The sequence below is a fragment of the Watersipora subatra genome, chromosome 9 (assembly GCF_963576615.1).
Source record: "Watersipora subatra chromosome 9, tzWatSuba1.1, whole genome shotgun sequence".
NCBI classification, from domain to species: Eukaryota; Metazoa; Bryozoa; class Gymnolaemata; order Cheilostomatida; family Watersiporidae; genus Watersipora; species Watersipora subatra.
This window is the reverse complement of record NC_088716.1, coordinates 60,720,040-60,830,104: the sequence shown is the minus strand read 5'-3', so window position 1 is coordinate 60,830,104 and position 110,065 is coordinate 60,720,040. Positions and strand designations below refer to the sequence as shown.

General features: G+C 36.6%; 7 protein-coding genes and 1 non-coding gene across 10 annotated transcripts; 5 read left to right on the top strand and 3 right to left on the bottom strand.

Annotated features, from left to right (window-relative positions):
• Positions 1-4,524: 4,524 nt before the first annotated feature.
• Positions 4,525-32,726, top strand: LOC137403949 (glycine receptor subunit alpha-2-like). The gene is made up of 10 exons (XM_068090076.1): positions 4,525-4,567; positions 15,596-15,711; positions 25,227-25,297; positions 26,311-26,617; positions 27,160-27,303; positions 27,585-27,769; positions 29,511-29,678; positions 30,168-30,185; positions 31,507-31,663; positions 32,159-32,726. The coding sequence occupies exons 1-10, from the start codon at positions 4,539-4,541 to the stop codon at positions 32,317-32,319; spliced, it is 1,356 nt and encodes a 451-aa protein (XP_067946177.1). The 5' UTR covers positions 4,525-4,538; the 3' UTR covers positions 32,320-32,726.
• A 589-nt stretch (positions 32,727-33,315) lies between these two features.
• LOC137403800 (prostamide/prostaglandin F synthase-like) lies at positions 33,316-43,584 on the bottom strand. Its single transcript, XM_068089851.1, has 6 exons — positions 43,488-43,584; positions 37,541-37,640; positions 36,837-37,041; positions 36,212-36,263; positions 34,487-34,550; positions 33,316-33,993 (listed from the first exon to the last, which is right to left on the bottom strand). Exons 3-6 carry the CDS (start codon positions 36,901-36,903, stop codon positions 33,799-33,801), a joined length of 378 nt encoding a protein of 125 aa, XP_067945952.1. The 5' UTR covers positions 36,904-37,041; positions 37,541-37,640; positions 43,488-43,584; the 3' UTR covers positions 33,316-33,798.
• Positions 43,585-43,605: 21 nt separating this feature from the next.
• On the top strand, positions 43,606-59,920 carry LOC137403951 (uracil phosphoribosyltransferase homolog). 2 transcript variants are annotated; one of them, XM_068090080.1, is made up of 8 exons: positions 43,606-43,743; positions 49,915-50,132; positions 50,705-50,747; positions 52,071-52,140; positions 52,986-53,051; positions 53,678-53,839; positions 58,549-58,647; positions 59,570-59,920. In XM_068090080.1, exons 2-8 carry the CDS (start codon positions 49,921-49,923, stop codon positions 59,674-59,676), a joined length of 759 nt encoding a protein of 252 aa, XP_067946181.1. In that variant the 5' UTR covers positions 43,606-43,743; positions 49,915-49,920; the 3' UTR covers positions 59,677-59,920. The 2 variants fall into 2 exon arrangements, with proteins under 2 accessions (XP_067946181.1, XP_067946180.1); XM_068090079.1 differs by having other exon boundaries at positions 43,636-43,782.
• Positions 47,901-48,587, bottom strand: LOC137405315 (general transcription factor II-I repeat domain-containing protein 2-like). The gene has a single exon (XM_068091542.1). The coding sequence runs from the start codon at positions 48,585-48,587 to the stop codon at positions 47,901-47,903; it is 687 nt and encodes a 228-aa protein (XP_067947643.1).
• A 510-nt stretch (positions 59,921-60,430) lies between the features above and the next one.
• Positions 60,431-78,646, bottom strand: LOC137405464 (cullin-5-like). Of its 2 annotated transcripts, XM_068091736.1 has the most exons (17): positions 78,613-78,646; positions 78,178-78,281; positions 77,900-77,999; positions 73,129-73,305; positions 71,554-71,695; positions 70,523-70,746; positions 70,240-70,333; positions 68,592-68,722; positions 67,439-67,611; positions 66,253-66,382; positions 65,895-66,026; positions 64,315-64,429; positions 63,790-63,954; positions 62,929-63,095; positions 62,378-62,496; positions 62,097-62,220; positions 60,431-61,120 (listed from the first exon to the last, which is right to left on the bottom strand). In XM_068091736.1, exons 4-17 carry the CDS (start codon positions 73,279-73,281, stop codon positions 60,926-60,928), a joined length of 2,064 nt encoding a protein of 687 aa, XP_067947837.1. In that variant the 5' UTR covers positions 73,282-73,305; positions 77,900-77,999; positions 78,178-78,281; positions 78,613-78,646; the 3' UTR covers positions 60,431-60,925. The 2 variants fall into 2 exon arrangements, with proteins under 2 accessions (XP_067947837.1, XP_067947836.1); XM_068091735.1 differs by lacking the exon at positions 78,613-78,646 and having other exon boundaries at positions 64,306-64,429; positions 78,178-78,306.
• Positions 78,647-88,229: 9,583 nt separating this feature from the next.
• On the top strand, positions 88,230-103,053 carry LOC137403937 (glutamyl-tRNA(Gln) amidotransferase subunit A, mitochondrial-like). The gene is made up of 10 exons (XM_068090065.1): positions 88,230-88,357; positions 88,916-89,114; positions 89,864-89,936; positions 96,236-96,312; positions 96,695-96,870; positions 98,426-98,541; positions 98,690-98,882; positions 99,108-99,225; positions 99,625-99,827; positions 102,745-103,053. Exons 2-10 carry the CDS (start codon positions 88,945-88,947, stop codon positions 102,906-102,908), a joined length of 1,290 nt encoding a protein of 429 aa, XP_067946166.1. The 5' UTR covers positions 88,230-88,357; positions 88,916-88,944; the 3' UTR covers positions 102,909-103,053.
• Positions 95,918-95,999, top strand: Trnas-gcu (transfer RNA serine (anticodon GCU)). Its single transcript has one exon. It is a non-coding gene; the product is annotated as a tRNA-Ser (tRNA).
• Positions 103,054-106,699: 3,646 nt separating the features above from the next.
• Positions 106,700-107,164, top strand: LOC137405314 (protein giant-like). The gene has a single exon (XM_068091541.1). The coding sequence runs from the start codon at positions 106,700-106,702 to the stop codon at positions 107,162-107,164; it is 465 nt and encodes a 154-aa protein (XP_067947642.1).
• The last annotated feature ends 2,901 nt before the right edge of the window (positions 107,165-110,065 follow it).

The following is a 110,065-nucleotide window of genomic DNA, read 5'->3' as shown; positions in this document are numbered from 1 at the left end:
GGTTGAAGGCGGGGTATGATTGGTTTCCCTTCCTTCAAACGTTGGTATAAGTGTAAAATTAAATGAGTCATTCCACTCCAGGTCAAATTGAGTCTCACCATGCTCGTTGGTAAGCTCAGGCAGGTAGCTAAACAAAGAGTTGTCATCACTTGTCACAGAGTTTTCTACAAATATATGTACACATATCAAATATATTATATATACTAGTGAGAGACATCATGTGTAGGAAAGATCTGCACAATAATTCTATAATACATCAAGGTGGTCGAGGGCGCCTGGCTGCTAAGCCGAATATTCAAGTTCAATTTCTGTGTGATGCAGTTTTTAACCTCTAAGCATTGCTTTGGACAGACAACTCTTAGTATAGTAAGATAAATACTATTATTATGGACCACAAATTGTTTTTGTTAATATGTGAAGAGTCCAAAAAATAAGTGGATATGAGCTCATACCTAGGCTGAGATATGTTTATATGAATTTAATAGAAATTAATTTAATAAGAATTTAATACGGAAGGTTGATAGTCTTTCATGTTTCATGTTGCTCAGGGACACCGTGTCATTTGCTCGCTGAACTGCTTAATATGTTTGTAAGTTTTTTGTGGCTCACGCTAGTCTGGTTACTGGCACATTACCATATTTTCCATTTGTATATTTGTAACAACTTTAATTGCACCAACTTTATGTTTCATTTTGTCAAGTTTATGCTTTGTCAAAACAATGTATATTTTAATACTAAGTAATATGAACTGATCAGCTAAACAATGTCAAGATATTATTTTGGCTAGCTTCTTTTTCAATATAGATAGACTAGCTGTGCCCTCCGGCATTGCCCCGGTATTAAAAATCAGCTTATAAGCAATAAGAAGAGATGAGAGTTGCCTACCACTTGCTCACTTGCTCACCTACCACTATTATCCTGGCACATCTCCAATGGAAAATATCAGTACACAAGGCTTCTAATGACAGTAAGCCATGACGGTGCGTCTGCATTGTTGTCTGGCTGAAACTATTCTAATAATAGCTATAGCCGGAATGCAGACAAATATACGACATACAGACATACTTTGAGAAATATACATATAGAGTTCTATTTTTAGATATGAAGCATCTATATATCATCGGCTAAGTATCTGAGATAACTGTATTTGTGTTACTAGATTACGGTGAAGACTTTTTTATTCATTGATAAGATATATAACTTCGTTGTTTGAAGGCGATGAAACACATACATTTAAGAATATTATAAAATACATGTATCTTTATTATGTTCAACTTCACTAAGTGTTGGTTTGCAGAGATAAATCTTCAGAATACCTTTATGACAAAAATTAAACATCCAAACTACTTAGAGCCTGACAAGCCTAAAAAATGTCGTCTAATCCCAAAAGTTTGACATCATTTAGTAGTTTGTTGAGACTTAAGATAATAACACAGAATTTCGTAAGTTTTGTTGGACATTTGCACATCATCTCGAAATTACTTTTAAATGAAATTTATTCTCATAAAATAAATCTCTTCTCAGACAATTATTAAGCATTCTTTTACTTATCTTAGTAGCACGCGCTACACATATACAGTAGCATTTGTAAATGTGAATGTGTTTGTTTTCTAGGCTCTATACTGACACAAATTGTTGTCAGCTCGTAAAACATTTTATTGATATATGGAGAGTTACAGTATTTATATTACCTGCAAGAAAAACATTTTTAGGAGCTGCTGGTGATGCAAAGGCTGTCCTGTCACTCATTTGCGCAACATTTTCCTCTTCATCTATGGTTTCTACAATCCATTAAAGTTTAGTGAACCCTCAAGGCACTATTTGACTATTACGAATTTCGATCAACAAAGTTTTTGAATAAAAATAGGCATATAAATTGCAAGCTCTCACATAAAACTGACAGATGATATTGAGATAGATGTCTATGTTGGCTGGTGTGACAAGGATTAAGTTGGGTCGACAGCGGAAGAGACAGTTACAAAAAAATGGAAGTCATCAGAGCAAATACATTATATTATTATTATATTATTATTATTATATATTACATTATTATATTGTGTTTTACCATGGAACTTATATTTTATGAATTACATGAATTTTATAATCTACTGTTTTTTATAGACTAGCAGAAGTGATAGGCTTGTTATAAGTGACAGAGTTGTTGACAAAGTCGAACCAAGCCACAGAGCGGATTAGATACATGTAAATTTTTTAAACAAGTAACTCAATAAGGAGTTGTCCACTCTCCTAATAGAAGTGTGAGGTTAGCAGTTCACTCATTCATACATCAATGTCAAGGGTTACTTTTTAATATTCTAATCAATGTAGTAGCTGTTCTAGTAAGTTATCAAATTATTGATTGATAATGAATTATATCCACTTAGAGCTTTTATGAACAACTTCAACTTTTTAAACCCTTATTATTATATAAGATAATGCACTGCCATATTCTATACTCGAGCGACATTTATGTGTAGCTCTAATAGTATAAACGAAAGCATTATCATAAAACATGAAAAACTAAAATTCGACGGCTAATTATACCTTCAATGCTTGAAGATGTCAATCTGCATTTTTTGCCCACAGGTCGATATGTTCTCCACCTCGCTGCCCTTCTTCTTGCTAGCTTGGTTTTTTTTGATAAAGGTCTATGGTGTCTTAAAGTCTTTCTCTCACTGAGAAAGTTTTCATACCTACAGATTGTACACAACCTGAATGAAAGGTAACTGCTGGAGATCGTACAGCACACATATCTTCTATGTTGTTCTAAGATTCCCCATCACTAGGTTTAGAAACCAATCTATAAACTCTCCATGTCAACTCTGCAGCATTTTATCTTATTAGCTCTTTCCTATTCCTAACCATATATTAAGGGCAGCATTTTAGTAAAAAGGACATTCTTTATAAACACTGCAAATGCCAAGAAAGTACTTAAATACTCGAATGAACAAATAAGAAAAGAAAAACTCTCTAAACTTTATAGGTGTAAGAAAAGGTACAAGTTAGTTCTGAAGGAACCTCTTCATTGTGAAGGTGTGGAGTTACAAGAGAAGGAACCTTTCAGATGTGAAGGTGTGGAGATACAAGAGAAGGAACCTTTCAGACGTGAAGGTGTGGAGATACAAGAGAAGGAACCTTTCAGATGTGAAGGTGTGGAGATACAAGAGAAGGAACCTTAGAGATGTGAAGGTAAGGAGATACAAATTTGCCTGAACATTCGTGCGTGTGCCTGAACATGTGCTGCAGAACCAACCGCTAAAGATATATAACGACACTCTAGTAAACAACAATCAATGGTGCTAAGGCTAGTGTGAAGAACTAAATAAAGACAGTGAATCAAGTTTTACTTACCAATAGAGGCACAAAATTACTCCGACTACTGCGCAGGCTTGAAGAACCTGGGCTAGCAGCGTGGCCAGGCGCTCCAGAACGTCAGAGAGAAACAGAAGAAACTGTGAATGCAGCCCATCTGTGAACTCCATGCTTCTTTTCACTCCATCCTTTGGCATTCAGGATATTTGATTGTTTACATAACTTGCATTTATTAGCTGGCATTGTTGCCAGAGCTTTGCTCTTCGGGACAGAAACAAACTGTTTACAAGTAGTATGGTGTACAATGTTTCTCTGCACATTATATGTTTGTACAGCACTTTTACACCTTGCTGGCTTGCTAATCGCTGTGGTTAACGCATCAATTAACTACCTCCAACCTCAGAGAAGATTTTAGTTTTAAATGTTAAGCAAGTTTTTATTGAGCTCGACCTGTATGTATTAATTAGCCACCATCAGCTTTAGGACTTTCTATTCTTGATAATTTGCCTGCTGCATGAGAAAAAAATGACATTTTATAGTCATGGAGCCTATGCATGAATTATAGCTTAAGGAATGATGGCCAATGGCAGTGCCAATAGTGGTATCAAGGGTGCCAATAAATACTGCCTTTGAACACCGGTAGCCAATAGCAACCAGTGGTGATCAATGGTGACCACAAGCAAAACATTACTTATGTTTGGCTGACACCGGACTGACCTTTGTGCTCACAGTTTTACATTTCTTACACAAAATAAATAATCAGTGAATTCTAATTCACAAATCAGCAAATCTCGAATGTAGTTAAGAAGAATGATGTCTTTAGAAATTAACGAATGAGTAAGCATTTGTGGGAAAATCTGTAAAAATCAATAATATTCTTAAAAGCCTGATCAATGTTTATTGTGACTGTCAGTCGAAGCGAAATAATAAAATGTACTAAATGTATAAAAACAGCTTTTAACTCAAAGGTGGTCAGCAGTATATGTCAATATATAATAGCATGCTTATTGTCTGATGCCACAAAGAAAGCAGCGCAAAGGCGAGCATTCAGCCAATGGGATGCGATTATAAAGATAGCCGTCAATCAATATGTACACTCGCTAGACATATTTTATTGTATGCAACTGATTGCAATGCAAAACGTGCTTGCTGGGCTCGAAGTATAAAAGTGGTGCTCTGGCAACTGAGTTGCACTCGCAAACCAGTGAAGGAGAGAGGCTGCAAGGATGGAACGCCTACCACTTGCCATGATATGGTATGCTATTCCATGTTCATTAGATGGGTAGAGAGTAAAATTTAATAATGACAATATATAGCCATAAAGAAATTATTATATACTATGATCTTAATATCGGTATTGCGTGGTGGTGCTTGACATGACATGACTGTCCATTAAATTCTTTTTTATCAAACTGGAAGAGTGTATCAGCAGCAGACTATGTTTCTGTTTCATTTCATTCTACAAATTTTAAACAAACTTTTGCATTTCAGACATCATGTTAAATAGAATAAATTAAATTATGTTAAATATGTTTGTTAAATTATGTTAATAATGTTTATGTTAAATAAATGCATATTTGCAAATGATGTATATTAAAAGTATATCTTCTATAGCTTTAATAGTTTTCATTGTCATAGCAAAATTCTTTTTCAAAAGGATGCACAAAGGATAAACTAATAAACAGCCATCTATTAAGCAATGTTCATGCAAGGGCGACCTTATGTGGACTTATGGTCCACAATGCTCTATGAGCAAACACTACATAGGACCAACTAATATGGGCTTTTTTTAAGGATTTTAACTTTTCATCTCTAAAAGAAAACTTTGATAAAAGCTTTTTACTTTACAAGAAATATTAAAATAATTTTTGGCTGCTATACTTAGAAAGCTGCAAGTGTAAGATCAGCTCATACTCTTGACATCGGGTATTATAGCTCGTGTTTTTGATTTCTGCCCAAATAAGCTGCTGTATGTCTAAATGGCTTGTTTGTTAGAGAAGTTGTCTTCTTCTAGCCACAAATATTAACTACTATTTTAAAAAATCAGTTCAATCACACAATAGAATAACTAATAAGACTGCAGCAGATCTGCCATTTCTCTAAAAGTTTTACTTTTCTAGCTTCATTAAACCAAAAATCTAGTTTAGTCGCTTGCAAAGTTAACTGCTGCTAAAGATTTATAAAGTAAATATCATCCTTGAAAAATTAACTTCAGTACTCGTTTAAATACTACATTAGCTCGGCTAAGTAAATCAACTCGATTTCAAAATAAATGCTTGCATTCTGATGCGAAAACAAGCAAACGGTTCCGAAACAGAAAAACTCCGAGCTAGTCGTGTGGCATCATTGAATATCGACAAGAGATCAAGATCAGTTGCAGCACTGAGTATATTTAGCATATCTATATACACTGTATGATAAGAGATAATAAACTTGGATATTCAATCAATCATAAGGCATAATGTGTGTTAATGGATGATTGAGTTGGTTCAATACACATCCTCGTAATCAAAAAAACACTTGCCTGCAATTAATTCTTTATTTTCAGACGGAGTTCCCCATAACCTGAGTGTTATTAGTAAATACTCATTCTCTGATTGCAGAGTGTAAAAGAGTTTTCTAAGTAGTTTGGTTATTTTCCATGCACACAGTAAATAATATTAGACGCCGCTAAACAGTCAAACCTTAATCTTGTTCCAATACTTGCTGCATATGTCCAAACCGTCTTCTAAAAATGTATTGAATTATATTTGCTTTGTTTTGCAGCTCAAAAGATAAATGATAAATACAGTATTTCATATAATAATATTATTATAATATAATAATTGTTATAATAATTATAATTATACGTGTCTCAAAAATTAATGGGTTATAAAAACTATGTAAAAATTACATATAAAACTAAATTATATGTAAAACAACAAATAAAGTAATAATAAATAAGAAGAGATTTTGATTGTCACTTCATCTTTACATTAAAAACCAGCTGATCGAGTTGTAGCCTTAGAAAAACAAAAGATGGGTGGTGCATAGGTGTGGGTGGTTCCTTATAGACCCTCTGTGCCCCGTACCGTAATAAAGATGGGTAGTGCATAGGTGTGGGTGGTACCTTATAGACCCTCTGTACCTCTGTAACGTAATATAAAGATGGGTGGTGCATAGGTGTGGGTGGTACCTTATAAACCCTCTGTGCCTCTGTAACGTAATATAAAGATGAGTGGTGCATAGGTGTGGGTGGTTCCTTATAGACCCTCTGTGCCCCGTACCGTAATAAAGATGGGTGGTGCATAGGTGTGGGTGGTACCTTATAGACCCTCTGTACCTCTGTAACGTAATATAAAGATGGGTGGTGCATAGGTGTGGGTGGTACCTTATAGACCATCTGTACCTCTGTACCGTAATATAAAGATGGGTAGTGCATAGGTGTGGGGGGTACCTTATAAACCCTCTGTGCCTCTGTACCCTAGTGGGTGGGTGCGTGGGTACGTGGGTGCGTGGGTGCGTGCATGCGTGCGTGTGCGCATGCACGCGTGTGTGTGTATTTGTCTCAGTAAGAGAAATAAAAATGTTTGTATATATGCTCATAAAAAACTGATGACAAATAATAAAGAAAATAGTCTAGATCTTAACGGAGCAGGAGGCATACGGAACCAACTTTTGGTTTTTGAAGAAAATGTCCTGTAGGAACCTACTCTTTGTAGTCTGGCCAATACCCCAATCTAATATATTGGTGATAACATGTATTTACATTCCTTGTTACGCTGACCTGTCACATAACTTCCAAACAAGTCCATATCTCATTGTCCTCAGCAACACTCGCCCCTCTCTGTAAGAATGAACTATTGAGTAACAAATAACGCATGGTAATTTTGTGTGCCTGTAGTGTATGTAAGTATGCTTGCATGTAGTGTATGTAAGTACGCTTGCCTGTGGTGTATGTAAGTATGCTTGCATGTAGTGTATGTAATTATGCGTGCCTGTAGTGTATGTAAGTATGCTTGCCTGTAGTGTATGTAAGTATGCTTGCATGTAGTGTATGTAATTATACGTGCCTGTAGTGTATGTAAGTATGCTTGCCTGTAGTGTATGTAAGTATGCGTGTAATGTAAGTATGCATGTAAGCACATAAGTAGTTGTTTAGTAGGTAACAAATTCGCATGCACTCATACAAGCTCTAAATAGCATGATGGTTTTCTTCGCAATTGTTGTTAAAGACTCATCATTCATAGTATATTTGAGGAGAGATCGTCACTCTTTCTAGACTTTGCGAGGATCTGCAGCAATATCTATGTTCTGATTAAACTACCATTAACTATTTCATCAAGCTACATAGTTGAGTAACACCTTTGTGCAGGCTCACAGGCTACAGGGTGTTAGGAGTTCCTTTACTGTGTACAGCAATTAGCTTAGAGACCAAAAAGTTAGTATATATTAGTGCCGAGCTGTTAGTGTTGTTATAGAATGTGAATAAAGAGGAAAATCATTCAGGAGTTCGTAGGAAATTATGACCTTGATGGAAGACTAATAGCAGTTCTATTATTAATAAACTAGTGCTATTACTGTGCAAACTTTATGATGGTGTTAAAAGCTGCGACAACACAAATAAATCAAAGGTTCTATGCTGATAGCCGTGATTTGTATCTTCATACTGATCTGCTAAGGGCAGAGGGTTGGTCCCTATTTCAATCAGTTATGTAAACCTCAGGCAATATCAGTGCATTGTAAGTGGCTGCCCTACCCCGTACTACTACCCCAGCCCTCTACAGTCCTGACTAGTAATGATGTGCGTTGCATTTATTTAAATAAAATTTATATTGACCAAGTTCCATTATTGACCTTTGTATAACTTGGTGTAGCGAGAACATTCTAGTCTAGGTTCCTCTAAGTTGGTTTAATGTCTTTCATTCCCAGTGTTTAGCTGGTCTTTTGGTCTTATTTACCAGCAAAGATGCTCTGCTGAGACTAGAGTCTGACTTGCTCATCATAAGGACAATTTAACTTAGTACAATATTAAAGAGGAATTACATTCAATCAAATCAGATGTCTATAATAGTAGGGGCCGTAACTAGCAGTTTAGTTCGATATGAAGTAAAGTGAAACCTAACTGGAGTAGAAGGGTGGCGCTGATATTCAGCATATGGTATGGAACTAGCTGGTCATTCCTTTTTATACTTTATGACAGAGTTACTAGCTGGTAACATTTCCCGCGCTGCTTCTGTAGTATTTCTCAATTACATTGTGAGTTGAAGATAATTTGTATAAATTCTCTTGTTTCAATTAACCATACTGACGCACCAAATATTTTACTTTTATAAGAGTTCTAAAATGCTAAAAGAATTAGTCAATGAAATGCGACCAATAAACATCTTTTTAAAACTTACAGCATTTTATTATTACATTTATTTATAAATAATATAATCTAATGATTATAATGAAATAATCCAATATAATCATGATGTTTCATTTTTCAACAAGTATGTTAATATTAGAAGAACAAAAAATCAATTTGCATCACTCGTGATGCCAGCTTCTAGTTGTGACATAAAGAGGTCAGCTTGCTAACAAAACACAGACTTATGACTTAATATGTCAAAACAGACAATTAGTCAATGCGTGAACGGGCGAGACAACAGCACTTCTATTGGTCGCCATTCTTATACATTTTTCCCATCTAAACACTACATCGCTATGGTTACTCAACATGGCAAATGATAACAAGGCAAGGTTAAACCAGATTCTAGAAGTAACGGAAAAGTCTGCGCCATATTTAAATGTCCCGTATTAACTTTTCAGTCTCTCGCACTAAACAGTTCTTGTCAATGGTATGCAAATGACGAGAAACTAGTGTTAAGACGGCTCTGCGCTGAAGCTCATATTGCGGTGCAATACCTCTTTTATGTGTAATTTAAGACACTCCAGAAAAGTGGTCTGGCTGAATCTTCTTAGTAACATAAGCAAGAGGCAATGGAATAGCTATAAGTCTATTTTTGGCCTTTCGAGTGCACTTATGAAATGGCAGTCTCTACACTTCATGAAGCTACCTGCTGCTCGGTAAAATGGTTTATTGTATAAGGAAATGATGTACACATTTGCAGATTTATAATCAAGCAGTACGATTAATCTCATCCCTTTAGAGAGTCATGGCATGTAATGCAGTATATTTATAAACACGGCCAGCTTTGCATACCAAATGTAAATATTATATAGCTTGGATACAACACTTCATATTTGCTGCATATGCATTCTGAAAGGTCTGGGATTGAATCTATCGCGCCGCGCTTGTTGGCAACTAATAGGCAGTCTCAAAGACGGGGCGGGTGGCAACTTCCAATCATGAAATCAAAATAGTGCACTCAGGGTATTAATCTGCAAGAGTGATTGACATGGACATACTGTATTATACAGTGGGAACCTTGTCACGTGGTACAGTCAGCTCCTTAGCAAACCTTATTTGTATTTTGCCATTTCCTAGGGTGCTACCATAGATATAGTAAACCCTAGATATGCGAATAATCAAAACAAGTGAGGCCTATAATTAGCATGACGCAGCGTCATGGTGATGTGCAAAGCGAATCAGCTGATCTATTAACTCCTAATGACTTAGCACTAAAAACTGCTCAATTTTTCCATAGTTTGTGCATCTGAGACTGCATATTTTATTGAAAATATGTAAAACTTATATACAGTAATACTTCAACTTACGAGTGCCCTAACATACGAGAAACTTGAGGTATGAGCCAGCTTTTAAGCAAGTTTTAGCACTAACATACGAGCCATGTTTGAGATACGAGCACATGAGTCAGTTGCCCAGTATGTCGGAGGTGTTTTATGAGAACAGCATCACTCTGTATTTTTCAACTGCTCAGATTATACTTTTGTACCATGTTTTTTGTGCGCGATTTTCAGTGCAGAATTATGTGAATTAAAAGTATCGTGCGTAGACCGAAAGTTTGCCAGTAAAAGGATAGATAATGCAAAGAAAAAGCGAATGATAAAAATTGATATTAAACGGAAAATTATTGAAAAATATGCGAAATGTGTATGCGTGATTGAGCTAGCTCGGCAATATGATGGAAATACATCCACAATTATCAAACACAAGGATTATATTGAAGGCATTTAATTTGCAAAAGGACTAATCATAGTTTCTAAACGACGCAACGATCTTCACGACCGCTGATAGAGAGACTGCTCAGGCATTGGATAAAAGACAAACACTTGGCCGGTGACTGCGTAACTGAAACCAATGATATACAGCCCCCAAGGATAGCCGACGGCGCTCATATGGGCGTGGTTTAATGATGAAGCTCTGTTGGGATTAACCGGAACACGCCACCCGAACAAACAAATATGCTGAATAAAGCACCTTGTAAATTTACGAATATTATGAACTATAGTGGTTATTTTACTTTTCTGTTGAATTCATTTTGTTGTCAAATAAATATAGTATCCCAATATTGTCACCGTTATGATCAGTCAGTTGCCATTCACAAGCATTCGTGATATTAATAGTCACAATCGTAAAATAGCTCAAATTCGGTTTTGCATTTAGATTTTGAGTATGAAAACTACACTGCACAGCTTTGCCTGCTGTCCCATCTTATTGGCAAGGTAAAACAATGTGAAACCGATGAAAGACTTTGTCATTTTATATTAGGGGTGGCAAAATATTAATCAAAAACTAGAAAAAAAATGCCGTGGTTCGGGTAATTATATTCAACTTTAGGCATATACTACGACCTTTACTAATTTTAAAATTACTAAAAGTAGGTAATTTGAAATGTTTTATTTTGATTAGATACATTATTTTGGTTAGGTATTACCCCTACATTGCAGAAATTCAATGTTTGCTATTGTGACCCGCGGGGTCTACTGGCTGAATAAGCTAATGAAACGATAACAGCGATTCGTGTTTTCTAAAACCTAACAAGGCAACGCGACCGCCCCGCGAGAGTTGTGTTTGCTTTGAAACCCAGGCTAACACAATCCTAATAGAGCTCCATCATTAAACCACGCCCATATGATAGCCGTCGGCTATCCTTTTGGGCTTTATATCATTGCTGAAACGATGCTACGTAAAAAGGCTGGTGCAATCTATCAAGACTATAAAAATAGACATTCGGACAAATTGGCTAGTGGTCGTACATTAACCCTTGGTGACGACACCTGTGTTCGTCCTGATCGCAACATGTTGAAAGGGCGACAAAGGCAAACGTCCTTAGATAGGTTTCTCTTAAAACGGCCGGCTGGTCGTGCGAGCGAAACAAAAGAAAAATTAGCTAACCAGCGAGAAACTTCAAACTATGAACGCCGAAGAAATTTTAATTACGTTAAGTTAAAGAAAAAGTTTGCTTTCAAGTTTGGCTTTTAAAACTTGGATAAAATCCAAATTTATCAAAGTCAACTGTTGTAATGAAGGATAACTTATCTCTCCCTCTCTGGCAAATGCTTGCCTTAGCTGCTATTGTATGTATTTAATTTTACATTTTAATTAATCACATTTCCTTGCATTATTTTTTATTTGTTGCTTTTTGAAAGCATGTGGTAAGTCAGGACAATAACCAACATGTTCTTTCTGTTACAATATATTGTTTTGTGTGTTTTATTTGCATTTTTAGAGTATGGAAACCAATCAATATATATTTAATTGTTCTATATATAAATAAATTGCACCAACATACGAGTAAATTGACATATAAGCTCAGTCTCTGAACGCATTAAGCTCGTAAGTCGAAGTATGACTGTAATGACTTTGGATGAGAAAGGCAAGAATCTTACACACATGGTAATGAATAATACCAATGATTTAGATTCTATTTGGTCACTCTTTGTATTATCAATGACTATATCATTGATAATACAAAGAGTGACCAAATAGAAATTAAACTAATAACAAACTGATGAATCAAATGAGATTTAGAAGCAGTTACGCCGGACCACTGTATTAAACACCCATTAGACATGACTAAAAATAACTAGACGAGATAGTTTTTGTCTAAGGTTGGTTGAACTAGATTCTTGCTTTGAAGCGGCATAGTGTATTCTGATTTTAGTATAGCGATTTACTATAGTGTTGAGTAGACTGTTGGCATGCACTGTACATGTAAAACCTTGTTTGAGGTTATGTAATAAGACATGCATGTTATTGTCTGTTACTTGTTTAAAAGCTCTCTGTGTGATACCATAGTTATCCATGTGTGAACGTAGGCACTTTTCTGCAGCAATACATATCCGGCCTATCAATCTGGTCACCAATCCTCCTCTGTTTTTAACTGAGATTAGGGTTATGTCATCACTATTTCTACTTCCCACTACATCTACATCAGTCAAGAACTTGATACACTCATCACATTTGAGTTAGGAAAAAATCCTCATCACCGAACTCCTCATCTTCACCTTCCTCAGCTTTTGTCTCTTCTTTCTTTTTCTTTCTAGCCAGAGAATGTAGCAGGAGTTGGCCAGTTTTTCAGCTCTGCTCACATCAAGATCAGTACAATTAGCATTGGGACTTGGTGTGATATCTGCTTTTATGAGCAGTGCTCAAAGTGCAGATCTAAAGCATTGCACATCCGGGTTATTGTTATAGCCACCCTTAGATTGTATTGTGGAAAGCAGAATCTCAATGTGATCCTGGTTGATCTAAAAGGTTAGGAGGTAGTTGATGTAAGGGTAGTTGCTGAAAAGATATTGAGCAATGCCATGTACAGATTTGGGTGCTGACTCAAAAGCAATGACGAAATGATGATGTTTTTCCTATTATTTGCCACTAGCATCTTTCAGCTTGGTGTCTTTAATCGGCATAGATAGCTTATGATATTGTTGAAAACTTCTTGTTTTGAGTTGAAGTTCTGTCTTGTTATGGGCAATTGAGGAAATACCTGGGGTGTTGTGGTCTCTTCTGATGACATTTCACTAAGAATTTGGTCTTATTGTTACGTTTATGACTTGAAAACTAGCATGCCAAGCGTGCTTCCACTACCAAACTTATTGCTCAATTGAAGGCCTTGATGCTGTGATGCACATCACTAGGACGTAACGTCGTGAAAACAACAGCCAATTATAGGCCTCACTTTTGCTCCATTGTAATGATAGCTATTGCCAATCTAGGGTTTTCTATATCTATGGGTGCTACACAGCTGTCACGTTCAACTCCAAAGATACAGTACCTGAACCTGACACGGGAAATTGGGTAGAAGATGATGTGATTGGAAGGAAACAAATATTGACTAAACATTGGACAGCTTGAGATCTAAGAATCAATATATTGAAACGATCTCTCAGTTCCACTGACTTGCTAAAATTTCTTAAATAAAGAATAATGATTTTTTACTAATTTTTGTTTGTTCTCTCTTCATCACTATTATAATTTAGTTTATTTATCATACAGAGTCTGATGAGCAGTAGTAATCGCTAGCATTTGTATACAGTTCTTTGACCGCGTGGTGCCTGAACAAATCAAACGGAGGTTCATCTCGATATTACAAAGTGGTTACCCTAGCGATGGCAAATGTATTGGCATATGCATGCAAGTGTGCCTAGCAGCTAAACTCATTCCATAGCAATCTGCCCTTATTTAAATACTACAGACTAGTGTCTGTGAAGCAAACTTGTTACCAAATGAAGGCTTCATATAAACTTTGAGCTTCTCAAAATATACAATACAGTTCGTCAGACCAGCACGATGCAACGTTTGTACCAGAGCTGCAGTATAAGCATGAGCCAATCAGATCTCCTCGACAGATAAGCTACAAGTCCTTCAGTTTAATAACCACCTTTGAAGGAACATTTCTTGCTGGCATTATGCCAATATAAGGTAGTTAGTTGTATATACGGTAAAAGTTGGATTTAACGATAGTTTTATATCGGTTATTCAAAAGCAGATACTAATTTGTGAAAGTCTATAGTCTATATTATTGTGCATAAATATTTATTAAAAAGGTTTGCCACTGATAGAATTTTGCCCCATAACGAGGGAGAGGGAAGGGCGCTCTACCTCCTTCCCTTCACACTACTCGTTTGTTCATTAATTAACTTTGCGCTATTCGATGTACAGATGTTTTTTGTAATTTTGGTGAGCCCTGCAAATGGTTCATTGCTGAGTTTTTAAAAACATTAAAGACATCCAAATCAAAGAATCACGGAAACACCAAAGCTTTTTTCAGATTTAAACCATTTGAATATTACTTTTACTCTTGGTTGTCTAACCTGATAAGTATACAACTCTAAGGTTCTAGCGCTTTTGAATTGATAGTCATGAAGAAGTCAATTAGGAGTACTTAGACTATGTACCTATACATCGCTCAACTTTAGCTGTTTTGTAAGGAATCACACTTTAATAACTGATATTCAGATTTCAGACAGCTTTGAGAGACAATGCTTGTAAACATGGTAAATGCATATTATTTAGAAAAACAAAAACTATATTTTTAGAGACATTTAGTAATAAAATTCTTCCTAAAATATCGCATGGCGTAAATTTCTAAAAACCTTGATGACATCACATCAAGAACATTTGCTTGTGAATATCTTAGCTAAAGTCAGCAGTAAGTGTCATCGGCAGCAGTCAGCAGAAGGGTTCGGTGGCAGAGGTCAGCAGTAAAAATCACTTGTAGGTATCAGTAGTAGTTGTCAATAGGGGAGATCAGAGAGTGGGAGCAACAGTAGGAGTCAGCATTGTTAGTGGGGGTCAGTAGTTGGAGCTAGGTACACTTATTTAAGCCAACTATTTATTAATACTGACCATTGAGCAGTTTTTAATTCCATTGTCGGCAGTTTAGTTCATTCAGTTAAAATTCATGCATAATTTAAAGTTATTTTTAATTTTACATTTATTAGAGGTATGTCTCATGCGTCTCTCTCGTGTCTCATGCGTCTCTCGTGTCTATAAAATTGATCACATCATGCCAACAATGACACTGGACAGTTTTAACTAAATTACAATAGATCAATCCTGCTATGTTTTATTGCTTGATTTCGAATATTAAGATACAAAAACTTTTCTTGTACATGCGGCAGCCATCTTAAATCTTGTTAGCCGCATCATCTTCATACTGTTTGAGCTTCTTTAGAAATGAAAAGGACTAAGCCTGAAGGCTAAGTCCTTTTTATTTCTGAATAGTTAGTCTCAACTTCTCTGGCCTGCATTTAGGCAGACGCAAGAAGTGTTGTCGCTGTCAATATCAATATCCTCTCAAACTTACAAATTAGTCTAAGCACTTCCTGTCATTTGCTGGATCATTCCTTATTTTTATGTAATCTTTAACTTCTCACGATGTGCCCACAGGCTATGTCTGGCTCTACTAGGAGTAGCTTGCAAGGAGGTGCCTAGTGAGGACAATGTGGTAAAGGCTGTCCGTGAAGTATACGAAAACTATGACAAAAACGTGCGCCCTCCAAAAGGTATGTTAGCGGTATATCATTGTTGCTCTGTACAGTGAGCCTGGAACAGTAGAATTTTTATGTCTAAAATTTCAAATGCTAGAAATAAAGGTTTTCTTACAGCTAGCCTTTGCTCATTAAATCTATAGCGAGCTAAATCATTTGATATTAGACTACTAGATGTGTATCTGTGTTTCAAAAGACTTTACCCGATAAGACCAACCACTGATGCAATACGGCCTCAAATAATACATTTGATACATATTTCTCTCTCGAAGTCAGTCGAGGTAAATAAACTGTCTATGGTTGTGACTTACATATGATAACAGATCTTTAATCAGCTCAATTACAATCAGTCATCTGCCATGAGCGTGTATTGATCTGCCTCCATTTTAACTTCCTTTTCGCTACATCTTTATAGCTGAGTCTAGGCCTTCCTGGATTTCACTAACCATCATATAGTTGCGAGTATAATAGTTGACACAGAAACCTGTCTTGTTCTATTCTGTGTACATGGCCTAACAATCCCAGACTTTGTTTCAGATACATGTTTGTTACTATAATATCTCTTAAACAAGAGCCTCCTGACTCTAGTATCTCGTAACAGCTAAGATTTATGTAATCTATTAGTCTATATTATTTAATATCACCATCATATGTTGTCTATAGGGATTTCAAATACCTTCTCAACATCCAATTAACCTTCAGAGAAAGGTTCTCTGACGATGGGTGGCATTAATAGAGATAGCCTCCAGAGAGTTTCTCGGATACAACTGTTTGTCCTCAGGCTTGTGATGACCTGCTGTCCCGCTGTTGTAGAAGCATATAGTTAAAGTTTAAGGCTACTCAGCTGTCAAAACCTTATCTTACCTGAAAAGTGAGAAGTGAGAATAAGTGAACTTCAAAAATAAATAGTAACTAGCTGTGCCTCCCGGGTTGCCAGGGTATTAAAAATCAGTTTATAAACAATGAGAAGTGGTGAGATCTGCTTACCTCTTGCTGGCAGGCAACTCTCCAGCAAATGGCGGGTCATTGCCAAGTGGCCTGGCACATTGCCAATGGAAAATTCTACTAACCTAGTTAGTAAGCTTCAAATGCCGATAGGCAATGACATTGCGTCAGCATTGTTGCCCAGATAGGCTATTCTAATAATAGCTATAGCCGGAATGCAGACAGACATAACGACATACTATGCACAGACATACTTTGAGAAATATATATATGCATAATATATATATAGATACTAGATAGTAATAGTTGTAGTAATAATAATAATTACACTAGTTAACATCGCGTGTGACTATTAGAGAAATAGAATGGCTACCTCGTTCTTTACAAACATCCTCGAAAGGGAGATACAGTTACACTGAGCCAGCCTAATATTCCTGATCACGCTTTTAGTGAGTCTATCGATTAACAAGTGTAATTTTTTTTTCAAAATTTATGTCCTTGTTCTTTCTATGACATCTCCACAAGTTTTAATAGTTCTGTATTTCCAATTGTTCTCTTTGAAATACATTGCATGTATTGCTATTGAGGTATGTTAGAGAGCTCATTGCATTAATATGTAATCTCCAAGCAACTTGAGACATTAAAACTAAATTCATGAGATAATTCTGCGTAGGAAATAATTAGAATGCCCTTTACACTGATTGAGTCCATACAAGGTGGGTGGTTAATAATATATACGTACTGTATAACATGCCTCACAAATACCTGTATTGTAGTGTCACTAGCGTAAAGCCCGAGGCTTTAGTGGAAATACAATTTGTATTGATGTCGTTTTTGTAAGCAACCTCATGAGCCCATATATTTGTAAGTAGTATGATTATGTTTATTCAGTTGGTTAATTGATTGAGAAAACATACTGCTATATTTGTGGAATTGTGTTCACTTATTTATTGGCTTATTATATATTTATTCACTCCGTCTATATCTATTGATGCTGTGCATAAAATTCCCTCAGCAAGGCTTTAAACGTATGAGATGCAATGATATATTTATCTTTATACCAGTAATTGTTAAGTTCTATAGGCATCTTTCGGTCTCCCACACGTCACAGGTGTCTCTTAGTAAACCCACTTCCTTCAAATAGTTGCCTTCATAAGCTGAAAGCAACCTAACCTAACCTATGAACAACATGTTGGGGTTTAATACCCAACCGAGGTCACTGGTGGTGACAGGAATGTCATCTAACGTTAAAATGCTCTCCGCAACGCAACTGAACATGTCGAAGTTCCCTCTCCATCGGACCCAGCCTCTGCTTGCAGTAAACTAAGCAGACGTCATACTTGATCTTTGAGAGATTGCGAGCGATTAATGTTCTATAGCTTTATATTGGTATTCATCAACAAGATGATCTTTTTGTTACAAGCTAAAAGGAATAAAAAAGCAAACACAAAAACCAAAACTTATCGAGTGAGTTGAACAAAAGCATTTTAAAAGTTGGTAATCTAATAGTACTGCAGATGAGTCAGGATAGTGAATTGAAGGTTGTAGTAACAGACATTTCATAAACTGAAACATATGACAGTGGGCGTAGAATGTTGATGTCACGGAATAGAAAACAATGTTTGTTATATATGTAAAAGGATCAATACAGATAATCTGGGCATACTTTATGCAGGAATTTGAAACCAGTAACACAAATGCTAAGGTGAGCGAGTTAAATGATGTTGATGATAATGTTACCATCTATCTGCAATCAACTCGCATGTTATACAATAATGAACATCTCTCACTGCTAACATAGACTTCGCTAGAAAACTTAGCCTCAATAATCTACTAAATCAGCAACTATCTCTAAATGTCAAGGAAAGGAATAAAGTGATGCCATCGGTGGTACTTTGTTTGAATAGAGGCTTTCTCCTCCTCATCATTCTCCTCTTTTCCCCCTTCTTTCTCCTACTCAGAGTCCCTCATCCTTTCCTTTCTCTATTTATACAATCAACTTTTCTATTCCTTCTGTTTATTCCTGCTTCTGTCTCTATTCTCTTCTTGTCTGATTCTGCAAGAGATAATTTTACAAAAACTAAAAGTGCAAGTAACTAACTTGATATGCAGCATTTGATGCTTTGTACAACATGGATTAGGTGCTTCGGCTTTTACCTGCGTGTCTGCGCTACTTGTACAAGCCTCAGAGCTAATAAAACTGTAGTTTTTTGTTGATACACTCCACTCTTTCATAAATACTCGAAATTTTTACCAATACATTTGTAAGAGTAGAAGTGTATAAATTACCCAAATCAATATCATTAGTTTGTGTTTATTTTAGTGGATACTTAGGATGGTTCAGAATTGTTTACCCTTGAGGAAATGTGAGCTAAAATATATAAAAATATCTATGACGCAGTGTTATACATGTTAAACATTGGTTCATTCGTACGCATATCCATATATGTACCTGGAGTTAGAGTCACCTGATGGCCTGCCAATGAATCCAGTAGAACATTTTCATCATCCGACGAATGCGCAAGGATTAACTTGTCGTAGCCTCAAAACTTAAAAATATTTATATAGATCACTGGTTATGGCTTTTAATGATGTCTTGCCATGCATGCGTTTATCCATTATCATTGAACCTTATCGAACTCAATTATTTTTTAAGGTATTAATTACCATACTTTCCCTATAATCTTCAGGGGCATGAGATCAGAATCTGATTATCTCACATGTACATCTACACATACCTATTCATGTAGGTAGTTTGAAAGTGCCCTCACAGGGTAGGATACTGCAAGCACCCTACTCAGGCTAGTGGATAGCTTTATAACTAGCTTATATAGACAAAAGATTACATAGAGCTCGATCTCACTCATCGGTATAAACTTGGGCATATTCGAACACAGCCTGTATTCAATTGGTTCTTGGTCTATGCTTATACGATGAGTTCTGTCTTTAGCAAACAATGTTCTTACAAAGAGATGCTGTATTTCACCATTGTCACAAAAAGGACCCCTAGGAGTAGCGGAGTTTTCTAGTGTAATTGATCAAGGACATTCAATTCTCAATGGAGCCCCTTACACTATTATAAAGCCTAAGCTAAACTGCGCAGGCGGCTGGATATAGTAACTAAAACTATACATGCTTGTAAACTAACTCATCACTTAATTAATGATTTGCCGGCTAAACTTTTGTCTACATTTAATATGGTGAATAGGTCGATATTGGTGTCAGTTCTTTTTGTAAAATTGTTCAAAATTTTTTCTACAAAAAAATATGAAGCCAAAGTGTGACGGCTTCATAGTAATATGATTGTAGCTGAGCCCTAAATATATTTCAAAGTTTATACAATGACAAACACTTAAATAGACACCAAACACCAATGTTGTTGTCTGAATGTTATAGTCTTAGTAGAGTTAATAATCGCTGACCAATAAAAAAGAGAACAGATGGCAGACAGATTCGCAGTGCCATCACATACAGCCTCTATTATTCCAGGACTTACCCGTTTGCATTTCTTTTGCATTCTCATTCTTGTTTTTTAAAGTGTGCTTGTCAGGGGTTTAAATAATTTATTTCCTACTTCGCACTCAAAAATAGTTGGAGCTGGCACCTGTTAACTCGGGCACATAGTAACATCACAGAAGTAGGTGCTTTCCAAAATCGTCAACTTCTAAACATAATACAGCCAATCGTAATATTTCTGTCCTACAGGCAGTCTAGAAGTAAGATTATAACTATGGTGGATGCAAATTTCTGCTGCCATATGCTGCCGTTAAGTCGATATTTTGCATATGTTGCTCATGTGACTGGATTATTAGAAGCGTCTTTAGCAGCGTGCTGCCCAATAGTTGCGTAATCGCTGACTAAAGCTAACAAAGCTATGAGTTCATTTTCTTAGAAGTGTTTTTATTAAGAGGAAGTACAACGGCAGCAAATACAAACATTTGCAAAATTGAATGGATAACTTCATTCAAATTAGCCTCATTTTGATCATCAAAATGCTTATAAATAACTAGTAGTCACCCCACATGTTTGAGGCTGTTATATTCATAAAACTTTGAGAAAGATGGTTATATGTTTGCTAATTAGTCAGATTTTAGTTCTACCCTTAATAGACGGGTCTGATGCATAGCCAACCTTTCTTAGATGAGTTTGATGAGAGGGTTTTGGTCTACTTCACTGTTAGGTATGAATATATTTGTTATTAATGCACAGCTTTATAGAACCTCAGTGGTAGTTGCCTAACAGCGCAAGTACTCGTAACTCCTTCATACCTCAGGACTAGTGTGTTTTGCTGAAACGGGTCATGAACCCACATCAATGTGTTATTGGAGGTGATTTGTTTATTAGTTTGTGAGAATTTTATGTTATTAAAAAACAGAGGATTTTTTCCCTTTTGGCCGTCAACTGTTGTGTAAGGTGCAGGTAGAAGAACCTGTGGTCGACACCACCGTAAATTCCACCGAACCTGTGGTCGACACCACCGTATGTACCACCGAACCAAAGAAACAAACCAACATTTGGCTTTGTGCCAAACCTTGGAAATTTCAACTTAAAATCCGACTTCCTCAGTCAATACTTGTGACAAAGAGTTGATGACTCCTTGTTTTTGTCAGCGTAGTTGCTAAAGAGTTTAGTTGCTGGCTTATTGAAAAGATGGCCTCACTGAGCTCTCTCCTCTCTCTCCTCTCTCTCTCCTCTCTCTCCTCTCTCTCTCTTCTCTCCTCTCTCTCCTCTCTCTCCTCTCTCTCTCCTCTCTCTCTCCTCTCTCTCTCCTCTCTCTCTCCTCTCTCTCTCCTCTCTCTCTCCTCTCCCTCTCCTCTCTCTCCTCTCTCTCCTCTCTCTCTCCTCTCTCTCCTCTCTCTCTCTCTCTCTCTCTCTCTCTCTCTCTCTCTCTCTCTCTCCTCTCCCTCTCCTCTCTCTCCTCTCTCTCCTCTCTCTCTCCTCTCTCTCTCTCTCTCTCTCTCTCTCTCTCTCTCTCTCTCTCTCTCTCTCCTCTCTCTCTCCTCTCTCTCTCTCCTCTCTCTCTCTCCTCTCTCTCTCCTCTCTCTCTCTCTCCTCTCTCTCTTCTCTCTCTCCTCTCTCCTCTCCTCTCTCTCTCCTCTCTCTCTCCTCTCTCTCTCCTCTCTCTCTCCTCTCTCTCTCCTCTCTCTCTCCTCTCTCTCTCTCCTCTCTCTCTCTCTCTTTGATCCTTCAACATGGTAAAAGAAATTTATGCTGAGTGTGATTAATTTAAGGTGGAAAAAAACAGACCACGCAAAAGGCTGATATATTTGTCACAAAAATTAAAACTCAAAATATTGCTTTAGAAAATGGTGCTCATAATATATAGTTTGTATACATCCATACCAATCATACGTGTCTGATTGATATGCAGGATTGGATATAAATATGTATGTCAATGTGAAAATAAATGAAACGTTATGTCATAAAGTCATTCTTATAGCAAATATTGTGGTTGTAGGCTGACCGGATAACAGCAGCGCATCCGATTTTACCATTTGTTATAATATATATTGTTGATCGTTGAGCCTTTCTTTTAGCCTTGACCTTTTACACTAAAAAGCAAAGGCGCGTGTTTTTCTCTTACCTACATAGAGCGCAGCATTTACAGATGCTTGGAGCTATTCCGATGCGAGCTAGATAGACAGCAGAGGCTGAAAATGGAATGACAGTTTATTTTCTAAGTTCTGCCTCTCATGTTATATCTTTTGATACTACTAGTATGTAAATATAAGTTACATTCGTTAGTATATAAGAAATAGGCTTGCCATCTATTATCTATGATGAGCCTTGATGAGCTTTAGTCGCGAGCTTAGACTAAGAAGAGAAGAACACAAATCAAAAACTTATACTTCTGCAAAAGTAAACAGCTAGATGACCCGCCTTATAGCCCTGTAGTCACTTAACCCTATAGTCCTGTAAGTACTTAACCCTATAGTCCTGTTGGTATTTAATCCTATAGTCCTGTAGGTACTTAACCCTATAATCCTGTAGGTACTTAACTCTATAATCCTGTTGGTACTTAACCTTATAATCCTGTAGGTACTTAATCCCATAGTCATGTAGGTACTTAACCCTATAGTTCTGTAGGTACTTAACCCTATAATCCTGTTGGTACTTAACCCTATAATCCTGTAGGTACTTAACCCCATAGTCCTGTAGGTACTTAACTGTATAGTCCTGTAGGTACTTAACCTTATAGTCCTGTAGGCACTTAACCCTATAATCCTGTTGGTACTTAACCCTATAGTCCTGTAGGTACTTAAAATAAATACAACTGCAAAAGGATTATCTACTAATACGTTTTGTAGTTTGTTAAGGTTCTCTACCGGTCACGGTAATAAATTATTAACAAGCTGTCTCGCTAAGGTTACGCTTACAAGGTTACGCTTACATTTACCATTAGAGATGTAGGAAGCTTTAAAACCCTTTAAACATGATTTTATATCGCTGCCTCAATACATCTTTTACATTTCCATATACTCTTGTAGGAGACCTACAATATAATCCCTCAGTCTAAGTGCTGTCTATTTTACATCATCATATTGGGTCTGTTCTTCACTAGAGTCTGGTACGAAAATTAGAAAAAGCGGTGGATAAGGGTGCCACAATAAGCTAATTATTGTGACACTACAGGATATCGAGTTTACCTTTTTTTACTTTCTTTACTCCTACTCTACCAAATATACTGAATTTACAAAGTTAAAACTAAATTGGCCTCAGGCATTTAGTATTAGCGATGAGGGTGGTGGAGTAGAGCCTGAAGTTGGTATGAAGAAGCTCCAGAGACGGGAGGCTATTCATGTGCGGCTATTCAGCTTTATTAGGCAGGAGTGAGAATATGAAAAGATAAAAGTACTAGAGACGCCGCAAGCGCTAATGATGATAATGGTGAATATTATATTTAATCAATGTGGCGAATGCGTGATACGCTAATGAGCTAATGAGATGTAGGCTAATATATTTGTTTAGCGAAGTAAAACAACAAAGTCACTGCACTTAAGGCTATTAAATATCGAAGAGGAAACAGAAGACACGGTTCATTTTGGTCTTTTTGAACAAACTGAAAAGGTAGCTAAACTTTTTGTCAAAATTTTCTCCTTCAGACCTCAAATAAAATATGTCTAGCGACATTAAATTTCCTGTCTGTCGAGCCGATGTTTGCGCTTTTAGTTTTTTTGTTATAAAATGCTGTCATCGGAATTTGATGTGACGCAATATCACGCCATCCTGGGTTTACTCAATTACTAGAGTGCTTCAGGAGGTCTTATAATTGCATATCTTAGGTGTATATAAATATCCATTAAAGTTAGCGGGCCTCGATATTACGGACAGATAATATAAACTACAGTACCCAGCAACCTACCCGCAGTTAGTGTTTCCAGCGCCACCAGTTGCTTCTTGGGCATCTTTTCTGATTGGATTAAAGTTCTGAGAGAAAGAAATATGACAAAAGTAGAGAGACAGTTCATAGATAATTAGAGTTTCTTTCAGCAGTCCTTATATTGAAACACTATTGATATAGTTGACTCTAGAGAGTAATGTCTAGAATAAGAAAAGAAAATGTTTAACAGAGTTTTTCAAGTTGTTATACAAAGTATTGTATAATGAGAAACTCTGGCCAGCCATATGTGTATAGGTTTAAAGGTGTACTGGTGTTTGAGCAATGATAGCACAACTCCAGTTCTGCTCAGCCATATGTGTATAGGTTTAAAGGTGTACTGGTGTTTGAGCAATGATAGCACAACTCTAGTTCCGCTCAGGTATATTTTAATGTACACGTATCTGTATCTATTCTTTTAAATAACCTGCTATAGAATCGATCAGCCAACAGTTTTCTGCTGTACGAGTCGTTCTGAACTTCATCCAGTAAATGTAATCATTAGATCTCACTGTCAATGTCTATGCTGTATTTATTTTATAGAGTTGACAACTTTCAGAGAAAGTGGTGAGAGTCTTAACCAATCGCTGCTGCCTGTAGATATGTTTGATATTTGCACCATCTATCTTTTATTTTAGACGTTTAGTGTAGGCTTAGATTTATGTTCTATTTTATAATCGCTTTCAATTATCTGTTTATACTATAAAAAGGGCTCTACTCCTTTTTATTACATATACAAAATATATTATCTCTGCTAACTTTTACTCCTGTTTCTTTAAGTTTTAGTGACATTTACTCCTTTGAAAGCTTTTTTAATTCTAACACATTTTCATGTTCACACTAAAATTCCTAACTACTTCTGTTGTGTTGGTGGCTTAACTTCATTTATACACATAGAGCTACAGCCATCACTCTATATCTAACATCTGATTGGCTTATCACTGGCTGAAGTCTCATAGGAAAATAGCCTAACACCCATTCAGAAGATGCGGAATGAATTTTATACATTTTTTGTGAAACTCATGTGTACCTTTATAAACAGGATACAATCTTACTAGAGATCTATTGATTATTCATTGAGCTTGAAAAATAATTTACCATCTTAAAATAACAATTCCATTCCAATGAAGCTTTACTAGCTCGGGGGAATATGGCTTGGGTTGAGCTAGTCATGTCTCTGTCTTGTCAAAAGTATTCTACATTACAGGAGGAGAGGCTATCAGCGTAGGAGTCGACGTGTATGTGATTAGCCTTAGCGCCATCAGTGAGAAAGATATGGTGAGTTAAAGGAGCTTGAAATAATTAGCACCCGGCCCATCAGTGAAAACGATATGGGGAATTAAAATTGGTCTAGCAACCAAACTAAGTAGCGTCAACATAAAAATCAGTTTATTAGCCCTAGCGCCCTAGTATGAGAGCAGCCGTCACCTAGTGATCTAAAACTCCTGACCTACAAACAACAAGTTGGGGCTCAATTCCAAAAAGAGGCCACTGTTGGTGACAAAAATGGTTTCCAACTTAAATTTCTCTTTGAAACTGGACACGTCTTCAGCTGTTGATAGTTTTTTGCCACTGAACTCAGATATGTCCAGCTAATATTGTTAGGGCCAAAGCCATTGTTTGGGCAACACTGCTATTAAAAACACACGCATACACGTGCACAGCCTCTGCTTGCAGTGAGCTGAGCAGACAGTACACTTGATTTTTAAGGGATTGCCCGCTCCTTATCAATGTTATAAGATTGCTACGCTCAACCCTCTAAAGTTCTCTTTAAAGCTGAAGAGAAAATAAATTGGGTAGAAAGAAAATTTTTGGTTTATAGCATATGGCTCAGCATTTATACATTTGGCTGATAGAGTTAATACAATACGTGCTATCATAGCTGGTCCGTTTGCGTTGTGATGTCGAGTCTGAAGATCTGTAACATTACACATTACACAATAATGGAACACACTAGTTAAAATTATGGGGCTCTAAGAGCCATGCAATTGAGAGCCTCATTATACACCTCTTAGACCTGCTTGTTCAGAATCAGCCTCAAAACCACTAGAGTTATCGACTTGAGTCAGCAGGTGCTTGTTAGCTGACAATCTTTTTATGAGACAAACTGATATTAGTTATGAACAGGATGGAGAATACAAGCAATACTGTTCTCATATTAAAAATACATATTTTGCATGGCATGACACCCTTTTTCATGTTCTGAGTTGGCATAAGACCGTAAAAAGAGCCAGATAATGCAATCCTCTAAAATAGCCCTAGCTTTGTTCTGACTTTCTTTATGTTTTCAGGACTTCACAGTAAATATGTACATCCGTCAGCGGTGGCAAGACATAAGATTAGCTCACCCCAACTTCACGGGTGACAACGGAATCCTCATTACTAGTCAGATTCCTCACACATGGCTGCCAGATCTCTTCATAAAAAATGACAAAGAATCCAAAAAATCAGATGTGACTACTCTGAACACATTCCTGAGGGTAGACAGCGAGGGTAACCTTGCCTACAGCATGAGAGTTACATCGACAATAGCCTGCTCGATGCGCCTCGAAAGATATCCATTTGATGAACAGTTCTGTAACATGCTCTTTGAAAGCTGTGAGTCTTCTTTTATCATAGCTGTACAGAGCTGCATTTCAGACTTTTCTCAATATTTCAGTTTTAAAGATTACTATGTGCTCTATAAACCTATGTGCTCTATAAACCTAAAAGTGTGTGCTGCCGCCTTCACAGACCATTTCACAGAACACACTGTTAAGTTCACAGAACACACTGCTAGGTTCAAAGAGCTTTCTGGTAGGTTCACGGAATACTCTGGTAGATTCACAGAGCTTTGTGGTAGGTTCACAGAATGCTCTTGTAGGTTCACATTATACTCTGTTAGGTTTACAGAATATATTGCTAGGTTCACAGAGCACAAAATTAGGTTTGTAGAATATGCTGTTTAAGCTATGTAAAACACCGCTAACCTAATGATGTGCTTTGTAAACCTAAAATGTGCTCCATGAACCTAGCTATGAGTTTTGATAGGCCTACATTATTAGATAGGCTAGCTAATTTTGGCTATATTTTTTGCTAAGCTTTACGTTAGGGAGTTGTCACCTCATGTAATAAGTACTACTTTCAATAAATGCTCCTAGATGGACATATGCTCAAAGAATTGCGGCTTCACTGGAATGAAGATACTGGCCAGCCTGTAGAGATCAATGAGCAAATCCAACTTCCTGAGCATGTCATTAAAGAAGCCATTACTTTAGACTGCTCTAAAACCTACAACACTACAGGTGCCAGCTTCCTTTGCCATCTCATGGTTTCATTACTCCGTGTTGGTAACATAACCCGTACATGTTACATAACTTGCAGTAGAATCATTTTCGAGTGATTAAAGTATGTCATGCATATCTGTATACCTTGCATATCTGTCTTGCCTTAGGCTGTGATGCACATCACTGTGAAGTAACGTCGTGAGAACAACAGCATATTATAGGCCTCACTTTTGCTCCTTTGTAATGATAGCGATTCACCAATCTAGGGTTTACTATATCCATGGATTTTTCTATTGCAGGCTCCTTCAGCTGCATAGCAATTCAGTTTGAGTTTTCTCGTAACATTAACTACTATATCATGGGTCTCTTTCTGCCTTCCATTCTCATTGTGGTGCTCAGCTGGGTAGCCTTCTGGATAGATAAATCTAGCACACCGGGACGGGTGTCCTTGTCCCTCCTCACCATTCTTACCATGCAAAACCAAGTAAGCTATGTTTACTCACTTATAGCCTAGCCGAAAGGTAAATTTATCCCCCCCTCCCGCCTTCAAGTGGGCCTTGGGACACTTTCTGGGAGGTCTAGTCACTCTCCGTTGGGTATATTACTTTGTTTCAACTAGAAACTCAGATTCACTTTCTCAGCTTAGAGCTGATGTTGCAAGTTCAGTCGCTGGCAGTTTGACCCACGACGTAGGTTGTAGCTGTCTTTATGGCTATCCTATAGTAATTACTAGTACCTTACCTCTAATAACGCAGTAACAATATGGAATTTTATAAAAGTTTTAAAAAAATCATTCGCTTGATCTTCTACATCATAAACATGGTATAACCTTTGCATCTTTATAAACCAGAGCTCTTGAAAATTTACAAAATTTCGTCTATTGTAAATTTTACCCTGTAGACTTTTGACACCAGTTGTTTACTTACTTATGATTGGTCGAGAGATTTTTTATAATCTTTATCAAAGCTCCAGATATAAAAGATATAGCAAATCCAAAATCTCAAACAAAAACCTACAAAAAAGCTGGCATTTCAATATATTGTAATGGATTTTATGACCAGTGCTTCAGAATCTGCTCTAACGAGGCTGACAACTAAGCATTGATAGCATAGTGTAGGTTTTTTTGGCATCATAGACTTCATGCCCACATATAGGAAACATTCTCATATAGTTTTAAACATCAATATATATTTTTAAGAACACGGAATTAAGATCAGAGAGGCTATGTTCATGTTTTTACCCTTTCACATGAGAGAAAATATTTCATTTAAGTAAGTTCTATCTGATGCTTTTATTTTAGGAATGCTACTTTGCATCACTTGACATTCATGACATTGAATAATATAAGTTACGGTATATTTCATAATGTTGGAGGAGGTGGGTAAAGGAGGGGGTGTGAAGGAGGGGGAGTGTGAAGAAGGGAGGTGTGAAGAAATGCGGGTGTGAAGGAAAGGGGGATGTGAAGGAAAGGGGGGTGTGAAGGAAAGGGGGGTGTGAAGGGGAGAGGGGTGTGAAGGAGGGGGAGGTGTGAAGGAAGGAGGTGTTAAGGAAGGAGGGGGGGGGTGTGAAGGAGGAGGAAGAGGTGTGAAAGAAGAGGGGGGGTGTGAAGGAAGGGGGGAGTGTGAATGAGGGGGTGTGAAGGAGAAGGGTGTGAAGGATGAGAGAGTGAAGGAGGAGGGTGTAAAGGAAGGGTGGAGGTGTGAAGGCGAGGGGGAGTGTGAAGGATGGAGGGGCACGAAGGAGGAGGGGGGGTGTTTGCGTGACTTGAGTTGATCAACAAGGAGTAGCAAAGACTGAGTGACGGGGTAAACATTAGACACGCTTTGCTTAGCTGTTTTTTTATGAAAATGTCACAACTAAAGTAAGTCCCTATCCTCAACTAACAAACAACAACAATAATTTGTAAAAAACTTGTTTTGTTTACTATTCACATCATCAAATGATGCAATATCCTGTTACAGTTATATACGTATATTATAGTTATAATTAAATAAACTTCCTCATCTATCTGTGGCAGTTTAAAAATGCAAAAAAATAATAAGTTTTAAGACAATAATAATATTAATAATAATACTAAAACAGATAATAAGTTTGCGACTTTATTCTATGATGAATAACAAGGAATAATAACAGAGCGAGATTTATAAAATGTTCAGTACAAATTTTTTGTTCTTTTCACTACTGTGACCTTATGACCTATCATAAAAAGGTAAATATTCCAACAGATGAGTTCAACTCTCGCGCAGCTACCAAAAGTCAGCTACATAAAGCTTGTTGATGTTTGGCTTACCGGATGCCTTGGCTTTGTCTTTGCTGGTTTCCTCGAGTATGCTCTTGTCAACAAGCTGGCTATTAAGGAGAAGGAGAAACAGAAAAACTATTCGGTGACGGAGGTAAAACTATGTTCAACTCTTTCTCCTGAGTTTCATCCATGTTTATATATATTGATAGAGCTTGCAAAGAACTTGTACATTCTTATCGTTAGCAAAAAACTGGGTTAAAAAAGTGTTTTTGAATAAATCTCTGGTTGGAGGATACAGTAAGCAGTTAGCGAAGTATAGTTTATAAACAACATAGACCATTGTGAGTACTTGAGTTCTTCTAGAACAACAAGGAACTGTTGAGCTCCCTATATTTTCTAAACAAGTAAATGCCAAACACCCTACATTATATTATATTAACTAGGCAAGACAATGCAGAGCACTCAATGTTCTCTAGACAAGCAAATACAAACACAGATTATGCCAAATTGATTTCGCTGTTGTCACTGGTGTTGCTTGCTAATCATATATAAAAAAATGAGCTGCTCACAAAGAACTTCTCAGCGGATGAAGACACTGCGACACAGGTAATATTCATATCAGTCATTGTTCCTGTTTCAGTTGGACCAATTTGCAGCGGTAAATATTGCTCTTAGACATGCAGCTCTTACGTTATACTTTTGCTAAAAGCTAATTAAATGTCTGGCTGACACCACAGCGTTTGAGAAAGTTAAGCATTCTTTTGTATATTATTAGGCTTATTAACCAGTTTTGTGGAGCAGAGAGAAGACAACTATTAAATATTACCAAATATGTCAGAGAAAGTATAAAAATATGGATATTTTTGATTTACAAAAGCAATCATAAAAAGGTACAAAGAATGAAGCAGTATATTGCTATATTCCATATGATATAAATCATTCTGATGTGCTATGGTTAAACACAGTTTGGTAAAACGTTATATAAACATTTGTTTACATGTTTCACGGTGTCTCACTAATATTTTTATTTTTAGATCAACTAGGATAAAATTAAAAAAAGAATTTTTGTAAAGAGTAGTTGTTGGCAGTCTATTGAGTCAGTCTAGACAGTGGTGCATTTTTGTAAAGAGTAGTTGTTGGTAGTCTATTGAGTCAGTCTAGACAGTGGTGCATTTTTGTAAAGAGTAGTTGTTGGTAGTCTATTGAGTCAGTCTAGACAGTGGTGCATTTTTTTCAATAAAGCAGACATTTAATTGGCTCATTCCAAAGGAATTTCCATGCTGCTTTCTAACTCTCAGGGCTGCATGAAGTGCCAGACAAAAACAGCTGAAAGCACGAGAAGCTGTCAGAATTGCTTTGTGTCTAACACACCGCTACACCTTATATGTTTCTTATACCGTATATGTATGACTGGTTCTTTAAGAGTTGCCTACATTTCATAGAGTTGCCTACATTCTCATCTTAGAATAGCAGGTTTCAATATAACTTTGCTTAAACCTGCAACTCTTCATAGTAAACATCTTAGTACCAGTTCTATTTTAGCTAGGTAAGAGATGACAACTCCGACTGTATTTTTAAAAAGTATTTAACATTCATGTTCGCATAGAGGGTCCAGCTTTAAAGCCTAGTTGCACTTTGCATAGTTAATTCTCTTAAAAAGCCTTTCACTTAGATAACTTAAAATAATTTTAAATCGCAGACAATTTTTATTGCGAATACATTGAAATATTCCACAGTAGTCTTGAAATTTGCATATAACTGAGCTAGCCTGAGTTCTTATTTAGTCGATCCGGGCAAAAGAGTTTTCTAAAGATTGGTGTGACATATTTTCCATTCATTTAAAACTTTAGTGAACATAGAGTCTGTCTGTGGTAGTATTGTTGTTGCTTACGCAACTTCTATAAAACACAGGCGTGTAAGCTTGGCCTCTTTACCTTTTTCCAGTTGGTTAGATTTTCAAGCTTTGGCTTGTTTTCAAGGGCCTGCGCAAGACATTTAGCGGCATAGCTCCAGTAACCGTTGATCTCGTTTCTGAAAAACAAAACACTGAAAATGGTACGCGAATGGACAATGGAGATGGTCCAGAAGATCCCCTGACAGGAACTCATGGCCAAGCCGAGGAACAACATACTAAAGGTTGGTTGTTTTAACACTGTAACTAGGAAAAGCACATCAGAAACCTTTTTTTCTTGATCAATTATACTAAACAATAAAAGATCCAAATCAGCAATGAATCATTTTGTCAACTAAAGAGTTAATTAGTAGACAAGACTAAAGATATTTAGCTAATTATTATGAAATAGCCGTTAAAGACAGTAATGTCATAACTACACATACTGCCGTAATTGTGGAGCTAAGTCTTCCACTGCCATGAGGCTGAGGCAAAACTCACATGTAGTGGCCTTGAGGTATCAATGAACTTTCAACATGTGCGAGTTGGCATTTCAAACTTTTTATCTGACTAAGAGTTTAGTGTTTAGTCGTTTATATACATAACGCTTTGCTGAAAAATGAGAGGTTGGTGAGAAAGAGCGGGCAAGGAACAGCCCTTTGAAGTTGGTCGAATGGTGGCCAATGGTGCTATCACAATATTTACGCACGCACATTTGGCACATTTTTACTTCATTTCAGTGAAGAAGAAGCGAATGAGTTTGGCCGACCAAGTAGACTACTTTTCCAGATTTGTCTTTCCACTAGCCTTTCTCCTGTTCAACCTGGTGCTATGGCTTAAATACCTTGTACCCAAATCTGATCAAGAAGCAACCAGTTTCCTCGAGAGAGGCCAGAATTAGACCAGCTGGCACTCGATATAGCAAGCGCTTCTCTAAGAATTGTTATAATTTAACCAAAGATTAACCGCCTTCTGATTCAAGGAGTCTTGGAAGCCGTTTGATATGCCACCAAAAGGTTGCTGACTGTAACAATTGCTTGCTCAATACTTGAAGAGCACACTTGTATGGTTATTGCATCGTTTAGCCAGCTGCATAATTTTGTGCAAATGTTTCAGAATGCCTTTTTAGAGTGACTTTGCCTAGAATAGATTTTGTTTTTAATGCTAGTTTTATACTTGAGTGGCATACAAATAGCTGATATATGAATCATTAGGTATCCTTTACAGTATTTTTTATAAAATGAACTGGATATGTTAATAGAGCTATTCTTCAATTTCCTATCATTCCTAATATATGCTGCTCTCATTCTTCAGCCTCTTTCATACCTTCAACAAATTCGTTGACTAATTATAGCATAACCTGATGTCATTAATGGCTGATCTCCGCAGTGCTCCTTCTATTTATGGTTAACCACAACCGATTATATTTTCTTCGAACTACTCTTCTAGTTAGGATTTATCTGCTAATTACATCGCAATCTATAAACTTAAATATAACATATTTGGAAGAATTATTTTTTCAATTGAGCAAATCTGTCAATTCTAGTTAGCTAATTGAGTCGCTGAAAGCTGCAATACATGATTGTCAGATACAAAATGCCTGGTACTAAACGCATTGATTAATCGCAAAACATTTCCTACTGTAATTCCGCATTTAGGGGCTCAACCCGGAATATGCATCTCACACTCGGTTAAAACTTGCTAGGTAAGTATTTGGCAGCGTGCCATCCAAATACAGACATCCTGCAGTCTCCCCACAAATGTGATACAAAGTAACTAAGACAGCGGCGGTGTGAGGTAAATATCTTCCATAACACTCCTTCTACGTGTAACGGTCAAAGGTGGCCATTGCTCCTAGCTCAATAGTTGGTAGAACAACAAGTCAGAAGAGCTATCATTGATTACCAACAAGATTTGTATTAGAGAAACCTATACAATCGAAAGAACTCACACCATTTTCCTGTCTGAATAAGCGAGAATAACTGCCAGGTAGCATCTGTGTTTAGCCAGAGATTTAAGCTAAGCACTTCATAAGTAAGACCATTTATCCTCGACTATACAGAGTGAGAAAATGCTGCAATACATTACTTACAAACATAAATTGGTCGTAAGAACAAGTAGGAGTTATTAATATGCAAAGTCGTGGTCTCGAGCCATAAAAAAGTACAAACAACTCAGTGAGATTTTCACTGAATGATAGCTATGAGCTATGCAAAGTTTTGCCTCAAGATTTAATTTTTTGGAAGTCCAGAAATAAAAAGAATATTTTTTATAATTTTCAAATAAACATGCAATATCTCGCTCATATCGAAATATTCAAAGAAATTGATAATTGTTAATAAATAAAAAAACAACAATGATATGACACCAAGATGCAGTGTTACTGAGGGGTAGAAGCAGCAGATGCACCTTCCACAGCAGTTATGTTCAAGGCCTTCAGTACATCTGTCAACTCCACATGACCAGCAACATTCTCTTGTACATAGGACAGCAAGAGTTTTCCCCCCTTTTCCACCACGATAGTGCCTCCATTCTGGTAGCCATCTCCCTTCAGATCTCCGCCAAGCTTTCCAGACTAGAACGGTGCAAAAGGAAATGATACATGTTCAAGGTTACAATGTGAGTTGAAATGCTTGGGGAATTTCAGCTTTTTCTAAATGCTTCATAGTTCTCTGCTAGAATGAAGGAGTGATGGCTCTCTTTATCCAGGCAAATATTTCCTGTTTCCATGAAAATATTTAAAATACGAAAATTTAAGGCTGAATTCCTTCAGCCATTCCAACCTGCAGTAAAATAGGAATGCTAGGTTTTTCAAAAGGCTGTAAAAACTAATTTTAAATGGGTAATGAAAATGTAAAAATTGACACATTTAGACGTTTGGTACAAATTCATATGAATTGCAGCATGCTGCCTTTAAGACACATGATCTCGGTAGTTCATCCATCAACATCTTCATCATGCAGCAGGAACGAATAGACCACTGATGACCTTTGTTTTCAAGCCCTGCCAACGCACTCTACAATTTTGATGAGTGTGAATGCAGCACTTCAAAGGCTAGGACCGCTTACCTCGGAGTAGCTATTCCTTGCTTCTTTCGTAAACAGCTGGCCAATGGTAGCGAAAAAGGACATCCTAAGAATAGACACAGGTCTATTAACATATGATCCATTAACATATGATCCATTAACATATGATCCATTAACATATGATCCATTAACATATGATCTATTAACATATGATCTATTAACATATGATCTATTAACATATGATCTATTAACATATGATCTATTAACATATGATCTATTAACATATGATCCACTAGAAATTCCCGTCATACAGCCAACAACCGAAGTGATATTTGAAAAAAGAAAGGGTACTGATAGTTGAGAAATGCGATATTAGCAGTCAAATGGCACTGCAGTGCAATAGGATAATTGCAATGGTAGCTGTAATATACTGAGTGTGTGTGTTATTATATACAACAAATAGCAATAATGAAAGGAAAAGATTATATGTTTATATCTCTCCCCTGCAATAGGAGAAATGCAATATTGGCCAATATTAGAAGTAAAATGCACTGATATTATTAGAATAACCAATATTATTAATATAGTAATACAGTAATAATAGAAAACCAATGCAAAATTTTGTTTACATTTCAAAACGTCATAGCTAACAATATCAAGAAGTATCAAGAAGAATATCCAAACTTCTAATTAAATATTGTAATAATGTCATAAAAATCGTTAGAAAAAAATGTAATCCTCATTTCCTTTACTTTCACTGCTTTGGAAATCAGTTAGAATACCAAAGTACTCAAAAGTGTCCAAAATGTCAGCTACTTTGAAATCCGTAAAAAAAGAAACGATTATATTTCAGTACTTTTACGTTTATTACAGAAATCTTCGGCAATTCGACAATGATATAGACTGGTGAAATGTGCATGTTATTTTTTCGTGAAAGGCACACGACTTAATGGTTCTATTCTCTGTCGATCGGCGTTTCGTTTGCCGGTCTTAATTTTGATAAAAATAAGACTTGACAAGTATTAATAACGATTTTCGGCCAAATTAATGTCTATTTGTGTATAATCCGATCAGATGGGTAAGTTTTAAGATATTGTCGACAATTTACAAATACTTTTTAACATATTTACATAGGTTTTTATGTGTTTCGTATCGTTATTCTACTTAAACGACTCCACTGAAAAATGGTTAAATTTGTTGATGAGATTTCGGTACAAGGGTTTGCGACGTTGTTGATGAATAATTTTCGTGAGTTGTGTGCACATGCATTTATCATAAAACTCAAACATTCGCTCCGCTCGTGTTTAGTCGTGGGATTAACATATAATCTATTAACGTATGATCTATTAACGTATGATCTATTAACGTATGATCTGTTAACGTATGATCTGTTAACGTATTGTCTATTAATGTATGACCTATTAACGTATTATGTTACATTTATTTGATGCTGTCTGTACAATTTCCCTCTCCCTGCCCATCTCCTCCTCCCTCTGATTTACCTCCACCAATTCATATGGATTGCTAGTGATTTTTAGCTAGTTATTCACTGTTTACGTAAAGACTTGCAGAGAAGAAACATTAAACTGGAAAAACCCAACAACTACCTGTCTACCATCAACTGGTCTGCCAGTATCACACCAAGTTGTAAACATGATATCCATTGCCAAACAGCTGGTATAATACAAACTACAGATATAAAATTGTTTCAACGGAAACAGTTAAATGCAACCAGAGTCCAAGGCAACACGAGAGTGGTACGCATACCTTTTGTAGCCCATGTCCTTATAGCACTGCTTCTTAGTATCAATATATAATTCTACAAACATAGATAATCTTAACGGCGACACATGAGGTGTAAACCGCAGTCAGGTAGTACATGTATGTATGCCAGCAGAGTCAGCGAAGAGAACAAAATGTTAGCAGGCACTAGGAGGTGAGCTAGTAGATTTATTATTAAGTAATAGTATATTAACTATTAGCACATAGACACATAGACGTCCGGGATGTAGGCATAATGTAATACTTTTGACGAAATAATATCGACATAGATTAATTGAAGTACGCCAAGCAGTACTCGTGCACTAGCTAGGCCTAATTCTAAGTATAATGTATGTTTAGCAACAACTAAATGCGAGCATTAACAGAGTTACCTTATCGTACCTTAACTTATCACCATGAGTTTTATCGTTAGTTTTGACAATTTGTAGAATGAGTGTAAAAGGTGTCCTCTGACAATGAGTCTCTAAAAATCCATGTGGGCTACAGCGGTATCATACTTATCTCAAAATGTCTTGTTAGCATTTAAAATTCTATAACTTCCCAAATAGTCCGACAAACTTTTTCTTAGCAAGCCATAAATATACTGGCATTTGTTGCCGGAATGACATACCTCCATCAAAGAACTTTCCCTCTACAAACTGCTCAACACCGAGAGACTCGAGACCGACGCCTATCATGCGCACGTTGTTGGCATCAAGCTGAGGTTTCAGCGAGCTCAACTCGCGCGCCGATAGGCGACAGTATTGTCACCCAAAGCGACGTAAGAATGTGATGACGCACGTTGAGTCAGACCAGAGAGTCTCCAGGGCCACTTCCTGTAGGTAAGAAGTTCAACTTAGTTTACAGTATGTTAAGATTATGTCATATCTGTTAGCTATCTTGAGCTCTCTTCAATCATATACCAAGCTTTAACTGGGATAAACTCACCAATGACATATATTTACTAAAGAAATGCTTACAGGACCTACAAAAAACTTGGCACATGTTTTTATTTCAAGCTTATTTCAAAGAATCAAGTGTGATCTTAACTACAACTGAATTATACAATTAGTTACAGGCACCTGGAAATTTGAGTTGACTGAGAAGCAGAGTTGCTATATTCCTGCACAGAATGCCAAAAAAAGCAGATGAAGACATTATGTAGTGAAGAAAAACAGTTCCTAGTAAAACTACTGTAAATAACGATGACCCAGGCAAAGTCTCAGCTACGGAAGAATAAGACAATAAAAAGGTAATGATTGACTCTATTTTTCTAACTAAAATGTAGCAAAATTAACTACAACTACTGGTAAGGATATCTAAAAACTGTCTTACCGAGCCTGTAGACACTGACGTTACTAGATTTTTTCCAATCTTTGCAACTTTGTCGGCCATGTTTAGTAGTGTAAAGTCCTCAGTAGTCTCTCTTCATCAACTAAAATTAAAACAGGATGATTGCCTCGACTATAACAAACTCACGTTTAGCATACAAAATGTTATATGTTCCAGAAACCCAGATACTGCTCGAAAATGCTACATGATATTAACTATGTATCTTCAAATTTTCCAAATATAAAACCTAACGATGTTCAACATCTCGACTGGCTAAACCCTCTATTTTGGTGTATGTTTTTTATCTGTGTTTGTTAAAACAAACGTGTGCATAGTTTTTTACTAGTTTACAAGGTTATCTTTCTGCATGCTTTATTTTCGAGTGAACATTTTGGTTATGAACTGCAGCTTTGCAAAAAGCTACTTTTCAATTTATTAAATAGTATAACAATTTTTAGCTTTCAATCTGTAAGCTTTTTCGCTCAACTGATGCTGACAAAATGTTTTAAAACTAAAAAAGGTGCTGATTGTTACTACAACTAGCGATGCACGCTGAAGCTAACACTTTAATAATGATAAAGACGCCATCAAGTCAGCAACTACACTGTTCTTAATCAAAAAGTCTAACATGAAGCAGGTGAAATATAGCAAAAAGATTCACACACTACTTCTTGCAGAACTTGAATACTCTGTAGCTGCCTTTTTAACTAAGAAGTGAATTGTTGTGCCGAACTATTACCGACGCCAATATAGATTATGCTTTGCACATGCGTAAAAAGTCCATGCTCGATATGAATGGCGACTTGACCGTTAGAGTATTTACTTAGGGATTTAGTCTGGCCAGGTTTTATCATTACGATTTTCATAGTCACACATATACTGCATACACATTCTGCATAACTCAAACAGGTAGGACACAACATGGTGTCTGAAGTGAACTGGTAATAGCCCACTGAATATACAACCTCCATCCTGATGCAAACGAGAACGATGCTAATTTAAGCTAATGAAAATGAATAAAAAAAATCTAGTCTCAGAAGATCTAGAAGACTTATACTAAGCTATGGCTCGCAGGTTTGACCCTCCTAATGCACTGTTGTTAGATGAACATCGTGAAGAAGCGTTTTGGGTGTTCAAGAAACAATGGGAGAGATATGCTATAGTAAGTAAATTAAGCAAGGAAGACGAGGAATACCGTTCTGCATTGTTACTATACACAGTTGATGAACCCGCAGTAAAGCTAGTAGAATCTAGTGGAAAAGAACACACAACTGTTACACAAATACTAGATATTCTTGAGTCACATTGTGTTGGAACAAAGAATGAACTGTACCATGACTTTGTGTTTGGTACTGCTGACCAGAAGGAGGGAGAGGATTTCGACACTTTTTTAGCAAGACTGCGCAGTCTGGAAAAAGTGTGCAACTTTGAAGAGTTGAAGGATAGAATGCTGCGCAACAGACTTGTGTTAAGTAATTCAAAACAATGACACAAGAAGAAAACTGCTGGCTTCTACTGAGCAAACACTTGAGTCAGTAATCAAGCTATGTAAGAGTGATGAACGTGCTACTACTACTCTTCGAAAGATACAAGCAGAGGAAGCAGTTAATGTGAATGAAATCTCAAAGAGAAGTCATCGTTCCTTTAAGGACACAAAATCGGCAACTAAGTCGATGGACTGCAAATACTGTGGCAGACGGCATGCTGCCAGGAAGGAATCTTGCAAAGCTTTTGGCAAGATTTGCAATTTTTGCAAGGCAGAAAATCATTTTGAAGCTGTCTGTCTTAAAAAGAAAGTTGGTGCGCATGCATCGACACATGCAATAGCAGGGGAGACTAATGATCATGAATCAATAGACCAGATCACAACAAAAAGCAGCTCTCAAAAGGTTTTTGCACGCTTGGTTTTGATAGACTCAGGCGCAGAGGCCAAGTTTCAGGTAGACAGTGGCTCGACTGTCAATATCTTGAGACGAGATATGTTACCACAGGGGGTACCAATCACAGCAGACAAAACAATACTAACTTCATGGACCAACGATGTGCAGACAGTCTTGGGTACCGCTAGGATAATGGTTCGTAATCCCAGAAACAACAAAAAGTACAAAGTGACGTTTCATATTGTAGACAAAGAATGATCACTCATTTTAGGCTTAAGAGCTTCTGTGGCAATGGGCATGATAACCATTACCAAAGAAATATCAATGCTATGAATACGGGTGGTCAGATTGACATCTTCAAAGAATTTCCAGGTGCTTTCGACAAGTTAGGTTCTGTACCTGGTGTTCAGCACTTGAAAGTGGCAGAAGAAGTCAGACCACATGCCTCACCAGTGCGCCGCGTGCCACATGCTATACACACAGAGATTAAAGCTTAGCTAGATGCTATGGTGAAAAAAAGGGTAATTGAGGCTGTGGATACACCCACTCCTTGGGAAAGCAACATGGTAGTGGCAAAGAAACCTAATGGCAAGCTGAGGATATGCATAGACCCACAGAGATTAAATGAAGCGTTGCAGAGGGAATCTTACCTTATGCCCACATTGGAGGATGTACTTCCACAGTTCAAAAATGCTCGACTGTTCTCTGTAGTAGACTTGAAGGCTGGATACTGGCATGTGAATCTTGACGAAGAATCATCTCTACTGACATGCATGAACACACCCTTTGGTCGTTATAAATGGCTACGTCTGCCATTTGGTCTAAAAGTCTCTTCTGAGATATTTCAGAAACAACTTCATCGTGCACTGCAAGGTGTAGATGGTGCAGTCTGTGTAGCTGATGACATCGTAGTGATAGGCTGCGGCTCAGACGATGTAGAAGCGCGCATAAATCATGATGCAAGAATGAGATTGCTTCTTGAGCGCTGTGGGGATCTAGGAATTAAGCTAAACCCAGACAAAGTACAGTTATGTCAGAAATCGATTAAGTTTCTAGGCCACATAGTAACAGACAAAGGGTTACTGCCTGATCCCATGAAAATCAAGAGTGTGGCGGAAATGAAAGAACCTCAAAATGAAAAGGAACTGAAGAGTTTCCTTGGTTTCCTTCAATATCTATCCAAGTTCCTCACCAACCTAGCAGAGATTGCAGTTCGTTTGCAAGAAGCAAACAATAAGGGAATTTGGAACTGGACCAAAGCTCAAAGTGAGGCCTTTTTGGAAGCCAAAGCACTAGTAGCAGCTGAGCCAGTGATACTAAAATACTATGATCCAAAGAGTTGACTGTGCAGTGTGATGCTAGTATAGGAGCAACCTTACTACAGGATGATCAACCTCTTGAGTTTAGCAGTCGAGCTCTTCGAGATGCAGAGACCCGGTATGCTATCATCGAGAAAGAACTTCTAGCCATTGTGTGGGCAATTGAAAGGTATCATCAGTACACATATGGCAGGCACACAACTGTACTTTCAGACCACAGATGTCTACAAAGAATCATGCTCAAACCTCTCAGAGATGGCCCTAAAAGACTGCAAGGTCTACGTATGCGGCTTCAGCAGTATGATGTTACTGTAATATACCACCCAGGAGCGCAGCAACATATTGCAGACATGCTTAGTAGACACGGATGTCACCTGAATGATCCAGCAGACAGTGCAAGGGAGAATGAAACAATAAACTGTCTCACAGAAACTGTTCAAGCCTTAACTGAAACAATAGCTGGTCCATGGAAAAAAGATCTAAAAATGGAAACTGCAAACTGTCCGACTCTCCAAGCTGTTATGAAAGTTATAGCTAAGGGGTGGCCAGAAGAGAAAGGGAGAATAAACATTCTAGCAAAACCATTTCATAGCATGAGAGATGAAATGGCTGTGCATGATGGACTTGCCTACAGAGGGGAGAGAATTGTGATTCCCAGATCACTGAGAGCTGAAGTAAAACAAAAACTACACTCATCCCATCAAGGGGCCAAGGCCACGCTGAGAAGGACTAGAGAGTGCCTCTACTGGCCTGGAATGACGGCTGAAATAGAAGACTTTATAGCCCAATGTGACATTTGTCAAAGATATAGTGCAAGACAACAGAACGAACCAATGATGAGGACAGACCTACCAGATCGTCCATGGCAGATTGTGTCTAGTGATCTCTGCACATGTGGTGAAAAAGAGTATATGGTCACTGTCGACCACTATAGCAACTTTATTGAAGTAGATAGAGTTGAGTCAAAAGACGCTAGAATTATAGTAAAGAAATTGAAAGGACACATGGCTCGATATGGTCTTACTGAAACTCTTATAACTGACAATGGTCCTCAATTTACATCAGAATTGTTTGAAAAGTTCACTCAAAAGTATGACATTAGACATCAAATCTCAAGTCCACATCATCAACAGGGGGATGGCAAGGCGGAATCAGCAGTCAAGACAGCAAAAAGACTAATAACTAAAGCTAACGAAGATGGGACTGATGCCTATTTAGCGCTACTAGCCCATAGAAACACACCTCAAGAAGGGCTTGAATACAGTCCAGCTCAGCGAATGTTAGGTCGTCGTTGCAGGACAAGGTTGGCAACTACTGCATCATTACTAAGCCCATCAAATCCAAGTACTGATAGTGTAAAATCTGCACTTAAACAAAAACGATCTGTAGACAAGGCTGTGTATGACCAGCACACAAAGGGACTAAAACCTCTGCAGGATGGGGATGTAGTTCGACTTAGACCAGTGACCTTGGGTCAGAAAGTTTGGCGACGTGCTCAAGTCACACAACGTCTGGATGAACGGTCTTATATGGTACAACCAGAGAGAGGAGCTCTTGTTCGTAGGAACAGAGTGGATATTAGAAAAGTCCCTCATCTAACTAAGTCTGAACCAGAAGTACTCAGCACTCCTGAAACAACAACATCAGAACCAGTGATAGACAACTCAACATCTACCAACACGAAAGAGAGGGAGGTATCAGAGGCAACGCCTATCAGAATCACACGCTACGGAAGAACAATCAATCCTCCTCGTCGCTACCTAGAGTAGCGGGCTGTCTTTTGGACAGCTCTGTACATACTATATTACTCTACTACTTACCTTACATATTACACATTATATCAATACTCATATCTTACTCAACTTGCTAATTACTAGCGTCGATCATATGGACAATCAACGGGGAACACAACAATCAATATATAAACAGTTCTCTACATAACAGATAGACTCAACAAATTATTAAGAGAAGGGAGGATGTTGTGCCGAACTATTACCGACGCCAATATAGACTATGCTTTGCACATGCGTAAAAAGTCCATGCTCGATATGAATGGCGACTTGACCGTTAGAGTATTTACTTAGGGATTTAGTCTGGCCAGGTTTTATCATTACGATTTTCATAGTCACACATATACTGCATACACATTCTGCATAACTCAAACAGGTAAGACACAACATGAATGAAGTACATCAGAATAGCAAATAGTGTGTAAAGTGTGTAATATTAAATTGAACAAATGGCTTTATGAGCAGAAAAGATAACGGAAATTTATAAAGCAGGGTCTCAATATGTCTGCTTGATTTATCAAAGTATTTTCTGTTTATAGTACTGTACACCTGTATGTTGAGTGAACCTTACATTAAAATGAGCTAAACTAACAATCTAAAGTTTTTAATCAACAACTCGCAACGAACAATCATAAACAAACAAACCATAACCAAATAGTGTAAATATCAATGGAGCATTGTCTTGTACAGCTGATGTAATTGCTGTTGAACTTAATGGCAGTTTATTGAAAGCAAAAGACTAGTTACTCGTTGTAAAATTCCTGATTTCCAAGCGCACATAGAAATAAATACATCATGTATTTAGCAAAGAAATAAATGTACTAGCTTCAGATTCTACTGATCGAGATTGGTTTCTGCAAACGAAAACTATACAAAAAATAAGGAATATATTTTAATTCTAAAACGAATCAAGATTTGTCAATCCTAACTATTGTGAAAGCATACCACCACTAGCACGTACGTATTATGACAGATTTCAGTTCAGATCTTTTCATCTGCGCATTGTAAAGGCGGTGTAGAACGAAAAAATCCAACGTTACGTAACTGACTCATGTGATAGTCACGTGGTCGAAGATCTGCGCGAGTCCATTTTATTGCCCGTTAATTTTTAAAAGTAAAATCTAATAAATATTCCGCTGACGCAATACAAAGCAGTTACTCATCGTCTGTAACGGCTACGACGTTCCATTAGGCAAATCTATTGGAAAGTTGGCAATGTAAGGTTTTGTGGAGGCAATAACAGTTTGATCAAAACGGTATGAATGCATTTGTTTCTGTTTTAATCTATTTTCTCAAACGAATATATTTGCAGTTTTCAAGTGCAAAACAAGAGATTTAATCAAAAAATTCGATATTCGGTAAATGCGATTTTTGGTATGTTGCTAGATAATTTTGTTGAACATTTTATTAATGAAATGGCTTCATGGAATGTTTTTTTGTATAAAATAAAGTCAGTAGTTTTATTTGGTATCGAAATTCAAGTCGGGAGTAGCAATAAGTTTGGTCAAAACTTGTAAGCCTGAGACAGTAGGTAGTTGTTTTGATTACCATGGTACTTAACTAAAGTTTGACCTTTGGTAGAAACGTGCTTTTTTAATTGACGATGTTTTGCTAGAATATTTGAAGGTTTATAGAGAATGATGAAGACGATCAAAAAACTATAATTGACCTAGGTATTTTACCGGCATACCTTGACGGGTAGGCCTACATCGTGCATTGAGATAACGGGCTAGCCGGGTCACGAACTCAAGGATTTTCGCCACGCTCATACAAAACAAAAACAACAGGGTAGACACACTTTTCGCGGTCTTCCGCACGAATATTCAAAAATACTAACAGATGTCAATTCTATCGGCCAAACACAACCTACTAATGGATGAGCAACCTATTAATGTATCCGAATACCTTATATAAAATAAGCCAACCAGGTTACATAAAGGTTAATATCCACTTTATCTCTGGAAATATGCCTGCCCGCGGTTTTTGGCCAAGATTAACCAGGGTTCATCATACACCAAAATGTCTATTACGGGTTCCGGAGGGACCCCGTTCTGTTTATTAAGTTCGGGCGTCCATATAAACACCCTGTCCCGAATAGAAGCCACAATGTAAGCTAATCACAACGCCATACAATACGGTACCTACGCGCTAGTTGTAGTAGTGGAGTGGTAGTTCATTTACGTGCTCATGATTTATTCAACGCGTGAATTTGGTTGGCTTAAAAATAGTTTAAGTTTTGGTACGGGGACAATGGACCCACCCGATAATATTAAATAACGGACTACCTCCAGAACCCGTAAGAGACATTTTGGTGTATGATGAACCCTGGTTAATCTTGGCCAAAAACCGCGGGCAGGCATATTTCCAGAGATAAAGTTGGTATTAACCTTTATGTAACCTGGTTGGCTTATTTTATATGAGGTATTCGGATACATTAATAGGTTGCTCATCCATTAGTAGGTTGTGTTTGGCCGATAGAATTGACATCTGTTAGTATTTCTGAATATTCGTGCGGAAGACCGCGAAAAGTGTGTCTACCCTGTTGTTTTGTTTTGTATGAGCGTGGCGAAAATCCTTGAGTTCGTGACCCGGCTAGCCCGTGATTGAGATAGGCGCTTCCTATCGCGACGCTCATAGTGCCATGCATTCAATTTAAAATATTGAAACATTCTGCATAGTTCAAAGTCCAATGAGGTTTTTCGCCAAAGTTAGATACGTACATTGATGTTTTTATTACTTATCAATTGTCTAATTTCATGCAGTAACTCGGTATGAGTGGCTTTTCCTACTTGATAAGTTACCTCATTTTGCTTTTACAGCCCCTAAAATATGTGACAATGAACCCAAGACCTTCCAGATGGCTTTGGGATGTTTGTATAGATCTAATAAAAATCAGAGTCCAGTTGCAAATTTGCACTGACATTTTAAAGTTGTTTGCCTTAAATCGTTTGCAGAATTGGATGTTTTAACCATATTGAGACCTAGCTAACTTGAGTCAATCACAGCAACAACAATTTTGAATATTTGGTTCATATGCTAAACATTTGTCCGAACACACGTGGCTAGCTGACTTAACCTATGTAGATGCAGCCGTATGTGACTATTAGCTGAGTCATTGTCTTATACAACACTGGGTTAGAAAAGCAAATTGATATACCACATTTTCTGACAGGACATTATTAACAGGACCAATACTAAAATCAGATGAGACAACTGATGTTGAATTGTTAGCAGTTATAACTTGTTAGGTAAAACCTGCAATTAATAGTTTGGTGGTTGAAGGTGAGAAAAAGTATTATGTTGAATTCAGCTTACACCATTTGCTCAGGGCATTAAATATATATTTGTTGTTGAATGCATATAATAACCTACATATTTTCATCACTTGTAATCTCCACTAGAATTCAGCATGCTTTTTGTTTGCATTCATGGTGATCTATTGTGTATAGCGCTTCTTCAAAATGACTATCCCTAGAGAGTTGAAGAAGAACAGCTATTTTTATTAGTAGCTGACGGGACATGCTAGGAATAGTTAGCAGTTTCTGTCTCAGTAGAATTAAAGGAGCACAGACAACATGGGAATGTCTTGGCTCGGCTTGAAGGTCTCAATAGTAACCCCATCGACTGTCATTTGGTGATATTTGAGACTGAAAGCATGACTTACCACCAACAGTAGAATTGCTAGCAAAGGAGTTGCTTCGAGTTTGTTCTGATGCTAATGCATAAAATTAATTTGACACAATTAATAAACAGTAGTCAACAAGTACTAGATGTCTAGTGAACTGTCTATAGAGTTAGGGTAGTTCATTGTTGGAACAGAACTGTTAAAAGTAAATGTGCAATTAATAATGAAATTCGTTACTTGACTTGTGTTTTATGAGGCTTGCCAGTCTGTGCTTTTCCATCAAATGGCACCAGAAAGCTGATTATTACCATTACTAAACTGTTACCCGATAGAATTTTACATTAAAAGAGGTTGAAAAATTGTATAACATTCTAACACTACACTGCGCATGAGCTACCAAACAAATAGCTAAGATATGTATCAGGAAAGAGCGCTGCTCTGGTCAGCAATATCTGGCTCTCTCATCTTACATCTAGAATCTGAAACATCTTTACTGTTTTGATTGGTCTGAGCAAATATATTTGCATCAGTGCGCATACTGGTTTGCCTGTCATGTATCCTTCTATTGAAGAGCAGTAACTCTTCTCATCACATCCTTGTGCATTCTCATTTATTATTAATTGCTTCTAATTCGTTATTCAGAAGTTGCTTTATGATAGATCATTCATCAAAGTTTATTTATCAAATCGTTTATTCGATTTTATTGGCTAGCTGTTGCCCTTTTTTGTTCCGTTTTATTATTGTTGTATGGTATAATTTATAAGGCATTTTTATTTGAAACTAACTTCTTGCCAATAAAGTAATATATATATATATATATATATATATTGGCATATAGAAAGTTGCATGCAAATACATGTACTATAATATATCATTAATCTAAGCCAGAGGTGTCCAACATTTTTAGAGTGGGGGCCATTATGTAAAGTCAAGCCTAAGCTGGGGCCACATATAGCTGCTTCGTGTATCACAAATAATTAAATTACCATAAATTTATATATTGAAAAACATGATTCCATTCATTACGTGTAATTCTCATTCTTCACAAACAATATATTTATTTTAACTACATGGAAGTACAAAAAAACAAATACATCAATATATTGGCTTTAACTACATTTAATTACAAAATCACAAATGCATCAAAATATTAGTTTTAAATTACATGTAATTACAATAAGCATGATATGAAATTTATGTGCAGTGTCTTTGTTGAAGAGATATTGCAGTGCTTGGTTTTCACTGACAATGGTACTGAGCATACTACTCTTAGTGAGCCACTTGGTACTGCTTCTCTCGTACAATCCTGTCTAGGTCAGGTTTAATGTCTGAAAATGAAATTCTGAGTCGCTGAGCTAGATGCTCATCGGTTAGTCCGGTATGATATTAGCTTTTGGTATGCTTCATGCGACTGAAGAACTGCTCACATGAGTAGGTGGAGCCGAAGTGGCTGACCATTCGAAGAGCATGTTTATGTAGAGCTGGATATGGGCCAGCTGGAAAGAAATCATGATAACACTCTATGAGTTCATAGCTGATGTTGTTGTTTGAGACGTTCGTTAGCCTGCAAGTCAATGAGCTCCATCTGTACCTCGGCCGCTACACTGCTAGGGTTGACAGAAAATATATTGGCAAATATCTTCATCTTCTTTTCAGTTTCTGCAAACTGAAAAAAACATGCAAATTCAGCGGATAGACTTGACACGAGTTGGCATATTGCTCATAGTTGACCTCAATGCATTGGCCATTTTACCGACGCTCTGACAGAGTTCTAAAGTAAGCATAATTCTCCTCTCGAAGTTGCTGCTCCGACAGCTCAAGCTGTGTCCTGAATGCAGTGATGTATCTCCAGAGTTGAGATATTTCCTGTTTTTTTCCCTGTAGCTGAAGGTTCACTACTGGCATATGCTCTGTGATATCAGCTAGAAATACCAAATCAGTGGTCCATAATTGATCTTTAAAGTCATCACACTCACAGCCCTTTTTTCCCATGAATAAATCAATCTCTGGTAGCAAACTGTAAAACCTTTGCAGTGTTTTAGTGCTGCTGAGCCACTTGACTTTACAGTAATATGCTAGATCTTTGTATTCACATTCTATCTCCTCAAGCATAATTTTAAATTGTCGATGGTTCAGTGCTCGTGATCGAATAAAGTTAGCAGTGGATACAACCAGACCCATAACATGATCCATTTTCAGAGTTTGCTCTGCTAAGTTTTCTTGATGTATGACACAATGGTACACCACAAGAGAAACATCCCAGCAGTGAGAGCTGAGCAAAAGACTTATTAGTCCAGTGTTTTTCCCTACCAATGCTGGTACTCCCTCAGTACAAATGCCAGACATCTTCTCCAGTGGTAGGCTGAACTCAGCAAGTTCTTTTAATAGACTCTCATAGACATCTTTTCCAGTTGTTTTGCCATAAAGACTCCTCATTGTTAGGAACCTCATTATCAATGCCCAGTATCATAATTGCAAGCAGAGAAGTGTCAGACAGATCTGTGCTCTCATCTAATGCTACGCTAAAATATAAAAACTTCGTAATATGGGCTTTCATTGTACGCTCAATGTCCTTACTCAGATTTTCCTCTCTTCTAGCAATGGTGTTTCTTGACCGAGCAACACTTTATAAATTGCTCTTTTTATCAGGGCAGAATTCATCCACAAACACTGCCAGTGCCTAAAAAATAAAACAAGGTTAAAATAAACGTACTTGATGGTTACTAAAATATAATGACAATGGCAAAACACACAAACTTTTATAGAAATTTTTATTTTAGCTATAGGTATATCGAGATATGCAAGAAGTTATAACTTGCCTCTGTCTTTTAAGGTCTACAACTCCATGCTTATAGTTGTTTTATGCAACTCTTATCTGACATAAATTTTAAAAAATACTTACCTCCTTAGCAAATTCTCCATGTTGAAATGGTAGTTGTCGTTGACCAATTAGTTGAGCAATAGTGAGACTGCATTTTGAGGCTTTTTCACTAATTTTTGCATATCTTGTAAAATGTTGCTGCTGCTGTTACTGCAGATTGGATGATAGTGAGTCGTTTTTCTCCTGTCTGTCACGACCTGAGTATTGCTCATATGTGCTATGACCAGTTGCACAATGCCCCTTTATGTTGCACTCTTTGAGCACAGCAGTTACTTGATTGCATATGACGCAGATTGCTTGGCTCTCCCCGTGGTATTTGATAAAGTATTGCAATTTCCAATTGCTAATTTCCAACTCTTCTCTCGCGGTCAACCTTCCTGCGTGTGACCATAATTGTAACTGAGCAATATGTATTGAGCTAGCATCCAGCAAGCTGCAGAACATTTCCCAGCTCAGATAGGAGATTCCCGTTTGAGATGTTCAATCAGCTAATAGAAATAAAGGTTGTAAGGGAATTTCCAAAAAGCAAATAGGAAAGTCGAAGTTTTCAATAATGTTAGTTGAGGCATTTTATGCGCACTACCCATAGCTGTGGTGTTCGCTAACTATTATAGCCTAAGAACAAAGATAAACTGGCAACAATTTTTTTTAAAATATGCTGGCCTTCGGGGCCGAAAAAAACCAAGCTGAGGGCTGGGTGCCTGTTGGACGTGCCTGCTCTGAGCGATGCAAAACAAGTATTGCTTTCAACTTGGTGACCTCGACCTTCCGGCAGCGCAACTTTCGGCTGTTGTTTCATTGCTGTGGCAGGTTTAATTTATTAATTTTACATGTCGATTGGTAATCATTCGCTCATCATTGTTTCATCATTGTGATTTGTAGACAATCATGGAGCCTGATCTCATTCCCAATCTTTCTTCTGTTACCATTTGCAATGGTGACAGCAAACCTGCTCCAGAGTCAGCCAGTCACATTAAGCCTGTCAATCCTGAAAGCAAAACAGAGATCCTTGAACCTTGTTCCAATAATTTCTCCAAGGAAGTGAAAGTCACCAGACAAACAGACCAAATGAGAGCGCTACAGACAAACCTACGGGACATGTGAGCTTGTCTATAGTGATATTACGTGAGAAAATTCGGTTGTGCGCTAGCTAATGTTTGAGATTATTTAAACTACCAAATCTAAATTAATCATAGTTTTATGAAGACAAGATATGCACTAAATATTCATGATGTTCGTGTATTAGTGTAGAGCTAAATCAATGTATTATTCGTGTACTTTTCACAGTTTGAACTCTTGTGCTAGTAAATTCAAGAATAGCTGCCGTAAAGTTTGACTTCGAATTTCTTCTACTTCCTAAATATCCTCTATTCTCTTTTTACAGTGGCCTTTCTATGACCTTTTATGTTTATTGTCTTTTTAAGCATGCACTGCACGCTTGTACGATTCCAAATATTTAACAAGTTTAGCGTGTGTTGTTGTAGTGACTATCTCACCATGATGACATACTTTTTAGCCATGCTATCGATTGCTATTGACTCAATCATCGGGTGCTATTCAGTATGAAGTAAGGCTCGTGTAAAGTGATGCAATTAAGGTTTGAAATACTACAAAAGCAGCTCATCACTGCTCATGCTATGGATCTATGACCGTTCCTTTTTTTATTTTGTAGAAACACATCACGAAGTGACTTCATATTCTGCGCTGACAGATTGGTAGGTCGACTTGTTACCAGGCACTCTCAAACTACTCTCAAAGTACAGAAATATTGGTGTCATTAATACTGAACTGACCTAATCCGGTGTCTTTGTCAAACTTTTTACTTGTGATATGTTATTTTATTCATTTATGATATAATATGACTGGAACCAGCGGGAGAGCGGTATTCAGAACTTATCTTTACAAACTGCTCTTCCTACAGACTCTGGAGTCATTCTGTCTATGTGATTGATTGCATTACATTTTAACCTCTGTGAACCTCCAGTTCAAACAAAAAAATTGCGTCTGTCGCTTCAACAAAAATTCAAAACTTGAACACCCTTGAGATAGCCAAGTAAACTCTCTGGTGCAGCTGATCGCCAACTGATGCACTTTCTCATTAGCTTTAGTATTCAGTCATTGTAAGCAGATGTTTGTTGGGGTTTAAGGACTGCTTATTATATTATATTATTTTTATGTTATGTTAGAATAAAACACGCAGTTTGCGTTTTGCCTCGTATTTCTAAGGAAACTATGGAGGGGCCCGAGGTACTACAGATACAGCAATACATACTTCGGCCTAGCCTACTCTATCAATAGTAGTTGTGAGAAAGTCACTATACTTTATATGTTACCTACTCTTTTAATAGACAGTTTATGGGAGGAAATTATGTTACAATGATTTAAAAAGTCATTTTTAATCTTTGAGCAGATTAAAAGTAGTTACATTATTCCAAATAGGAAAACATATCTGTAGAATTCAAACAATTCGCTTTTCAAACATTTCTTTGGAACAGATTATGGTTGGCAACATATACAGCCCGAGGTCAGGCTGAATACATATTATTAGCACTTCCCTTATCAATGTACTAGTAGTTGATGAACGGACTCTCATGAATGTCTTCAGTTTATGGCTAACTTCATCGAATGGTCAATTCTAAACATTAAGCAACAGTCAACAGCAACATAAGCAACGATAAGCAACAGGCTGCAAAATCGACATTGCTTGCAGGGCCCACGGTTTGCTGTATCACATGTAAACTAGGCAGTAGACGTGATACAAACACATCGCAAGCTACAGATTAGTAGTGGAAGTCCTGTTTCACTTGTATATAGATCACACATTGGCAGAGTTACTGGTGTGCTATATATGGACTACACATTAGCATTAGTACTGTTATGTGCCCTTTGACCTACACAGTTATCTTTTTTTCTTGAAGTTCTTCCATAGATAATCATAAGTTCATAACACTAACCCTTGTATTATATCCGCTTTATCATTGATTAGATTTATCTGCATGTTTTTGGAAGATGATGCCAAGATATGTTATTTGTTTTAGATTAGGATGGTCGTAGAAGAAGCATTAGCGCATCTACCTTATGATGAGGTCACGGTGACCACTCCTACCGGTACGTTAGTCACGGGTTTCATAAATTATAAATATTGTGAAGTTTTTAATTTGCCAAGTCAGTCTGCTGCTTTCATGAGTTAGTAAGACTGCTAGCGTTTCTTACTGGTACATGTAATACTAGCATTTCTGAGTGTTTGCATCTTTAATTTGTAAAAGTTTATGTAGTAAGAAAATTTTATAAATTGATTATGCTGTCTTCTGGCTCTGATATACCATTCATTCAACTAGTTGAGCGAAAATAAAAAACAATCATTGTTGCTAAGAGGGGCTGTCATGGAGTTGTGCTGCCTTGGTGCATTCATGCTTAGGTAAACAACAACATTGGTATTTCGGAATGTATCCTTATATGTGACAGATATTTAAGTAAAGCGAGGTAAGCTAAATTATAGGTTAACACATTTGGCCATCTACTGGCAACTTTCCTTTATATAAATTGTTAAATTTCAGGTAGTAGCTTATTCTAACTGAACATGGTTGGTTAGAGACTTGTGCGACATTCCTGCAGTCTTCTGCAAGTCATTTTGTAGTCTACTTGCAGTGTATTCTTAAAAATTGTAGGCCCAAGTTATAGGAATATAACGAATGTTTTCTGGTGTTTGATTTATTGATGCCACTAAATGATTGTTCTAGTAATTTCAATCAACTCAAAATGTTTCTTTTGCTGTAAATGAATATTCTGGTGATTGTTATTGAATTCTTATTTCTGTAAGTTCACAAACAGTGATTGGTTCTTAGGCGATCACAGTTTAGATATTTATTCTTTAAGTCATTGTAGGTTTTTACTAATATTCATAGAAATTTGGTTATATTTGTTTTACATTTACGTTCAGACATGTTTTGCAGGAGCAAAATATGCAGGAAAGAAATTCAAAAAAGGCGTTACATGCGGAGTCAGCATAATGAGGAGTGGTAAGAGAACACAACTCCTGATTTAGCCATGTACTTTGTAGCAGGCCTCTCAAGTCCACTAGTTGGACTTCCGATGATAATTACTATCTACACGCATTAGCATAATTCTCATGTCCAATAGGCTAGTTTCTATCTTTTGTTTGGGCACCTTAACAGCTCAGTGATAGTTTATCAATCTCATTTCATATCGCAATCATTCATGTCTCAATTCCATCAGTTGAGGCCTCATGTGAACATTGACAAGTTTGGCCTATGCTTATTATGGCACTAGTTCGTAGATGCTGGTGTCAGTCTAAAATGCTCCTGTATTGGTTAATTCTGTTAGCACTTGGCATGCCATTTGTGTTTGAAAATCTTTATTGAAAATTGTAAGCTTCTATAGTGGAGCAATATTCTTCTCGTGTTTAATAAAAACAGAAAGAGATCATTGAAAAACTACTTTGAATGTGTGTAAGTTGATTAGCCAACACGCAGCCGGTAGTGCTAAGTTGTTACTTTCCCTAAACCTTATGTGGCTCTTTCTAATTCGAGTGTATCCTCACCCTAGCAGATGTAGTTTAATTTGTGTAGAGCTGTGAAGTAATTGGCATGCTTGATATGTGAATACCGAGCCCTATTTTTTACAGGAGAAGCAATGGAGCAGGGGCTAAGAGACTGCTGTCGCTCGATAAGAATAGGTAAAATTCTTATACAGACAGATAGTGAGACCGGGCAAGCTAAGGTCTTCTATGCCAAGTTTCCTTCTGATGTTGTACAAAGACAGGTCCTTCTGCTCTATCCCATTCTAAGTAAGAGAGTCGGCGCTATTGTACAGGGCAAGAATATGTTGGTGCTAGTAGTGACACTGTTAGTAGTAGGGTGAGTGATAGTAGTGACACTGTTAGTAGTAGGGTTAGGGATAGTAGTGACAGTGTTAGTTGTATGGTGAGTGATAGTAGTGACACTGTTAGTAGTAGGGTGAGTGATAGTAGTAACACCGTCAGTAGTAGGGTGAGTGATAGTAGTAACACTGTTAGTCGTAGGGTGAGTGATAGTAGTGACACTGTGAGTAGTAGGGTGAGTGATAGTAGTGACACTGTTAGTAGTAGGGTGAGTGATAGTAGTGACACTGTTAGTAGTAGGGTGAGTGATAGTAGTGACACTGTTATTAATAGGCTTTGTGGCAGTAGAGACACGGTGACCAGGAGAGTGAGTGGTACTGGTGATATGAAGTGTTGACTAGGAGGCTATTCAGTATTTCTAGAAAGTAGCACAGCATTTGCTTACTTATACCACCTACCTTCTGAATAGGTCACCCTACACAAGCGTGGTTGATTTCTAGTACTGCCGGTGTCACTCGTAAAATATTAAAATAATACATAAAAATACACGATTAAACAGTTTATATTTGAGATAACATGATTTTCATTGAAAATATTCACATTTAGTTAGTTATACAATAAGTTTTAGAACTTGCAACTCTTTGCTGAGGCACATTACACTTCATAAGGTATTCAGTGAGCAATCAACTAAAGCACGAAGTGGCTTTTGTGCTGAAACTTTGTATTATTTTTCTTACCCAATTTTACTTTCAGTTTAGGGGAACTTGTACTTTCAGTTTAGGGGAACTTGTACTTTCATTTTAGGGAAATTTGTACTTTCAGTTTAGGGGAACTTGTACTTTCAGGTTAGGGGAACTTGTACTTTCAGTTTAGGGGAACTTGTACTTTCAGTTTAGGGAAACTTGTACTTTCAGTTTAGGGGAACTCGTACTTTCAGTTTATAAAGGGGAACTTGTACTTTCAGTTTAGGGGAACTTGCACTTTCATTTTAGGGAAACTTGTACCTTCAGTTTAGGGGAACTTGAACTTTTAGGTTAGGGGAACTTGTACTTTCAGTTTAGGGGAACTCGTACTTTCAGTTTATAAAGGGGAACTTTTTACTTTCAGTTTAGAGGAACCTGCACTTTCATTTTAGGGAAACTTGTACCTTCAGTTTAGGGGAACTTGAACTTTTAGGTTAGGGGAACTTGTACTTTCAGTTTAGGGGAACTCGTACTTTCAGTTTATAAAGGGGAACTTGTACTTTCAGTTTAGAGGAACCTGCACTTTCATTTTAGGGAAACTTGTACCTTCAGTTTAGGGGAACTTGAACTTTTAGGTTAGGGGAACTTGTACTTTCAGTTTAGGGGAACTTGTACTTTCAGTTTAGGGAAACTTGTACTTTCAGTTTATAAAGGGGAACTTGTACTTTCAGTTTAGGGGAACTTGTACTTTCAGTTTAGGGGAACTTGTACTTTCAGTTTAGGGGAACTTTCCTACAAGTCAGTGTTATTGGATGTTGTTCAATGATAAAATTCTACCTTAATGTACATTTCTATGTAAAACAGCCCTTTATTCAAATAAAGTACTATTTTTCTCTTCATAGTTGTTTACAATCCTCTTGTTTCCAAATGATGCCAACATTGCATTTATCAGTAAACTGCTGAATCACAGTGATTATTATCAGTCTTTAATTGTTTGTAGTCTATAAATAATAATCAATAATTACATTCTGTAATAACTAGTTAACATTCAGTTTAAACACAACAAACTGTATTTTCATCATAACTCTTCAAAAATGAGTTGACTTTAAATTGTTCTATCAGCAGGAAGACAAAGTTACAGAGATGAGGTGTTCAACTCTGACATTTGTCTCTGCTATAGTTAGTATAAATATGCCTGAGCAGTGAATCAGCAACTCGTCGGTGCATAATGGAGATCCGAGGTTTCAGCTATAAAAAGTTCTTGTTCTTATCTATCAAGCATCCGCATGACAATACATGTACTAGCTAACAGTTGTTCATCTTCTGAATGTTTATCACTATATAGCTATATATCATCTGTTAATGCACAATAACATAGATAACAAAAGCTTTCAATACTCAGACGTCAGAATCATATGCTGGGGATAGAGAATGGAACTAACCACAGTTGACAACTATTGATATGTCGGTATGCCTATTGACAAAGATATATAGATACAGTATTGATATAGATATTGATACTCATACATCAAAGCCTAAATAATATCAGTAAAGACTGTCGACATCTTGTCTTGTCCTACAGTAGGTAGGAGATTTGATCTGTCAGGTGTGGTGTCAACTGTCAGACTAGATACATAAGCTATGTAGGAAATCTAGTGACAGACTAAAGGTGTACTTGCCTGACTCTTGCATACTGCCCTTTGGTGTACCATCTATTACTATTGCTGGTCCACCTAACACCTTGATCTACTCTGTCAGCGCCCCTCAGGTCAAACGTGTATTTTACTCTTGCGCACACCTTGATGATGAAAATTAATCAAAATACATTTTTAAGTCAAAAGTATGCTTGGGCTCAGAAGGTTTAGTTTTAGCGGCGCAGAAATGGAAGATCATTGATAATTTCTTTTTATTTCCTTTACTAAGTATCTTTATAGCTGACTTGATGAGCAATTTTAATACTTGTTAGTAATTTTAATACATTTTTAATAAATTTATTAATGATTAAATTGATTGTGATTAATTACCTGTTTGATTGGTAAAAGTCTCCAAAATCGATGTGTCTTAAGGAAATGTCAACTCTACTACTTTACAAAATAAGGCAAGCACCTTTAGCAAATCTTCTAAAGAAATTTCAAGTCTGCTCTCATCTAGTGGGCTTATAACAGAGCAGCTACCTAAAAGCTGGATAAGATGTTATTGGGTTATAAATATGTTCGTGGTAGACAGCCAGGAATATTACTAACATTCCAACTGGACTGACACACCGGTGGGATCATAATATGTGCCCACATTAACAGTCCAGCGAAGGGGTTCCTCTGCCTGTTATGTCACAAAATACTCTTGCAGTATTGAGCTTGTCCATGTGTATTTCATGACTTCTTATCAGCGTGTTACTGTAACACCAGTAGAAGAGTTGGTTTCCTTATATTTTCAGCTGGTAATATACATTTCCTGGTTATTGGTAATATGCTTATTGTTGTTATTCTTTTCAATTAGTTTTATAACTTTGTGTGTGCAATTATCTGTCATGCAATTAATAGAGTTGGTTTGGCTTCTCACTACGTTTAGCGTTGTTTTTCTGAAAGTTCTAGCTGGTCCATGTTCAGGGGAAACTATCTATTAACGCTGTTCTATGTAATCTTATGTAGAATCATTTAGTTTCAGGTCATTTGAAGCATACGTTTTCTTGTAACTGGCTGAAATGTACACGCATATGTGGCCACAGCTCAAAAAGCCCCTACGATCTCGACCAGCCATTTGATGATGTATAAAAGAATTCAATGGCAAATGTTAGTCGAAGTTTCTATATACGTCTACGGATTGCAATCTATTTGCTCAGCAAAGATCTTATACTCGCAATATGTGCAGAAAACTTAAGTGGTACATTCGCGCAGGCACTGATGAAGTTTAGTGGAACTAGCCTAAGATTTGACCTTGAATAAAAAATTTCGCTTTACTTACATCACCACCTCACGTAACCTTTTAAAAGTCAGCAAACTCCTTGAAAGAAAGAAATGATTACAGAGATGCGAGTTAAGGTAGTGCATATTAAATAGGATATCTGAAGACTTCAGTTATCAGTTATTGTACAACCATTATATACATGTATGTAAGATTTAAATGCAGTTAATTCATTGGTAAGCTGCTCTAAACAACACACAATTCTTTATATACCTCACCAAATGGCTGGTAGAGAGTGTAGTTGTTTTTCAAGCCGTGGCCAAATATGCGTGTACATTTTAGTCAGTTACAAGAAAACTGATGCTTTAGATCACCTTGAAGTCGTGGCTCTACATAAAATACTCTGCCTAACAACTTGCTGTTAACATATTGTGTCACCTGAACAAGGCCCATCACGACTTAAAACTTATTTGCAATTTCGGGTGATGCATTAACAATTTGCTTACGCTAGTCATGTCTGCAGTTGAATGCCCCTTTCAATATTCTCATGCATCCACTGCGTGTCTTGTTGCTGACCTGAACAAGGCTTTCATGCTGCTTATGCAGGATTTTAAGTAGACGTGTACATATTCTGTATAAATCACCAAGCACACTCACTTTCACGTCGTAGCGCTAGTACATTGGGTACTAATAAGAACATGTCCAATCCCACTGCATGTAATGTCATGTACAAGTCATAGGATATCAAGTTTTCCTTCTCACAATGTAAGGTTACAGTTGCCTTCATGGTAGAAGCATGCGTAGTTTAATCTGTTTATTGTGCCTGACATCAGTTTAATACAAACTATGGCGAGATGTGGATCAAAGATTATGAGGCTGTCTCTTTTTGTACTCCTGAGAATTGAAATTTAGGTTGAAACTTCAGGATTTAGATTGCATATGAGTACTTTATTTCTGCACTTCTCAGCGACATCTGCTTGATTAGTTCTACAGTATGGTTACCTTGAAGTATCTAATATCTCATTATTCTTTATTATGTTATAAAACAACAAATACATGTAGCTACTTGATGAACCATTTCCTGTTCTATAGGCTCTGGGAATACGGTTAGCAAAGCCCTAGAGGTGCTCCAAGAGCATGGAGTTGACGTAAAAAATGTCTTACTCGTGTCTCTTTTCTGCACACCTTACAGTAAGTAATCTTACACTCTTGTTATGGCCGATCTCGCTCTCTATAATGGTAATTAGATTAGTTCTGCTACCTCCTGTTAATTATTACTTTCAGCTAGGTCAAGGTTGATATGTGAATAGGGATGGTTAGTATGCTGTCACTTCAATGGCTGTTTCTTCACTCAGGCTAGAGAGGCATAAGATGCTAATTTAAGACTGACAATAATAGAGCCAACACACTAACTTATAACTAACAATAATAGAGCCAACACACTAACTTATAACTAACAATACCAGAGCCAACAAACTAACTTATAACTGACAATAATAGAGCCAACACACTAACTTATAACTAACAATAATAGAGCCAACACACTAACTTATAACTAACAATAATAGAGCCAACACACCAACTTATAACTAACAATAATAGAGCCAACACACTAACTTATAACTAACAATAATAGAGCCAAAACACTAACTTATAACTGACAATAATAGAGCCAAAACACTAACTTATAACTGACAATAATAGAGCCAAAACACTAACTTATAACTGACAATAATAGAGCCAACACACTAACTTATAACTAACTCCATATTGCTATATTATATACTCAACATCCATGTGTTTTTATGCTTGCTATATTATATACTTGAGGCTTATTGAAAAACAAAAGGTTATCAGCAAAAGCATATTTGGCCATGAAATGAATGCGATCTGAAGGTACATCATTACATCTGACGCAGCATTGGCTTGCTCTGATTGGCTACTAAATTATCAAAGATGGCACCTGTGGTTTATTCGTGTGTTCGGCAGCATTTATCAGTAACTATCGAGAGCCATTGTTTTGTTATCTAGTACTTGCTTCAACAATTGTTCTTTGTGATAAGAAATATATTAGAAAAACAGATCTACCAACTCGACTATTCTGTTTGTGTAGGCTTGGAGCTGTTACGAAAGGACTACCCAGAGCTGAGGATCTTAACCACTGAGATCCACCCTATTGCTCCGAGTCACTTTGGTCAGCGATACTTTGGCACCGAGTAAACCGTCAATTTTTTTCAATGTAAATTTTTTTCTTAAATGTGCGTGTTTATGGTAGTCTATGCTATTTATCATGTTACCACAATGCCCTTTCATTGCGCAGGCTATGACCATATCTAACGGTGCTAAATATTTTAAAATTTGTATACATTATATATTTTACTTGTGAGAACCAAGGTTTTTGAGCACCGTATCAGTTTTTTAAGCCAATGGATTTTTGATTAACATATATCTTACTAAACTTGAACTCACTAATCTATTTCCTACATTTTCTTTTGACTAGTAATGATCAAGGTAGTGCAATTTGAAATGTAACAAACAAGGTAGCGCAACTCTGAAATGTGACAAACAAGGTAGTGCAACTCCAAGATATGAAGAACCAGGTAGTGGAATACAAATATTATACTGTAAAAAATCTCGCCCACTTCTACCAACAGCAAATAAGGGTATTACCTTAGCAAGTATAAATTAATCTGTACATCACTAAAAACCGTGAGCAACTAAAATGTTGAGGTCAACATGACTCACTGCCGAAAAAGAGACGGCTTCACACAAATTTCATTTGCAATCAAACGAACAGTAGTTTTTATGACATCTGCTGCCAGAGACACCTGTATTTCAATTAACTGTCTCTGACACCAGGTCCATAGTGCCTGTGACCGAACCTACATACTGTCTGTTAGATGATTCTATTGAATATTGCATAGCTACAATCACATTGGGATGACCCAACTATTAGAAATGGAAAGTGTGCTTTGTTTATTGATGTTACACATCATTTCATGCATATAAAATCTAGAAATATCCTAATATAAAGATATCGCTATCTTCCAGATGATAACGATATACAGACACTATAGAAAACTTTCATGAACCATAGATGTGTGGACGGGTTATTGATGGAAAAGTATTCTATTGCGTCACGAATAAATATCAGTCTTTGAGCCATGCAAAACTTTTTAGCAAAAAGATTATACAGAAGCAAAATAAGTAGTACCAACATGTAGTAGAAATGCGAAAAATAATGCTTTTCAACATACTGAGTAAAACATGATTGATGAGAGGGTAGGGGCGGCAAGCATCAGTGAGTGCTGGCAATGTTTTTAGATAATTCCAGATACTGTGGGGAAGACAATATGATCTGAGACTCCTTGAATTGAGAGTGATTACTTTGAGCAATACATGACTGCAGCAACTGTTTCAAGCGAGTGCTAATTGCGCATGACTAGGAAAGACGCCTGCAGACTGTTCTTTAAGCCATATAGGTAAACAGATTTATGTCATTATCATCTCTCGCTATATACTTGTTTTCAATTAGCCACTCCAATTGTTCTTTTATTAGTTTTTTCGAAGGCAGGAACATGTTCTTCAGCATTTCCACCAGTTCTGTTTGAAGTCCTGCGTTTGATAACTTTTTCCTCATCTTCATGATAGTCACGATCGCCTCCTAATCAACAGAGGTCTAAATGAAATACTAGATTACATAATATGGCCATAACTGGGTAGAAAATGTGATGGGATAATGTGAATTAGGAATTATGCGCACCTTGCAATACCATGCGACAAGTGTTTCAATGAATGTTGAGGATTAACGCTGGCCCTTTGTTACAAAAGATAAATAGTTGTATGTCAGACACCATAGCAGCGCACTCCTGTCTCATCACATCAAAATGGGAATGACCAAAATGTGAACAATGGTTAAAATGGAATAGCCTGCGCATCATTCACTAGCGCAGTTACTATCTGTTGCAAGCATGGAACAATCGATAAAGAATATGCGAGTAACGAAATTAGCTTGACTTGCAGATTAACCGCACCATGGAAAGTGCCTAACATCAAGTAAACTACTGGGGCCTCTGTAAGGGAAACACAGTTTTTCTGTTTTAGTAAACTCTATTACAACCAATTCTGAACACTGCTGGTGTGAGTTTACCAAAGGCTACCAACCAATTCTGAACCAGGCTGATGTGAGTTTACCAAAGGCTACCAACCAATTCTGAACCAGGCTGATGTGAGTTTACCAAAGGCTACCAAACATTCACAAATATGAAGTAAAATGAAATCAGTAGAGTGCAAATGACCTTAATTTGGATGGCAACATTGGCAGTCATTTATACAAAGACAACAAGGTTCAAACACCGACTAAAATTACTGTTATTCCTCAGGAATTACTTTCTATACTTCTAAGCTTGTTGTTAAGCAAGTTGCCATTTGCCTAAATTGTGCAACACTAAAAATGGTTTGATATAAACCTGTGAAATCTAACATCGCGTAAACAATATAAAATTATCCATATTAAAACTAGTAGATAACTTGAAGACATACTCATCACTAGATCAGAATATGAATGGACAGTATGCATCTTCTTTAATAGTTTATCTTAGCCTTCTTCATAATCTCTATTACTGTGTTATGCCTCCTACCTGCACCCTGAGTATCCTCAACTGTATTATAGCCTCATTATCCTCTTCACTAGACTTCTCAGTTGACAGCTGAAGCCGACCAATCAGATTAACTCGACCTCTTTTCTGCGCTTTACCATTTTTACTGAAAGTTTTGAAATACATGTAAATAGTACTAACAAATCAAATCAACCAATAAGAAAAAATCTGTCATCCAATCAACCAATAATAAATTAAAACTTCTCTATGAATTAATAAGAAACAAATATGTCATCCAATCAACCAATAAGAAAGCTACTAACATCAGAGAGAATTGTTGGTTAACAAAAAACATGGTTGTGTCCATGAAGTCTTTAGGGGTCGATACAGTCGGGCGGTACTGTAAGACTTGATTCTTTAGCTTGGGCACTGCTACCAGACTCTAAACATATGAGAGTTGATTTTGTGAGCTCGCTATTCCACTGGAGCCATTAATAACATTGGATAATGAACACCAGGTGATCACACTATTCCACAAAATGCTAGTCCAAAACAGTAGAAGTAACAAAGCAGCATATTTTCTGAAAACCAAAACATCATTTTCTAGCATTTTCATTTCAAGTGCAATCACCTACAATAAGCCTGCAAAATAATCCAGTTACCACAGGAAGTGTGGTACTACCCTTGACTGCGTAAGAATAACCATAGATAACACTCAACAGTAGCGTAGAAACTCTGCGGAAAGTGAATTTCATGGCATAAATGAGAGATGCTAAAATATTAAACGAAAGCCAAATGAGTGGTGTGCAGCTCCAAACAAACTACAAGTAGACTACCAGTGGACTACAACGAGTGGACAAAAAGGAGCACCTACCCACAAGGTTCGTCGTAACTCGCTTTCTGGAAGCTGAGTTGCAAGACGGATGCTTTCGAAAGAGATTTCATCATCAGGTCTGTTGTTCCATGAGCAGAGGATTGCCAACTGAAAGGTTGTGACTTCCAGATCGTATTTGCCAAACTCAGAAGCAAAAGTTACTACTCCTAGAATGGTAAGAGTTTCATAGCATAGGTACATGTAAGTATTCAAGGTTTGACAAGGACAACGGTGGCCTACTAGCACTCTGTTACTAAAGAATGTGAGATGTGTGTGTGATCGTGGACATTATGCTGCCATATTTAAATGTTGTCTCAAGAATAAATATCTTCTGCCAAACGTGAATGTATTACTCTCGGAAATACTACAGTACTGTGAGCCTACTAGCTACTTTATTGAACATTGAGAAGACAACTGAAAGGTTAGTCACACTCACAAATGAGGATATCATTTGTGAGCTATGCTGAAGTGTCATTGTGGAATATCAACCACACTACTCTCTAGTAAAGAGACAATGATATATAGCTGATGCTATCACTCAGGTCGCTTCAGTATTTGAATTCCATTTCAAAGACTGAGGAGCCAGATTTCCAAAGATATGACAAATCGAACAGGAGAAACCACATTTAGTTGCTATAGAAGAAATGCAAGACGCAGGCTCCCCTCCAAGCAGCATACCCGTTCATGAACAGAGGCGCTTAACCGTCATACACACGTAAGGGTTACTTTTTTGTGAAAGCATCTGGCAACTCTACACAGCAGCTGGTCGCATGCAAGCATTTGGGTTATTATGAACAATTTCCTACCCTGCATAAATAGACTGCCTCGAAGCATTGTGTATATGCAAACATAACGGCCTACCGTTAGACATAAGATTGTTCCATTGTAATTTTCTTCCATTATGCTTGCGCTTGTAGAACTCTTCAACAGAAGGAATGACATCCTCAAGGTCTGCTGGCAAACTTACTGTTGTTTTCTCACTCGACCTTGCCCAGGCCCCAGAATTCAAAATCTTGATATTTACATCTGCAAAACAATCAGACAGATACACTATTTACACTGAATACTCTGTCAACAATGGAGTATTTTAACAGAGCAAGTCCAATGCCACTTAAAAGAATTTAAATGAGTGTAAAAAACAAGATTAATGGAGCTCACTTCTTGAAAATCCTGCAAAAAAGTAAGCCAAGATAAATGAGGCTAACACTTTCACTTTTTACGCCAAACAGCACAGAAAGCCCCTACTGTACACCCCAAGTACTTCATTTGACTGAAGAGTCTCACTTCATATACATTACTATATGGCTGGGAACCAACCAATCAAACGACCCTTCAGCCTGGTTATATAGGCATTGTTGTTGGTAAGGCAGGCATTACCTAGTCCACTCTCACAGTTATTTCTAGCCAGTTCCCTGTACTCTGTGTTTAGATCGTCACTAACTTGCATGTCCTGAAACATTCTTGCTAACTTGTTAACATAGTCTGCAGGCATGCCAATCTCCTGTAAAAAAATATTTTACCAATTGAGACAGAAAAACTGCTTATTTTCTCAAAGCTTACAGGTCAACACCCCTAATTAAATACTATAAGGCGCAAAATTTTAACCACAAAAAGTTCCAGTGATGCTGTAACTCAGCATCATAAATTAGCAGATGATGTGATGATGTAGTGATGTAGATATGTGATGAGATCTTTGAGGTCCAAGCCAACGGCTGGAGACAAGCCATCACCAATTTTAATATATAATCAAGATAAGATAACTTCTAGTATTATTGCAAGGGGTTTACCATATGCCCCCCGCATAAAAGCCTATCTCACATACTAGCCGGCCCTAAAAAAACAGCCCTAGAATGGCGGAATTAATGAAAGTTCACATATACGCCACCCCTATAAATCGTAACACGCCGTACGTACCTATCAAAGCAAAATGTTGCGGAAATGGAGCAAATTTTGCAGACTTGGTACAAAACATTTCTGATTGGGGAGTAGATGTATCATGTCTCCGCTTGGTCAAAAAGAAACAATCATATGGTTGTGTTGAGCCAATGGAAAACATGTCTGCATATCACCCTGGCCTCAGTTTTACTTTGAAAAAACATGTTTTTTATAGATATTTCTTCTTGGCGATGATCAGATGCATTACAGCTACATGTATGTACGTAAGTGTCACAAATTGTAGATCAATGAACTTCTGATGATTGTCTATTGGGTAATTATTATAGTAATGGTAGAAGTAAAGTGAGTACTTATTTTTAGAAGTAATAATAATGCTGTAAGCTATAATAATAGTGGTAACTGGTCTGACTCGGAACATGCTTAACTTGTCAACCATGATAGTATGGAGACAAAAAAGTGTCTGAACTCATTCTGCAACCTTATTGTGGCTTTTTTATGGCATCAGATGATGCAAAGTTTTATGCTAACTAAGTTGCCAATGCCAAATATTTGAAATACTGAATACTTATTGTCTCCGTAAAACATTTACTTGGGAGCGACAGAGTTAAGTTTAGTGGTAACCATTATTCCTATGTTTTACTTTTACTAATAAAGTTGAGTTAATAAAGATTTGAATAGTAGTTGTTGAAATTAAGTTCTGCACAATATTATTTCATTTGCTTACAATCAGAGTTACGCGTGCATAAGCCGGACCCCTCAGTTTGGTAACATGTGTTTTGCATTCTAGAATCGACTTATATTCAAGAATATAGCGTAATTTCAACTCTGCATGCCCTTTTTAAACTAAATTAGTTTTTGGGTTGAATCAGACCTTATTGATGATGTCCTGAACTGCGATAATGCAAGCCCTAAGCAATCATGTTGTTGTAAAGTTTTTGTGCTGTGCGCATTATTAGACTGACACATAAAGCATAGTAATAAAAAAACATTTATATAAAATGAGCATATATTACCAGGCACTAGTTAGTCGAGTACTTAAGAATTTAATGTAGGAGCAAATGTAGACCCACCCTCAGCCAGTCCACCATCATTTCCTCTACTTCATTATCAGCGGATGTGCCGAGAATAAGCCGCCTGGTAAGGTGAGCCTTGTGGAAGCGCATGAAGACATCCTTGTTCTGTACATACTTGAGCACGAGCAGCTGCAGTACACGAGATCATATAAAATTACAACTGACCTCTATGCGGTCCCACTGTAAAACATGGCCAGCAAAAACGACAAAACGAAATTTTCTCTCCAGTTTAGTTGCGCTAAACACAAGTAATCTTTCCTTTAATTAAGATAGATTAACTATCTTTAGTGATAACGAACAGAGTACAGTATTACAATTCTTGCGGTGTTCAGCGCCCAAAACCATTTCAACTCACCAGATTTTTAAGGCTATGCTCAATTTCATCAGAGCTAAGTTTCTTACTCAAAGGTGTCTTCCTTAGCAACAGGTCGCAGTAGGTAGCCAGCAACTCTGGACACCGGGACTCTGGTTGTACCTTAGCCGGGCTGTTTAATCAACATAGAATAACTAGCGCAGGTCATTCGCTGACAATAATATTGGCTAAGAAATGTTGAATAAGTTATTTACTAAACTAGAGTGAAGAACAGAATCATACCGGCCAGGATAAAATATTCAGAGGGGTAAACTAGCATTTGAGTAACAAAATAATGTTGGACTGACATCGAGGCAAACAGACAACTCCTTAACAACAATGAACAAGCAGATTCAGTCATACCTAAACATACTAGTGCCCCAACATGAGAAAATTGAAATACGAGCAAAATTTCAGGGAAGTTTCTGCCTTGAGATGTGAGAAACATTTGAGACACAAGCTCATCCGGTTCTCAATGGCCACTAAATGGCTAACTATGAGGCCATTTTTAAGAACAAAATCGCTCAGTCTTTCTCATCGAATCAGTTTGGAAAAGGTATAAAAAAGGTCGGCTAAAAAATATAGTAAAAGCGAGGCAAAAAGCACCAAACCGGAGACGGGTAATAAAAATTAAGACGCAAAGAAAATTAAAGCTAAGTTTTGTAAAATATTAAAACTTGTGTGTTTAGTAAGCTAATTTCATTTATGTCAAATTTAAATTTAGTTTATGTTAAGTTACGTAGCGTCACAAAAGTCTAGTGTACCGAACACTTTGCTGTGAAGTCTCTCTCATGCCGCCATTAGCCACTACATCTGTCTCACAGGTAAAAACTCCACACAGTCCTGTACATAGCAATGTTGCATTTTATTGCAGGTTATAACTATTAAATAGGTATTTGTTATTTTGTGAGCATAGCCGGTGAACTACATCAATTAAAAACACATTTTTTCATAGTAGTGTTGTCTTTTTAGGAGGTTTTTCCTAGTATAAGAACAGATTAATTTTTATTTAGTTATTTTATGCAGAAAAATATATACCATCAACTGCTGACACCTGACAATTCAGCTGTCACAATCCTTAGACACTTGTGACATCGAGAGTCCATCACCTGCAGACACTTGACATAAAGTCTGCTGCAACTAGGTTGGAAGACCCATGAAGACCACAAGCGAATAGATGTTCACTCACCCTCTGGCTTTGGTAGGAAGCTCAATACGGAAAACTGAAGTATCATTGACTAAAGACTTATAAGCCATGTCTCTAGCAGTCAGAAACCGAGGGTCCATCATGAACGCCTCGGAGACTAGTTCGGTGAAACGTCTAAATAAACTCAGGAGTTTTTCTACATACTGCTCCGAGTCCTACAATAACAATGAAACTACATGAACTGCAGGTAAAAATAATAAGCCTGTTTGTTTTGGGACCAATTTAATGGTTTACAAACTTTTCATCTCAAATTCTAGTAATAGAAACGACCGAAAATATTATGTTATTATTAGTTATGTGTATAACTAAATGGGCCAATCATGATTAGAGTAATATGCTAGCACTGCACATCTTTGATAGCAAACACCTGGTTACAGTTCTATCGTGACTACTCAATATGGCGGATCAGAGCCATCAGGATTACATACGGTGTATAAGATAATGCATTGAAGTTCTCAGTCTATAGCAAATGATGAGTGTTACTTTTACATTTCTCCCTCTATGTTTAATGATATCAGGGTGGTTAGATTTTATAATCGGACGTATGTTGCTAGTGAAAGTACATCACGTTTGATGTATGATGATAATAAGATCTCTGGCATAATAGTTAAGCCCTGAGCTACGGTGCCAGACAAAATAGTTGGGGTGCAATCATCAGCTTTAGGCTTGAATAACTCTCAAGTTTTCACAGATAGATCACCAAAACTATATATATATATATTATATATTCTGATTCCTTTTTTTTTATTAATCTAACGAATTTAATATCATCATTTTTGGTCAAGTTGAGCAATAGTTAACTGAGCATATCTACAAGTATCACCAATTGGGGTATTTTTAATGAAAAAAAATGTCTCTGATCAGAGCTATATAATATTATTTTTTATCTTGAGATTTAAACAACTGTTTGTAAGATGGTGACCGTAGAAATGGCTGGTGGGGGTCAGGAAACATGCAGAGATGAAGAGACAAGCGATTGTGAACAATTTAATGAAGTGATAGCTAGAATGCAGTGATCACACTAGAGGAGTGGAAGGCGCGGACTGATTGCCTGGCAGTATCCATTTCAGAAAGAGAGGCAAATATGGTGAGATATGTTAAACGTGACACGCTAGGTATCTGCCCTGACACTTACCGTTACAATAGTTTTCGCACAGGCATGCATATCAGCCAAGCCTGACTCTTTAATATAGCCCTCTAGGTCTTTTAGCATGAGAGCTACACCGTTGTCAACTCTACTCATAAGCTGAAACATTAGCTTCAGTTCTAAAACAGAAAAGTACAAGCTTATGCAAAACTCTGTTGTCAATTGTTCAGTAACCAAGTTTTCAAAGACCAGCTATTGAAAACCCATACGCTATTCGCACTACACTACTGCTCTTCATATAAGTCTGCTAGAACAGTGAGCAACACGGGAATATCATGCCAGGATCTTTAGCATAGACGAGAGTTATCTCCTCCTAGATAGTACAAACCAAACACTAAATAAAAACCACATGTTCAGACAGACTTTTTATTAGTTTATAGAGGTGATGCGGCACTCTCTCAATAGAGGTGACGCGGCACTCTCTCAATAGAGGTGATGTAGCGCTCTCTCAATAAAGGTGACATGGCACTCTCTCAATAGAGGTGACATGGCAGTCTCCCAATAGAGGTGACGCGGCACTCTCTCAATAGAGGTGATGTGACACTCTCTCAATAGAGGTGAGTGGCAGTCTCTCGATAGAGCTGACGTGGCACTCTCTCAATAGAGGTGACGCGGCACTCTCTCAATAGAGCTGACGTGGCACTCTCTCAATAGAGGTGACATGGCACTCTATCAATAGAGGTGACGTGGCACTCTCTCAATAGAGGTGGGAAAAGAACCTGTTTTCCATGTGATAAACTGGATATACTGCAAAGCAACCAAGAAGAGCCTTCTACATTTAGACTTTGTAAGTTTCATCGGCCGTAAAAGTAGGATTGTTTTTTAAACCAAAAGTAAGTCACCGTTATTACTGTTTTAGTGTATGAAATTATGATTACTCTAATTAATACTCCTTTACATGTAAGAAACACTTCACTGCCAATAACAACACTTGATCTCTTAAGCTGCGTTCACACCAGCCAATTTGCAAACCGAGTTTTTGTGGCTGATCTCTGAACGATTTTATGGATTCTATCGGCGAGATTTTTTTGTTCACACTAGGGAGTTTGGACAGCTTTTATTTGCAAGGTCAGATAAGTTTAGCTGATATACTTTTAGTGAGTCATGCTTTGCATTTTGTTGACTGTTTCCTACGATGTCTATAGCAGACATTTTTAGCGAGCGAGTTTACTAACTATTTTCAGTTTTCTATTAACGATTCTCAATCAGTGGGACAATCGGCCAGAGAATCGGCCAGAGAACCGGCCAGAGAATCGGCCAGAGAATCGGCCAGAGAATCAGCCTGAAATCGGCTGGTGTGAACGTAGCTTTAGATTCATTATTGCCTAATAACTTTTATGTATAGCTCATGTATATATGCATGTATTATGAAATAACAATCAACAATAATAGCTGTAATAACTGCCAACAGAATATGTCCTTAAATTTGACCTTCAATTACATCAAGCAGCCAAAAGAGAAACTCATAGTGTAAATCGAGTCTACAGTCACCTACTTAACAGCTCTAACCAATTTGAGGCATACAGAGTCACACCAACAACTCTAGACAAAGTTCTAACCTCTAGACTTGGCAACTAAAGAAACCCTGGCAAAATAGACAATAAAGCTGTGACAATCTTGAGAATCTCCGACTCACGTTCTATGTCATTCGCCTTTATCATATCCAAGCATTCGGACAGGATGCTGTCTTTATATTTCACAACTAAGGTTTTTACGCACACATCCACCAGCTGCAACAAAACAAGACTTTTAATGAGCCAATCAGTTGAATGCGTACGTAGGACGCTATAAAACACCCCACATTGAAGTATGGCACTATTAGGGCTGTACTATGGCCTGGTTGTGTGGCGACTAGCACGAGCATCACCCTCATCAGTTCCCTCATCTTGACATTCCTTAGCAACTATGGATTTACCAACCTTGTTTACAGATGCAGAGCCCATGGCGGTATCCAAGTATCTATTTGCCATGGAAGTCTCTTCCTGTAGCCTGGTATGTGCCCAGCGCATGTAGTTGCGTACACCCTCTGTAGACAGGTGCTCCGCAGCCCGAGGTGTATAAAATTGCCTTGTAGCTTCTATATAGGCACGCTCGAAGTACTCCACATATATATTGGTCTGGCTTAGCCCGGAATCTAAGTTCACTTAAATCAAGAAAGGGATATATCATAAGAGTTTAGTGTGATGCGCCGATGTACAGAGAATAGCTTGAGCAATACTCAGCAAAGTTGACGTTACTAGTACTAGTTGATTCTACATAGCAACAGTTGATGCTGCATAGCAACATTTGATGCTGCATAGCAACAGTTGATGCTGCATAGCAACAGTTGATGCTGCATAGCAACAGTTGATGCTACATAGCAACAGTTGATGCTATGTAGCAACAGTTGATGCTATGTAGCAACATTTGATGCTACATAGCAACAGTCGATGATACATACTAACAGTCGATGATACATACTAACAGTCGATGCTACATACTAACAGTCGATGCTACATACTAACAGTTGATACTACATACTAACAGTTGATACTACATACTAACAGTTGATGCTACATAGTAATAGTTGATGCTACATAGTAATAGTTGGTGCTACAAAGTAATAGTTGATGCTACATAGCAACAGTTTATATTTCATAGCTACAGTTGATATTACCTAGCAACAGTTGATGTTAGATAGCTTATAATACCAGCCTTTAATAAAAACTTTAGTTATTTATGTTCAATATTATTAGTCCTCACTTAACCTTGAGGGTCAAAGTAGATGACTGAACTCTCAAAGCATGTAGTTAGCCAAAGACAACAAAGAACACAAATCACAAGCGAGTGAATTTTTGCGAACAGCCTTCATTAGGCTGAAGAAAATGTGCACATCTTATGGATGCATTGTGCCCAAGCCTTCCGAAGTATATCTAGGTGTAGCAAATTTATAAACACATGTGGCACGTACCAAATGACTCTCTCACACCAATGACCAGCTGAGAGTCAAAGAATTCTCCGTGTCTCTCTAAATCTATGAGATGCATAGCTGCCTCCTGCAGCCTCTGCTTTAAGTCTGTAAAAATTGTTTCATTCCAGGATGCGAGCATCAGCTGCAATTGAAATACTATGATACTAGACAATGGCTATGATGTCATCTTACAAGAATAAAATTAATAACTATTCACAATAGAAAATAAAAGTTGTCAGTCGTACTGAAAGAGTGTGAGGCCTTTTGGGTTTGAAGAAAATATATGAATAAACCTTCCAAACATCTCGTATGTGCATTAAGGAGGTACGAATTAAATGCTTTTCAACTCTCGAAGTAGTGATCACTCAGTGAACTTATGTAAAGGATTGATCTAATTAAGTCCCCTAAAAAGCATCAAGATCTCATAGTCAATGCGGCTCATGGGTATTTTGCAAGAATTTTTGCAATGTGCAAACTGTACTTTGAGGAGTGAAACAACAAACCCTGGAACAATATTAAAAAGCCTCAATCGTACCTTTGAAAAAAATTGTGTTCTGCAGAGGTGCTTCCATTATTAGGAAGTATAGAAACATTGAATTTGTTAGAAGCTGCAACTTTGTTTACTGAGTGATAAAATGACATACGAGATTTTCAGTTTACAATTGATGCGTGAGTGAATGCTGCCGCAAAGGCAAAAAGAAACCACCATTGATAAGGTGACTCAAAGAGCCACCCACTCGGCAGCATTTCTATATTTCTATTTTACTCATATCTTCCTTGGTTTAGGATCAGAATTAAATACTTGCAATAGAATTGAGGCTGACGCAACAAGAGCACACTCACAATTCAAGCTAGTCAGGTGATGATAACTAACTAGACAAATAAAAGATACAATATGATATTATATATACTATAATATAATATATACATGACATAAATATATATTATAATATATACATGTAATACATAAAATCATGTCTTACAAAAGTAATTTTATAACAAATTTTACAATCTAATGTTGCAGAGTATTAAAATCTCTTGTGTAAAGACCATTGACTGTGCTTAGAATATATGCAGACAATTTATTTGAACATGCCGCCAGGTGCTTGACACGAAGCATCAGCGCTACCAAGTGACAGATACCCTATTACTTAGCACTGAAGAGACAGCAAACCTTTTTCAACCTGGTCAGGTAGTGCCTGCCTGAGTTTGAACTACCTAAACGATGCCTTGCAATTCAAACTTTTGCATCACTGCAGGTTTTTCACAACCGCACCATAACATTGTAAACAGTAGTTGCAATGCAGTATACATACCAGTTCAGAAACTAGAATATAATAAATGACCAGCCCTTTATTTTGTTGAAATGGGATTACACAACATATGCACGATATGCATGTTAATTGCTGTTAACAATTGTTAACATATGCACGATATGCATGTTAATTGCTGTTAACAATTGTTAACATATGCATGTTAATTGCTGTTAACAATTGTTAACATATGTATGTTAACTGCTGTTAACAATTGTTAACATATGCACAGCTGTGTTAATTTAATAACCAAGGAGCTTACTGTTCTAACGGAAAGAATGTCCTTTTTATTCCTAGTGTGAGAGCCTGTCGTCCCGTTAAATATTCTTTCAAGTGACCCAAACGGCTGAGGTAGATAGCTGCATTGGGCAAAGAACTTCACCCATTCATTCGTATAAGCTCTGATCAAAGCCATGTTTTCCTGCTGTCGTAGCACCTGCTGTTGGAGTAATAACAAATAATTCAATACCTAAATATCACAATCATATTTCTTGCAGCTAGGATGCTTTAGGATGCTGCAGTTGGGCTTAGGATGCTGCAGCTAGGCTTAGGATGCTGTATATATGTATTCATACATATATTGTATATATATATTGTATATATACATGTATATATAAAATTTATTCATGTAAAACCTTAGATAAAAAACAACTTCATTACTATTAGTTTCATGTCTGTTACGCAGACAATCATCAGATAAAATTGTTTTGGTCCAGTTGTTTTTTATCTAAGGTTTTACATGAATAAATTTTATATTTAAGCTCTGATCACTCATTGAGCACTATTTGGCAGCTTTAACACACTACTTTGGAATACATGTATATATATACGCATATATATACATATATATAAATATGATTACCCTTCTCATCACAACGTTTTAGAGCATTTGGCCTTATCCCAAACTTGCCCATTTCTGCATTTATGTTACTGGTTTCAAATTCCTGCATAAACTATGCCTATATTATCTGTATTGATTCTTCCACTCATATATGACAAACATTGTTTTTATCTCATGATACCAACATACTACATCTATTATCAAGTTTCAGTTTATGAAATGTCTGTTACTACAACCTTCAATTCACCATCTTGACTCCTCCGCAATACTATTAGATTATCAACTTTTAAAACACGTTTGATCAACTCTCAATAATTCCAGATTTTTGCTCTTTCCATCACCATTTCCTTTCCTTTATCATACAATGACAAACGCCATTTTGTTGATGATTTTCAATCAAATGTTATGCATGCATACACACTACCTGCCCATAGCTTTCAATCTAGGAATGTACAATAGCTTTTACAGTACTTTATCAGGCAAAATATTCAGTCTGTTTAAACTGTGATTCAGGGCTATGTCATCAAGTTCATTTAAGAAACCTTAACATTTGATCTTTGATAATCATAGACAAGTTTGGCCTTGAGCCGATAGTTATGACCTACTATATTTGTGCCCAGCTACTTGTTAAATGTACGATAACAGAGAGTAGGAACATTTAGTGCTGGCTCGAGGTCTAACAACATCAGATGAGGTCCTTTTAATCAAACATGAGATAAACATATGATTAACAACAACTATAGTAATACTTTTATCCAAATGCAATGAAGTTCATCAATTCAAATATATGCTGACACAATTTTTGAGATAGATAGGCAGCACAGCATTGATGTCTTGATATACACCAGTCTGTATAATATTACTTATTTATCTTGTTATCAGGGCGCCTGTTTTTTTCATTATAAAACTGATGTGCAAGATACAAGTATCTGCTAGCTTTTGACCCAACTGATAGATCAGAGCAACAGATTCACATACAGGGCGGCCCCATGGTACAAATGTATATACATACGGGTTACGATGTCCCCGTTTTTTTTCGCCATACTACGAAATTTCTTTCAAAATTCAAATTTGGCAGTCTGTGTGCTGAATGTGTCAGAATAACGAAGATGCCGATAAGCTATTTGCCGAAACCCCTTCAACAACGCCTAAAAGGAATACGATGCTAGCTCTCTAACGGTTCAGCGTTATTTGTTATAAGTTAGGGTGAAAACAAAACTGAAAACATGTACGTGATAAATTTTATACGATGATAAAGTTGAAGTTTAGTAAAATACATGTAACAGCGGAGCCTGTGGACTTGGCTGCTGTAAGGGTGCTTATCAATTTAAGCCAACCAGAGTTTACAGTTTTTTATCAACTTTATTTAGCTAGCTTACAGGCCAAGCAGCTCTCTCAGTTAAAAGCACACAAAAGTTCTTACATATATATACATATATATGTACATATATATGTATATATATGTACATATATACATATATATGTATATATGTACATATATATATATATATGTATATATGTACATATATACATATATATGTATATATGTACATATATACATATATATGTACATATATATGTATATATGTACATATGTCTCAGTTAAAAGCACACACTTATTGTAAAGACAGCATTCGCTTATTTATGTTTATACACATAGTTGATAGGAAGTGATAATATCCAATGAGCTGAGCACAAGATACAAACAGGTAACATCTCAGATATAATATTATAATAATTTTGCTACAAGCAGGAACAGTCGGAGCACTTGTCAAACAGAACAGATCAGTTGTCTTACGATATCATGGATTGGCATAAATACAGTCATTACAGAGTTAATCAGCTGGATAACAGCGGTGGTTATTCAGGTGCTAATATCGATGGTGTAACTCAGTAAGCAGCAGCAATGTAGGACAACCGCATAGAACTATTCTATGTATCTTTTATGCATATTATTATGAAGATGAGTAACTCAGTTGTATAATAAATCCTTGTAATGAAATTGTAATTAAAGTGTGAATGTTATGTTGAGATACAATTATTTCAATACGTACTAAAATAACTATGTGTGTGTTTAGTAAGCTAAATTCATTTAAGTTGAACTCAAAGTTCATGTTATATGTCTGTCTCAAAGGTAAAAACTCTCTATGGTATGCACTGCACATAGTACATTGTAATGCAACATTTTATCGCATATCTTAACCACTAAATACACTAAAGTTACTGTAGGTAACTATAGTTACTAAGGTTAACATACCATTAGTTACTAATTCCTAATATATATGTACATTACGTATATAAAATTTTGATGTTTTTTTACCAGGGAATGTTTGCATTAGATAATTACAATGGGTCTTCATAACCCTCTATACGACATTTCCCTTACAAAGCCAACACCGGAACAAATTAATATTGTATGGCAAGGGGTCCACTGTACTAATAAGCTAAGTAAGTGGGAATCACTATCATATTAATACAATATATTATTATATCACCGTTATTATATCACTATTACCATATCACAGTTATAATAGCACTATTATTACATCACAATTATGAAATCATAATTATTGTATCACAATTATTGTATCACAATTATTATATTACTATTATTATATCACAATTATTATATCACAATTATTACATCAGTATTATTACATCAGTATTATCACATCATTATTATAGTGTCATTATTATGATAACGCTATTATGATAACGCTATTATGATAACGCTATTATGATATCGCTATTATGATATCGCTATTATGATATCGCTATTATGATATCGCTATTATGATATCACTATTATGATATCGCAATTATGATATCACAATTATTGCATCACAATTATTGCATCACAATTATTGCATCACAATTATTACATCACAATCATTACATCACAATTATTACATCACAATTATTATAATTTTATTACAATTATTATATTACAGTTATTATATCACAATTATTACATCACAATTATTACATCACAACTATTACATCGCTATTATTGTATCACTGTTATTATATTGCTACTATTATATCGTTATTATGATATCGCTATTATGATATCGCTATTTTGATATCACAATTATTACATCCCAATTATTGCATCACAATCATTACATCACAATTATTATAATTTTATTACAATTATTATATCATAATTATTACATCACAATTATTACACCGCTATTATTATATTGCTACTATTATATCGTTATTATGATACCGCTATTATGATATCACAATTATTACATCACAATTATTACATCACAATCATTACATCACAATCACTACATCACAGTCATTATATCACAATTATTACATCACAACTATTACATCACAATTATTTCATCACAATTATTTGATCACAATTATTATATCCCTATTATTATATCGCTGTTATTATATTGCTACTATTTTAATTATCGCTATAATACTTATCGCTATTATGATATTGCTATTATGATATCGCTATTATGATATCATTATTATAAGATCACTATTATGACATCACTATTATGACATCACTATTATGACATCACTATTATGACATCTCAATTATTATATCACTATTATTTTATCAGTATTATTATATCGCTATTATTACATCACTATTATTATACCACCATTGTTATATCACTATTATTATTTAACTGTTATTATCAATATTATATCATCTGCAAGAAGAACCTCACTAGCCGCAGGTATTTTGTTTACTCAATGAGTAAATGGCAAATCTGTTTTTGGTGCAATCTGTCTCTCTGAAAAGATAATTTTACAGTTTAGATAATTACAAAGTTTTCATTAAAATGTTGAAGCAGTAACAGAAAGACCCAGTGAAATGGTGCAAAAATCACATTAAAACTGGAGCTGCAATAGTTGTTTATGTCTATGTAAAATATAGTGTGTCATTCTCACAGACTTGAAGACATGTTTTAAAATCAAATAACTAGCTTTATGTAATAGCTGAAAGTCTAGATGATGCTAAGAGACAAGCTGTTATGAGGGGGAAGGTAAATTTATGCCTATATCGGCATCTTGGTAAATATGTGGGAGTATTTATGGGAAATCTATACAGACAGATTCACCACAAACCAATCACACCCAATAAGAACGACCTTGTGATGGATGCGCATTGAAATACTCGTTAAGAATGTGTGCCAAGAGGTACAGAAATGTTTGCTACCTTGGAAGCGCTGTTGATGTAGTTTTTTATCTCGAGAAAGAGAGTGTCCCTGAACTTGGGAGGGCTCAGGTCATCCCACTGAGAGATTTTATGCACAACACTGCAAGAGAGGAAACGGATTGCGTTCAATGTGTAAAAAGAAAAGTGTTATACACATTGCAAAGCATGGACACATTATACACAGAATACAGCACACAAAGCAGTTGAGAGACAGAAACATAAAGAGAAAGAGAGAGAGGTTATACAGTGATATAGTAGAAGTTAACACAACTGCTCACTTAAACAATGAGTGCCACTCAGCTTTGCTGATGTCATCCTGTCTGAGAAGCTTCAGCAAAGTTGGTCTCACCTCCTTTGGATAATCGTCTTCAAACACTACTTGCTAAAAACGGGTCACAGTAAATGAACGTTGGATGCCCTGCTGGGGAGGAGAAAAAACCTTGATAAATTACCAATTAACTGAATAAACTAACAACCAAATGTTCAGATACTTAAATGTTAAATAGTATCGAAGAGTATAGGTGAAGAGCATCAATCAACAATCAGTATTCAGGTCAACAATAAGAATTATTTCAGTGGTTCATGCCATTTATCGATGTAACTAAACAGCTAAATTGTGACAATCTTATGAAAAATATGTGAGCTGAAAGCAACAAAAATTTTTAATTCCAGAAAAATAAATATAAGGCAACAAATATAAAAATAAAACTTACCTTGAACAGATTTGAACATGTAACTCCTTGGCTCATGGCTGAAATATACAGTGATCTCATGAGTGCAATATATTCAAATGATCAACTTAAGAAGTAATGTTTACAAGCTGAGCTTGGCTTTTTAGTTTATCAAACAGCCAATTGCTGCTATCCACCGAAAAAGCTCCCCATAAACTAAGCTCACCGACCATAGCATAGCGACTGGCAGTTGTAAGAAATAACAAACCGATCATCGCAGGTAAAGATGCTCACTTTTAGGTTCTGCTTTTACTAAGCTTCCTTTTACCACTGATTACCACTTTCAATAAAATAGCTAAAATTAGTTGACATGTTCTATAAGATACGGGGTTGTTAGCCATTTCTTTATTAAATCCACTTATCAAATTGTAAATGGTCAACAAAACTGTAAATGGTCGTTAGACATATATATACTGATAAAAAACTTGTTTATATTATAACCACGAATTACATTCTTGTAATAAGGTTGGGGTCAGGTTGGACTTACTCAAGAAATATAAGTATCAGAAAGAAAAATAGGTCAACATTCTCCTGCGCATGCAAGATATTTACCAGTGTTCATGCAGCTTCAGTAAAACAAACAGTGTGCAAAGATGCTTCAAGTTTTACAAACCTATTCTTCTATTAACATTGTTTCAGTTATATTAATTTAAGAACAAATCAGAAACGCGCTTAACAATTTGAAAGCATGATGTTTCGTAAACTGACCTAGGATTGGTGTACGAAAACGGTTTAAATGGTTTGGCCTATTACTCGAATAAAAAATATAATACTGTTGCTCTTTGTGGGATGTACATCAGCAGAATACAATAATCCTCAGTAGAAAATACCAGTATTAAAAACTTTGGCATGTTTCTGCCAGTAACTAGTACTAAAAGTTTACTTGACTTGCTGTTTCAATAAACCTGAATAAGCAACATCTCGTCTCCTTTTTTGATTTAGAAAATGGAAGATACTGATTGAAGGTAAATCTCACTACAATAAACTACGAAATGAATTAATGATAACCATCTATGTGTCGATATTTACAACAGCTGGTGCTGTCATTTGTTTTTTTTTATTACTTTTAAACCCATCAGCAAAAATGTTGGTATTTGAATGATACTAGCAGTGAGCTTCATGTTGCTCAGGATTCTTTTCCTTTTCAACGCAACTTGCTACACCGCTTTCATGGCAGCAATCCATCAGTGAGAGTTGGTTCTGAATTAAGGCCCCAAATCAAAACTAAGAAAGGTACTACTTTTACTGCCAATGAACATTTTTAATGCTTGATTGCTCTACAATCCCTTAACATCATTGCATTGGTCCTTGTAAAACGGGTACAGTTGACTTCAAAATAACACAGCTTCAATAGTTAGCCTTGCTGTATCCCGCTATCCTACATGCAGTTTATTTGATTATTTAGACCACCTGATCAATAAAGTAGCTATGGAACTCTATACATGTGTATGAAAATGACTTGACAGAATCATTTTGTGGCTCATGACTTGTGACGCAATAGTTGGCTTTTGAAGTCATATGTTTAGTATCAATATTTTTGCAAATGTTTTTGACTGATCTAGTTTGAACAAGCACTTAAAATATTTAGTGTAATCGCTGTTGACCTTAAATATCATTAATTATACAGCAATTTAAAGTGCACCTTCAGGCTTCAAGGTAGAACAAATGTAAAAAGATTGGTCAAACATACAATTGCATACAAATGTGTAATAAAACTCCTAAAATGAAAGAAGTTTATTATTTCATTAACCCAATTGCTTATTTAATATAGAAACAAATCCAGTATGTTCTATTTAAGCCTAGCCAACCTTTTGGCATTATGTCATAGATATTATCCTCATAACACATCTGACAGTATAATTACGCGTTACTGTGTATGTAGTGACACCAGATTTTCAAGACTGGGAATTCTAAAAGAAGAAAGATTAAAAATTTTACTACGCTTGCCAATGAGATGTTATTTGACAATAAGGTGCTTTACATTGAGGCCACTGGAGTTCATATTACTGTACTATTAATGTAAGGCAGTTTTTTTACTGTTGAAAATTTGGTTCAAACAATAAAGCATGTATTCATCCGGCAATTATTTGACAATGCTAAAAACGTTTGAAATGTACATAAGCAAAATTACTACAATTTAATCACAGTGATATATGTAAGACTATCTTGCAGAAAAGCGTATCTCCAACAAGGGTAACTCTAGACCCAACTTATTCTACTAATGATGACATTAGCACAGACTCGACAAAGCCGTTCCACTCTCATTATACTTTAATGCAAATACCCAGCCGGCTAAATTACTACAGATTAACAACCAGAATCAAAATGGAGTTTTCTCACTAAGATCCTCAATATGAGGCAAAAAAGCGCGAGAACTCATTAATATGTCATGACTTTTTTATACATATTCATGAATGTTTACTTATCATTCTATAATACAAAAATACAAAAGCCACAAGTATATACATTTATTCAGTGCAACCTACGACCTCTCCTCGGATATTTCTTATAGTACGAGGCCAAAAAGAATTAAAAAGTGTGTTTGTTTAATTGTCGGTACAAAAAGACCCGAAGGTTGACGTGTATCATATGAGTGTTTTGGTGCGTTATTGTATGTATCTCATATAACCTCACTAGATTTTATTCTAAAAACAGAAACACTCTCTTCCCTGCTAAAAAAACAATGTCTGTGTCTTCCCGTGGCTTTGAAAAACTAACCTGACCTCTCAATCTAAACATGAAGTGCAGTGCTTTGTTTTGCATTTTTTCTAATTTATTTATATCTCCCTTTAGGTATGGATCCCAAACTCGGCATCCATATTCTAGTCCAGGTCTTATCAAAGTCTCATATGTAACCATCCTTGTTTTTGTGTCTGCAGTTTTTAACACTCTGCGCAACATGCCTAATAGTCTAGAGGCTTTGGCCACTATATTGTTTATGTACCTAACCCATTTAAGGTTATAACTAAGTTTAATCCCTAGATATGGATGTTAATTTACATTTGAGCCCTACATTATGTAAGTAAAATTCCTGTTGAGAATTTGTTTCTTCACAGAAAGCACTGAAAATTTTGAGGAATTGAAAGACAGCTGCCAATCACAGGCCCAAGATTGCAATTTATTGAGGTCATTTTGTAAAACTAATGAATTTGCTTTAGTATTGCACAGCAAAGCGTCATCCGCGAACAATCGACATTCGGAAGTAATTTGCGAAGGCAGGTCATTGATATATAAAAAGAGAAGTGGACCTAAGACTGAATCTTGAGGCATACCAGACAAAATATCACACCAAGAAGACTCTTCTCGATCGATCACGACTACCTGCATGCGATTTCTGAGAAAGTTCTCAACCCAGTGGACAATCTGTGAATCTATGCCTAGTTTATATGATTTATATATCTTCTTATGACTGACAAAGTCATATGCTTTAGAAAAATCTAAAATGATGACATCTGTCACTAGGTTATGTTCCCGATTTAAAGCCAAATCATTAAATGTATGTATTAACCGAGTTTCACATGATCGATAACTTCGAAAGCCATGCTGAGAGCCAAAAGTATATTTTAAGAGTCAAAATGTAAGTGAATATGCTTCGCAATGATATGCTCTAGCAATTTGCATGTAATACATGTAAGAGATACAGGCTTGTAACTATTTGGTAAATGTCTATTTCTCTTTTTATAGATCGGTTTTACATGGGCCATCTTCCACACTTTAGGCAAGATCCCGGTAGAAAGGGAGTATTTAAAGATTTCTGTCAGGCTATTAGCAATGATATGCACAAAAGTCTTCAGGACAATCGCTGCCAAGTTGTCTGGACCACACGACCTAGAAGGATTGATACCTAGCAGTAATGCAAGTACTCCTTCAGTCTGTAGCATAATGTTATTTTCATCAGTCTGAAAGGAGTCAAGTCATTTGGTGGCTCAGCATTATCATCAATAACAAAACAGACTTGAAAAAAGTATTAAACATATTAGCTCTTTCAGTTAGAAGCTTTGCTGTGGTGCCATTAGGTGTTAGGTCAGGTATAATATTACTACCACTTTCTCTGTTTTGTCTCATTTATTTATAATGAGACAAAACAGACAAACAAACCAAGAGGCATTATCATTTGAGTTCAAAGACTATGATGTCCATGCCATTGATGAAAACGTCAATAAATTTTGCTTGGACTGTAGAGCTTGTATAGCAATATCAATTTAGTTAGTTTTATTTTCGACCATTTCGTTCACTGTTTGCGTAAATGCTCCAACTGCCACAATGTACATCATTCTCTCTCATAACTCTCTTAATCTCGCATATAATAGCAAATATTGTTAGTAAAGTTGCCAATAAAAAACTAAACGTGGTACTGAGAAATACTTAAATAATTATTTGTTTAAATCACGATACATTTAGGTCAGCTGATTGTAGACGAATCTTACGTTGCTATTATTAATGAGTATAGTACTGATTCAAATGATAATTGATTAGATACTGCAAAATTAATTGATTTAATCTAGTTTCGGTTCCACGATGTACTTAAAATTTATTGAAGATGTTCTTTCGTTTACATTCCTGGAAAACCCTGCTTAAATCTCTAATGAAAGCTATCGCTTTTCCTCCGATCTAAGTCAAATGCGCACCGGATACCGAAGTGTAAAGAAAATACTGGCTCGTGTTTTTGTCAGCTAGCGTCCCTTCTACATATCTTCAGGTATATTGTATGGTACTGTACATGTTTATTATATGGTTCAGATCGTAGTCTAAAACCTTCGACTTACTCATTGCTCGAACACATAAAACGCAGGTAAAGATCCATTAAACAAAAAATCAATCACTATTTGTAAATAAAGTATAACACTAAAGCTATATTTTCGGAAAATTTGCTTTGAACAATTGTCTAATTGATAATGGAAGACAGTATGCTCGTTGACCTTCAAAACTTGCAGCATAATCAAGCAGTAATATAAAAAATTATGGCATATTATGGTTTAATCTTGTGTAATACTTTTGTAATAAAATTTGTTCAATTGAACGCAATGCTAGAAATCGACCATCTGACCCTGTGCTAAAAAATTGTTCTGTATGTTACATATACGTCTAGAATTTTTTGATGAGTGCAAAATTTACGTCTCTTTAAAAAAATTGGCTAGTAGCTTGCTCTAGCCAACTTTCTTACATCTTTGAGTAGCTAGTCATTAGTTGTTTTCGGCTAACGACAACTTGTGTTAGTGGTGGTATCGTACTAGACCAGAGAAAGGAAGTGGAGGATTTCATTCGGTTGGGTAAAGTTATTAGGGTTAGACAGGTTTCAAGATATGATCAACAGGCTTTCTGCATTTTTAATAAGTAAACAGAATGGGCATTTAGTTCCCATCTAGTAGTTGTTTTATTCAGACTATAGAATCAGACCTGCCAACCTAAGAGTGGGGCAATGCGTGAGATTTGGTTTTGGGGCAATTGATGTATCAATGATAGTATATATAAAATTGTGGAATTTGGGGCAAAAATCTCACGCATTTCTCACGCATTTTCATTTTTTCTTTGGGGTGATTGCGTGAGTCTCACGCCCAATGCGTGAGAGTTGGCAGGTACGTATAGAATTGTCTGTCAGATTTAGTTTGAAAAGTTGTTCATGTGAAGCATCAATTGGCTTTAGTACCTCTTTGGTCTGTGTTATCATAAGCTCAGTAAAAGGTTGATGCGAGTCCACTACCTCAAAAATTATTATGGTAATTTTAACTCCAAGTGTTTTTTTCTAATATGGAAGCTAATTCTAGCTTGAGTTCAGCATCAGTCATAGTTTCCCTCTTTTTAATATTCACCATGAAACGAATGCCCTTGTTTTACACCATTTTGAAAGTAGGCCTTTGAATGTTTTAATCCTAAGCTGGACTCTAAAAACTGCAGCATACTCTAGGTAAGAAAAATATACAAGCATATGCAAGTAGCTTAACATTCTCAGGTTCTCATCAGAGGGCACGTTTGATGGCTCATAGTTGGTAATTGGTTGCCTCTATTTTTTGTATTATGTGTACATCAAATTCTTGGTCTGTTTGAAGGGTCACTCCAAGGTACTTGAAATGATCTGTGTTGGATAATTGTCTGGTTTGTGGTGTATTCTGATATGCAGCTTAAATGCAATGGTTTGGCATTTGATGGATTCAAATGCATTTTGCTGATTGATGCCTACTGATATGAAGATTTAAGATTTCTAAAATCTGATTTTGTCTTTTGCTTTGGAAACAGTCAGGTATGTACACCGATGTGTCGTCGATAAAGAGCCTAGCTGAACATTCTGCATATCTTGGTAGATCGTTTAATTGGACTAAAAAGAAAATTGGGCCTAAAACTTAATCTTGGAGGACTCCAGATAATACTGGTAGAGCTGAAGACATTTTTCCTTGAAAAATCTATGATTGAATCAGTTGGTGATTGAATCGATTGAATGGTGTTTTCAGTGCATCAAGTAGTCATAAATGTTGGGTACTGCTGCTAATATCTGCATCCGCAATGCATGCTGTACCTTATTAAATACTTTGTTTAGATCCAAACTGTTGCGTGAACAGATTTTTCTGTGATTGTCAAGATGTTGTGCAGATTGGTACAAAGTTGTGTCTCAAAGTATAACCTGTTATAAAAGGTATGCTGTCTGATTTTCCAGGTTTTACATGGATGTTTGTTAGTAAATTAGGGTGGTACTTGTTAGCTACATCCTTATTACTTGTCTTGTGAATTGAGGCAAAGTTTGCAGTTTTGCATGACATGAGTATCTCGCTTTAGGATAGCGGTGTATTGCAAATATGAAAGAAACAGCCCATGTCAAGACACATGCTGTTTTCTCAGTCTATGTGGTTCAGGTTATTTGCCATTTTTTGTTCTAACTGGTCTTTTGCTCAAAAGATAGGAGTGGTTTTAGTCGTACCTTTAATCTGGAAAGTAAATGGCGCAACAAAGTGTTTGTGGAAGTACTTTAGAATGTTTACACAAGTGATCAGGTCATCAGTGGAGTTGGCATAAGCATTAAAGCTGATAGAAAAAGCTGATCACGGTAGAAAGCTTTACTCTTCTCATTTATTTGGAGATTAACGTATATTATTTTCAAAATGTTCTTACCTTTTCTTTTTGAAGGGGCGATTTTGCTTCTGGAGTTTGTTTGATGTGTTGTCTGGATTGTTTTAGTAGTAATACATTAATTTTCATATTTTTTGAGAAATAATACCACATCTCATCAACCCTATTTAATTCATCCATTTCGTGATTTATCTTTTCTATTTTTTCCGCATTCTTTTTCAAATCAGTTTTATTATATAGCATGATGTTGATGCTTGGTTTCACTTTTCTGTTCAAATTCATCATTAACAATGCTTGGATTGTTGCATGGTCATTGAGATCCAAAGATTTGACATCAATACAGTCATCTCTCTCGGAATTTGATGAGCAGTAAGCTGTCGAGTAAGTTAAGGTCGAGTAAGTTGCCATGTGAGTGTTTTTATGCTAACTTGCAACTTGATAAAAGGACAACATCATCTCCGTTTCTTATGCTGAAGCTTTCACCAATTTTGTTTTTCTAGTTTATGATATTTTGTCATCAACAAGTAGGATTGGTTACTTGGATATTCTATAATATACAAACTCTATAGCATCCGGTATAGAGGTGATGTTCCTGTCATGTTGTGGCCTGTAATAGCAGCCCATATTTATTGGTCTTTTTATTCTAACAAATACCTACTTCATATTTCCATCATTGGACAAACAGACTAGGATACCGAGTACAGAGGCATTCACAGTTGCCAGAACTCTTCCCCCAACAATGTTTTTATTTTGTATATGAATTTAAGGTGGCTATCAATTTTTCGGGGGTTATTTATAGACTTTTCAGCATCTATCACAGTTATATAATTGATATCAAGATCCACCATAGTAGGTTATTTTATCCCCTTTGTATATCAATAAAACCTGTATCAGAGTTAGTTTTGCAAGCTCCTAAAAGCTCAAAAACGAACAGAAAATCGCAGCCACACGAGACCGCCGCAGTTTAGATTCTCTTTCCAAAACGGCTCAAATGTGATGTAGTTGTGAGAGATGGTTTCTGTTTACACTTTCATGCAACCTTTATTCGTCGAAATATTTTCACAAATATACTTCATGCATTCAATAAAACCATGTCTATTGTTCTTACGCGTCTATTTTATCGTCATCGTAATGCTGTCACTTTTAGCAGTGATATCCTATAACTTACCGTAAAAATTCGTTTAATTTTTTAGCCTTAGCTTGAAGGAGTACATATCATTGTCTGATAATCATGACGAGTCTGTTGGTCACTTGTGATAATTGAAAAGTGTTGCAGAAATTATTTGCGAAGTATTGGGTCACATCATCAGATTACAACTTGACGATTAGATCAAGCTGAAACGAAATTGTAAAGTAGCGAGCATCTATATTTGATACGGGGTCTTCGGTAAAACCCGAAGTGTTTGTCATAAACTAGTGCTACGATAATTTTAATATTGAGCTTTTTATTGCCCTTTCAATTCACGGGAGAACATCACGTGACAAGACGATAACCAAATTTTATGGCTACGTCATTGGAATAAAGAGATTCCAATCTAAGGCGGCTTTTTGTTTTTGAGCTTTTAAGAGCTTGTAATCACATTTCACATACATATTTGGCACCTGCAACACAACAAAGTAAGACATGGTGAATCTTTTGATACCAAATAACTGTAATGTTAATTTTGTTGCAAGTCAACCTTTAAGTAACCTGATTTAATAACTTCAGAAATAGGATTGGTTCGTTCTGCAGAGAACTGCCTGCTAATAAATAAAAGCAAAATTTCTAGAAATTATCAAAATTATCAGAAACAAAAGCAAAGATTAATAACGATGAAAATACATGCACAGTTTATTCTAGAATTTATGATACACATTTAAGAATTCCAGTAGACGTACCAGTCGTGACGTGCTTCAACGTTTCACCTAATGCAAAACTGAACAATCAACTCATCTTTTTGTAAGCAAGTGCACAAAGAAATCATTCTCAATTTTCAGTATTTGAAAAGTATCAAGAAAAGTGGCAATAATCATCATTCCTTATTATTAATCAGGCTTTCCTCATTCATCAGGTCCAGGAGTTGTATACTTCTTGAATCCCTCTATAATTCTTTTTTGGAAAAAGTATAAGGCATTGTCTCAATAAATTGTATTAATCTTCGTTAAACGTTAAGAAACTCCTTCGAATACATTGATTTCAGTATTTACATTGCTGTTCTTTGTAGTAAAATGAGACACTGTTACCTGGAAGTATTGCTTTGTATTTTGGATTACATAATTGATGTTGAAAATGTCATACATATAAGTCTGTCCGAGATTCCATGTTTCAATTCCATTGGTACTTTTTTTAAATTGTAATTACGCACTAAACTATCCTGTCGAACAAGTAAGTTTAAAACCATGGTTGTTTTAGTACAAAGTTGTATTGCCTCATTGCAGCGTGCTAAGGATGAGGCGTTAATATTAACAACACAAAGGGCTAGCAACTCTGTATAATTGAATACACTTTTAGGTGGCTGCAACTAACTATAACACGGGATGTGGTCGGAGGTCAGCAGGCACCAATCCGAGCTCCAACAAATTCTGCAGAAATCCAGGCAAGCCTGTGCGAAGTGGAAGAAACTAAATGCTTTTATAACTGAGTGCTGGGACAGTGCGTCTGATGAAGCGCAACGACTCGCAGCATCAGGTAGTTGCGTAAATAAACAGATAGTTGTAGAACTGACAAGTCGGTTTTACAAGCTACTGTTAAAACTTTTTTGCCTGTCGCTTTTAAATATTTTTGTATAAACAATAAAGACTGCCCTATAAAAGCTATCCCACTAGGATGTGAATCCCAAAGCGGATTATCACGCAAGTACCGCGCAGAATTATTACATTTACAGTTTTGTGGTTCGTGCATAAATTGTTCAGATGACTTAGAGCTTAAATTGGAAAGTACATTCATTACACAGTCAATCTTTATGTTACATTCATGACACAGTCAATCTTTAAACAAAATCTATAAACACTGGAGATATTCATCTGCAAACTCTACTTACAGATCGCTTAACACTATTTGGTATATTTAATCTTGAGCGAATAACTTTACTGAAATGAATTAGCCTTAGCTAGCAGAATCGACAACTCTAGAAATAGAGGGCAAATACTGTACATATATTCTTGTGGTTTTCCTTTTTATTAATAGCTTCAGCTATGAGTAACTTTGCTTATTATTGTAACTTTCTCATATTGTAACATGCTTTAGGTGTAGACCAACGTAGCGCCCTCTATGGAATGCCTCTAGCGGTCAAGGACAACATTTGCACCAAGGGTATCAAGACTTCGTGTGCATCTCTCATGCTGGACAATTTTCATCCTCAGTACACAGCGACAGTCGTTCAGCGTCTCTTCGGTGCTGGAATGCTTCTTGTAGGCAAAACCAATTTAGACTCATTCGGCATGGGGTAAGTCTACAGATATGCATGGTAACTCTGTAACATGAAATTAGTTCATCGTTAATATTATTTTTGTTTTATTATCTATGTTAATATTATTATTGGTATATTATTATTGTTAATATTATTGTTGTTAAAATTATTTTGCCTCAACTGTAGTCTGATTAACAACTTTTGTACAAAGCAGGGTAAATATTTTTCAAACACCGTAAATCTTGATTTAATAATAATACTGCATTTTCAAGGTCTATAGATTATAGCAGTAAAATTGCTGGTATGGGTATGTTTACATTTCTTGCTGTAGATGTTTTTTCTGTCAACAAGTCTACATTATATTAATACATGAGCAGATATATGTGATATATACATAGATTGTACATGAGCTGTATTGCAGAGATATGTGATATATACATAGATTATACATGAGCTGTAATGCAGATATATATGATATATACAGAGAGTGGATTGTAAACTTAAATGGTGTATTAATTATGGCCAAGCTTTTTCCATTTTATTAATCTTGTTTATTCGGAGAATAAATGAGTCATCAGAGATATAAATAAGCTGATTTAAAGGAAAAGAGAGGTCTGTACCTTGTCATTCAGACGCTAGAAAGATAATATTTTTATGTATAAAGGGAACCTACTAGATTTTTATTAATCCACTGTTCTCAGTTGTGAGATTAATACGACACTTTAGTTTTTGTTGAATCTATAAATAGTTCTTTCATTAGTTCCTTTATCTTTGTCTATCAACAGGTCATCTACGGTAGACAGCACAATCGGCCCTACAAAGAACCCATGGACTTCTAAGTCTACTGAAACCTCCTTAGTAGGTGAAGTTTTTTCTTATGTAGCATTAGAGATATTTATTTTACTAGTATGAAAAAGTACTGTAAGCTTATGCGAGGCTTGTATGATTTTTTTGCATTATTTTTCTGCTTCAGGGGATCGGTGTATATTTGCATGATAGCTAATCAGTAATGGGTAGCTCACACGGTGTCGAGTTGTTCGCTTGTTAGAATTCTAGCAGGTTATAGGTCTAGCTACAGAGCACTCTAGCCATATTTAAACTGGTCACAGACATATCATTATTATGAAGGAAAGATAGACAAACTAATCACAAGTGGCAGCTGCACATGAAAGCTAAGATCAAGCATCGGCTCATTGCAACTTTGCAATGAGCAACTTTAGGAGTTTTATGATTTTGGATAAAACCATCACTGAGCTAGCACTTTATGCTGCTACTAAGGACAGAGCTGATTATAGCCCTAAACAAGAAAAGGCTGGAAGTAACACCATTATATGACTGAATGAGGTGCTTCGTCATCTATCGGACTGTGACACAGTCGAGGTAGCTTGTATGAAGTACAGCTTATTTTGAATGTGACACATCGAATGGATGATCATTGGTTCTTAGAGAAAAGGTATTTTTATTCTGAAATGTCTGACAATGTTTTGATAGTCATATCAAGTTTATGAAGATTATCACCCACCAGCTGGCCACCTTAAAAGCATCAGTTTTATAGATCAGGTCATAATATAGTTGACTAATACAACACAATAATGACCCCTCGAGAGGCGCGTGGTGAGAGATTGACATTATAATTATTGTGAAAGGTGCTGTTAAATTTGGAACAAAATCAAGATGGAGAACAGCAGTTATCAGAATAATGGTATCCTCTCATCATCTCTTGTGGTGCCTAGCATGCAGCTTTCTGCTGGTACATGTAAAAACATGAATGTTACAATTGTGGTTTAGCTCACCATCTGATCAAACATTGTTTAAACCTAAGACAGGCTATTTATGTAGTAATATTTGTGGTCTATCACAACACTCGTACAATGCCAAATGTGTTTGTGGAGCAGGCAATCATAGCAAGAATGAAGAATTTGCATACTCAACTGATAGCAGCATGAAGCTAGAAAAAGCGTGAAAACAAAATGTGCTACAAAATGTATGATGCCCGATAAATCCCAGTTACAATTATTCACATCGCTTGATCAAACTGAGACGGTAATGATAGCAGATAGTTGTGGCATCATTGCCATCACTACAGGTCAAGTTTCTATCACAGTATGTGTGAATAAAAGTGTCACTCTGATGAATTCTGTGTTTTGGGAAGTCCACTACCAATCAAGGTTCGAACACATTAGAGCTGAGGCTATGAAGGAAGCAGGCTAGAGTCATGCTATCCCTAGGAGAGTTGGCAAACTTCATCATATTGATATAGACACTTCCTAGCTTCTACCCAGCTTCCTGCAAATTTGCATGTTAAAGCTCAACACATGTCAACACATGTCAACTAGTGTATCATCTAAAGAATGTTTTGTGAATCACTATTGACTGCTGCGAAGCTAACTTCTCTGTAGATTTGTATGAGCCATGAACTAAAGACGAGATAGTCTAGAGAGCATTCAAGTTAACTGGCTATATCACATTATGTCGAGTCACGGAACTGGTGCACAGTTACGTGTATACTGTAATGCAGAATTAATAACTAGGAGATAAAAAGTACTTTGTCATAGTAATTTTGATTAGTAAAGTCATAATATATAATACTAATATATTATTATAATATCATCTATAGGACCCTGTAAAGCATGATCTTGTGATTCATTTAAATGTAATCATTGATTAGTTTAGGTTAAATACAGAAATAAACAAATAAGCGATGATTCCAATTTCGGCGTTGGCGCGCGCCTATCCTGTATGCTCTAAGCGCTTTTCTGCAGCCAAGTAGTCTGATGTAGCCAAGTTGCCAAGATGGATTGGATGGTTTTGCCATATACAGTCACCCAGCTCACCATGTCGTTGACCTCCTTCAACCCAAATTCATATAAGAAGCCATGAATGATAGAAAGCAACAAACATTGAGCATCATATGCAAAATAGAATGTGATAATTACCCAAATGCACACTTATTCACAAGTCATTAGCTACAAGTAGGCTTTCGCAGTAGAATACAGTCCAGATGTTGGTGTCAAAAGTTACAAAACTCATCTTGTGGCAAAATGCCTCGCTCAACATTTTGATGTGGATTATGACGAAATTGATGCACCTGTCATTAAACATTGCTTCCTCTAAACCATACCGCTGTCTATTAAAACATGGTAACCAATCAGGTGGATGGGATCACAGCATTTTATAATGGTGATCTTTCAGAGGACACATACATGTAACAACCTGAGAGATTGATCTCTTTTGCAAATGAGTAATCTACATATAAACTCAAGCATTCATCTTCATGTTGAAATGAAGTTCTAAACGTGCATCTCAACTTCATTGGATTCAACCTGCCCACAATGATCAATGTGTCTACCCTCATCGTGTTGATATCCAAACTATTATTGCTGTGTATGTTGATAATTGTTCTGGTCTTCAGCAGTCAGTCTACACTTGGTGGTGCAAAAAGAACTTTCTGCGCTCGATTTGAAAGAAAAGACCAGAGATATCTTACATTTTCTTTGGCAGCATTTCATGAAATCACCTTGAAACTTCAGCAAAGATGGTACGAACAATATAAATGCAAAATAACTGAGCGCAAGCCTGAAGCCACTTCATTAAAGATGTAGTTGCGTCAAAAAAGTCAATTTAATGAAATTAGGACCCTTAAAAGGCTAAAACATCAGCTACAATTTGATGCCATTTTTGTCTTTGTAGATGTAGACCAACCCTGTCCAGAGATATATGCGTTTGAATGAGGCCCTCTTTTAAAAAGCTCACTTCCAGCGGGTGCCTATTTCGTGACGTCACAAGCAAGGTATCTGAAACGAAACCACGAGCAATAAATATGAGGTCGATTCGTTAGCCAATCATGCGTGCGAAATTTTTATATAGGCCGTAATAAATGTTATCACTCGTAAAACGCGTTGTCTGTGATCTCGAAGATTCTCCTAATTAGAGAATTCATTCCCATTACTTGTTACTGATTCAACGCGTTTCAACAATTACTAAGTTATACATAGTTTTAAAATGGCTTCAAGTTCGAGCGATCGCTACTCAGAGTTATCTGAGCAACTTTTAGTAAAAGATTAGAGTAGACAGCCTATGGCCAAAGCTGACAGGCGTCAGCAGCGTTTTGCTGCAGAAGAAGACAGAATGGAGGTAAATAAACTTAGAGTCTTCTATACTTAAGTAAATGTAATATTTTTATAGTCATAAATACATATACTAATTAATAAAATGATAATTCTTCGCTATCTCCAATCATCGTTTCATAGCTTATCTGCCGTTTTACCTAGCTATAATATTTTTTTCGAATTTTCTTTGGTCAATTAGAGTCATGATTACAAATTATTTTCACTTGTAGGAAGTGGGTAAAATCGATTGATCATTGCAAATCTTTAATTTCCAGAACCAAAGCTTCGAATCGTTGGCTTGGCGTACTTGATCCTTTATTAAATGTTTATTCGTTTTTAAAATTACACTCGCAATCTATTTAACTCCCAATTTGGAAGCTGTCAATAGATTCGCTTTAGAATGACATATCTATGAATGACATATTTATTGCATCTACTTTGTTTACATTTACTTGTTTTACTGATTACAGAATCTTTATGTCGTCCCACCAGCCGAAGAAGCTTTGTCAGTGTGGAAACTGCCATAAAGGAGAAAGCGAGACTTGAATGCGTGCTGGATAAGCCATGATGTCTCGTTTGAGTTTGTTGCAGTAGATGAATTTGTCTTATTGTATCAGCTAATACTATGTGAGTGGCCACGACTTGATGAATATTTTTAATAAAAGCTTTATGCCGAGATGAAAATATTTTTGCTTGTAAAAATTATATAATAAAATAATATTGTTGAAGATAATGCAAAACATGATTTGCAGAATATTGTAGTGAATCGGATATGGTATATGGGTGTCCGCAGAACTGGAGAATGTGAGTTCAAATCCAGTTTGCAGCAGACTTCTCATCCTTAAAACTCTATCCCTGTCTATATTTTTTTCAAAGAGGTGGCTCGCTTATTTCACTTATTTAGTATTCAGTAAGAATACTACTAGTAAGAAACTAGTACGTAGGCAATAGGTAATAGGCGACATAATGTGGGCGGGGCTTATGAGAGGCTGTATATCGTTTGTATGGGTAGCTGCAGAACTGTGCTGATACAAAGACCGCGTTCTACATAAGTGACTTGACAGAATTACCGTAGACCGGTAGAATTGGTAGTCGGTACCCAAATGTTTACACAACATTTGGAGAAAGTGAGTAGAACAAATTTTCAATTTTCGTTATTTGAGGCCTTTGAAACATTCATAATAATGCATCTGTAGCAGGATTTAAAATTTTATTCTAGCCAACATGAGCAAATACAAAATAAGATATATGCCAATAGAGCCGCGTAAGACTAGACTTTTATCGCAAATACCCAATGTGAATACGAGAGATAGAGACAGGTTGCCAAACGCGTGACAACATTATGGGCAAGTTTTGGTGGCCTGAGCGTTTTTACGGCGATCAGATTTTTTCGGTTTTAATCTTCAAATATCTTGGCAATGCGATCGCGTAACACAACAAACAACATATCAACTGATAGAGAAAAAAAAGCTTTCTTTTAAGATCAACTTAAATTTGACGCAACTACATCTGCCTGAAGATGTTAAAATAGTGACAGATGATGCTAGCGAGCCTCGCATCCAGTTGCGCTACAAATATAATATTGGTAGTCTACTCCATCCTGCTTCATCAACAAAAGAGACGCACCTCACTGTATCAAAATGCGTATTGAATTAACTGAAAGGTGAATTGAGTTTTTTGCAACTGTTACAAAAAAGGCATCTAACCTTCATTTGCTTATTGTGATGCTAGTTGGCCCGAAAACATGAGCTACAATCTACATCGGGTCTTATGTCAACGCACTGTAATGGCTTGATGCGAAGCAAAGCGTAGTAGCTTGAGGTGGGGTACATCGCAGCCTATGAGTCTGTTAAGGAAACTGCCTAGCTTTGCCAAATCTGCGAAGATATCAGGAGTTTTTCATCACCAATGAACTCTCATAAGCATTGCTAGCAAGACTGAGACGTGCAAGAAAAGCAAACATAGACTTTCAATCTAATTTTATTCACCAATAAATACCCAACAACCATATCACCACTAAAGCACCAAGTACACGATTATTGACATTCTTACTAAAGTGATGAGGTGGTATCACCTTAGTAAGTCGAGAAATACTCTTGATGTACATTAGGTTATTTATGTGATCCATAAGGTGAAATTCATGAGAACATAAGGTGAAATTCATGAGAACCTAAGGTGAAATTCATGAGAACATAAGGTGAAATTCATGAGAACATAAAGTGAAATTATCATATTGTATTGGCTGTATTTAGCATTGGCATCTTTTACTCATGTTTTGTGCCAAAAAACGGCGTAGCGGCAAGGGTGAGTATTTATATCATTTATGAGGCTTGTATGTTTGTTGTACATCGCTTTGATGTTATAGTTAATCCTTGAAATTGGCACAATAATTAATAACTTTTAACCCATGCACAACCTGTTGTATAGTCATTGCGCTATCAGAATTACATCATAGTGTAGGTATACTTGAGTCTGCAATACACATGCATAAACTGGCTGAGCACGTGAATCAAAACTATCCAAGGAAAAAGCATTTAGTTGTTGTTTCGATGTACTTACTCAGTTTCTTTATGCTACTGCTAGCATGTATTTTATATGAAGATACATTTGAGTTTTTTTCTAGCAAATTCTTTTCTGATCTTTCAATAGTAAATAGTCTAGTTTTAGTAGATAGTAATAATAACTAACTAACATAGAACATAATGTCAAGGACTTTTTAAAGAACCAGCTGACAAGGTGGCCGAGTGGTTAAGGCGATGGACTGCTAATCCATTTCCCTCTGGGAGCGTGGGTTCAAATCCCATCCTTGTCGATTCTTTTAAATATCATGCAATTATTTTTGTATCATGAAATGATAACTCCAAAGTATTATGGAAAGGTATGACTAACATGATAGCTTCGGGAATTAACACCGATACATATTCAGGTCTTTTAGTGCATTTTCAGTGTACTGTTAATTTTAATATTAGTTGTCGGTTAATGTGGGTGAGATGGTATCAAGCTTTACGTTTCTGTTAGGTATTGTTCAGTTTGATGGCTATTTGATAGGATGACGGTGACTTTAGGATAGCAGGAGGCAGCAGTGGAGGAAGTGCTGCTGCCGTAGCTAGTGGAATCGTTTATGGGTAAGAACTTACCTGGTTTCACACCAAGGCTTTTCATGCTGCATATGCAGACAGTTTCACGAGGAAGCATTTAGGTGTAAACATTTATACTGCGGTCTACACACGGTTTGGTTTTAAAGGATTGTGTCAAAAGATGACATTACTATTTAAAAGTTTTCTGCTTATGTTTTCAATAATAAAATATCAATGTTTTTACAGTCTAGTCATAGAAAAGGCTCCCTAGGTGTAAGAAGCTGAGTGAGACATCTGACGTAGCAATCTAATATCTACTCATGACTAACTAGAGTTTGAAGCAAAAAACAAGATAAGCTGACAAACCTGACAAGTTGCTAGTATTGGCTTCTGAAGTCTGGTTAATAAGTTTGATTGCTGTTCCTTGCAGTGCACTTGGATCTGACACTGGAGGCTCAGTTCGTAACCCAGCAGCCTACTGTGGCATTGTGGGTATGAGACCAACATATGGATTGTTCTCTAGGCATGGCCTCATTCCCCTCACTAACAGCACAGAATCTATCGGGATCTTGACCCAAACAGTAGAGCAGTGCACACATATGCTGAGTAGGTAAAGTCATCTCTCTCTAAATCCCGGCTAGGGAGGACAATGTTTTTCATCACTAATTAATGACCTAGAAATATCTGTCATCATTTTAAACACAACAATGACCTCATTATTGTCATTTGATATTGATCAGTGCATTTTTTTACTTAAATACTATTTCTGTGGATATTTATGCGTGCAGCTATTGTTAAGCATTCACCCGGATGTTACAGGCTGACTTGCAACAAAATTCACATTACAGTTATTTGGTATCAAAAGATTCATCATGTCTTACTCTGTTGTGTTGTAGGTGCAAAATATGTGGAAATGTGATTACAAGCTCTTAAAAGCTAAAAATCGAACAGTTCACCGCGGCCATCACAAAAACGCCATAGATCGGAATCCTTTTCCAAAACGGCTCAAATGGGACGTAATTGAACACGATGGCCTCTGTTTACACTTTCATGCAACCTCATTCGTTGAAATATTTTCACAAATATACTTCACACATTCAATAAAACCATGTCTATTGTCCTTACGCATCTGTTTCATCATCATTGCAATGCTGTCACTTTGAGCATTGATATCTTACAACCTACCGTAAAAATTCATTTAATTTTTTAACCTTAGCTCGAAGGAGTGCATATCATCCTTTGATAAACATGAGGAGCCTGTTGGTCACCTGTGATAGTCAAAAATGCTGCAGAAATTATTCTTGTTTATTATTATTATATGTTGTTTTATTATAGTTAATAATTGTTTGGCAGGAAGGATGGGTCACGTGATCAGATTATGATTAGATGATTAGAGCAAGCTGAAACAAAACTGTAAAGTAGCGAGCATCTATATTTGGTAAGGGTTCTGCTTTAAAACCCGAAGTATTTGTCATAACCTAGTGCTATGAGAAGTTTTATATTGAGCTTTTTATTGGCCTTTCAATTCACGTGGAAACATCACGTGTCAAAACAATAACCAAATCGTTTGACTACGTCGGGGAAATAAATTGATTCCAATCTACGGCGGTTTCGTGACGGCAGCGAATAACTGTTCGTTTTTTAGCTTTCAAGAGGTTTGTAATCACATTCCCACATATTTTACACCTACAACACAGCAGAGTAAGACATGGTGAATCTTTTGATATTTAATAACTGTAATGTGAATTTTGTTGCAAGTAAACCTTTAAGTAACATTCTAAACACTATGAGTGTAGACATGCTGAACATAGCCCTGAAGAACCGAGGAGAAACCAACAGATCTGCTGTTCAGCTACGTGTAGAGAATTCTATCAGACAATTAAATGTATCTATTCTATCACTAGACTAATCTGACATGAATATTGTCAGAGCTCTTGGGTAGTTTTAGCTCACAGTTTGTTTGATTTTGACCTTCAAAATATCATTGACCTTAAAGGTCAAGGTAACAGTCTAAGTTGCACCATCATATTACACTACACAGAGGAGTGTTTCAAGTTGGTTTCTTCTACAACCTTGGTAAGATTATCTCCATTATTGGCAGCTATCAAAGGGGTGGTCATATTAACATTACATGTGGTGGCGAGCATCTGATTTGTTTCAGATGCTGTGGCAGGCCATGACCCGTTAGATTCAACCACATATCATGATAGGAAGTTTGAAAAAGTCAAGCTGGCTGCAGAACCTTCAGTAAAAGGCTTAAGAATCGGAATACCACAGGTACTAACGCTGTTCATCCTGTTGCAGTCGGTATATTGCCTTCCTTATTATAGGTATCACATCTTTACAAGCTGAATGCGAATATTTCGGTGTTGAAGAGTAGTTGAAACCTCAAAACTTTTCCTTTCTGTTATGCTCATGAGTATAGGAATTTCATATTCGGGGAACATCTGAGGAGGTGATAGATACTTGGAGCCAAATAGCTGATAATCTGGAGAAAGAGGGGGCTATTGTTAAAGAAGTGACCTTGCCCCACCTCTCCTACACTATAGCCTGCTATGCAATAATTAACTATTGCGATGTGGCCTCAAACATGGCTCGATATGATGGTATTGAGTATGGTACGTAGGCTAGGTTTGTTCCTATGATTGAATTTAACCTATGAAATGAGGTCTGCTATAATTATGCTTTGTGTAAACCATGGTTAACGATGTTAGTGCTGGCTATGCATCTGTAGATCAGCGCACATTTAGGACATGGTAACGCAAGGTATGAGAGTAAAGCACCTCTTTCAATTTATTCACTCATCTATAATCAATATGGACACAAATGAAAGTTTTAACCAGGTCACAGAGCGGACAGAGAAGAATCCACTGAAGCTCTCTTTGCCCAGACGAGACACGAAGCATTTAACAATGTTGTACGAAGTCGTATCTTCGCAGGCAATTACTTCCTTCTAAGAAAGTTAGTAATGTATACAGGCCGTACGAAAGGTGTCATAACGTGATGCAACAGATGTTTTGGTTTTCTCCTGTGCAAGCTGGTCTCTTCTAAGTAAAGGTGTTTGTTGGTCGTAACATTGAATGCTCTTTTTTCAGGAAGCACATTCTTTTTGGTTCCAATCTATAACCATCCCAACTGTGCATAACATCCATTTACACACCTTTTTGGCTGCTTGCGTGAATACTTATGCATGTATTACATTCTTCAGTTTGTTTTCTTATAATAATTTATATACACTGTAATTTAATTTAGTTTTTATATCATTTGTTAATTATATGAAAATGAGGCTGATCTGATCAATGTTGCTAGTTGAAAATTGATAGGTATCCTATTTAGTAATTTACATCTGAAAATTTTCAGCAATTACGACCAATACTACGTAAAGGCTGCCAAGGTTAGACGACTCATCTATAAAGACTTTCTGAAATCATTTAATGATGTGGACCTTCTACTGACCCCCGTAACGATGTCAGATGCACCACTGCATTCTCAACTCAGTCATTTGGACAATAGACGCCAGTGTGAAATGCAGGACTTCTATACACTACCAGCTAATCTTACAGGTTAGATGTTTGTACGCTTGCCTTTGGAGTTGTCTGTCCAGAAGAGCTAGTATGGCTGTTTGACAGCATAGGCGCTGCTGTCTGTCACAGTCGATTGGTAAATGAACTCTTGAAATGAACGCTGAAAAACTGTATGTAACGATAATTCTAATGTTAGTCATTTCAGAAATGCAGAAACAATGAATTTGTGCAGTTGTTAAGTTAAGTTACATGTATATCGCTAAATGTAGGTTTGTGTATTCAGTAGCAAGGACAAAAAATCTGAGATTGGTCTTAACATAAATTAAAAGTATTAAAAGTTGTTACTTTATAAATTTTGTACATTTATCTTGTCTCACCTTGAAAGATTAAAGTCAGCAGACTTTGTGACAGCCGTTTTTAGTTCAGCTGCGCCTCTCTTGGTCTGGAACGGTTTTTAATCAAATATTATATTTACCATAATTAGGCTGGAACAGAAGATAACTATTCACATACATGTATTTTATATCCTAGGGTTTCAGAATATATTCAGTTATAGAAGTCATATCTACAAAACATCAGGGAAGTTTGTTGATTAATATACAAGGGCCACAACTGCATATTATAGAAAGTATTTCTGTATCATCATTTAGGGGCTTCTCTTAAAGGTTGACTTGTCACAAAATTCACATTACAGTTTTTTGGTATCAAAAGATTCACCATGTCTTACTCTGCTGTGTTGTGAGTGCAAAATATTTGGAAATGTGATTACAATCTTTTAAAAGCTAAAAAACGAACAGTTATTGCCGCCATCACGAAACTGTTGTAGATTGGAATCCCTTTTCAAAACGGCTCAAATGGGACGTAGATGAACAAGATGGCTTCTGTTTACACTTTCATGCAACCTCATTCGTCGAAATATTTTCACAAATATACTCCATGCATTCAATAAAACCATGTATATTGCCCTTACGCGTCTGTTTCATCATCATTGTAATGCTGTCATTTCGAGCACTGATATCTCAAAACCCACTGTAAAAATTTGTTTAATTTTTTAACCTTAGCTCAAAGGAGAGCAAATCATCCTCTGATAAACATGACGAGTCTGTTGGTCACCTATGATAGTCGAAAAATGCTGCAGAAGTTATTCACGCTGTTTGGCAGGAAGTATGGGTCACATGATCAGATTACGACTAAACAATTAGACCAAGCTGAAACAAATCTATTAACTAGCGAGCATCTATTTTTGATACGGGGTCTGCGGTAAAACCCGAAGTGTTTGTCATAAACTAGTGCTACGGGAAGTTTTATATTGAGCCTTCTATTGGCCTTTAAATTCACGTGAGAACATCACGTGACAATACAATAACCAACTGTAATGACTACGTCAGAGAAATAAATTGATTCTAATCTACGGCGGTTTCATGATGGCGGCGATTAACTGTTAGTTTTTGAGCTTTTAAGAGCTTGTAATCACATTTACACATACAGTCAAACATTGATAACTCGTCCACGGATAGCTCGAACACATGGTTAATTCGAACATTTCCTTCGGTCCGTTCCCACGTAATGATAAATTGCTATAGATAACTCAAATCCAACACTGTTAATTCGAACTGTTTTTTTGCCCAACGGCTACCGAAACGGTTGTTATCGCTTTAGAAAATCACTTTATTCAAAGCCATAGAGGTAAACTTCATCTTTTCGTAATTCATAAGTGTCGTTATTACCACCATCGGCAAAATATTTCTGTCAACGACTTTTCTAAAAGTTTGGTAAAATTTGATTTATACTGCGATACGATGAATAGCACGGGCTAGCCGGGTCACGCGTGCAAGGACTTTCGCCACGCACATACAAAACAAAAATCGCATGTTGTTTTTGTTTTGTATGTGCGTGGCGAAAATCCTTGAGTGCGTGACCCGGCTAGCCCGTGATGAATAGTTTTCCGACGTTGATTCCGTGTTGAATCAACGTCGGAATGTTGAATGTTTAAATCGTCTTAAAAATTGTTGTAATTAAACGTATACGTTGTCTGAGCTACAAAAAACTATTCATCGTTTGACCTAAACACAGAATACGTGTGTACATTCAATAAGTATCTATTAAAAAAACGTGAGTGATATAGAATGCGCCGTAAAACCTCGTAAAACTTCTAATTGAACTGCCTCGGAGTGTTGCTCTTAACGAATCCCAGGTAAAGTAAGGTAATCTTTCCATAAACTTCAAGAAAAAACGGCAAAATTGATCGTGGGTAAAACCCCAAAAGAAAAAAATGTCTTTTCTTTTGAGCATTTCAACAACGATCAAGTTTTGCCAATGTCAATCTGAAAAACGTCCTGGCAATACCATCACCTCAAACAACAAACCAATCTCAAGTGATAGAAAAATCTCTATAATTTTTCATGAAAACGTTTTAAACTTTACATTAGAAGCATTTAATTTGAAACAAGCCATTTGTGCTTTTGATTTATATTATAGTTTGTATATGTACATGTATCTACTAATAAATAAGTAAATATATGGACTTGTGACAGTGCTCTGATAACTCGAACGCTCTGATAATTCGAATACTTTTGCTCGGTCCCTTGAAGTTCGAGTTATCCATGTTTGACTGTATTTGAATATTTTGCACCTACAACAGAGTAAGACATGGTGAACCTTTTGATACCAAATAACTGTAATGTGAATTTTGTTGCAAGTCAACCTTTAAGGTACCAAATAACTGTAATGTGAATTTTGTTGCAAGTCAACCTTTAAGGTACCAAATAACTGAAATATGAATTTTGTTGCAATTCAACCTTTAAGGTACCAAATAACTGAAATATGAATTTTGTTGCAAGTCAACCGTTAGTGCTTCTCTCTTCTGACAGTGTTTAAATGGCCAAATCTTTGTTGACCTGAAGTTTGTTTGGAGTTGCTTTATCTTGCTCGCTACATTTGCGAACATATGCTACAGGTGTGCCCGCTGTCTCCGTTCCAATTAAACTATCGGACAACGGCCTACCACTGAGCCTGCAGTTGATTGGTCGACATTTTGATGAAGAACTTTTACTAAACACAGCCCTCTTCCTTGAAAGACATTGCAACTTTCCTTATCTTGTGCGTCCTGTTTGGTCATAACAACTGAAATCAGTATTCAATTAGTGTTTGTACTTGGAGTTTGTGGATGAACCTTATATCAATAGACCATACCAAGCCAACAGGTGTCAACATAATGATGGCCTAATATGGCTGCTCCAATGGAAAATATATTTTTAGAAATTCAGTTTACCATAAACCCAGTTCAGTGTCTAATCTGTTATGAGAGGGAGTTCTCATCAGTTAGGCAGCTTACATCTATGTTGCAGGACACATTGCTTCACATGGACATTGATGCTCTTTCACATAAACACATGTACACACCCACTGTTTCGCATAGACACATACATGCTCTTACATAGACACATGCTTTTTCACATAGGTACACTCACTGTGGTCTATATACACACTCAGTCTTTTCCTATCTCTCTCTCACACTCGAGTAGAGAAACCCTTGTACATAAAAAGAAGGGAACCAACCAATGACAGAAGAGTAAGATGAGGGAGTGAACCAAAGACGCAAATGCTAAAAAAATCTCACAAAGATGTGTTGCCTCACTAGCAAATGTATGTGTTTATATGATATGAAGCCTTGTCTCCACTTCATACCCGCTATTAAGATATCTTGGTCAGCAATGGCTGCTGATAGACGTTTGTTGGTCTTGCACCGACCTTGATGACACTAAAGCCCAAATAATTTAGATATTTATTTCAATTAAATAAAAACTCTCAAAGGAATGATAATTACACCTTACAGAGCTCTTGTAGTATAATCTAGTAGGCCGCAGTTTTTATTCAAGTACAGCTGCTAAGCTTACAGCAAATTAATTGCCATGTGAAGAGTGTTTCTATGTTAATAACCAAAAACAGTTTAAATTTTGGTGTATAATTTCTACTGCAGATACACGTATAGCTTTATATACCATGAAATGCCTTTATACACAGGATGACAGTGTATAAGCCACGTCACCACATCAAAAGTGAATCACCCTGTCAAAAGTGAATTTTAATAAATTCACTTTTGATATGGGGTTGCGGTTTTGTTGCTCCATTACTAGCAATCTTGTAGACTTTCATAGAAAGAATACAAATTGGAGCGCTAGCTTGAAGCAAACAAACTCTGCTGCAACTATTTCATAACGTCTCAATCGCTGGATAAAGAGAGCAACTCTACTGCAGATTTGTAAATACAGATGGTATACAATTTCAGACCCGTTTTACTACATTAAGCGGGTAGCAAAGAAAAAGCAACCAAATTTTTGGAAAGATCCAAAAGTTTATAAGTGATGCAATCAGTTAGCTAATGCTGATAAATGAATGACATTTTGTGCTGCTCTATAGTGGTAATGAGAGTAGCCGTGACCTAGTCTGACAACGTCTGTCCTGCAAAAGACAGGCTGTGGCTCAATTCCCAAGAAAGGCTACTGGTGGTTACAAGAATGAAATTAAACCATGAGTCGCTCTCTGCAACTGAGCGTGTCTCCAGTCGTTGAGGTTCTCTTGCCACTGGGCATGTCCAGTCATAATCTTAAAGCATTTGCTCTGTGATTTAGGCAGAGCAGCATGAAGGTTGCAGAGCAACAATGCTTTTAATAAACAATTCGCAGAGCACAGTTTCTGCTTGCAGTAAGCCAAGTAAACATCATACTATATTTTCAAGAAATATCTCCCACACCGATACTAGTCAACTCGCGCTTACTCCTCGTGTAGCCATCCCTTTTCCTTGTCACCTCCATTTCCTCTATTATTCTTTGCAGTCATTTAAAATATGCTTCTCAAAATGACTGCATAACTCTGAAATCCAATTTTAGTTTAAGCTGAGAGCTCATAAACAGCAACAATAAATAGTATGCACTCGCTAGCCTAGCGAGTCAGGGCTTGAAAGGCATGCCTTCTCTTGCAATCAATGGGATGCCAGATTTGAGATGTTGAGAAGTAGATAAACATTGCATACGTGATAGAACAGGAACAGTGGTTGGAGATTTTACAAACTAAGCTAAACATGAGAAAATCTGAGTAGAGGCTAATGAGAAATTAAGCTGGCAGTCGACTCGACCAATAACCACCTGATAACATGACTTCTGATATGGAAAGTCTTGTGGTGATTTGTGTTATTACTGCTTATGACAGAGGCTAAGCTCAAAAACATTAACCTGGCATTTAATCGAATGAGTTTTTGTGAAGTTTAATTAAAGTATTTATTTTTAATTATAAAATCATTTTAAACAGTTTTTCTTTATTGCCTGCATCTTCAAAACCTTCACGATAACAACACGTTACAGCTTATGAAAACGAAAAACATGGAACATATTAGATCTACTAACAGTAGGGTTTGTGTAAGCTTGTTATTAGCTCTAGAGAATCCCAACTGATCAAAAGCTGGTAAACTGGTAGTCTCTTAGATTGATCGTCTTTTTCTCCAAACATTGTGCCAGGCAGCTGACAGTGCAAGTCAGGTATTAGTACAGCGGTTTGAGATTTACCCAACTGAGACTGTAGCAATGTTCCCTGCTTATAAATGGCGCAAAGTAAGTCCATTGTGCGATCTACTACATTAGATGAACATCAAGGAACAGAGGCTCAAATGACTGCATACTCAAAGAGTGTTAGTTAGAAAGGTTGTTTGTCAGAAGGTCAGCTAATAATAAGAAGGTTAGTTGAAACAAACTTTGTATTTCCAAGTCAGTTTTGCATACATTCGGTTTAGATAATATCATCCAATAGGCAAAAAGAAACGGCAACATTATCCAATTGGTAGCCAGCTGAGCTAGAGTGCAGCGATGTCCTCAATTATAAACTTAACATTTTGTACAGCGAGGTTGACCAGAGGCATATTAGTCAGTATAAGGTATTTTCTGGTCATTAGACTAATGGATCCTCGAACAGGAGAGAACTTTGCGTACTGGTCAGTCATTTTTAAAGGCTTAAAATGTCATGTCATCTATTTGTATTCTAGGTTCGGTACTTGTAAATTCTGAAAGCGACTAAAAACTAATCATACCCGCTTGGGTGGTCGTTGAGTTTTACAGAAGGCTTATAAACAGAAAATTGAAGGCCTTGACACCCTAGTGAGCTGGCTCCAGGAGTCAAACTCCAGGGGAGCGCAAGCGCTTTAGATGGGATAGAGAACAAAGAAGCACTGCATTTAGATGCATTCTCTCAATTATTGCTAGAAATTGGCCCAAATCTACCTTCATCATCCAAGTAAACAGCACGTAACCACGATGTTACATAATATTTAACTCTATTCATAAGTGTTACATAACAGTTAGTAAGGCATGGCTCTACAGACAGAATTTTGTCATCAGAAATATTATGATTATCCAATATGTAGTTGCGTTAGGTTTGGATATCCCTGAATTTCCTTCCGTATGGGAACACTTAGCAAACTGCCCAAGAAGACCTCACTTATTCTTTGTTCGCAAAACTCGAATTTATAGTTCGAGCTGTTTAGACCAGTTTTAGTGTGACTTTAACGAAGGGAGGAACAACACAAGGTATGTTGCACAATGTATTTATGCTTGCTGTTTTAGTCTATAATTGTATTAGCTTTTCTGCTAAAATTTTGCTATATTAACAAAGTTAGTAATGGTAAGTACTCATTTTGTCATGTTTATAGCTACAACTACATTGGCAAGTAGTCAGATTGATGAAAATTAACAAATACATGTTGCAATTAATAAACTTATGTTTATTCTAAAGTAGTTATGAATTAGACTGTAAATGATGAAAAAATTTTCTGACATCTGATTTTTTCTGGCGTTTCAACTGTTTTTAAAAGTTTTGTATCTTTTATAGCAACGCACAGACTTTCTATACACGAATCAACAAAAATGACCAAGAACCCTGAATCAGACGCGCTTACTTCACTGCTAACTGCAGATGTACAGGCTGACTGTTCTTCCACAGATGACAATCTGTCCCATGACCAATCAGGGGCCTCATCGACAATTTCTATGGTTGCCGACAGCACTATGTTTAGTGCCGTCTCATCAACCTCTGCTGACAATGGCGACGATAACCAAAATTCGACAGACAAAACAGCGGACGAAAAATATAGAGAGAGAAGAAATAGAAACAACGCAGCAGCAAAGCGCTCCAGAGATACAAAACAGGCAAAGTTGGACAGCCAAGTCATTCGTGCCTATTTACTCGAACAAGAGAATAAAAGGTTGCGAGAAGAAAAAAAACAACTCCAAAAAGAAATATTGAGCTATCGGGCAGAGCTCGACATACCGGATCAGGCTTACAACTTAGAGCATCATCAGCCTCTTCCCGACTACAAATATCTGCTTTAGACTATTTGCCATCCAATTTTACTTCTCTAAGATAAAATAATATATATAATGCTGTTAGTTTTATATTTGTGATTGTTTAGCTACACTTCTTGACTTTAGACTTAATTTAACATATGTATGCATCAATTTCCATTTTCATATTTTTTGGAAAATTTCTTAAAATAAATTTCTTTTCTGGTGAACTCGATACACTGTGGCCTTGCAACCATAGATGAGGCATAAAACTTGCACTAATTAATTTTCAAAATAATATCATCTATATCAGTCAATGCATTGTTTTATTCCAACATCTTTGGCATTTATAGAGTTAATTTTTCATGATTTGGCTAGTATGGTTGATAATTACCAGCTTAAATGTAATGCAGTTTTGTGGCTAAGTTGCAAACAAGAAAAACAAAGTTGTCTTAATATTTGGAAGATGCTATAAAGTTTTAAAATTGGACAAATACTTCAAGCAGCTGCTAGACCATATGTCATCAGACCTTTCATAACAACTGGGTACAAACTCATAAACAACGAGTCGTAAAATGACAGTTGTCCGCTCATGGTAATAGATGTCAACAATGAATACACATTGTAAATACAACACGTGGATACCGTAAGGATAGTTATTAAATGTGCAAGAGGTCTTCGTGTGAATGTGCTTAGTTATTTCCAAGTTTTGATGATCCTTTCTTGTCTGGTGCGAGGTCTTAGGAATCTGTTAAACGCACATTTTTCGTATTACTTTTCACTCACTTCTTGTCTGAATTGTCTTCAGTTAATCATACTAAGTTCTAATATTGGCTAATAATTACAAAAGTAGTCCATTGCCATTTTAATACTTAGAAAGTCTTCATTCGTATTAAAACATTCTAAAAAAGTTTACAGAAAATACAATTTGGAAAAGTTTGTGCAATGATATACATGGGCTGTATATCATTGGTTTGTGTAGGTAAAACATAATAGCAGCAGTTAGTATGTGTATTAATTAACATTATTAGATAAATACAGTGTTATGGATATTCGCAGTGTGTTTACCATGTTTGCTATACGCTGCTCCAATTCTTGCTTGCATGTTATGCTTGTAAACCATTAGCTCAGAAATAAATACGCAATGCCCTGCTCCGACAGTGCTTCGCTAGACGCTAATCTAAGGGTCGTGTCTTATTTAACTCCGAACAATGTTATCAAATTTAACTAAAAAACATATAGCAAAACAATGAAAGTTAATTTTGTTTTCTCTAGGCTCAACTGTCTAACATTTATACTAACTTTTGTACTAACGAGAACGTAACACTGGAGAAATGTAGTAAACCTAAAAATCAAGCGAGATGGTCTAAAGAAATAACTTTATGGAAAGTGGTGGCCCTAAAATGACGTCGTAAGAATAACTCCGAAAAGTTAATCTATTTGTATATTGTCAGTGTCAAGGACTTTGAGCACATTGAGGCAAGAGGGTTTCAAGGATTTTTAGCCACAATCCGGAAAGCAAATTCTTTTACTAGTGGTTCTCCTACCCTAAGATTTCGATGGGTGCCACACCGGTTTTCTGTGCCAAATATGCTTCAGTCTTGGAAAAAACGCTCTCGTGTTTCTTTTCCTCCGAGTATATTTTGGTCTTGTGGGCTATGTCTGCATGGCCACAGATTAACGGTGGGCGTCCTCGACATGCTTGTTCAACTTCATTCTGGTGGCAAAGAGGCTTTCGCAAAAACGACAGTTTCTTTACGTAACACCTCTTATGTCGCCGTAGTTCCATCAGCGAGGCGGAGGGCTTCGAGCATTCAAACCAAAAAAGTATGGGAAAAGAAAAAAGAACTTTAATGAGACATATACATACAAGCTGAAGCAGAAGTTAGAGTTGTCTCCACTTCACTCCTATGAGTTTTCTCCAGAAAACTTGTTAGAGTAAGCTGGAGACAACTCTGACTTTGGCGTATAAATAGGGTAATACATTCTTGAGACTGACTCACTTGTGCTCTGCTGAAACCAACAGAGTGTGCTGTACCCATCGCTTCCTAAAATGCAACCAACAGGAATTTAACATTTATACTAACTTTTGTATTAACGAGAACATAACACTGAAGAAATGTAGTAAACGTAAAAATCAAGCGAGATGATCTAAAGAAATAACTTTATGGAAAGTGGTGGCCCTAAAAGGACGTCGTAAGAATAACTCCGAAAAGTTAACCTATCTGTATATTGTCATATATTTCATATATGACAATATTTCAATAACATTGTCATATATTTCAACAGAGTGCGCTGTACCTATCGCTTCCTAAAATGCAACCTGCTGAAACCAACAGGAAGGGACTCGACTCTGTAAGAACAATAACTCCAGTTTTATTTATCGTTGTAACTTTCTTTGAGCTTGCATTCAGTTATTTAACTGACGATCAGAAGGTGATGTAATTTCTGGAACAGAAAAGACAATGTTATTGAAGTAACATATCCGTGTGTCTCCCTCAAGAGCAAAACACAGGCTGACCTGCCAAAAATATTGCAGCAGTATTTATGTTGTATAGGCGGTCGGGCTAGAGTGAAAAATTACAGAGAATATATTGTGAGCAGCACTTTCACGTAACAGAAAGGCATAGTCTAAGGGTCAAAAGTATTTAATACAAAGTTTAGTCGTGAGAAAAAGTAGGCCTATAAACAAAACAAAAACGTGTTACTTTAGAAGAATTTTAACAACTACTAACTAATTGGAGCAGATGTTTAGATTATTCTGACACGCAACCATGATCATAAATAAATTTACTAGCATCTGAACAGTATTTCAGACACTACTATATACAAGATACAGATACACATGATGTACGCTCCATATGATGCACAAACTTGCTGGCGTAGGATGAAATTCTTTAAAGCCAGTGATCTAAAGTTAGATGGAAACGTGTATATATGGGAAAAGCT

Excerpts from the sequence above, each read along its gene's own strand:
- LOC137405464 (XM_068091735.1), bottom strand. The coding sequence starts at position 73,281 with ATGGCTTTGATCAGAGCTTATACGAATGAATGGGTGAAGTTCTTTGCC. Across the intron at positions 64,430-65,894 it reads TGATGGTGGACTGGCTGAGG|GAGATTGGCATGCCTGCAGA; the intron begins GTGGGTCTACAT and ends ATTTTTTTACAG. Across the intron at positions 62,221-62,377 it reads AACCAACAATTCTCTCTGAT|TAAAAATGGTAAAGCGCAGA; the intron begins GTTAGTAGCTTT and ends CAAAACTTTCAG.
- LOC137403800 (XM_068089851.1), bottom strand. The coding sequence starts at position 36,903 with ATGATAGGCGTCGGTCTCGAGTCTCTCGGTGTTGAGCAGTTTGTAGAG. Across the intron at positions 36,264-36,836 it reads GGGAAAGTTCTTTGATGGAG|AATTATATATTGATACTAAG; the intron begins GTATGTCATTCC and ends CTATGTTTGTAG. Across the intron at positions 34,551-36,211 it reads AAGGACATGGGCTACAAAAG|GATGTCCTTTTTCGCTACCA; the intron begins GTATGCGTACCA and ends GTCTATTCTTAG.
- LOC137403937 (XM_068090065.1), top strand. The coding sequence starts at position 88,945 with ATGCCTCTAGCGGTCAAGGACAACATTTGCACCAAGGGTATCAAGACT. Across the intron at positions 96,313-96,694 it reads GCTAGTGGAATCGTTTATGG|TGCACTTGGATCTGACACTG; the intron begins GTAAGAACTTAC and ends TGTTCCTTGCAG. Across the intron at positions 98,883-99,107 it reads ATATGATGGTATTGAGTATG|GTCACAGAGCGGACAGAGAA; the intron begins GTACGTAGGCTA and ends AGTTTTAACCAG.
- LOC137405314 (XM_068091541.1), top strand. The coding sequence starts at position 106,700 with ATGACCAAGAACCCTGAATCAGACGCGCTTACTTCACTGCTAACTGCA.
- LOC137403951 (XM_068090080.1), top strand. The coding sequence starts at position 49,921 with ATGGAGCCTGATCTCATTCCCAATCTTTCTTCTGTTACCATTTGCAAT. Across the intron at positions 52,141-52,985 it reads CACGGTGACCACTCCTACCG|GAGCAAAATATGCAGGAAAG; the intron begins GTACGTTAGTCA and ends CATGTTTTGCAG. Across the intron at positions 58,648-59,569 it reads TCTTTTCTGCACACCTTACA|GCTTGGAGCTGTTACGAAAG; the intron begins GTAAGTAATCTT and ends CTGTTTGTGTAG.
- LOC137405315 (XM_068091542.1), bottom strand. The coding sequence starts at position 48,587 with ATGAGGAGTCTTTATGGCAAAACAACTGGAAAAGATGTCTATGAGAGT.
- LOC137403949 (XM_068090076.1), top strand. The coding sequence starts at position 4,539 with ATGGAACGCCTACCACTTGCCATGATATG. Across the intron at positions 27,304-27,584 it reads TAAAACCTACAACACTACAG|GCTCCTTCAGCTGCATAGCA; the intron begins GTGCCAGCTTCC and ends TTTCTATTGCAG. Across the intron at positions 27,770-29,510 it reads TTCTTACCATGCAAAACCAA|ATGAGTTCAACTCTCGCGCA; the intron begins GTAAGCTATGTT and ends ATATTCCAACAG.